We start from the raw sequence: 144,179 nt of genomic DNA on the forward strand, positions 1-144,179 counted from the left end.
TTTGCTCAAAAGGAAAATTCATAATGTTGTTTATTATTCACTGATATTGTTTTTAACGCTGTTTTTGCAGTTCTCATTTTATTAAATGGAAAAGGTTTTCAATCGGATTAATGTCAGGACTTCTAGGTCAAATGGTTAACGGCTTTGCCCTCCTTACTCTCAATGCCCCTTTCACCGCCACATAATTTTAACTCAGGCTTTTTCAATTGTTTCCTCATGCCTAGCTGCAAGTCAAGACATGTATATTGCATCCTTTCATATTAAAACTAGGTTTTAAACATTCCAGGTTTTAATACATATATTAGTATTGTAATAATATTGGGACTCAACCGCGTCTCAATATTGCAATTAAATATGCATCTATTTTTTGATATGGTTTAATGGTCTAACGGCTTGCAGGCTTGGTTCCTCATTAGGATTTTTCCGTAATTGTAATCTCTTGGTTCACACTGTTTAACTTTTTGTAAATGTCATCATTGTTACGGATATGATGTAGTCAAATAACCTACTGGTACGTTTGATTTGATAACTAGAGAGAAAAGAATTACTCAAAATTATTTTTTGAGTAGTTGATGTAAGACCACATCCAAGGGAATGAACAAATGAAAGGCAGGTCAATCAGAAAATCATGCAACATTCACAAGCCCAACCGAGAGACCCACCAGACAAATGCACGCAGGGATAGTGGTTACATTCTGTTGGTTTCATGACTATTGGCCTTTTTTCGCATGCTCGGTCTCTGTTCCGTAGGCTTGGTCTTATTCGGATTTAGGATTTGATGCTTGATGAAAATAACCTTGTTTATTTTTGTAGAGAGGGAATAGCCCCCTATTTGTTAATGTGAGTAACAGGTGCAAACCACACCCCAATGAACAACTGAAAGGCAGGTTGATGAGAAGTCATATATCAATTATATGACCACCCGAGACACCAAACCAGACAAGTGAACGTAGAGAGCAGTGGCTACATCCTGTTGGCTATTCTTTGTATATGTGGTCCTTTAGTTCGCATGGTTACCACACTTTTTTTGGTCGCCCTAGTTTTTGATATGTTATTAACAAATGAAGGAAAAGCTGAAAATTATACGTGGTAATGCGAGCGTCAGATGTAAACCACGTCTAATTGAAAATTGACTAGCCTACAATAGATGCGTCCAATCTAATGACCCTAAATTTAGTTCATTTTTAGTTCATTTTAACCAATTGTTCAAACCGCTGAGATATCTTGCTTGAAGAATTTAATTTGCGTTAAAGGTTTTGGTTTATTGGTTAATTGAAGCGGAGAAATTGCTTTATTATTTACGGGCAACATTTTCTATATAAAACTAAGTATTGTTAGAGTTGTAGGAATTAAGTTATTGTTACAGCTGTAAAGGTTAAATTATTTCTGGAGCTGTTTAGGCTTGAATATTTTCGGTTTTTTAAATAAGTGGTAGATGTAGACCCCATTCCACCCACAGCAACCAAATGACCGGCAGGCCGATCAGAGATCATGTAACATTAACATGACCCTCTGAGAGACCAAGCCAGACAAATGAATGCAGGAAGTAGAGGTTTCATCCTACTGATTGTACAACTATATGTTTTACTTAAATCTTAATAGATTTTGTTGGCATGATTAATTTAAATTTTGTTGTTAAACTCACACCCTTTATATGTATAGAAATCATGTTGTTATACTCTTGACTTAACTAAATTTTGATATTTAAAAAACTGAGGGATTTACAGTCACTGTAGGCAACAATCATTATTAAATTGCAACCCATTAATGAATAGTTTTTCGGGGTTTGACACGGTTTTCTTGGTTTTTGGTTATGTAAGTAACAGACGTAGATCACATCCATCCATCACTAACAATTGAATGGCAGGTCGATCAGAGACTGCATAACAGGTACACAAACATCCGAGAGACCAGACCATACCAATGAATGCATGGAATAGAAGTTACATCCTGTTGGTTGTATGACTACAGGCTTGACTTAAATAATGTTATGCAGTTATGCAGTTGGTTTTTAATGGTCTGATAGATTTAAATTTTTAGGTCTGATAGATTTTAATTTTAGGTTTTATATTGGTAGCTATTTTTTAAAAAGTTTTTTAGGATACATTTTTAAAAATTTTTTAGGGTACATTTAATTTTTAGGTTTTTTATTTTTTAGCTATTATGTTGGGAAAAAGTCATTAACTTTGCTTTCTGTTTGGCTTAGGTTTATTTGAGCAGTGAGAACAATCATTATCAAAGTCAGTAACAACAGTATTACAATGAACATAAGGTCAGCTGCATATCCTAATGCTCGGGGCCCACCGCATTCACTCTGATGGCTGCCTAGTTGTAAGTAAATTCTTATTTTGTTCTTACCTAAATTTTAGGGCTTAGGGGGGTAGGTGGTTGGTGGTGGTGTTGGTTTGCTTCTACATAAAATTATAGATTCTTGGGGCTGATTTAAATTCTCTGTCTGTATAAATTGTACTTTGTCACTCTCATGGATTTATGTCATTCTCATGGATTGTCATACCTTAGATAAGTAATTTTTTAAGAAGGATTTCCTTGGTATGCCTTTGCTTTTGGGTTGATTTGGTTATTTTCATGTTTGTATACTCGGCACGATAATGGTGGAAATGCAAGGAAAGGCTTGATTCTTCTTTTAAATGTGTTTAATGATAAGTTAGTATGACCTTACATGGTTGGATTTATTAGATATGATAAGTTTCATTTCATATGTGATGAGGATGTTTTTTCTGTGTTTTAGTTTATGGTTTGGAGGTGCTAAGAAGGGGTTACTACATTGACTCCTAAGAAACAAGTAAAAGGATTTCCAGGAACTGGAATATTCGGGTTAATTGAGATATCCTGAAAATAGCACTCGGGTTTCGTCATAGCAACTGGTATCAATTTTTCCTCCATTGTTAGGTTTCCTTCTATTGATATCTTCCTTTGTTAGTTTTTCCTTACTGGTATCTTCCTAGTAGAGTTTAATTCTATTGCTTGAGTTTTTTCAATGCACTTTTAATTTGTAAAAACAAGGGAGTACTACTGCTGTGTATATCTTTAATTTGTAAAAACAAGGGAGTACTACTGCTGTGTATACCAAATACTTTATTATTAAAACCACACTTTCTGTTTTTTGTTTTAAAACACTGTAAACCTGTTTGACAAAAATAAAACAAATTCTTAGAAAGATTTTTTTGTCATTTGATCTTATACTTAACAAAACGTTGAAAGGATTTTGTGCATTTCATTCGTTAAAGCTCTTAGCTCAGCTGACATTCTGGTCAGCTGTGCTGCGATGTGTTTTGCCCTAATCTGCTTCATCGCTAGCATTGCCTTTTTTTCATCGTTTTTCCTTTTTTCTTCATTTGATTTTTTGTTGCCTTTCTGTTTTTCTTTTCTTAGTTTCTTTAGCTTTTTGACAAGTTTAATTCTCCTTCTCTTTTCTTCTTTACTTTTCTGCTCCTTCCTTTTGTTGTTTCTTCTTTTCTTCTGCAATAAATTATTATTGTTTACAGCCATTGGTATCTGTTTTTTCAGCAGATACTGTTGGTATTTTACGAATATATAAATCCTAGTTTTAGTGAGCTCACTATTAGTATTTTTCCATAACATTTCAAAAGAAAAAAATAGTCCTTTTCTCGTCAGGAACCCAGAAAGACTACCTGGTAAATAGGTAAAGAGGGATGGGTATGACTAATAATTTGAATAAAATTAACTCCAAAATAATACTATTCCGAAGGAGAGAGAATGGGAACGAGTAATTGAAATGTCTTGTTTCTAAGGGAAATTACCTATTTACCCGCACGTTTCAAACCATTTGGTACCATCTGGCTGGGCTCTACGTGCAGTTAGTCTTAAGAAATGGCATGGAAAACTCATCTCCAAGTTAAGATTTGGCGAATTAGTTACCTTGTTGCCTTCCCGGCTTTTCCAAATTTTGGACCCTCCATTCCCCGCTCTTCTAAACATGCCATTTAAACTGTCACATACAAAGTTGCAAAATATTTTCCATGCAGATGGTCATATAGTCGGGGAGCTTGAACCCCCAAAAAATCATTTCGTTTAACCACTCTACAGTAAAGGTTTGACAGCAGTTTCTGAAAGATTAAACCTTCCTGATTAACGCGACACCGCGGCAAAACGTCTGCGCATGCGTCCACGTCAAGCATTTCCGGTTTCAACCACGAGGCGCTCGATCGGTTGTTCAAACGTTAATGTAAAACAGCTTTTGTACGTGAATCAACAGCTTCAATGCCATTAAGAAGGGTCACAACTGACTGAAAGGTACGTTCTGCGTTATGTTATACATGAATATGTAATGTAATGTAGTAAACGCTTGTAATTTTTGCCAAAATGTGGGGTCAAATGTTAGAAATTGAGCTCTTGCGGGCTCCTGCTATGATAATTTCAGTGAACATTTTGACAACAAAACCCGTCTGCGTTCAGTAATTTTGTTCTTTGATTTTCCCTCCTTGTTACCTGTGTCTACATAGTTGGAAATAAAAACTCATTTGTGACCATTCTGGATCAATAAAAGCATGGGAGGCATTTAGTCGGGCGAAAAATGTAATAAGTAAGCTTTTATAAGTCGCTTAATTCAATTCAAAAACAAGACTTCAATTCAGCTTTATTACTAACACTGTTCAATAATTCTCAGCTTAAACTGTTTTTACATGTAACTCTCGGCGTCCATTGTTTTCAAAAGCTTAAGTGTAAGCTCTTCGATTAAGATTCAATTCTGTACATATAAAATATATTTCATACCATCTTTGCAATTCACACGCATGCATGTTTTGAATTGCATTAACTTACTTACTTATTCCTCTTCGTCCCTGGTGGGACATAAGGCGGCAACGATCTGCTTCCATCGGGACCGATCTTTTGCTACAAGTTGTGCCTCGCCCCAAGTCAAGCCCATCTCGTTTAGCTCGGCCATCACAGTACGTCTCCAGGTTGTCTTGGGCCGCCCTTGCTTCCTTTTTCCAGGTGGTGTCCATCTAAGAGCGGTCTTCGGGATACGGTCTTGGTCCATTCTGAGGACATGTCCAAGCCAACGGAACCGGCGGCGTTTGATCTCGAGCACCACACTTTGGCTCTTTGTTTTCTTGTAGAGTTCTTCATTCGAGATCTTGTTAGGCCAGAAAATGCGGCATATCCTCCTGAGGCAGCCGTTGTGGAAGGCGTTGATCTTGTTCATATCGCTCTTTACCACACGCCAGCACTCGGCGTCGTACAACAAAACTGGCTTGACAATGCTGTTATATAGCCTAAGCTTGGTTCTAAGGCTGTACTGCTTCGATCTCCAGACGGGCTGGAGTCGTGCAAATGCACCGCGGGCTTTCCCGAGCCTTGCCTTGATGTCCTTTCGTGCTGCACTATCCTTTGCGACAAGACTACCCAGGTAGGTGAATTCCTCAACAAAGTCAAGTGGTTCACCATCTGTCGTAATCGGTACATCAGGGGTGGCATTGATGTACATTACTTTAGACTTAGAGGTGTTAATCTGCAAGCCTGCCTGTTTGGCAAACCTGTTGAGCCTGTCGGTCTTCTCCTGTAGATGATGACGATTGGTGGAGAGAGCAGCAAGGTCATCCGCAAAGTCAAGATCTTCCAGTTGGGAAAAGAGTGTCCATTGAATGCCACGGGGTCTGTCGGCCGTTGTTGTGCGCATGATCCAGTCGATGGTGAGCAGGAAGAGGATGGGTGAGATGATACATCCCTGTCGCACCCCTGACTTCACAGGAAACCATTCTGACAGGTTGCCATCAACAATGACACTGCACTCGAACTGCTGGTAGAATGAGCTCATGAGTGTGACCATCTTTGGAGGGATTCCGTATGATTGCAAGATCTTCCATAGGGTGTCACGGTGCACACTGTCAAACGCTTTCTGGAAGTCAATGAAGTTGATGTAAAGAGGGGTGGTCCACTCGATGCACTGCACGATGATGTTTCTCAGAGCAAAGATCTGATCTATGCATCCGCGGCCTCTTCTGAATCCTGCCTGTTCCTGTCTCAATTTAGTGTCAATGGCTGTGTCTATTCTGGCAAGAAGAATCCTGCAGAAAACCTTGGATGGAATTGACAGCAGTGTGATGCCCCGCCAATTGTCGCAATTTTGGAGGTCACCTTTCTTAGGAATCTTGACAATTAGGCCTTTGGTCCAGTCATCTGGAATCGTGTCTGTCTCCCATATGTCTCTGAAGAGGTCCGTGAGGACCTTGGTTGACGTACAAAGGTCAGCTTTTAGCATTTCAGCATGGATGGAATCAATGCCTGGGGCTTTCCCGCTTTTCGTGTTTTGGATGGCATGCCTGACCTCAGCTTCAGTAGGGGGACTGATGTTGATGTTGAGAACATTTTCTTCTGCCGGTGGAGGGTCAGCAGGATCATCTGGTTCTGGGCGATGAAGTACCTCACCGAAGTGTTGTACCCATCTTGCAGCCTGCTCACGTTCTGTTGTGAGGTTGTTATTGTCCTTGTCTTTGACAGGGGCAGACTGGTTGATGTTTTTACCACAGAGTCGCTTTGTGATCTTGTAAACAGCGCACATCTCTCCCCTTGCAGCAGCACGTTCAGCTTCACCTGCTAACTCTTCAGCAAAGGCTCTTTTGTCATTCCTAGCGCTCTTCTTCACTTCCTTGTCCTTCATCTTATAGGCTTTTTGGACCTGCTGCTGGACCCTGAGTGACTTTGTGCTCAGTGCCTTGGCTTTCAGTTGTTTCCGTTCTTCTATCTTTTTCCACGTACCAGGTGTTATCCATTCCTTGTTCTTTTTCTGTCGGTAGCCTAAGACACTAGTGGCTGTCTCAACGTACGTCTTCTCTTTGAATTGCATTAAGCTTAATTATAATCCTTACTGCATTTACACGATATTCAAATTTTGGTTCATATTTTGTTGAAATGAACAGATTAAATTGTTTTGTAATTGATCACGAAGTTGTTGTCATCCAACTATTTCTTCTTGTAGGCAGACTAGCCAAACTACACAGGCATGTATGTACATGCATTTTTACAACATGTTAAAATTAAACGGTCTTTTACCTGTGTTCTAACGAAACAACAGTTAATATTATTATAGCTGACCTTTAAACTTTTCTGTCATTGCATGTACATTTTTTAGAACATGTCAAACTTAAGGTATGTTCTATTTCAACAGCAGTTAAAATTATTATATCTTGCCTTTTATGTAAGAAATATTGTACATGATGTCATTTTTTTGGAATAATATTATAACAAAATGCCAAAGATTATTTTCATTCCAAGAAAAAAATATGCAAGAGTCAAAGTATTGAAGATATGATAGCTGCAGAATCTGAATATCATTGAGATGTAATTTTGAGAATTTCGGTCTCAAAATTCAAAAGTTTATTACCAAGAATATGGTTAGATAAACAAGAAAAATTGGAATTGCTCCACTAACCTTTTGTCCAGTGAAAACTATTTTTCAAAATATAGAATTTACTATTAAAACAAAACACAGACAGCACATATTCAGGCTCACTCCAGTTTTCAGATCTGAATACTCAATACACAATTTGATGTTCTCCCTAAGGTGGCTGCAGAATCTGAATATCATTGAGATGTAATTTTGAGAATTTCGGTCTCAAAATTCAAAAGTTTATTACCAAGAATATGGCCAGATAAACAAGAAAAATTGGAATTGCTCCACTAACCTTTTGTCCAGTGAAAACTATTTTTCACAAATATAGAATTTACTATTAAAACAAAACACAGACAGCACAAATTCAGGCTCACTCCAGTTTTCAGATCTGAATACTCAATACACAATTTGATGTTCTCCCTAAGGTGGCAATGTTTTCTCCAGTTTAAGCCCAATTTTTTTGGATGATTTCCTCACTAAAAACTACTAGATTTGAAGTAAAATTCTCAACTTATCAAGAATGCAGCAATATAAAAAATTGACAAAACTTTTGCTAATTGCATCAGCTTTACATGTTCCATCTATCTATACTTATCTTGACAATAAATATAAGGCAATCAGCTGGTGAAAATTCGTAAAGGCAATTTTCAAGTCTCACAAATAGTTTTTGTTAACTATGTACATGGAATACTTCTCTGTCTGTTTCTGTACTTTATACAAACAAAACTGATGTTATAAAAGAAAACACCAATTCGTGGAATACAGAATACATCATTCAATGATTATTCTACAAATATTTAACAAAAATTAGAGAGCAAAGGTTGAAGTGAGGAGAAAGTTGCTGTTTTACAAATTGCATAAGTTCTTCCCTTTGATTGACATGAACAGTACCAATCATAGCCCCAAAACAAGAATGATGGTGGCTATCCATGACAATAAGATGTTGATTTTGTCCAACAAGGCTTATGGTCTTCCCATTTACAATGATAACAGCAGCCAGATTGTCTTCCTGTGTCAGACGTGTCAGATAGAAGGGCAATGCACTTTGTGGAACTGCAGGGTTTTCAGTGGTGATGCTAAGATCCAGGGAATCTTCAAGTTGCATGTTTCCTGTTATATTTGTGAGAAATGGAGTAGCTTCTGGAACACTGAAGTAAGTTGGTTGGCCCTTGGTTACATTGTCATGAAGGTGGTTGCCAATTACCATGCTGTTGAGAAAGAGATTCAGCCAGGATGCAGACAGTGGGGTGTACTGATCAAGTTTCAGAGCAGATTTGTTGAGAGAATAAAATTTTGCCATTAACAAAGCAATAAAGGTGCAAGCAGTTAATCCATTTCTTTCAAAAATAGTAGATTGTGATAAATGTAAAGGAAAGAACCAGACAATAGAAGACTTGAAGCCAATTTTGACAATTTGACATTGGGTGACATCATAAGGGTTTGTTGACTGGTGTCTAGGTTGATACTGTGGCTGTGCTTGTTGCGGCTGTGATGGCTGTGGATGTGCTTGTTGCGGCTGTGATGGCTGTGGATGTGCATGCTGGGGCTGTGATGGCTGTGCCTGTGCATGCTGGGGCTGTGATCGCTGTGCCTGTGCATGCTGGGGCTGTGATGGCTGTGGCTGTGCCTGCTGTGGCTGTGCTTGTTGTGGCGGTGTTTGCCTTGGTTGTGGAACAACAAAAGAATTTAAGGTGTCATCAATTTTTTGCTGCCAGGCCTCAGAATCGTAGTAATTATCATCTCTGTTGTTGGTAACAGTTGACTCCTCCTCATCATCTGGACTCTCAGTGGCACCTGTTGCTGGAGATGAAGGAGTTTTGGATTTTGTTGGCTCAAGTAAACTCTTATTAAATGCATGTGACAACTTGGTCATTTCAGCGATAACAGGCTCTGTGCAAATTGGACATTGATTGTTTGAAATCTGGTAACAGCAACAGTGGATGGTGTGGAAGCAAGAAAGGCGTATGGAACTCTCAGATGGGCCTGCCACAGTCTTTGTAGTCACATACTTTTGAGGAGTCTGGAAGAGATTCTGCAGTGTCAGTGTTCGGTTTGTTAAAAGAATAGGCGAGTGGCAAAGCTTTACTGGTGACATCAGTATTGAATGTTTCCAGGTGAAACTTCTGTTCCCCAATAGCTTTTCCCCTTGCATTTAACTGAGGTGGAACCTGAAATAAAAGAAATATTGTTTCAAAACTGACCATTTTTATATGGTTACATGTATTAACCATTCCTTCGATTTTACACAATTAGAGTGATTATTGTGAGTGACAGAGCATTAATTATTATTTTTGCAAGGGAAAGTTACTACATGTATAACTTTTTACCACAGTGGAATAGTGATATTGTTGCACTATAGTGACCTCTGAAGGAAAAGGACTTCTGATCAATTTTAACGAATAATCAAGAAAGTCTCCTTAAAATAATTGTTTTCCTCCCAGCAAACTTGTGTACATGTGAAAAAAAAAAGAACTTTATAGAGAGGTAGTGTGCGTGAAAAAAAAAATCCAGTTTTCCTAGAATCAGTCTCGTGAAAAAGAAAAAGTGATTGGCTAAAACCCTTGTTGATGGTTAGTAGCTAGAACTTCTATTATAAATACAGTGCAGTGTTGTGGACTAAATTTGTTTTGGGTTTAAAAAAAATTTCAGACTGATTTTTACTTTTCCTTGTGAGAAATTCTTTATCAAAACTTGAAACAAAAATAAATGAGAAATCAAATAGTTAGACTATTTTGAGCTATTAAAGCAGCAATGACAGATAAGAATCACAACATTTAGTACTGTCTGTCACCAACTTTAGCATGCATTGTTTGATGAGATTTGTGCAATAACTCTTTGTTTAGTATGACAATTACCGGTTTTGATTTGCCAATATTTTGGCCCACTTTCTTTATGATGGCAAGCAAACATTCTGCGGTTTTTCCAGCGACAGCCTTTAGACTTTTTTCAGACATTCCTCTGCTGTATGGTTTGACAAACTCACTCAGAAAACCTTGACTTGACTTGGAACTTGCTATGGTGATTGCTTTTTTCCTTATGTCTTCTTGCAGAATTGTGAGCCTGTGTTGCTGCACGAAGGACGCTGTGCCATATTTCAATTTTTTTCTCAGTGAAGAGAGACATGAAAGTTTCTTTGCTGGCGAAGTATGCAGGAAAGTTAATTTTGTGATGGTAAAGATCACTAAGCATGGATATAGTTGACCTGTCATAGTGGTGGCGCTTCCAAATTATAAACAGCAGTGCTAGTCTAAACATAGTAGCGATGTAGGAGGTGAGATTGCCAGAACGAAACATAACTGGGTAGTGAAAAAAACATAGGGGAATAACTTCATCTAACAAGTGCAGTATGCAGGCAAATTCAATGTCCTTGCAAAGTTTAAATTTCTGTAGAACCTTATCACGTAACTGCAACCATCCAAAAAAAACAGCATTCAGGAGAAGATTAATTCAGAAAGGTTTCGGTTTTTTAGGTAATTCTGATCCGAATGTTTCACGGTAGACATGGGAAAGAACAAAGTGGTAGACTTGCATTGTATCTTCCTGGACATTTAGAGTTACATGAAATGGTCCCTGTTCAGGTACAAGGGAGAGTACAACTGAGTCCTCATTTACTTCTTGTGCAATAATCCTCTTTAAGTAAAACCAAGTTGGCCAGTCCCCAGGTGCTGGAAGCGCATACTTCTGTAGGTAGGCATTAAGTTGAGGTCCAACCTCAAGGGAGTGTGACAGAGCATCTTCATAGTTTTCTTTACTTTTTAACGGTTGCTCAAACTCATCCAAAAGGAGACATGAATCTAAGTTGCTAAGGTCATCATTGGATCTTCCTGAGTAAACTCTTTAAAAAGAACAAAGAACAAAACGTTTCGATAAGATTTTTGTTCAGCCAAAGGTTAGGTTGTTCATGTAGCTGACAAAAGAAAGTAAGCCTTGCTAAGAACATGTTTCATTGGACTGGTTTACATACACCCCAGCCTGTACATTTATGGATTGTAATGAGTTCAATGTGAGATTATGTTAAAAGTAATATTTTGCACTCCTTAACATAGATATTCAATGCAAGATAAATGGATATACAGTAATGAAGCCTGTACACAAAACATTTTTGCACTGTTTTGACACACAATTTACGGTTTTGACCTCTGTTAATAGTAGCACATGTCTTGTATGATTTTAAAGTAAAATAATAGTAAAGCAACATTCAGCACTGTTCAGTACTGTCATTTGGCAGAGGGGGGAGGGTTATAATCCGATGTATTTTTTGTTACCAGATAGTTGGGCCTATAACCAGGAGGGGTTTTAAGCGAGGGGGGGGGGGGCATTTAAGCAGAATTTTATGGTATGAGCACCTGAATTCCTTTAGCTGAGCTTGAATGTCATTTGGTTTTATTTTTCTTAAATATTCAGGTAGCCCTCCAAGAAATGTAGATTCCCACTGCTTCTGGTTGTCACGGAAAAGCTGAAATATGAAGTCTGGGTCAATGCCTCCTCGGCAATTCCTGGTTTCTCCATTGACTTTGACAGTGACTATTCGATGCTGCTTCTTGTCAATAGGTAGAGGAATGGCAGGAACGGTATTCTGAATGTCCAGCATATTAGAAGCCATATGTTTTGCAAGCGAAAGCTTCAAATTTGGTCCGGGCATTTGAACTGTCTGTATTACATGAAAGTCATCTAACAAGTAGACCATTAGTGACTCTTCCTGCAAAGAAATTTAAAATTAATTAAAGCATTTTGTAAAGAACTTTGTTCATATAGTCCAGTTTAAGAAATGATGGAATGACAAGCACTCTGAGGACTGATTAATTGAATGAGGCCATAGCCAAGTGCAATTTGGCAGTCAGGATTTTGTTAAACCAATTTATGTCCCAAAATGGAAGGTACACAGTCATATGACATAAATTACATTGTATTGTGCATTGGAACATGTATGTGCTGTCCAGAATGTGTGAAAAATTAGATGGTTGCTTGGATAGGATTTTGCAGTGGCAACATGAATATCCTTTATGTAATGTTTAAAATGAGCAGCAGTGTTTTATCAAGTTTAAAACACGAGGCGCAGCCGAGTGTTTTAGACTTGATAAACCACGAACTGCGAATTTATTGAATGGCTTAAAAATCTTTTGGTGTAGATCAACTCATTCTTGCACTAATATTTAGATTTGGGGTTATTTTGGCCTAGAAAATTGGACGTAAAGTTTAGCCGTGTCTTTATCAGATATAAAGAAACTCATTAAACATTAATTTCTTTTGTATTTTCTTAATGAATTATTAATGAGTTTTTTAAATATTATTATGATATGCATGGCTGTTGACAAAAAAAGACATCCTTCACTGAGTTGAATTTTAGTTGAATTAGTCATAGTACATCATTTTGCTCATTTGGATTTCTTATTTCACCTACTTTGATTGCATTTGTAATTTGACGATTAATTAATTCTGGATGCTCCCTTAAAAGTCTATTCTTTTGTCCATCGACGTCCCTTGGACTTGTAGAAAAGCCAAGCACTCTTCCAGAATTTATTACTTCTCGGGAGGCACCATGCAGTTGGATAAACATCCCTTCATCTCTTTGAAGCCAATTTGTTTTTTGGGATCTGAAAGAGTAAAGAATTAAAGGACTTGAATCTTGATTAATGGCTAATATGTTTCATATTTTGTAGTGAATAAAAGTTGCCCTTACACCCCCTCCCCCTCTATAAAAAATAAATAAAAAATAAAAGTAATTAATCTCATTTGTATGTGTACTTAATAAATTCAATTTGCACGGGAATGAAAACTGACAACAGTACAAAAAATATGTTACTCACAAAATGGGAAATATAATAATTTATTGGATATTGCCTAGATCACCTGAAATAAGCAATTATGTGTAACAAAACTACAGTTCTCTTCTCCTGCAGTGAACGGTGCTCCTCACTCAATCTTTTGTCATCTCTGAGAATAGACTGTAGGATCATATCAAAAAGCCCAGGTGCACTTTTGTCTGCAAACTTTTTCATGCCATCAGGGTCATAAAGTAGTTCTGGACTTTCACAACTGTATGCAGGGCGACTTGAAATTGTTCCACCAATTCATCAAATGCTCTAGTTTCTAAAGTATGAAAAAAATGTATTTTGGATATTAAAGGAAGCATTGCAGAACAATAACTCCCAAAACCTTTTGGCAAACTGCAAAGATTCCACTTAGTTCCTGGTTAACTATTAAGTTTCAAGATGTTTATGTGAAAATTATTGTTCTTCCTATTTCTGAAACTTTCACCTCTCATCTTAAGAAATTAAAATTATTCACATTTCACTGTTTTCCGGGATCTTTTCTGAGGTTAAGAATATTTAAATTCGACGTTTCGATCAGTTTCACTGATCTTCTTCAGGTTGTTGTTACAACAACCTGAAGAAGATCAGTGAAACTGATCGAAACGTCCAATTTAAATATTCTTAACCTCAGAAAAGATCCCGAAAAACAGTAAATTATTGTTGTTATTGTTAGTAGGAATTGTAGGTTTTTGGACTGTTGTCCTTTAACAGTTTCTACTAAAACAATTAAACTACTCGCCCTTGTTTTCTATGAGCGAAAGTCAACTCAGCTGCGCCTCATTGACTTTTTGCTCATAGAAAACTCTAGCTAGCTCTTATAGTCTCATTGTTAGTTATCACACGGTTTTCTCAAAAGTCGGATTAATTAACAAAATAATTAACTCACTGCATTTTTATTTGTATCAGGAATGCCTGATAAGGCATTTTCTTGATCAAATTGTAACCAAATTTTCAGAGGTAGTAGTACAAATTATTTACATTTTAGTAACACAAACACAATGAATATGTTGTGTTTCAAATTTTTATTTAGTTTAAAGTTCTTCAACCAGGGAAATAAAAATGGCATGTACTAAAACCCGAAACAACGAAACGAAACCACCGAAACGAAACCACCGAAACGAGCGAAACCACCGAAACGACCGAAACGAAACCGCCGAAACAACCGAAACGGCCGAAACGAGCGAAACGAGACGAAATCACCGAAACAAGCAAAACCCATTACAATTATTGAGAGCTAACCGTAAACAGGCTAACCGGAGTGCATAGTAGGCTAACCTAAGTGAAACATAGGCTAACCGGAGTGTGTAGTAGGCTAACAGGAGTGTATAGTAGGCTAACCGGGGTTTATAGTAGGCTAATCAGAGTGTATAGTAGGCTAAACGGGGTGTATAGTACGGTAAGTGGCGAAAATCTTGAAGTTTTGCTTGTTTCGGTGATTTCGTTTCGTTTCGCTCGTTTCGGCCGTTTCGGTTGTTTCGGCGGTTTCGTTTCGCTCGTTTCGGTGGTTTCGGTGGTTTTGTTTCGGTGGTTTCGTTTCGTTGTTTCGGGTTTTAGTATATGCCAATAAAAATTAATTTGGTTTGAAAAGTTTTAAATCAAAGATAAATTACACCACAAAAATACTTAAGTCTTAATATGATAATTGACATTAAGTTTTGAAGCTATCTATAACTTGTATTTGGTTAAATGCTGACATTGCAAAATGAATAGCACAGTATTGTGTCAAATGTGTATGTTTCACTAACCTGATTCTTGGTTTGGGGTAGTGACAGTTTGATCGTTTTGTGATTGTAGTGTTATAGTTATTCCACAAAACTCCTCTAAACAGTGAATCCTTTGCAAGAGGTTTTGGAATTGCTGTTGCACCTCCCTTACATTTGAACTGTCTTCAGTGTGTATCATTTGCAATGTTTTATGTAGTCTGCGTACCGGTGAACCAGTAAATTGCCATATCTGAATTCAAATTAATTGAATTATATAATTACTTCCTGAAATGTAAGCTCACTTTACTTTGTCCTGTTACTATAATAACACATTCAGTTAGAAAGTCAAAGTCAGGGTGGTGTTAAGTTCCTAAAAAAGGTATCTGTGGAAATAGCACTACAATTTGATAATTTAAATATTATTACCTTTTGGAGTTGTTCAGCTGATGTTTGTTTATTTCCATCCTAGTGGAGAACCACACGTGAATGAGAACAGGAAAATTTAATAACTTGACAGAATGAAGGGGAGTTCATATTATTAAAAGCATTTGACATTTATTTTGTATATATTTTGAGAAATTCGCCTACTTTAAATATCTTTTTTTATATACCCAACACTAAAAGTGGTTTTAAAAGGTAAATTTTCTACTCAAATTAATCTAGATAAATATCCGAACATGTTAAACACGTACTCATACTAACTATAATGTGCTGCATTACTTTTCTGCAAAATTATTCTTATTTCTATCAAATACTTGGCGCCGTTTTATAAAAATTAATAATAAATTTTAAAGATAAAAAGATAAATTTTAAACTAGTGTTAATAAAGAAGTCTTTTCCTTTGCTTCAAAATGATTCTAGAAATTCTTCTTTAGCTTTTAGAGAGATTAAAAAAAATCCTTATACCAATATAAAGCAATAAAAATCTTCGTGTCAATTATCATAAATCGACATTTTAACTGGGTTACCTCTTCATCTGTTCGTAACACCGGTGGCTTGTAGTCAGGATGCGATGTAAACGTTTTTTCTTTGTCCACTCTTTTTGAACACTCGTTACACCAATTTGTTCCAGGACTGTAACCATCAGCACTCTTCCCCACTGCATCCAAAACAGCATAAAGTCTGGCAGGAATCTTCTGTGTGCAAATATGCGAGTGGCTTAATCGAGGAACCGAGCACCGGTTGTCTTTCCTCCGTATTTCGTCCCAGTGGACACAACAAACTTTAGAACTAACTTGGAGTTCCGCAGCTCTGGCCAAGTATTTCGATAAGAAATAGTGCCGTCCTCCACATTTTCGGCTGCTCTTGTTTTCCTTTGCACATCTTTCAGCACACGCACCGCACAACAACACGAACGTGACCACAAAAACTACATGAAAAAAAATTGCTTGTCGCGAGCGCGAGCGACTCCGAAATTTGTCCATTTTTCGCTGTTGGTGCAAGCACCAAAGCCCTTGGTGCAAGCGCTTGAAACAAGAACGATAAATAAACTTTAGAACGAGATATTTTTTTCTCTAAGTTTTTTTTCTAACTCTTAAGTTTTGCTTTCAAACTTCGCGGTACAGGATTTCTCCTTGTTGACATTGGATTTTAATACGCCGCCGGAAATACGTATGCACCGGAAGCGGTGATGTACCACTCATGCGCAGTGCGTTTTGCCGCGGTGTCGATTAACGCTAGGTACGTTGTAGAGTCGGATTGTGGTATCACTTCGGAGTTAAGGGTATGTTTTTGAAGGCTACCGGTATTTTGGCATGGAAACGAGGCTGGACGCTAGAATTGAACCTGCCATTGGTTTAAGGCAGTAAATTGCAAAGAAACCTCTCACAGACGTTCAAATAGACATATTTAGTTTACTGAAATGCAAACATGTGTCAATATGATATCACGTGACTGATCACGTGACTATCCTGCACAAATAAGTCCGGTTATTACAGTTCTCTTCACTACTTTAATATCTTTTTTAATATCAGCTTTGAGAAGTTGGAATTACGACAGTCAACCAGTTACAGCAAAACGCTTTAATTAAACATCTTCTTTGGACTTCCTATTCCTGACTTTTTTCCTTTTTTCATTCTTTAACACGGTATTGTAACTCGAATTTCATTACAAATTAATGGGAAAATTACATGGCTCAGTAAACACCTTTTTATTCTTTGACACTGTATCCTTCCTCGAATTCCATACTTTTAAATTTAGTGAACCAATCTGAATCAATGGTAAAATTACATTTCTCAACTCACACTCTTTAAAAGCTTTCAGGTAGAAAAGGTTTGTTTCGATTTAACAACTTACAGTTTCATTGTCTCTAATGAAGCTTAATGCTAATAATGTTAATCTTCAACGTCTGACTCTGGTAGCTCATCCTCGTCTGAACGCCAGTAAATAAAGCAGAGGTAGATCGATGACACGATTCGTTACACAACTGGAACCCTTAATAAGCCTGAGCGATCACAGAACAAGTTGACACGAACGACAACACGAGGACCGAGGGAGAAGGACGCTTCTACGCATGCCTATTACTAACGTACTGCTGACCGGTACTGGCGCAACTTCCTTTTCTTCTTCCCTCAAACTTTACGAATGTGTAGCGAGCTAACCTTAGAGCTACATGCTAATTACAAACATGAACGGGTATTAAACTTGTAACAAAAACTATAAATTGTTCTATCTGCCTCTGTTTTTTTTTTTTTTGTTGTTAGTTCGAGTCCAGAACAAAGTCATTGTAACGGGCTGGAGGACGTCGCACACGTGTGGATCTGCGGGGCGGGGGACTGGTTTCAGAGTCACTGGCGGGGGAGTCTGTTACTGGATTGGGGTGGTTGTCTTCGCAGGGCTCCTGTCCACCATCAGGAAGGCTGTCATGAGGAAAATCTTGAGTTGCAGGTGTTGAGATTGCACTCGGTATGACAGGCGGAGATGGCGGGGAACGCACTGGCTGTGCTGGTGGGGCTTCATCGGAGGACGAGTCTACATCATCGTTAAAAGCGGATGGTCGGTAGTCTGCTACTTTAGATGGGACCCGGTAGCAATCTGAGGTTTTCACCTGGTAAGATGTGCTTCATAGCTGAGAGCCGACAAACTTTCTGATGTTGCAGAAAGATCCGGTTACTTCTACAACCAAATAGCGATCGCGCGCTCTTGTCTTGTTGCGGTCTGAGTACAGGTAGACCAAGTCACCGACAGTGATGTGCTCAGCTGGACGGTTCTTTGCGATGGGGGCCTTAGCCTTCTCGCTGTGATGGTGGTTGGCAATACGTTGTTCGTGTTGCTGAACGATGAGGTTTTGGTCGTGCAGTGGTATCTGCTGGTTTGAGAATTGATCACACTGTGTCCACATCTCCCTAGCAGAAAGGCCACGTGAGCGGATTCGTGCGTTAAGGGTGGCTGTTGCTACTGACAGGGTCACAGGGGACACAGGACCGCCTAGCGGGTCATGTTGGAGTAACTCATTTTCAACCTCTTGAACGGCCCTCTCGGCGACAGGGTTCTTGTTACGATTCTTGGCATTTCCAATCTCTATGGTGATTCTGTAGTGTTTCAGTAGTAGGTCTTCTGTTAGTGCCTTGAACCCTGATGCGGGGTCAGTGCGTATGACGGCTGACGGGCCGTCTAGCGGACGCATTTGGACACAAAGGCGGATTAGGGCATCACGTAGTGTGTTGTGTCGCTCATCCTCTAGCAGGGTCGTGGCTGTGAAGGAGGTCACACACTCACGTAACACTAGTATGAGCTGTCTTGAGCGCTTGATAACATCTGCAGCGAACGATACGCCAACGGCGTAAGGCGGAGGGGAAGATGACTGCTCCTCTCGCATTTTCGGAGTTTGGCGCAAGGCAGCACATTGGTGGCAGGCTTGAGTCACACGGTCAATGGCCTTGTCTATGTCCAGGGCATACAGGTAGCGCTTTGTTACAGCTTTGAGTTGATGACTGGATGGGTGACCGAGTTGGATGTGTAAAGCGGTTAGGAGTCCCTCTAGTACTTGTCGGGGGACAATAATGCATCCTTCGCGATGGTTGCTACGTTGAGGTACCTCTTAACATCCCTCAAGTTCGTTAGCTTTCTCGAAGGACGTGTTCCCTGTTGTAGGTGTGCACGAGTGCGTCGTAAATCAGGGCATTCGGCCTGCGTAGTCAACCAGGCGGTGCGGCTGGTGAATGGGAGGTGCTTGGTGCCACGAAGTATGTCTTGAGTAGATGTGTGTCTGACAACTGATTCTTGGGTGAGTTTCGTAAATGCGCAGACCTGGCAGGCTTCATCTTCACACGGGGCAGCATTACGGCTGGAGAAATCTGACGGCAGTATTGCAGAGCCGGATACGTGTCTTACAGAGGCCTGATATCGGCTCACAGTAGACAGGAAGGTAGACACACGGGGGCTTGCTGAGAACTCTCCTCGGCAAAGTTTTTCATATGCCTGTACACATGGTTTGCTGTCGGTCAGTATGCGGGCCTTATGATGAGACTATCAGGTAAGGGCTGAAGTGTTTAGTGGCAACGGCGATAGCTAACGCTTCCACCTCACATGGTAGCCACGCTGTCTGGGAGCCGCGTAGTTTGGAGCTGAAAAATCCTGCCACGCGTAGCTTGCCATCACGGGAGACATATAGGGTGGCGCCTATTCCAGGTTTCCAAACAGCTCCATCTGTCACTATCCAGAGTTGGTCTGCAGGTCTGGGGAGGGAGATGGTGCGGGTATTGGATAGGGCTGTCTGGGCGTTGTGGAATGATGCAGTGAGGTCATCTGTCCACTGGATCGTTTCGTTAGATTCACGGCCAGCAACAGTGTCGTCAAGTTTTGCAAGGAGTGTAGAGCATCCAGGAATGACACGGGAGAGCACCTTGAAAGCTCCAATGAAGGACCGCATTCGGGCTACGGTGTCGGGTGCAGGGCATGAAGCAAGGGCGGCGATGCGGTGTGGGCTGGCACTTAAGGTGCCACAGTTCCAAATCCAGCCTAGTATTGTTGTGGATTGTGGGTTGATGACGGTCTTTGATGCGGAAAGGCGATGTTGAGGGCTTGTAAGACTTTCGTCCAGTTCTGCAGGAGTTCTTCTGGGGAGTTGCCGCCACAATACAGATCGTCAGCGATTTTAGCAACGATGCCTTCCTGCAACAGGTCACCGAGCACTCGGCTCATGAGCTCTTCGAGGGCGGTCTCTGAACCTGGCATGCCCATGGCAGACCGGGCATACACACGCACACCTCGGAATGGTGTGGCGACGCCGCAATATTTCATAGAGTCACGTGAGAGTGGAATCTGGTAGAATGCGCTGGTCAGGTCTGTCGCGACAATGTGTTTCCACTGGGCAATAAGGCGTAAGGTGGAGTCGACATCGGGCATAAGAGAGGGCTGAGGCTTGCTGTAGCGACCAACGTCAGCAAATGCAGTGACTAGGCGGTAACCACCATTGGCTTTCTTGATGAGGAAAGACGGGTTTAGGTACTCAACTGCAACGTTGATGTCTTCGGGGCGTCTAAAGACACCCAATGTTTCTAGTTCGTCAAACTTCTGTTGCAGCTCCAGTAGCTGGTGACGGGCATACTGTGGCAGACGGCCTTTCCGTTGGGGGGGTTCCACAGGGCCCATGTTTACCCTGGCTTCGAACCGACCTGCTGAGCCATTGTAACCTTTTATGTTTGGGTCAAAGACGTGGTCGTACTCGTCCAGGAGTGAGGTAAATTTGGCTCTGATATCGTGAGGAAGTAAGTTCTCTGGATCGAGACACACGTTTGAAGAGAGTTTCGTGCTGGTCTGAAGGATAGGTGGCCTGGGTTGCGGGGTTGCTTGCAGCTGTGCGTTGTCGTCGCGGGCTTCCGGTGCGTACACAGCGCGCACCTGGCAGAAGTGTTCATTTCTCTTGAGGAAATGTGGCTCGGGAGAAAGGTTGGGGATGCGTATCTTTCCAGCGACGCTGGAGATGATGGCCGGGCTTGGCCACAGTTGGGAAGCTGTTAGCTTTCTTGCGCTCGGCGCATCGGTCCGCAGTTCTAGTGCATACACAGAGTCGCGAGGTGCATCACTCGGTAGATCAACTTCAATGAATTTTCCGGGCCAGATAGTTGTGGACGAGGAAGGGGAACGTAGCACTATGGCACGACGTGCGGCGGAGCTGACTACTGCAGGTTGGTGCAACCCATAGTGGTGGTTGGACCCGTCTCCGAGGATTACTTGGCGCTTGGCTGGGCGTACTGCAATATCGTTGGTTTCCATGAAGGGGGTCCCTGCTAGTACATCTACGTCGAGATCTTCAACGACAAGGCCTTCGAATGTAAACGTCCGATCTTCCCGGGTGAACGATAAGCGTGTTTCACCGACCACGTGTAGGGGAGATGAGCCATCTGCTTGGTGGACGGATCGAGAACTGGGCGTCACGCCGGCAGCCAAGACGTTGGACAACGGTGTGACGAATCATGTTTCCCGTGGCGCCACTGTCAATGGTTATGCGCACTGGGTGGTGTGCATGAAACATATCAAGGTACGGTGACTGGCAAGTCTGTATGCGGAAGACATGAGTGTTGGGACTAGGACCAGGGTCGTCAGTGTCGCTGTCTGGTTCGTCTGCATAGGGTCTGGTATCAGGATCAGCGGGGTCATCGAAGATGTCAGCGATTTGTCTGGCCTTAGCTATGTACCTGCGATCCTGTTCCCGAAGGAAACTGCACTCGCTAAGGAAATGGCCACTCTCTGGACGGTTAGCTTGTTTACATAGTGGGCAAGACTTGGATGGACGGTTGGGTCGTGTGCTCACTTTGTACTGAGATCGGTTGCCACTGGGTTTGCGATAACTACTAACCGCGGTGCGCATGATCTTAGCGTCGTTGGCGGTGTGTATCTCATCGAGTAGGGAAGTGAGGGCCTGAGATATTTCTGGCTTTATGGATGCTAGAGTTCGTGATCGTAATTCGGTGCCATATCTTTGTTTCACTAACTTAGGCAACTCAGGGTGGATTAGTCTGAGCCAGGTCAGTACGATGAAATTTTCCAGTGTAGGAGTTAGTTCTTCATCCTCAGTGGTTACATCACCGTGGTGGGAAAGGCTGTTAGCGTGGAGTAAAGTGTCCTCCACGAAGGCCATTAGTCTCTGGAAGAGGTCTTCAGGCCGTTCATCAGCTTCCAGATGAAGGTTTGCAAAATCGAGGAAGTGAGCTCCAGTGACTTGGAAGCCAAAATGCTCGCGAATCATGTTCCAAACAGACTGAATGGAGGTCGAATTCTTTAATAAGGTGCTCCTCGATATAACGGGGCAATAGTTGGCTATCTGCCCGAGCATTAGTTCCAAAAAATTAACTTTCTGGCGAGCTGTTTTACGTCTGGAAAGCGGTACTGTTTCTCCGTCATCGGTAAAACCGCGTAGGGGCTGGGCCCTAGTCTTCTTTGCCCAAGTGGCGCCGTCGGCGAGAAATGGAGCGAAGTTAGTGTCGAGTGACAGAGTATAAACCAGATTTTGCCTCCAATTCTCGAAGCTGTTGATCGTCTCGTTCTTCGAGAGGCTCCACTGTTTCGGAGCCCGTGTAGTGGTTCCCATGGTTGTGTACTGGCTGTACGATGGAATCGTGCTTGGACGACGAGAATGTTCGAAGTATCGACGTACCTGAGTGAAACGAGTAGCTTTGCCTTGAAATTATCGTCTAATGCGCCGATTTTTTTGGCGTAAGTTCGAGGACGCTGCCACCACGCCAGTAAATAAAGCAGAGGTAGATCGATGACACGATTCGTTACACAACTGGAACCTTTAATAAGCCTGAGCGATCACAGAACAAGTTGACACGAACGACAACACGAGGACCGAGGGAGAAGGACGCTTCTACGCATGCCTATTACTAACGTACCGCTGACCGGTACTGGCGGAATCATAACAACTGCCCTTGTTGGGGTTACGACAGCTTTCATCGGCCATGCACCTACATGCCTCAGTGCAAGCCAGTCCATTGCTGCTACAGGAGCAGTTCTGCGTGCATGAAGACCTAACTAGTAACACACTGACAGTTTATAAGCTCTAATATACTTGCTGGAGCTGGGGGCTTCGTCATCAATTCAGGGCACATGGTGTCGTCGACTATTTTCCAACCATGACCTGCAGGGGAGGGCAGATTTTGCCTTGGCACCAGAGCCTTTCTCCACACATATGCTTGGTAATTCGCCCTTTTAATGTGCTCCAGTAGGCTGTCAGAAGTTGGAGACAGCAGTAGGTTGTTCTGGGCTTTTTGGCAAAACAGAAGATATCGAGCCTCATCAGCAGTGGCAGGGGTCCTGTTGGAAATGGTAAATAAACTGCAAATGAATGCTTCTGCTTTCTTTGCGGCCTCCTTGTCAGCATCAGGGGATTGCCCCACACAGGCTAAACTCTCCTGGTGAACTCTATTGTTGCTGATGGTTTTCCGCGCCTTCCTCTTTCCTATTCTAGACAGGGAGCTTGTGGAGTCGCATCCAGTTAGGGCGTGAAATGCAGGGAGAGCTTTGCAGATTAAGGGGCCAAGATTTAGCGCAATCTTGTGGGCTGGAATGTACCGCAGACGATCCTTGACCCCAGTGCGAAACCACAACTCCCCAGTTCCGATCTCAACATAATGTGTGACACAAAGAAGAAGCACATCAGTATCTGGGGACTGAATGATTATCCTCTGGGCACCTTGACTGGCATGTTGGGCGTGAAGCAGCATTCTTGTATCGGCTTCCTCGTGATCTGAATTCAATGCTGGAATTTCATGGCAGTGTCTATTCTTAACTGATAATGCCACGTACCCATCCACTGTATCTCCACCGATAACAAGCTCTTTCTCTGCTGGCAGAATGTGCTTTGCCATCTCAACCCAGGTCTCTGTGAGAAACGCAGAAAGGCTCACTTTATTGGTGACATTACTAATGTACTTCTGAAATTGTTTTTTCAGAAGTACATTAGTAATGTCGCCAATGGGTTTTTTATGGGAGGCACGGTGGCCTAATGGTTAGTGCGCCGGACTCCGGATCGAGCGGTCCGGGTTCGAGACCTGGCCAAGGCACTGCGTTGTGTTCTTAGGCAAGACACTTTACTCTCATAGTGCCTCTCTCCACCCAGGTGTATAAATGGGTACCGGCGAATTTACTGCTGGGGGGGGGGTAGCCCTGCGATGGACTAGCATCCCATCCAGGGGGGAGTAGAAATACTCTGCCAGTGCTGATCAAAGACCACATCCAGTCAATGGCAGCCCAATTGGTAGTAAGACATCAATAACTCAAAGTATTTGGTTGCCACGTCTCCGAAGTTTAATGCTCCAGCAAATCTCATCATTTGCACGAGTGCCATACGATCATCATATTTCAATCCATTAGAACACAACGATCACTTATCTCACAAGGACAAGAATAATTGTCATCCGAACACAATTCCAGGGCTGAGAAATAAAAAGATCCAGTTTAAATCAACTGAATGATTAAGTTGGCCATTAATGCACTTGTATGCATATATACATCGATGACATTTCCTACGTTCTTCGAGATTCAGCCATCTCAAGACTGTTAATGCATCATTGGATGAGGAGTGAAGTGATCTATCTAATATTAACTTAGCTGCTTTGTTTTGCAGAATTTGCAATTCATTTATTAGTGAGACATTGTCCTTATCACCCCAGACTAAATCAGCATAGTCAAAAATAGGTAGCACTAAGCTGTTATAAAAAAGTAACCGGGCATTATAAGGTAAATAATACTTAATCCTACGTAAAACACCAAGGTTCTTATTAACCTTAGATGAAATATATTCAACATGGTCGGACCACGTAAAAGTTGAGGACAATTTAACTCCATAAATGGACTTCTTTGTTCACATAAAGCTCTTCAAATTCTGTTTCATTCTCACAATCAACTAGATCTTTGACTCCTTTCCCCCCAAATTCTTTCAGTTTCGCATACTTTAAGTTCTTTTAGTTTCGCTACAATATCCCCTTTGGCATGGTCCAAGCAGCGTAGGTGGATGTTGTTGTGGGCGGGGCTTTCGGCAATAGGATAAACGCTCTCAAAACCACTTTCAAGGGTGCACTCTCCATCTGTTCCATACATCAACGACTCTTTTCCTTCCGACTTCAGCCATCTAGTGTAGTATTCATAATCACGTTTTTCCTTGGTGACAGAGGTCATCACCGCTGCCAGTGTTGTTAGGTGTTTATTTACGTTGTTCTTGTATATGAACATTGGATTAGGAAAAGTAACTGTGGTGAGGTAGAAAGGACCCAGCTTGTATGTCTTCCACACTGGGCTCCTAGACTACTAGCAGTTCCTGAATAATCCATAGAAGCATTTTTCTTGCCCGTTATGTGCATCCATTGGCATGACTATGACTCCAGCAATTTAGAGGCAATGAAAACTTCCCCTTTGGACCCGGCCAAATGTTCTGGAAGCTCCCTTTTTAATATTAATTATTTCATGCAATCATTTAAAAAACAACAATCAGACAGTTTAAAGAAAGTGAAACCTTGGTGGTTCGTTGAAATTGGAGATCAGCAGGATGCTTCCTTTTGGTATCATACTTCTTACCGCGTTAGAACCTTGTGAGAGTCCCCCTTGCAACTGCAAGAGGAACTCTGCAAGGTTCTCTGTCATCGTCCAGCATGGCAACCATAGTTGTTTTACACAGTTTTTCCAGAACCATTTTGCTGTAAATGCAACACATGCCAGTAAGTAATAAGATACCTAAATACAATATTATCTTTTTTTATAAGAATGAATTGTATATATAAAAATATTGAGGCTGAATTTTGCGAGTTCGTAAGAATATTTTAAGAAAAAACCCCAGGCTGAAATTAAAAAAAAAAAAACATTGTTTTTTAGTCGAAATTTTGTAAATACAATGCAGTTGAATTTGTTTTTGATTTATTGAATTGTAAAAATGCTAACTTGCCACAAAATCTATTAAAACCTGCACTAGCCAAATGTTTGATCAGGTGATGACCTGTGTGGTGTTCGATGATTATAAAAGTCGATTAACAGTAAATAAATTGATACCGCAATTAATACATGCTTAAATGGAAATGTCAAATGGTATCATACAAGAATGTTCATATTAATAATATTTTTTTCAAACTAGAATTAGCCGAAAATTAAGAATATTAAGCCTGGGTCGGAAAAACAATGTTATTACAAAATAAAAAGTGTGTTGTAGTAAAGATATGATTTTTATGTATAAACTGAAACTATTTAAGGACAAGAATGTCTAAAAAAATTCTTGTCACAAAATCATGACCACCGTGAATCAGTTATGAATGAATGATAGATGACTGTAATAAGCTAGATGTATTAATTAAATGCAAGTGTCATAGGTTATTTATTTGTAACTAAGAAAAATGAAAAATCTTAATTATTGATATTCCTTACAGAGATGTCCCAGACTGGCACTGATCCCCCACGAATATAAGTAGGGGATGACTTTTCTTAGTGCACCCTTGACCATATGCCAATATCTCGAGTGTGCTGGTCTTGCCAACACTCCTGGCCGAACTGAAAATTACACCAATGTTTGCCTCCTTAAAGAAAGACATTCAAACTATTAAAAAAAACTACGACAATTCTTTTTAATTTCTGAGAGATTTTGCTCGTCGAAGCCAAGAAAGTATTACTAAACATCATCTCGATTTGGAAAAATCTAATTTACATTTACTTTCTACACACTAATTTACATATGCGATTTCTAAAACCGGTTTCTTCTAAGACCTCGTCAGTTGTTTGTCATACAAAATTTGGATATAAACATACGTCATGTAGCAACACACGAAAAGTAACTACTCGGCACCAGGTCCTTAAAATTTGTTACAAAGACTTGGAAACAAGAGTTTTTCAGTTCGCTACAGTGTGATAACAGTTCTTGGGACGGTCATACCAACATCCCAATGTCATGTTTGTTATGCCTCCAACCTGTCGTTCAATTTGTAGAAATTACCTAGCAAGCGATATGTTCACGATTGTTGAACCAGAGTGCATTGCTTGTTCGTTTAAGTGTAAGCTGTCGACACCAAAAGATCACTTTCAATCAATCAATCAACAACTTTATTAATGTGTCAAAGGAATTCTCGCCGAGAGTGAAACACTCTCTACTAATAGGGGACACATAAAATAAATAAAAATAAAAACGAAGGAAAATTACTCTTGGATTTGGAAGTGGAACAAGAACTCACATGTCTTATTGATAAACCAACACGCACGGAGAAGACTCGTATGTTTATATCCAAATTTTGAAGCTCCTTGGCATGTGGGAGAAGTCTTCGATGATCTGGAAGATCAAGTTTATTATTGGAACACTCTGATGGCCAATATCACTGATGAGAATCTTCCATTAAAGAAGATGAGGGTAAGAGCAAAAGATGTGCCATATATGACAACAAACTGGAAGAACGCTATCAGAGCTAAGAGAAGGGCATTAGCAACCTATCAGAACGACAAATCTGACTCCAACTGGGATGAACTGCGTAAATGGCGTAATGAAGCCACCCGACAAAGACGGATAGCAATCAAGTCTTACTGGAAGGGTAAATCTGATCATCTCAAGGAAAACCCAGCAGACTTTTACAGAACTTTTATGCCATTCTTAGGCTCAAAAGCCCCTGCAAAAAGTTCCGAGTTCAATCTCAAAGTAGGTGATGAAATTGTCAAGGATCAAGACAAGGTAGCTGAAACTCTGGCCGATTATTTTGCTTCAATTGCAGATGGCATCGGTGGAGAAAATGTTGAAAATTTAACGGAAGCTGATTTCACCAACCACCCAAGTGTGTTAAAAACAGCACAGCTTTCAATTCAAAATGATGCTATAAAGCTAAACCCTCTTCAAAAAGCGCAAGTTCAAGAAGTAATGGAGTCATTAAAAGTCAAGAAGGCATCTGGCTGTGACTCCATTCCTCCATTTGCTCTAAAAGTTGGAGCAGAGGTTCTTGCTATCTCCCTCACCAATTTATTTAACAGCTATGTGTAACGGAGTGTTGTGGAGGAAATCTTCCACCTCTTTTAAATTAACCCCTGACTCACACAGGAGTTTAAGGAATCTGCAGTAGAAGTGAGGTGCAACCTTTGTGGTGAAGTGCATAAGAGAGCAGATGAAACGGCCCACTCGCAGAAATGTTTGATGAGACACTACTGGGAGCTACCCTGTGAAATTCATGTGAAAATTTCACAGGGACTTCACAAGGTTTTTCAAATTTTTTTTACAGAAATGTGAAATACCATGTGAAAGTAACCATGTGAAAACATGGTATTTCACAGTAGTTCATGTGAAAAAACATGCACAACAGGAGGTAGTAAGGACGTTAACCACCCTGTGAAAAAGGATGTAAAAATAATGACTATGTGAAATACCATGTGAAACGGTATGTGAAACTCAAGAATCATGGCATAATAATAATAGCAGGTGGAGAACCATGTGAAATGGGATGTGAAACTGAAGATATCCTGTGAAGAAAAAATCGAAATAATTTTATAACAAAAACAAACCAGATCTTAATTTATATCTTATATATTGACAACATTAACCCACGGTAGGCATTTAAAACCACTCTGATTGTATCTGGGTAATGATTTTAATAATTGTAGTTTCAATACGTGTTTATTACGATATAAAACAAAGGACAAATTTATATTAAATATATATCTCTATTCAAATTTATACAAATCAGAAAATCTTCCCTCTTGGCCTCCCCCCAATGTGTTTAATTATTTGAAAATGCCCAACGTAACTGTAAAAATCTGTAGATATTAAATGACAAACTTCATTATTTATTATAACTTCATATAGATTCAATTAATTCAAATTAAAACAATAGCTGTGGTATCGGTACACTGTAGTGTTCCCTTTGTGATAGAATGAATGTCATTTTTTCAGGCATCAAAAAGAGATTTTGCCTTTGTAGGCCTTTTTCGGGCAACACAATTTGTGTTTCCTTCTCCTTGTCAGAGTCAGTGACTTGTCACATAATACCATCGTTTAGCTTGCTTTTTCCGCTCTTTGGATGCCATGGTTGATGTAGGTTGCGTTGTGTTATTTCGTTTAGCTTGCTTTTTCTGCTCTTTGGAGGCCATGGTAGATGTAGGTTGCGTTGTGTTATTTCGTTTAGCTTGCTTTTTTTGCTCTTTGGAGGCCATGGTAGATGTAGGTTGCGTTGTGTTATTTCGTTTAGCTTGCTTTTTCTGCTCTTTGGAGGCCATGGTAGATGTAGGTTGCGTTGTGTTATTTCGTTTAGCTTGCTTTTTCGGCTTTTTGGAGGCCATGGTAGATGTAGGTTGTTCTATTTCCGATAAAGGTGGTGGGATTGCCTGTGGAGTTGCAGGTGGTGTTAATGTAGGAAGTGGTGGTGCTTTCATGCTTGACATGTTAAGGATTGAGAGGGTGGTGCTGGTGGCAGTGAAGGACTGTGCTCTTTTGCTGAAGTCTAGGATTCTGATAATGCAGCTGGCAGTAGTGAGATGGATGCATCTGGCCTGGGGTTAGGGGGTGTTGTTGAACTTGTGGATCTGACCCTCCTTTTTCAACCAGATCTAGATTTGCCTCAAGGCCCCTTTTTCTGTATGCCACTCAAAGGCCAATAGAATTTCCGATTGTTCTGTAAAGATCGGTAACCTGACCAAGGCCAAGATTTTGAGAAAGTGTAAAGAAAAATTGCATTGTTGACTGATGATTTGCTTATAGAGTCCTTATCGGAAAGGCATAGATCAAATAAGCAAGCGAGTGGATGCTACCAACAAAAAAGACATTCTAGCTACGATTGTGATAACATACAAAACCAGGAATTGGAGTGAACAGTTTATTTGTACTGGGACAAAATATTGCATGAATTTGTGTTGCATGAGTCAAAAGTTATCTGCACACATGAGGGGACATGTCGCTGTGGCTGTGTTCATATTTTAATTTTGTTGCTTCTTTATGTCCCCACTACACGCCTATGCCACCTGTCCCTTAAGTGTGAACATCGTGATTTATTTATCGTGTCAGAATAATAGTTATCATTAACTAAAGTAATTAAGTCGAGCAGTTGACAATTCTCGCAATACGAGACTGTGTTGGTTGAGCTTGTTAAGTCCCCCCTCCGATAGGACTGGGTGTTTTTTCCAATGGTAGTACATCATCGTTTTTTTCTTCGTTGTTTGTTCCCTTAAGAGAATTTGCATTTACTTCCCTCGAATCTTTACTTCGCAGCGTTCCTTCCATAAATTGATTTCTTAGATTTCCAGTGCCAAAAAGCGACGCTCTCTGTCACTTTCAACTACAAGTAGCACATCCACTCCTGTTTTCTTGTGCAAGGTAAAGCCCTTTTTAAACAAGGTTTTACGTCGTTTGCTAAGGCAAATTGATCGTTCTTTTCCTTCGTTAACCAAACATAGATTTTCTTTTCCTCTTAAAGATGGCTTTTTGGGAACATCTTGGGAAATACCGTCTGCAATTCTATCGAGAAAAAATCTTTAGTATTACTGACATAGAATATTGCTATGAAGTTAAGAATATACAAGGCAAGCCTGTTGGAAGAGAGCAGTATTTCCTTAATGAGATATTGGTAGACCTGATGGCTGAGGGAAAGGTCACACATGTAATGGGGTAGGTCAGTTATGAAACCTAAAGAACTCCATATAACCAAAAATTATGTCTTTTATCCAGACACTAAAGCAATGGCCAATTGCTTTTTGGCTGCATCTCAATTATATAGAATAGGATAACGCAACTTTAAATTGAGAGAAAAATCTCACTACCCAGACCCAGATTATTAAATTTTTAACTTTTCTGTTAGCCCCTTTGGTATTAGTCTCAAGAGATTATCCCTTCCTGGTCATTTGGTTACTTAACCATGTTTACCTTTCGTAATTTATCCAAGTTGTCTAGACATAAATCTTAAACCAAATCACCATTAGTGATCATTAACAAGTACTACAATCAGAAGGTCTGAAATTGGGCCAGTATGATTTGAGGGTGTCTCTGAAACCTCTTTTATGCAGCCAAGATTTGAGAGTTCAAAAATGCATATAATATTGATTTCTGTCTGTTAAATTATTTTTATATGGTGTGGTAACAGGCTTACCAACTACTACTTCAGCCCCTCATCCTTCCCAGAAGCGGGTGAGGGATAGAAAAGCGGGGAGGGGGAGGCCTACAAATAGCATGCTTGTACCGTGAGGCTTCTTAAGGAAACATGACCCACTCCTTTTTAAGTCGTGAATGCAAAGAACGACTTATAGCGGACTGCTTCAATTAAATTTGTGTAAACTCCCTTGGTAACCTGGCAATTTTATATTAAGTTTAAATTAAGTTCAAAATGGCGGATGAACGTGAAGGGCTGGTTTCCCGAGTTGTAATGCAAACTTTATGGATGTACATCAGGAGAATACGAATACTTTTTCCTTTCTGGAAGGAATTTTTCTAGTGAGGCCAGTGCTCGAATCCACATTTACACACAATGCAATGGAAAGGATGGCCAATGCAAGGAAGCAAGAAACTTGCACGCCGAACAATAGCTTATTTTGAAAGTCCGCGGATATGAAATTATCTTCCATTGAAATGCAATCAAATAGTGGGTAAGTAATAAATCACCCTAAATAAGGCAGTATTTTCCGCTACAAATTAGTCTCACTCAGCAAGATTAAACTGATGCGTTTGGAAACAATTAGAGATATCTATAGTTGGCTTGCTTTGTCTTTCGGTCGATCATTCATTTGCACGTTCGTCAAGTTTTTGTATCTCGTAATATTTTATATTCGTTGTCACACTCTCGTTAACGAAGTTCCCAAGTACATCTATCTCATGACTTAAAGTTAAATCAAAATTTCCTCTGGCATTCGTAGCTCATTAGGTAGCAAGCCTTATCATGTTATGTGAATGATAAATTTGCTCTGCTTTTGAAGGCAAAACTACATTTGTAAACACAGTATTATGCATCAAACCCTTACAATTATTTTTTCTTCATACACATGGTCTGTCAAAAAAGGGACATATTAGTTCAACTGTGGTAATTGTAGTTCTCCAGGGGTGTATCATTGCACTCAGGTAATTTTTTGCTTTGTCAACATCCACTGAGTGCTATGGGGTAGACATTCAAAGAAATACTGAGAGAGTACTATTGTTAGCAGCTATTAATTTTAACGATTTTTTCTGAGCAAGATTTAGCGACTATATAGGGATTTTCCAAAAACTTCAAAAAATAGTAAATATATCGTGTAAACCAGCTTTTACTGGCTGGTGATTAATATATGGCTAAGAAGAAAATAAATGTTCAGTAAAAGAAAAAGACTACCATATCTTGACATTGAATGAATATAAATTGCATTGCCTAAAAGAACAAAGTTACCAGTATCCATTTTTGTGTTCCATTAGGGTGGGAAGGGGGTACCGGGGAGGTACCGGGGTACTTGAAATTTGACCAAGACAAATTTTAGCAAGTACTAAATTAAGCGATTTTCGCCCAACTCACTAAAAGCGCTAAAATGTAATAGCCACTAATATAACAATAGTAACCTTAAGGTCGATTTCTGTACATGTCCTATGCCTCCCCCCCCTTATCTCAGCCAAAAAGGAACCTGGTTGCATGCCATGCTGATAAATAACAAATTGCTTACACTTAGCTGCCTCGTCCCCAGGCGCCGATTGGCCGGACGTTGAGGCGGTAAGGCGGGAAAACAGGGAGCGCGGGGATTGATGGTTAGGGAGCGAGCTGCGGAGCGCATCAGGCCCAGAACGCCAAGCGAACCGTGCACGTCAGTCCCACAACACCAAGCGAACCGTGCACGACCAAGGACGAGGACGCCTGGGGACGAGGCAGTACACTTAGATGGTTTGTTGTACGTGTTGTCCTACAGATTTATTTTAACAAGGCACGTAGAATTTTGAATTAATTTATAGATTTGCCAAAACAATATCCTGCAATACAACACATCACTGAACTCTGCATGGGGCTAGGCTGTCAAGAGGTGTGGGCTGGAATGAACATCCTCCTGCCGTAACGTTGTATGAAACACATGATCAGAAAAAGAATTTTATTTCAAATTTACTCTCATATATTTTTCACAAACAGTGAATACTGCTCTCTATAAATTGACTTTTAGCAGACTGTACAGCTTGAAAAATAAAATATTTGGAGTTATTGTTATTGACTGCTGAAAACAAAGAGTAAAAGATAAACAAGCTTTAAGGTTCAGATCCTTTAATCCAACATGGCCACCAGATCTTTGCAGGATGGCTGGCAATGTATAGAGATTATTTAAAAATGAATTAATAAGGCTGATTAAAATGCATTGATGATTTTCGTGGCATGTAAAGGGGTAAAGTAAACTTTTTGGTTGCAAGTAAAGATACCAGAAAAGGAAATAAGCAGCAGTTTTCATTTGTTACATGTATCACGCCTCTAAATTGATAATAAATTATGTTGGCTTTACTGTTTCCTGCCAATTTCAATTCTTAGAAGTCACATGTATGAGGCATCTGTTAGTTTCTTTCAATTATTTGCCTTCTGTCACAGTGTCTGCCATTCTTTAACAGAGAAAAATGTATGTCGAATAATACCACTGTCCTGTATAAAATGGCTGAGCTACCTGGTTATTAATTAAAGAACCCTTTAGCAAATGTGAAACAGTTTGGTGGAAAAAAATCCCTAGCTTCTTTCCATTACCAGCTTCGCAGCATCTTAAGGTACCTCATATCTTGTTACCACTATACGTGTCTCTCTCAGCATTAATTATTTTAAGCTCTGAAATAATCTTCACTTCTTAGCTGCTTAGCTAGAAGGCCTCGATGGACTACTGGATGGTTATTTTTCAGTTAGAATATGGGGTTATTTATCACTTACCAGCTAGAATTTTAAACATGACTCAACTGTGACATATGTTAACAGATTTCATAGACAATTACAAAAAATGTTGTTTGTCAGCAGACATTTAAAATTTATTTTGGCTAATTCTGGGATATCAGTTTATAATATACCACATTCACGACTTTGCTCATAGAGCCTTTGATTGTAATAGAATGCAGACTTATTGAATAAAGTATGATGCTGTATCAAATTACAGCATCTTGTAAGGACTGTATATTATAAAGAGTCAAAACTTCACTGGGTAACTACGGTCTTCACGATGTTATCTTATAATTTTCATTTATCTCCAGGAAATCTGCCCAAACGATCCATCTTTATTACCGTGGACGGGCAGAGGCCGGAGTTGCAGGAGAAGCCAGAAGTGGGTATGAAAACACTTTTATTATTTTTTGACAGGCGTTGATGTGTATATGTTAAAAAAAACACTCAGTACTATGTAAGGCTTGTCGAAATTTGATTGTTCTGCTCTACATTTCGCAGTGGGAACAATAATATTGAGAACCTTGCCTTCTTTGGATTAGAGTCTGGTATGTTTGAATTTAAATTTTTGGTCTAAACTGTTGTGAAATAAGTGGTAGGCAATTTTTCCGATGGAAAAATTAAAAACATTTTTCACGGTATTTAAACACTGATGACCTTTTATGGGGTTTAGAAATCATACTTTTGCTATAAACATTGATTCTATTGAAAGTGCGCAGAAACTGCATTTTATTTTCAAACGCAATCTGAACCCATCAAAGCAGCCAAACTCCCTTTTAAACAGTTTTTAATTGATGCTCTAAAATAGAAATTATTAATCAAAATGTTTGACCATTATTTTAAAGTTTTCTACTGAAAATCGTTACAGTTAGGAAAGAAAAGAAAAAAAAAGAAACCGTTCAAGCAGTCATATTGATGATGGAAACCATTGTCTTGTCTAAACAAAACATTTTGGTGGAAAAGATAAATGTCACCCGTGAAAACAAGCAACACGTTGCAATAATTAAACAGCCAGGCTCGGCATTACATCAACATTTTCATGGAATATTTTTAGTCCTTGTTCTTCCAGAACGAACATTTTGAGAGCTTAAAAGCATATTTGGCAAATAGAAATAAGGCAAAACAAGCCGCACTAGGAAAACGTGGCAAATTATTACACAGCTTGAACTGTCAAACACAAAACCATGTAGAACCTCCGTTCACGTGTGCCTAGAGTTAATGTAGTTAAAAAATACAAAATTAACTACATTAACTCTAGGCACCCTAACATAAGGTTTACAATTTAAAAAGAACTCAATCGCCAATTACCCTTTCTTGATGTTCTTATTGATAATAATGACCCTAATTCTTTCCTTACTAGAGTTTACCGCAAGAAAACCTTTACTGGGCTATTAACTAATTATTTTACCTTCACCTCGTACTTGTACAAAGTAGGTCTCATTAGAACTCTTGTCGACCGGGCCTACAAGATCAATAAAACCTGGTTGGGGTTACACGAGGACTTAACCAAGCTTACTGAAATTCTAAAAAAGAACCTTTTCCCTGCCCATTTAATTGAAAAAGTAGTTAACCGTTACATCACTGGTATCCATAGCAACCATTGTCCCGGAGGTTCCCTCCCTACTACTTTGCCCACATTTTACTTTAAGCTGCCGTACGTAGGCTATTTTTCTGTCGTCACTCAGAAAAAGATTAAACACTTAATTAAGCGCTATTGTAATGATTTAGATATCAAACTAGTTTTTTCTTCTTTTAAGATCGGTAATCTTTTTGGAGTGAAAGACCCTATCCCCGGCGGTCTCCGTTCACGTGTGGTCTATAAGTTTGCATGTGCGGGCGTAATGCTTGTTATGTCGGCGAAACCACCCGATATTTTGCCACACGCGTGCATGAGCACTTAGCCAGTGATAAGGCCTCCCACATTTTCAAACACCTTCAGAATTCTGAACGTTGTCGCTCCTTGTGTTCAATAGATAGCTTTCCTATTTTAAATCACGCCTCTACCAGCTTTCAACTTAAGCTTAAGGAGGCTATCCATATTCAAAAGGAACTACCTTGCCTCAATCAGCAATTACACCATGTAAATCTAAAATTATCCTTCTAATTCACACATTTTCACGTTCTGTTGTTACTACTTGTCTTAATTTGCATTTTTTCTACTTATTATTCAACTCACTGTCCTTTGTAAACCATTCAACTGAAGATGACAGATGCTCTGTCGAAACATGTCTTTGAAACTTAAAAAAATTGTCGTTTTTCTTAAAATCTTTACGTGTCTGCTGTTCTCAAGACCTTTTAAAAATAGAAATATAAATAACTTTTCATTTTTGGAAGTGTGATCTTTTCATTTTTTCACTTATTAAACATATATTCCCTGATAATCATGCAGATACTGGTAACGCAGCCCACAGTTTGTCAAGAACACAAGAAGTGGCCAGCATCATGCAGCACATGATGCATACCTGCAGTGTTGCACTTCCACTTGCAACACATTCCCTAGATGAGGTAGCGTACTTATGAATCTTAATATGCATGCACACTTTGCAATTAACAGTTACTGTAATTTATAAAATATTCACATTATTCAAAATGTTGTTTATCTTCGTAAATTTTACTTTCACAAAATTGCATTAATACTATTTGATGTTCTGTTGACAATGAATATATTGGCTGTTCATTTTTAGTTTCTCTGGCAGGCAAGGGATGATGGGGCTGTAGCTATCCTGATTATCTACAGTCTTAAAGAAGCAGAGAAATGTACTTCAAATGTCCGTTCTTAAGTGAGTATTTGAGTGATAAATACGTACACATCAAAGCTATCATGCATCTATCCTGGCGTGCAATATATGGGACAATAATGTTACCGTGTTTCCTGACTGCCGATCAGTGCAAGTCAAGGAGACACAAATTGAAATGTCGAAATATTTTGCAATTCTGTCATTTTGTGAAATTGACAAAAATTATTGTTAGAAATAATTGTTAGTAAACACAATTTAACTACCAGAAATCAATTTTTGTTCAGCCATTCGAATTTAAAGAATGTCAATCATTGTTTTCGTAGGATTTTAAGCACTAAAACTGCCAAAGAAATAAAGAACAAAAATGTGCTATTTTGGGCTACAAAAAGTAGCTAAAATGAAGGAAAAAGAGGTTAGTGAAATAACTCAAACTTTACAATGAAGAACCCTAGAAATTCTTCTTCAGAAATACTGAAGGATAGAACACACCATACCTGCCAACTCTCCGGATTTTCCAGGAAGTCTCCAAGTTTTTCATCAAGTCTCCCGGTCTGATTTTCAGAGAGTATTCATACATTGTCTTAAATGATATCCTTACAATGCAAAGATTTCTAGACGTTTCCAGATTTTTGTACCCTGGGGGTTGGCAGGTATGACACACTACAGAGCTCCAGTGTACAAGTTAAGGCAGTACCGGTGGGGCATAATGGCTAAGAAATTATTATTTAACCCATAAATCCCCATAAAAGGTTAATTACCATTAGCACCACAGAGTGCATATATTGGTTTACTGTTACATCTGCTATTACATATGCTTGTTAATGGAGTTGAAAAAAAAGTTAACAGCTGATGGACCAACCAACCAGCCAGCCAGCCAACCAACCATGTGAATGAAGTTGGGCTAGCTACTATCCTTTCTGAATTAAAATGTCAGTCGTAAAAAGGTGTGTCGAGTTGAATATAAAAGCTATATGTCATATAAGGTCTTCATCTGTCAATGACAATATTTCTCCATTTGATTCATACACTTCAGTAATAAATTTTTTAATCAAATGGTATAGAACTCATATATCTTGCCATGTAAGCCAATCAAAATAAATAAATGTTGAAAGCTTTATCTAGATACAAAATAATAATTTTCATTGGGCAATTGTTCCACTGTATTCCGTCAGTTATAATCCATCAAAAAACGGAAAAGATTATATAATAAAGCACTTTTATTCAATTTTCTTTTGACAGGACGAACAGAGGCTGAAAAGCTACAAGATAACTTGAGTTATCAACAAAAAGATCTCCCCGATAAAAGGAGAAGGAAAAGACCAATAACAACGCTATCTTTCTGAAGTGAACTACCACCACGTTGATCCAAATTTCCAAGGTTTTGTGTAATGACTTGTGGGAGTGCCTGGTTAATTGCAAGAGACTGCGTAGCGTAGCGTTTTATATTTAATATCAAAAGGAACTTTTCTCGCCAACAAATGTAACGACAGATTTCAATGAAGTTTAGAACAGTGTTGCGTACTAAAAAAAGCTTCGATTATCTGTTCTCTCAAATGACAATTGTAATTTTTTTGGTATTTTAAAAGTAGAAAGAAACAATTTAATCGTGTCGATATAAGGTTTTATAAGGACCTTGTTTCACTTTTTCAAACGCCTTTTTTTAAGAAGCATTCACTGTATTTTGCTTTTCCATTACCACACTACCCGTACAAGCCGATTCACGCACCAATGCAATGCAATGCAAAAATTTCTGAAAGTTATAGAATTACCCCTGGGAACAAACAGATATTCTGTACTTGCTAAGACATGAAACATGTTCAGTAGTTGTTTCTAAAATACATAATTATGTAACATGTCAGGTAATTCATCGTCCTTTCAATTTCTTATCCACTCATCCATCTTGCATGTAGGTTTATTGTGTTTTGTAAACTGTCTAAATGCACACACTCAGTTCTGAACATTGAGCAATTTCCTTGCATATTAAATTTACCCTACAACTGGCGAAAAGAAAATAAGAGTTTACACTATAGAGTGTTAAGAGCATAAAAAGACGGATAGAAGTGGTAGGGAAGAGAGATAAAGAAAAGACAGAAGATCAAGAAGGGAAGATGGAGGAGTTGAAAGGGAAAGAGAAAGGCACAGAAAAGAAAGCTGCAAGAGAATTAAATATGTTATTGTGCTATTAACATAAGCACCTACCAACAGTTGGAGTACAAGATCACGTACGATGATCTGGCCGCAGCTACAGAAAGTGCTGCCCAATGGGTCCACACCTCGGCCCGTCTTAAGAGGTTAGGACCGATTCTACCCGATACGGTCTTAAAACCTACAGTGTATATGCCATTATTAGAACTCGACTTGTCAAAGTAGGATATAATTTCAACTAACCATCACCAACACGAAACTGCAACCAACTTCTCCGTTTTTTCTTTTACAAGGTTATTACTCAAGACAACTGTTTGTTTTTTAGACAAATTGAGTGAGATATCAATTTTTTTTCTTGGAGATTTGATCATGACAACGTGTGCAGAAGTACTTCAAATCACCATAGTGGTGGTGACGTCCAATGAGTCTGTTCCTTGGCTTCTATTTGTTTCAGAGACGTTTTCCAGTGAAGAGTCCTTTTTCGTTGCATTTCATTTCTAAGGAGCAGGTCACTACGATTCCACAAGGAAGGCGGAGGAAGGTAAGCTTATGTTGTGCCAACAGTGTTGTGCCAAAGCTGTCCGGCTTACTAGCAACAAATATCATCAAAAGGATTAGATCTGTTCAGAATGATTATGATTGGACAATGCATTTCACTAGGTGGCAATGATAAATTCTCAGTTAAACCAGCCGTGTATATCGAAATGCTCCATTTTTATGATCAATTAAGGTTCAAACAAAGCTCAGCTGTACTCAATTAAGGACCTAAGTTGCGCTGGATTGCAAGCGAATCTGACTTTAGCAAGCCCGTAGGGTTTGGGGGGGGGAATCAATTTTTTGTATTAATTTGATTAACATCCGACCAGTGTCTCTGGAGAAAACTTAGCAACTAAGTTTTCTCCAACTAAGGGACGGACCATTATTTTATTGGAGGGGGGAGAGATGAGGCAGGCCTTCTATCATCGAGGTAAATACACAATTGTTTCACGTCAGAAAAAATTATAGAGTAGCTTAGAGTGCATCTAGCTTCGCCCGGCTCTAGCTGTGCACTTGCATTTTCCAACTGGTAGCTTAGAATAATCAAATCCACCTTCATTTTGACAGACAGATCTGATCAACGATCGGCAAGAGCACGGATTCATCATCGAGGTAAATACATAATTTTTAACTTATTCCTTTTGTAATAAGTCAAGCCTGGCTTATTGCTTTCTGTTGACTAATTCTTCCCTTGTCACTTTGTAACAAGAGATCGGCCTTGGCGCGGGGTCCAGCGTGGCATGGTAGGATGCAGAATTAAAGTGAGTAAATACTAAATGTTATTGAAGTACTTTATCGGTAGTATTGGCAATTCACTTGAACCATAAACTTCATGACGTTTCTTTGTTGGTCACTCCGCAGCAAGGAATGACACAAGACCTGGGTGGCCACCCCTCACACAGAATATCCCCTGGAGGCTCAGTCGAGGTGTGTTAATGCATACAAAATGTTAGAGAAATATTGTTTAGGTAAATACATTGGCCATAAACTTAAACCTTAAAAAAACCTACTAATTTAATACTTATATTTGACTGATTTAATACTTTGTTTGTTACTCCACAGCACGAAACGACACAAGACCAGGGTGGCCGCCCGTTCCACAAAATCGCCCCTGGAGGCTCAGTCGAGGTGTGTAAATGCGTACACTTGACTTACTTGACTTATGGCCAAAGCCCTAAGTGGGCATATGGCCGGAAATGCATACACTGATACGACAAAAGAAACTATTGTAGAGAAAAGAATATCAATACCCCTAAAACAGCAATATAACAGTTTGATTTCTTTTAACCTGATCAAATGTTTGGCCTTTAATCTAGTCCTTGTGAACATGGTATTTTAGTCATATTGCAGCGGCGTCTTTCAACACCTTAAAAGTCAACTAAGGGACGGACTTTTTTTTTATTTGGAGATGGGGAGATGAGGCAGGCCTTCTATCATCGAGGTAAACACACAATTGTTTCACGTCAGAAAAAATTATAGAGTAGCTTAGAGTGCATCTGCTTCGCCCGGCTCTAGCTGTGCACTCACATTTTCCAACTGGTAGCTTATAATAATAATTAAAATTCATCTCCATTTTTACAGAAAGATCTGATCAACGATCAGCAAGAGCAATTCATCGTCGAGGTTAATACATAATTTTTAACTTATTCCTTTTGTTATAAGTCAAGCCTGGCTTATTGCTTTCTGTTGACTAATTCTTCCCTTGTCACTCTGTAGCAAGAGATCAGCCTCCAGCGTGGCATGATAGGCCGCAGAATCAAAGTGAGTAAATACTAAATTTTATTGAAGTATTTTATCGGTAGTATTGGCAATACACTTGAACCATAAACTTCATGACGTTTCTTTGTTGGTCACTCTGCAGCAAGGAATGACACAAGACCTGGGTGGCCGCCCGTTCCACAAAATCGTCCACGGAGGCTCAGTCGAGGTGTGTAAATGCGTACACTTCACTTACTTGACTTATTGCCAAAGCACTAAGTGGGCATAGGGCCGGAAATGCATACACTGATACGACAAAAGAAACTATTGTAGAGAAAAGAATATCAATACCCGTACTAACCTAAAACAGCAATATATCAACAACAACAGCAATATATCAGTTTGATTTCTTTTAACTTCGTTTCCTGATCAAATGTTTGGCCTTTAATCTAGTCCTTGTAAACATGGTATTTTAGTCATATTGAAGCGGCGTCTTTCAACACCTTAAAAGTCAACTAAGGGATGGACCCCCTGTCGAAAAGCGATGTTTATGTCCCTGATAAACAGAATGTTGATGCTGCACCTAGAGAACTTCATTCGGATGTTCGCTTTTCCTTAAAAGCCTGGAATGAAAAGGGTTTGGTTGCCACCAGAGTGTTTTTGAACCTTGGGGATCGTATTCATACCGCATTTACAATAAGAGATCTGTCTGTTTGTGAAAGGCCAAAGTGTGCATGGCTACCGAGATGAAACAGTGGACTCACAATTAGGCGAGGAACAACACCACAAGTTATGTATAGCACCGATAGCGGAAAAACCGATCCAGTGGAGCTCTTCAAGCTGTGGTTGTCCAAGCGACCCGAGGGAATCAAGGACACAGAGCCACTCTATCTGAGCACCATTTATCGTCTTAAGTCACCCAATGTCTGGTACACCAAAAAAACCCGTCAATATCATGAAATCCATGGCCTCCTGTCTCAATAAAAATAAGAAGTTGACAAACCACAGCAAAAGGAAAACATTGGAGTCAAAACTGAAGAAGTCTGGTCAACTGCGCAATGTTATCTGTGAAATTACAGGCCATGCACCTGAATCTTCGTTGGACGACTACGATGAAATAGATGAGAATGAACGGAATAAACTGTCTCACATTATCAGTGGATATAGTGCCAAACAAAAACACTCCACTCCAAACAGTGTCACCAACCAGAACACTGTGAATGAAGCTTCAAATTAAGAGGTTGCAGTCTTACGTCAACGAGCACCCCTGGTTTCAATTTCTCACATCCAACAACATGGGCAAATGCATCAGACCATGGCCTTCAATCCTGGTTTCCGGGCAGCTGGAATTTCGGGATTTCCACCCCGTTTTCCTTCGCACTTTCAACAAAGCATGGCAGCCTTCACATGCGCTGCAAGTCTTGCCTCGTCGTAGAATTACACAGGCTGCACCTTCAATTTCTTCTCTCAAGGCATTGGGGCAAGCAACGAAACTATGTAGCATAGCTTTTATGTGGACATCTGGAACAAAAAAGGTAAAAAGGAAAAAAGATCATCATCAAGCACTGACAGTAGTAACCCATTGCCAAACCAAAAAAAAAAAAACAAGAAAAAAGACGATGCGCATGTGGGGGAAAATAAACTGAAATGTCGGCAACCACTTCCAACGTGGTTGATGATGTTGGCTCATAATTCAGTAAAAAATTGGAACGTCCAGACAAACTGGACTCTATCAAAAGCAATATCAAGGAAGTCAAAGAAGATTCAGTGCAAAAGTTGGAATCAATGGTAACCATTTAAAATCCGATGTTGCTGAACTGGACCTAAATGACTTCAAAGCAAATACTAATGAAGATATCGCTTTGTTACATAAAAATCTACTCTACCAAGAAGCCTACAGCTGGCGTGAAATCCTAAAGGTGGCTCAATACCTTGTTTGCCACTGTGAATATTCGACTGAAAATCGATCCATACAGCTAAACTTGCATTTAAGTAAGTTTCGGATGAAGTTTTGAGGTGCTAAAGTACAAAGCAGCCTAAAAACATTATTGAGAAAACTTTCACAGGGCCAGATTGAATAACATTTTGGCATTTGGTGGATCTTGTACTATCTAATTACTATCTAATTATAAAATCACAGAGAAATCGTTTCATTTGATTTCTTGAAACATCGGCTTGAATATAAACTGGTATCCATGTTATTTCACTCTTATCGAAAAAGTGCCTTCGGTTGCTAAAATCGCAAAATAAAAAGCGCTCAATAGATTTGTTAAAAACTTGGCACTCAAAAAGAAGAGTATGTATTGAAATGTCTGATTTTTAAAATAAAGGCAGTTAATTTAAAGCCTTAACTCACGTAAACATTGCGCTGCAAACATTCTGGTAAGGATCTTCTCGTTTATCTTATTTACTGAGCGAATTGTTTTACGCACAGTATCACGGAGGTGGGGTTCTCTCTTATATGATCACTCTTTACTGGAACAAATTTTCATAACAAAATCGTGCTGCAAGGATCGTCGAGTCTCTACTTTATTCGCCACTGCAAAAAGATCATAGCAGTTGATTTCTTCAACAGTTACTTTTTGGATGGCTCCTGTATATTGCTAGCGGGACTGAGCAGGCTGAGACACCTAGTGGAACTACACTTAACAGGAACTCGAATCAGCAAGCTGCGTCTTACTAACATAATTGGCACTTTATTGTCAAGAGGGCTACTTTTTCGTTTAAGAAGACATCTCAGAGATTGTCGGCAGCAACCCTCAAGTCACCAGATTAATCATCCCATATTTGTGGATGACAACACCTTGGAGTTTATGGTTGACAGCTTAAGAAACTTAACATATATTTGTGTGTGCAAAACAAGCGTTTCATGTCCAACAAGTTAGGACATCGCGGGACAATGACAATCTAAAGAAAAAACAGTCCCCTTTTGCCAAATGGCTAAAAACCAAATGGGCGGGTTACCAATGTATCCGCATGCCAGTTCGCAAGATTTAAAAATCTATAGCCTCAACAATATTGCGGGTTTTTTGTCGGGCCTGTTGATTTTTGCCTTCTCCTAAGAATTACTACTTAAAAAAGATCTATATTGATTTTTACTATCGCGTGTCTTCAATACCGAATTCAATCTTGGCTTTGGTCTGCCTAGGACTGATACCTGCGGGAGGTCCGATGAGCTGGCTTTAGCAATTAAAGTCAGCTCAGGAGAAGAGAGACAGGAGCTAATACAGGAGCAAAAGGAGCACCAAGACGAGGCGCAAGCTAGTTACGACAGCAAACGTAATCAAAAGGAACCCGCCATGCAGAGCTGGTCGGGGGAAAAAAAAGGGTTCTGGGACCACAGAATAAGCCACTTTCAATTGATGCCGTAGACATGATCACATTTGACTGTGAGCAAAATCTACCAACACCCAATCTTCACCACAGCGATGTATTCTACGCCATTCAGCTTTGGGTTTATAACTTCGGCATACACGACTGTCTAGCCAACCAGGGCGACATGATGATGTGGGCAGAGAATGTTGCCAAACGTGCTTCCTCTGCAGTGGTTCTCATGCCTGGATACATTCCTCACAGAATTCAGAAGTGGAGCAAGGTAAAGTTTACATCGCAGCAGTTTTATTAAAATACCAAAGCCCCAATTTTTATTACTTCCGATATCGCAATAGAGAATCCGTGCTTTAATCCATTTCTTTCGAGCCATTATTTGTTTTCTTACAGATCGCTGATCAGCTACTCTGATGGGTGTACCGGTCAAAACAAGAACTATCTATTTGTGAAGTTTTAAGCGGACCTCAAGCAGAAAGGAATCTATGAGGCGATAAACCACAAATTTCTCGTGAGAGGCCACACGTTTCTGGAAAACCACAGAGACTTCACTCAAATTGAAAAGAGAAAGAAGACAGCCCAGGTGTTGGTGCCAAACGATTGGCTTACGGTCGTGAGAGCTAACAAAACCGTTCATTGTAAGTTCCTATTTATATCAAATTGTTTAAGTAACGAGATTTACAAAAAAACGCAAAAGAACAGAAGTGATGTGCACGCGGAGTCAGAAATGCATTTATTGGTAAAATGAGAGCAGTTTACAATCTGGTGTCGTCAAGGCAAAAGCAACATATGATTTTGAAGCGCCTGCGGGGGAGACATAATTGGATTTGACCCAAGTTTTCACTTAAGTTTTCAAGAAAGTGACACTACATGTAGATATAAAATCCAATCACTGAAGCAAATTAGCCATTTAATAAATGATTATTTATTTCTTTAATGTGAAAGAACTCACTTTATCAGCCAGAAGATAAGGGATAATTAATTTTGACATGTTTTAAAAGAAAAACAAATTTTGTGTTGTTGTTTATTTAGGAGAGAAATAATGACATTATTTGGCTAGCTTAAAGCAAACCGTCAATAATTCATATCCTTATTCGAAATGCATATTTTTATTTGTTGTTTTCCAGGTTCGAGACATAAAACAAAAAGAATTTTCGAACTGGAACGAGCACTTTAGTATAAAGTACAAGCTAGAGAAGAAGGTCACAGAGGGTAACTCCTTCAAGCTGATGGACATCACCTAGATGAACTTTGGCTGGGGAGAAAGGCGAGATCCGTCCACCAGAAAGTGTGTTATGGTAGCCCATCCAGACGAAGTGTGGTTCTGGAAAACCTTCAGCACGACTGAACCGTGGCAGCGCCTAAAGATATCACGTTAATACGTTGATTCAGACCACCCTCCTCCCCTCTACAACGGTCCTCTTCCGATCAACCCCTACAAAATTAAAGATCTACACAAAATGGCAAACAAGTACGTTCCGAAGCCACAGCGCTCATTCTACAAAACCCTTGTGCCAGAAGAGAGAAACAAAGACGGTTCAACTGCTGATGGAAACTAATCGCCTTCTATCGTGAATGTTCAAAACGGCTCTTTTTAGGAGCCACTGCTCAAGTGCAAGTTCAAGTTCAAGTTACACGCCCTTCTTTCGACGCTTTGGACGTTTTGGGGTCGTTAAAAATGGCTCTTTTAAGAGCCGCCACCTTTGCAAAAGTCAATGACCAACACAGTAACTTACACAGTAATTTTACACATTTTCTGCTTTAAAGCTTTGAAGTAGGTTTTCATCAAGAGAAATTGGTTATCTCCAAGCAAACCTTGGCCGTTTACTAAAGGCTTGTTAGTTGTTTTTTTTGTACACTTATATATTTGAATCAAAAACTCAACTTAAGGTGGCAAACATCGGTTTTCAGTATTTTAATACCAAACACTTTGACAACTTCTTATCAATTGCTTTTGTTACGGAACGTTTTTTTAGTAAAAAGGTAGATTTTAAAACAACACAATCTTCTGTTCTGCTAGTGTATATGTTTGAGTTTAATTCAACAGATTACAGGTTCAACTTGATTGGGTTCGACCAATGATTGGGCATTTGTTTCATACCATGTAAAAGCACAGGTAGCCCAAGCTCCTTAAGGACCCGATCAACATAGACTAGATATGACATTGTGTAATAACGTTATTATAAGAATTTGGATGGGAATGTAACGAACGTTTAAAATAATTCAAAATATAGGGAAAATATCCAATAAAATTGACTTACCTATCCTCTATGTACATCTTGAGTTTCTATGCCGTTTGGAGGCCCTTTGAAGCGATTCCAGTGGGTTTTAGGTTATCATAACAACTGTTATTGTTTTGTTTTATTTCAAACAATCTCGATTTTCCCGAAATCGAGATTAACACTTGGATTAATTTTTAAATTAGTCAAACTATGATGGATTGACTAGTTGACATGGATTTGAAGGTCATTATCCTGAAAAAAAAAAACTGAGCATAGATTTTAACCAAACTTCGTCTATTAATTAAGGGAACTTAAATTTTAAAAGGCAGGGCACCGTATTCGTTTAGAAGCAGGAAGACCTTGTATATCCTATAAAATGTCTTTAAAAATCCTCTCCGAGTCTGGCAAAGACACGTTTTTAGCAATAAAATAAAAATATAATTTAATTTATCTGGTCATTATATCCTTGATTTCGCATCGGAAGAAAACTTGATACTTTCTTAGAAAACTAGAAATGTTTATGAACAAATTGATACAAGATTTGCCAGTGTTCGATGCAAATGAAATATTTGACCGAGGCTCAAAAAATGCTTATTTTTCTATTGACAGCTTGTGTGACATATTACAGACACTGAAGTATGGAAATTTACGCTTCAGGTACATGTGATTTATATGCCCACGTGGGCGGATTGAACACGTCTTCTGGTCTAGCCATGAAAAAATTCGGAGGAAGCGAGATGGGTATGAGGGCTATAATTCACCACTTCAGCAGCACGGTATTCCATGTAAAAACTACTTTCGTCGTAGCTTACATTCAGAGACGAGGACGTTGCTGCATTCAGAGAGGAGATGGGAGCTTTCCTGGAAGGCCATTTGGCCCTCTTAGACGTGGTGAGTAAAATTCTTCAGTGTCTTTTACTGACATTACCATTCAACACATTTTGAGTTATTGTTCTCTCTTCAATTGCAAACACAAAAAGGATTCTTACAGCACGAGACACAACAGCCCAGTAAGATATGCCATCTGACTATTTTATTTAAGTTGTTTTTTTCTTCCTGATAAGTTTTCGATGTTAAACTACATAAGTGACAAATTAATTTTGCATTCAAAAACTGTTGTGTTAATCACATGAAGTAGCCAAAGTCAAACATTTGCATAAAGTACATGTAAAAGTGGAGATATAAAAACTATGTTAAACTATGCTAAACTATGCTAATAATTAATGTTTATTGTTTGTTTGTTGGTTTGTACAGATTCAACGCTTAATGATTTGTTTCAATCTGTTATTTTGCATAGTTAGCTGCTGTGCATTCTTGGGTTGAAGGAGGACCAGTTCCTGAAATTCAGTCCCTGGCTGAACAATGTTGTTTTGCCAGTTTACAAAAGACTCATGATGGAAGAAAATGGTCCTTCATCCGGTGAAGAATCGGCAGGCGAGGAGCCCATGTATATGAGAAGAGGTTGCTAGGCATAGAAAGACAGAGCATAGAAAGCTACCATTTATGTTTCTTTAACAATAATTGTTTCAACTACGTAAAATAGTTTGTCTAGACTTAAAAAAAAACGTTTCATTACTGTAGCAACAGTAGAAAATCAGCAAGGAAGAACCCATTGAAAAACACATGCTTGATGATGCGTGAATGGCATGGCTGTCCAATTAGACACGCATGATCGCACACTGAACCGATCAAAATCGAGAATCTTATGTATGGTAATTTGATAATCATATTGTCACTTTAACATGTAACTAGCAACTCAGAAAGATCTAACATTAAAAAAAACGTCCAATACCTTTTATTTCAAATTACAAACCATATATAGACTGTGATTTTCACACATGGAAGAAAGGAAACAAAGAGAACTTTTTTTGGATACTTCTTTACATGTACCTGTTTTTCCATCAAAAATAGATTGGCATGTGCCTGCAGCAATGGCATATACCTGCAGCAATGGCATGTACCTGCAGCAATGGCATATACCTGCAGCAATGGCATGTGCCTGCAACATTGGCATATACCTGCAGCAATGGCATGTGCCTCCAGCATTGGCATATACCTGCAGCAATGGCATGTACCTGCAGCAATGGCATATACCTGCAGCAATGGCATGTCCCTGCAACATTGTATGTCCCTGCAACATGGCATGTTCCTGCATCATGTCTCCAAAACATGTCCCTGAAGCACGTCTTTGAACGCATGTCCCTTCGTGTGTCAGCCGTTTCTAAGAACATGTTATCTTTTATATAGAATAAAGTTTGCTCAACCCCTCCTCCCACCATAATGTCCGCTACAAGAAATATGAAAAATGTATCATAATTTACTGACAAAGAGACCGAAGTTTAACTACTCAGCTTTGTTCCAACCTTCTAGGCCTTATCCGGCTTTTTGCTTAACGCGTCATAAGTGACACTGAGCACTTACCGAGTGGTTACTACGCTGACCTTGAGAAGATCCAGATTGACTGCTGGACTGCTGTCTGAAAATTAAAAGTGAATAAACCGGCCTTTTTTTCCTTTGAATAAAAACCTCCTCACATTTATAAACGCTATTTATGTACTTGACCAGATTGTAATAATTTTGACTACTAATTTTCTATTTTCCTTTCCTTAACATTTCAGTGAATAAGTAGTTTTGCCACAGTAACGAGTAATGCTAGCTTGTCAAGCTCCATTATGAATTTCCTAACGAAAAGGGATTTGGCAATGCAATCTTCAGAATACAAACTCTATAATTAAAACCTGAAAAGGAAATAAACATATTTTTTTATTTACTACAAGAGGACACTTAGCTGTGTAACTGTGAGATAAAAGGAGGTCAACAACAAGTCTGCTCTTTTTTGCTCGGGCTGTCCTTTTTAGTTCGTGCGTTCACTGGATGGTTGTTTGATAGGTTTGCTTGTTTGTTTACTTGTTTAGACTCACCTGGACTAACTGGACTGTCCGTTAACAACAGTTTGTTTCCCTGTCTGACTCCAACTGATGAATGCGTCTTCTGCACAGAGTCATCCGTTTGCGATCTTTTCCTTTTTGTCGATAGACGCCTGTCAATTTCAAATAAATACGCAGTAAACTCCTGTACGGGTGTTTGCGATTTGTGATTCCACGTGTTTTGAATAAACAGAACATCAAAGTCAGCTTTTGCTTTTTCCAACATTTCTTTTCTAGTCGAAGAATGTCCGACGTTGCCTTTAAAAGGAGACGAAACGGCAACTTCTTTACCGAAATTCTTTAAAACATTTTCTTGATACGTCATATTTCTATGGTTGCTTTGATTTCCAAGCGGGATTTTCTTTACTGACAAGTTATGGTTTGACACCAAACAGGATTGACTAACAACAGTATTCGTCGAATTTGATGACTCAGCAAGTGATTTTCGTTTGACTGGCGTATTGTCATTACATATTGACTCTCTTTGACAAGCATACCTGGGTTTTATCTGAGTAAACCCCTCCTGCATTGGAAGTAAACCATCCGAAATACAGGGGGGTGAGGTGACCTCATCAAATGAAACGCTAGAGACAAACAACTTTCCCAACTGTGACTCTGACAACGAGCAGTGAAATTGAGTTCGTTCAGACGTAACATGCGACAGTGGTTGTTCAATTTCAAACTCGTGACTATTCTGACTGGAAGCTACAATGCTAACATCAGGCGCATTCCCGCCGGGTGAAGATCTTTCTTGGAGAATAGAGTAAGATTCTTTGCTGCTTCCTCTAATCTGTGAAGTTTCACTCGATGATGAACACAGCTCTTCAGGCACTAGTCCTTTTAACGGTTGATCCACAAGCACAACGTGACGTTTTTGTGAAGAGGGAACATAACTTGAACTCACCAACGTGTTGTTGTGTTCTTGTGAGCTATGCTTTTCGATTTCGTTTTCTTCGGTCTCGCGTTCTGGAATAAAAATAACATCATTATGTTTTAGCCTTTGTTACTTGACAATTATACATCAGTAATATTGGTCAATAGCTTCATTACACCCAGGCTCGATTTCAAGCCGTTTTGAGAGAGTCCGGTGTGCCATCCTCCTCCCAACGTGCTCCAAACCTGTATGAATACTTGGCGAAGTATTTGCACAGCCACACCATACATGCTTTTAACAGTTTAAAATTGTTGTGAAACATTTTTGTACAGTGTTACGGAGCTTTTGTGTCACCTGCACTTTCTGCTGATTCAGCACAAATTTGCGCCTGAGTGGATGAGCTGCAAGTCTGTATTTCCTGTATTTCGCTTGTTTGTGGTGGACAATAACTTGGCTTCCATTCTGAGAAAGATAAAACAACACAAGAATACGTCACGCCAAGCGTTGTTAATATGAACGCCAAAGGACAAAATATTTATAGGTTAAGGTAGGATAGATGCCCCGGGAGAGAGAGGCGGACGGGGAAAGAGGCTCCCATAAGGGAATGGCAAGGAAGTTCGACGGAAATTGAATTAAACGCTTAAAGGAGACCTATCTGGGCGGGGCTCAATTTTTGGTGTAATCAATCCGCAATTAACACATGTAAGCCAGAAGAAAAGCCTCCTCGTCCCCTCCATTAGTATGGGAGTATGACAGAACCAAAAGTCCTGAAGAAACCAGATTGTAAAGGTCTGCAGAACTAGGACAAATTTTTTTTGTTTCTAGAAGAACATGCTGTAGACAAACTTCTGGTACTACAGCTGCAGTATACTGGAAAGCGAGCAGTCATTTTTTTTTTCTCGGAAGTGGATACAACTATGAGCAGAATATTATTTGAAGCAAAATCACTGTCAGATACTAATGCGCCAGAGCAGATCGTTATTTGTAGGCAGTTATTGGCAGATCACGTGCTAGGCTCTTGGCCCCTGAAAAAGAAAGATAAAAATGAATCGAATGACACAAAATAAATAGTTGCGTTACCTGCAATTTCAACCAGTTTCCTTTACATATCTTTTGGAATATAAACGCTATCATGGCTCTTCAGTAATAGCCGTTCAGTTCTTTTAGTGTCAGTGAAATTGGCCTCTTCTTGTGCTTGTTGACAAAAAACAACAACGACAACAATATAAATACTAGGGTTATCAGAAGAGTAAGGCAAGAGGGAAGTCTGGGGAGAAAGTTCTGATGTTAAAACTATGTTGTTTCCATTAGCAACTGGCCCAGTTTCCACAGATGACTTGTAGGATGAACTGAGTTATTTTGCTTCTTTCACTGGGCTGGGTTCATCGGTTTGAACAGCACAGAGTATTGAGCGAAAGACGATTTTTCTAACTTATAAGTGCTGTTAAATCCCTTCAATTATCTTTAAGGAACCATTTGTTCACATTGCCTTAAGGAGCTTAATTTCAATGCTCGGTCGGTTCAGTCGCTCCCTAGGCATTACAATGACTTTAAATGTTACTGATTGTTATGTAATTAATTATTTTTTATAGTAGATAGGATCCAATTTAGTATATAAGTATTAAGCTGTAATTTAGAAATCTATTAGTTTATTAGTATTTTGTAATATTAAGTATAATACACGACCCCACAAGCATTGTGCTTTAAACCCTATCGTGTGTAAATAAAGGTTTTGATGATAATGATGATGATGATGATTGCCATAATGCAACAAATCCGCGTTTGTTATTCAAGTTTCTATTAATCCAGTTGCTAGTACGCCGTGTCTTCAATACCGAATTCAATCTCGGCTTTGGTCTGCCTAGGACTGATACCTGCGGGAGGTGCGACGAGCTGGCTTTAGCAATTAAAGTCAGCTCAGGAGAAGAGAGACAGGAGCTCATACAGGAGCAAAAGGAGCACCAAGTCGAGGCACAAGCTGGTTACAAAAGCAAACATAATCAAAAGGAAGCTGCCACGCAGAGCTGGTCAGGGAAAAAAAGGGTTCTGGGACCACAGAATAAGCCACTTTCAATTGATGCCGTAGACTTAATCACATTTGACTGTGAGCAAAATCTACCAACACTCAATCTTCACCACAGCGATGTATTCTACGCCAGGCAGTTTTGGGTTTATAACTTCGGCATACACGACTGTGTAGCCAATCAGGGCTACATGATGATGTGGGCAGAGAATGTTGCCAAATGTGATTCCTCTGCAGTGGTCTCATGCCTGGATACATTCCTCACAGAATTCAGAAGTGGAGCAAGGTAAAGATTACATCGCAGCAGTTTTATTAAAATAGTTAAGTTTATTTATTAGTCTAAAAAATAGAGTAAAACAATGGACCTAAAAGGATTTAAATATTTTTGTTTTGACTTTTTTCTTCGTTGTGACATATTTTTGCATTGTTAATGTAATTTTTTGTGCCGATTTCGTGGCGATTTGGAGCTTACGAGAGCAGATTTATGAGTTTAAGTTTTCGACTCGACTGCAGAATACCTGTTAACCAATCAAAACTCAGTGATTAAAATATACTATTGATCGTTTTTTAATAACGTTGCACATACAACGACTTTACTGCATAGTGATTGGCTCTATTTTCTATGATATGGTATAAAAATAGTTACCCAAGGCGTCAAACTTCGACATTAAGGAACCCCCTCTGGAATGTTGTAAGGTAGTTACCAAAGCCCCGATTTTATTACTTCCGATATTGAGTTTCATTCGAGCCTTCATTTGTTTTCTTACAGATCGCTGGTTAGCTACTCTGATGGGTGTACCGGTCAAAACAAGAACTATCTATTGGTGAAGTTTTAAGCAGACCTCAAGCAGAAAGTAATCTACAAATTTTTATTTGTTGTTTTCCAGGTTTGAGACATGAAACAAAAAGAATTTTAGAACTGGAATGAGCACCTTAGTATAAAGTACAAGCTAGAGAAGAAGGACACGGATGGTAACTCCTTTAAGCGGATGGACATCACCTGGATGAACTTTGGCTGGTGAGAAAGGCGAGATCCGTCCACCAGAAAGTGTGTTATGGTAGCCCATCCAGACGAAGTGTGGTTCTGGAAAACCTTCAGCACGACTGAACCGTGGCAGCGCCTAAAGATATCACGTTAAGAGGTTGATTCAGACCACCCTCCTCCCCTCTACAACCGTCCTGTTCCGATCAACCCCTACAAAATCAAAGATCTACACAAAATGGCAGACAAGTACGTTCCGGAGCCACAGCGCTCATTCTACAAAACCCTTGTGCCAGAAGAGAGAAACAAAGAGGGTTCAACCGCTGATGGAAACTTATCGCCTTCCATCCTGAATGTTCAAAATGGCTCTTTTAGGAGCCGCCGCCTTTGCAAAAGTCAATGACCAACACAGTAACCTCTGTTATACACTCATTTGAAAAGTTTAAATTCCATTTTACACATTTTCTGCTTTGAAGCTTTGAAGTAGGTTTTTATTACGAGAAATTGATTATCTCCAAGCAAACCTTGGCCGTTTACTGAAGGCTTGTTAGTTTCTTTCTATACACATAAATTTGAATCAAAAACTTGACTTAAGGTGGCAAACATCGGTTTTCAGTATTTTAATACCAAACACTTTGACAACTTTTTATCAATTGCTTTTGTTACGGAACGTTTTTTAGCGAATAGATAGATTTTAAAACAACACAATCTTCTGTTCTGCTAGTGTATATGTTTGAGTTTAATTCAACAGGTTACAGGTTCAACTTGATTGGGTTCGACCAATGATTGGGCATTTGTTTCATACCATGTAAAAGCACAGGTAGCCCAAGCTCCTTAAGGACCCGATCAACATATAGACTAGATATGACATTGCGTAATAACGTTATTATAAGAATTTGTATGGGAATATAACAAACGTTTAAAATAATTCAAAATATAGGGAAAATATCCAATAAAATTACCGATATAATAAAAATATAATATAATTTATCTGGTTATTATATCCTTGATTTCGCATTCCGGTAAAATCAGAAGAAAACTTGATACTTACTTAGAAAACTAGAGATGTTTATGAACAAATTGATACAAAGATTTGCCAGTGTTCGATTGCTCAATATCATCGCGGATGGATTTTTTTGAGCGAAGCGGGACTGCTGTACACAGGCTAATGAGAACAGTCATAAAGTATTTCTATTTCCTTGACTTTCTGTTGTTTACGGTTGTATGGTGCACGGAAACTTGTCCGGTTGTCAGTTTTCAATTTTCACTTCGGCGCGTCGCATGTTAACATTGCAGCACACACAATGATCAGGGATTGACTAATTTGATGTGACTTTCTCACCTTTTATTAGCCAGTAAAAACTTGGGATCTGCAACAGACACGGAGATCAGGATCTATTATTCATCGCGAGAGAAAAAATACTAATTAAATTAGAAAACTATCATTCTCAAAAGTTTGAATAAACTTTTGTTCTAGCTTGCTTTTCCACCATACTCAGTGTATTAAAGGACCTTAAAGCCATAAAGATAACAAAATCAGAGCACTGGAATGTACAGCGCAAGCATTACGAAAAAAAACACATGAACATTTTTTCATTCGTTCGTATGGTACGATGCTTGACAGCTTGTGTGACATATTCCAGACACCACCGAAGTATGCAAATTTACTCTTCCGGTACATGCGATTTATATGCCCGCGCGGGCGGATTGAACACGCCTTCTGGTCTAGCCATGAAAAAATGTCCGAGGAAGCGAGATCGGTATGAGGGCTATAATTCACGACTTCAGGAGCGGGGTATTCTGTGTAAAAACTGTTATTTCAAACTTTCGTTGTAGCTTACATTCAGAGACGAGGACGTTGCTGCGTTCTTGGAGGAGATGGGAGCTTTCCTGGAAGGCCATTTGGCCCTCTAAGACGTGGTAAGTAAAATTCTTCAGTGTCTTTTACTGACATTACCGTAGATGGTAAAGCACAAGCATTGTGCTTTAACACCTTAAAGGTTTTGATGATGATGAGATGGAGATTTGCCGGTTAGGCGAAATGAACAACTTTATCACGATTTTCGGGATTGGAAAATGATGACAAAATAACTTGCAATAGTTATTTTTTTTCTAATAACAAAATGAACTGAAACTTACAGGGCCATCATCATTATCATCACTTTTTTGCTATTGTTTACTATAAATGGTAAAAAAACTGATCCATAAAGCAAATGATAAGTACCTTCTGCATTTGTGTTTTTAAAAACAGGTACCTATACTAATTAATCTACAGGGCAATGCATAATTTCCAAGAGCTACCCACTTATTGATTAGAAATGGCATAAGTAGAAACACACAGGTCTACATAAATTTCTATGCCTATTCGACCTCTTGAAACGAGTGCCAGTTGTGACTATTACCAGTTCCTCCACGTAAAATGTGTTAACAACCAAAACTAGTGTGCATGAACTTGGCAAGTCATCAGGTGTTCGACATATCTCATTAAACCTGATGATGCCAAATGCATCACCATTGGCTAATATAATGTTGTCCCATCTGTCTGCTACTACATTTTAAAAACAAACGCCAGGATTTCTGGGCCGTACATGGCAAGCAGTGATTAACATCACAAAGCTTGGAAGAACAGTGGGAGTATAAGAACAATGCAGTTAATAGTTTATGAGCTTGGATGACCAGTGCTGACCTTCTGATGGTTGGTGCACCTGTGTTGTTCAATTGTTGCAGTTTTAACATGAATTGTCCTGAGACTGTTGGGTAAAACATAACAAAATTTGAATAATGCAGCGATTCAATAAGTTTACAGTCTACCTTGTACAGTACCTTACATAGAGGATTAGGGCATTATAATATACGAAAAGGTAAGCACATCACACTTGCATTGATTTGATATGTTTGTCACCTTTCTTTAGTATTAAGAATATAGTTTTTTTATGATATAGTTAGGAATTCTTATAAGTTTTTATTTTTTACCAAATGTACATAACACAACAAATTCAGCTTATAGCTGCTAGTTGTGATTTTCAATAAACGGTTTATGTAAATCTAAATCTAATCTTAACTGTGTAAGGGCATTACAGTGTTTTTTGTGGTATGGTATAAGTTTGTCAAGTGTCAGAACATTTGAGATTTTAATGTAGCAAAAATGATTTAGTGACTTTTTTAGGCTTTATATCTATAAACGGATGAATTTGAGCCACAGATAGTGTATAAGAAGACAAGTTCTAAGTCAATTAACTTTAAACGTAGAGAGCAAGTTTTGGTTGGGATTGTGGCAAAGCCCGGTACATCAGAGTTCAAAGTCTGTACCTGTTGGCAATTGCCATATGTAAAGAGAACAGGTACCCTTTAAAATAATTTCTGTGTCCCTTGTCAGTGTATTATGTTTGTTTGTCCCTTTTCTGTTTTTTCGTGTTGCTATAAATTTAATATTATTGGACCAGATTAAGGTTTACCACTGACAGTGTGAAAACAAAATTGAAAAAAATAACAAAACGAATAGAGGAAAGAAGTATATCATAGACTTAGTATTTTTTGAAAGAACTCAATGCATTTTGAGTTATTGTTCTCTCTTTAATTGCAAATACAAAAACGATTCTTACAGCACGCAGACACAACAGCCCAGTAAGATATGCCATCTGACTATTTTATTTAAGTTGTTTTTTTCTTCCTGATAAGTTTTCGATGTTAAACTACATAAGTGACAAATTAATTTTGCATTCAAAAACTGTTGTGTTAATCACATAAAGTAGCCAAAGTCAAACATTTGCATAAAATACATGTAAAAGTGGAGATATAAAAACTATGTTAAACTATGCTAAACTATGCTAATAATTAATGTTTATTGTTTGTTTGTTGGTTTGTACAGATTCAACGCTTAATGATTTGTTTCAATCTGTTATTTTGCATAGTTAGCTGCTGTGCATTCTTGGGTTGAAGGAGGACCAGTTCCTGAAATTCAGTCCCTGGCTGAACAATGTTGTTTTGCCAGTTTACAAAAGACTCATGATGGAAGAAAATGGTCCTTCATCCGGTGAAGAATCGGCAGGCGAGGAGCCCATGTATATGAGAAGAGGTTGCTAGGCATAGAAAGACAGAGCATAGAAAGCTGCCATTTATGTTTCTTTAACAATAATTGTTTCAATTACGTAAAATAGTTTTCTAGACTTCAAAAAAAAAAACGTTTCATTACTGTAGCAACAGTAGAAAATCAGCAAGGAAGAACCCATTGAAAAACACATGCTTGATGATGCGTGAATGGCATGGCTGTCCAATTAGACACGCATGATCGCACACTGAACCGATCAAAATCGAAAAACTTATGTATGGTAATTTGATAATCATATTGTCACTTTAACATGTAACTAGCAACTAGAAAGATCTAACATTAAAAAAAACGTCCAATACCTTTTATTTCAAATTACAAACCATATATAGACTGTGATTTTCACACATGGAAGAAAGGAAACAAAGAGAACTTTTTTTCGATACTTCTTTACATGTACCTGTTTTTCCATCAACTGATTCTACAGGTCCAGCAAACCCTGCCGAAACTGCGCCTTATCAGCCTCCAGAATTCTGGCCACTAGTAAACGTTTTAAGAGAAATAATGTACCAGATGAAATGGCGAAAAACGGACAACTGCAATTTACCAAAGGTCGGAGAAGACAGAGACTTTGACAAACGAGTAAGGCTGTACATTGAAAGAAAATGGGGAAACAAAAACCTAAGTGTCACTGCTTAAAATTATAGGTGCAAGAATCTTGTGCCAGACACAACGCTGACGCAAGTCTGATCTGCTACATGTAAAAGTGAAAACAAACTTGGCACTAGAATAGCAAAGGTTATCAAAGCGAAGGCAAATGTCAAATAATAAGTAACAGCCGTCCCAATGAATAGTTTTCTACAAGAAATGGAGTCTTTTAGAGCATAAGTAGGCAAGTAAGTACACATGTAAATAAGTAAGTAAGTAGCTAATTTATTTTCTAGCTTATTTTTTGTATCCTGCCAAATGAATTAATTCGCAGCTCTTCTTATGGAAGACAACGACGAAAGAGATCACATTGAGGAAGGATTTGCCTGTGATGAAGGCAAAAGTGATCCAAAAAGATCCCATATGCTTATTTCGCAACCAAGTGTAGACCTCAACAGATACATCGTGGACAAGTTTCATCCGTCGTCGGCTAAATCTAAGCATGCACCCTTTGAATCAATTGATCTGTCGCTCTACAAGCCCTTCTGCAAGGTGTTTAGAGAAGTGGCATTAATGAGGTCTGACATCGTTTTGAAAGGAATAGCAAACTCAGAAAGCCAAGTCAAGAAAGTTATCGACCTGGTGCAATACTCGCCCAGTCGTAGAAATGCAATGAATACTGTCTGGCTATTACCCACTTTGTTGTTGTGCTTTTTTCACATGTTACAGCAACTGTGGAGGTGGCTTCATGATAAAAGCCACAACATCGGTCAGGCTGATCGTCTGTACATCCTCAGCCTCTTTAAATAAAAAGGCACTGTATTCAGAGTCAGAGAAAGTTTTGGAGGCTTGCTATTCTGAGCTGCTTAATGAAAGGAGGTGTAATCGCTATGCAAATTTTGTACATTACTTTGAAACTCTTTTTGATAAAGAAGCATTTGCACTTTGTTTCTGTGCTGAACTGCCTGTAAGAGGAAATCACACAAACAACTTTGCAGAAGCACAATTCCTTGTTGTTAAAGACACAATCTTGAGGAGAGTGAAGGAGTACAATGTTGTCGGCCAGATTGATTAAGTCTCAATTGACTTTGAAGATCATTATAAAGATAAGCTGTTGTCAGTAGCAGAGGGCAGTTTTGATGGACAGTACAGACAGCGCTTTATGGGTGAAGGCAAAGATGGTGGAACTAGTTTCAAAGTTCCAAATCAAGAGGAGCACAACTGTGATAGGCGCTTCAATGGCCGCCACCCTCCAGAACTCTGGTCATATGAAGGAATTGCAGTTACCAAACAGTGCCACCTCGGCACACATAAAAGACATATTACTTCATAACTTCCAAGACCACATCAGTCGGGATAACAATTCGTTGAAGACAATTTATAGAACTCAGGCGAGAATTTATATGAAAGTAAACAAAGATACCTAACATTTCCTTGTTGAACATAGAAAATTTTTCCACCAAAACGTTTTTGTTATTTCATGAAGTTAACATCTACGTTTTCCTTGCAGATCTGACAACAGCACATCACGGAGCAGATCTGCAAACGCATCTGGAACAGATGTAAGTATACCCTTGAATTCACTAGTTCATTACTTAAAAAAATAACTCCTAGCACTGTAAAGTCAACCCTCGGACCGCGCACCTGTGACCACCATCACCCCCACAGGATGCGCACATGTGACCACCATCACACCCAGAGGGTTGCGCACCAGTGACCACCAGCACCCCAGAGGAGGCACACCTGCAACCATCGGCTATTTAAGAGGAGGTGCAATTACGAGCACCATAAATGATCCAAATCCAGCAGCTATTATTATTCTGTCGCAAGCTGGTTTAAGCAATCTCGAGGTAAGTCTGAGTCGTGTTTGATAAAATTCTGTTAAGTCTAACTTTCTGGTCATAGATATTCTTTTGGTGGTAAAAAGGTACACAAATTAAATAAAAAGTATCATGTAAATCTTTAAACACTAATTACATGGTGGATGTGAACAAATATGATTTAATAGTTCGAAGCAAGAAAATCATATTTCAGATTCGCTTGGAAAGAAGTTTGATCTGACTTTTGTTGATCATATGGTAAGTGTGGTTAAACAGCTGGATTTGCCTCTCATAACATTCCGTTCTAGAATGGTTGACTCCTGTAAAAAAACATTTCGACAGCATCCAAGGTAATTTTCCAAACCAGAGCTTCTTTCTCATTGAACAATGCAAACATGTAAAACATGGGCTGCATATTAAGAAATAAGTTTAAAACATGAGCTAGGACAAAAATTGTGGACTATGGGCTCCCTTACCTGGTTATAAAAATAGCCAAGCTTTCTTTCAAATATTTTGGAAAAATATGATATGATATGATATTGCTGGCGAAGTAGTATCTTCTCTTGGAAGGAAATTTGAACTGACCTTTGTTGGTACTGACTTTTATGAACATACATGTATGGTTAGTGTAGTGAAAAAGTTGGATTTGCCTCTCATAATTTTCTGTTCTTGGATGGTTGATCCTCGTTACAAACCATTGCAATTTTACCAGCCACAGCCTTTTTCTCATTTGAAACATGTAAACTTAGTGTATTCAGATAAGTCACTTCATCTATGCATCGGTGAGAAAAAACAATTGTCAAACAAGCTTTGTGTTTTAACAGACGAAAACAAGAAACATGGCGAGGAACAGACAGGAAAAGAAAAAATAACAAACGCCAGAAAAGAAAAAAGAGGAGATGCCAGAAAACAAATACCTTAGCCAATCCAAAGCGTGGATGAAAGTGACATTGTTGAAGAAATAAATACCAATCTGCATAGGAACAAGAAAAGTTAGACTGACAGTGTAAAATAAATACCTGATGAAGGAATGTTAACTGGTGAAAAGCATTCAGGAAAGACGCAACCTAAATGCGTAAATGCAAAACTTTCATGCAAATACTTCAGCCAATCCAAAGCCTAGATGAAAAGACAATCCAATTCGGGATGCTCACATTGAAGTTTCTTTTATGTTGTGCTAAGATGTTTTCAAAAGAGCGCCTGCTTACCTTGAAGTTCGTTTTATAGTGCAGTAATTCGAAAACATTCAGTTTCATTGCAAAAAATCTCCTAAGTTGTATGACGCAGGACATAAAGGACCGAATAGAAAAAAATTAAAAAATTTCAACAAATATGTTGACGACGTCTCAATGGATGTTCTTGAATGCAACAATAGTATGAGGCAATTACATTTCAAACTGCATTGGTTGTTCTTTGCTCACTTGTTCGCCAATACAGACAAAAGGTATCATAATGGGAAAACCAAAAAAATGGCAGCAACGTTTTAAAAAAAGGGTTAAGGATCAGCTTCACCGAGGACAAGTTTGTTGTTTGGAAATCTGGTGAATCACTTCAAATCAATTCACAAATGCTATACGATATGCAGCACCACCACCACCTTCACAAGCTATTTCACTCCAGTCTTTGGCACGTAAGAACTCAGCCAGCACGCCACAGACTTGCAGACGAAATTGACCATGTCACAAAACGCTAACTCTGAGCACAAGGATCCCTCTCTCAATCAGTGTATTAATCATTTCTGTGTTGTATTGCTTTGCAGGTGCTATACAATGCAACGTTTGCCCTGTTGGCTTTACCAAGACAAGAATCAGGACATACACTAGAGTATTAGAAAATGATGGCTCAGCCTTATCCACACTTGAGTAGCGAGGGACGAGGTATATTTTAAGGCGCTTTTCTTTTCTGGTGACCGGGCTTCTGATCTAGCAAACGTCAAAACTGCGGAGATTCTCCATCTCCAAATTCTGGTCTCTTGTTTACCCATTTATGGTCGTCGACCCAACAACTGGCGTCCACACACAAGAAATAAAGTCTTGTTGGAACAATCTAAAATTGGAAAAGAATACATGAATGGGAAAATGAGAGATGAAAGAATGTGGCACCAATGGAGAGGGGGATCGCACCGGCAGATCTTGCAAAACCAGATTAATCTTGATGTAATTAATGGATAATTAATAAAAATAGTTTTTATAGATTTTGGTCGGGCGATGTTATGCACTACGATTGCACTGCATCGTGGTCAAAAATAAATATTAGCTTATTAACATTGAGATGCGGTCGAGTGAACATCTTGCAAGTACTTAGGCTTGAGTCAGATAACTGAATGCTCAATGGCCATCAACTGACTTTATCCATTTCTTTGCCAATTCGGTAGAAAGGTAAACCTCCAGGGTATTTCCAATCAAACTGCAGCTATTGATGCCTCTTGCTGGATACATAAAGCTTGGAATGTGTCAGTATCTTTACATGGCAATAGAGAAAGGTGAGATTATTTGTTGAACAATGCAAACATTATCCAATCTTTTTGTCAGGGTTGAGAACATTTTCCAAGTATATCTATGTGCAGTCGTAAATGCTGAGAGAAAGCCAATTGTTGTGTCTAGAAGTCTATTATTATTAAGAAATCAGGAACTACATAGATGGTGATCTCTTAACTCACATCCCTCGTAACTTTTTTAAAGAAAAGAGGACTACGAAGAAGGCCAGAGTTGCCACCTTGCTACAAGTGGCTGAGCTGCAGAGCCAAGGGATAACCGTGGATGGTATGCACTATACTGTTACATGGTAGGTTCATATTCATGTACACTTGCCATTTTCCAAATTTTAGAATTGTTTGATTACCTCTGGTACACACGCTTGACCTTTTCCGTACATGCTCTTGACTCTCTTTTAGTTAAATATGTCATGGCAAGAACAATCAAAAATGGTAAGAGGCCATCAATTCAATTCAGTAGTACAGCGGAAACGTATTGTATGCTGTATTTGTGGTTTATTAAACTAGTTAAAATTCCAATTTAGCTCACATTCAAAGATCTTGACTTTTGCCGACTTTTTAGAAGAAATGGGGAACTACCTTGAGGGACACCTCGATCAGCTGGATGCTATAAGATTTGACTGGTGTTAACTTGGGATTTTTCTTTAAGCAAACAAAAAAGGTCCTTTGCTAGGAATTTGGCTGAGCCTCTGAGAATCTGTCTAAACTGCAGCTCAAATGAAGTTCAAAACGAAGAGTATTTTTGTACTTAAATATACCGGTAGTAGATATAATACAATTAGAAAATGTCTAATAGACGATATTGTTCTGATTTTAGTTCTTTAGATGTCAATCCCAAAATTATATTTCTCTTTAATGATGTAGATGCTTTTCTCTGAAAAAAATTAGGGTACTTCATTCATGAAGCTTTTACACTAAGAAATTAATCGACAGTTGCAACAATTGTTAATTAATTAACTTTAATTTTACCTTTACATATCTTTAGATGTATTCCGTATTATTATTTGTTTTTTATCTTTCCTATACTTTTGCAATACCGCTTGTAACTGGAATGCAAATAAAGTGTTGCTGTTGTTGTTGTGTTCGCAAAATTATTCTAGTGCAGCAAAGCTTTCTCGATCTTGCAGATTGAGTAACAGAAATTGATATCGGATGGTCAGAAGTAAGCGATGACTATGAAAAATCGAAAGAGCCTTAGTTTTGGCTCAGCAATGCCAATTTCAAATACAGGAAAATTAAAAACTGCTTCATGCCTCCTGGCACTTCGCAATTCAATCTAATGTGCTCACATTTAAGCCTTATAAACGTTTAATTATATTTTTGCTCTCCTTTTCTGATTAGGCCATCAGAAGAGAATGAATTTGTTCGCTGGTAGGTAGTGATTTCTGTTGTTTCTGTAGCTGAAGTATACAAACTTAATCCTTGTTTTACGGTAGCGAGAAGCCATTCTGTGATGACTTTTAAAAATCTTGTTTGTCACCTTTTAGGGACGTGCTGGCTGCACGTTTAGCCCACAGCCCACAGTCAGAGACCTTAGGAGTACTGGTGAAAATTTGTTTGGAATTCTACTATCTGGAGTGTTCTTATATAAAGATTGTGGTTACAACGGTAAATAACCAGCGGCGTTGGCTTCCCAGGTTGGGCGAGTGAAAAAGCACCACCACAACAAATGTTTTCAAGTCCAAATGCGACCGATATCACTTGAAAAACTTTCGATTTTTAAGCAATTTTCACAACCGTATAAAATTTCTCACCAGCTTAAACATTCCACAGGCACGCAGACACAGAAGTGACAGGAAGGGAATGATGGACATGGCCAGACAAATAATTTTGTAAATAAATCTGAATCCTTTTAAACTTCTTCAAGAATAGTTATTGCAATTATTGCAATTGCAGCCGCAAATCAGTGCCCTTGCTCTTTTTCAGGATAGACTTACTGTGAAGGATAATGTTTTCACCAGTCATTTATCTGCGCACAATTCTTGAGAAAAAGTCATAATATGCGCCCTGCAAAAATTAGAAAAAGGGTGATCGTTCAAATGGCTGACACATGTCAGCATTTTGAAAAACTAAAAGGAATCTAGCCGTATTGTCTTCACTATTTGTGAAAATGCCGCCGCAAAACAAAATTTGAGTTTGATTGTTTTTCTTTAACTACAGTTTGTGATAACAGTTAATTTAAAATATTTTTAAAGGCTTATTAGAAGGTTTACAGTTTTTGATAATAGTTAGCTACTTGGCAGTGTACATGATGACACTGCAATGTCAAATTTATAATAGATAGTTAAAAGACGATTCTTTACAAAATGTCTGTATTAGTTAACTATTTTGGATCACAATGTGGGGAACTTACTAGGGAGTAACTTTGACATACCATTTAAAAACAATTTAAAACTGAATGTTGAATGTCAACAAGAGAGCTTTGAGGCTAGAATTGTCGATACCAATCAAGCATGTGACATATGTTTGCACTAAGCAATATGCTCGGCTTTTGAACCTCAGGTACGCCACCATCAAGTACCATCACCGGTCCTACACTCCTGATTACTTGGTCAGAGGGATGCTAGACTTTGGGGTGAACTTTGCTACCTTTCAACCAATAAAAAACAGTCTGCAATCTAAAATAAAATTACAAATCTTTACTATTGGGAAACGATTTTGGACAAAGCATTAACTATGCAAGTATATTGTGTAAAAATGGTTAATAATTAGAGCTACATTTTAAATGTGCTATACAATTTTTTTAACAAGGCATTAGGCTGAATACCAGTTTAAACTCTATAACAATGTTACAGTTGCCTTTTGGCAGAAATTTAGAACCTATTACAAACCTGATTAGCTTAAATTTGTGTTAATAGCCCTTCATCTAAAAACCTTCTTATAATAGGTTCTTACTCATGCTTTTTTAATGTGGGACCCTATTTTGCTTTAAGTCTATGTATTTAGTGACAACTCTTGTGACAACTTGTTATTTAATTTTGAAAACAGGAAGTATACGACTGGATTAGGGGCAAGGAGGATCTCCCTCTATTTTTCACAATACATATCGAGGGACGAGTAGTACTCAGCCTCTATTTTTTACTCTTCATATTGAGGGAAGAGTCATACTATTAAAGGATGAAATAACCAAGGAGGGGACGCATGACCTAACCGGACAGGTATGTAAAAAATCAAAAGCAATCTATCAAAATTATTGATCTTAGAAAGGAATGTGGAGAACTTACTAGGGAGTAACTTTTACTTACTGCTTAAAAACAATGAAAACTGAATGCTGACTGTCAATGAGAGAGTTTTGAGACTGGAATTATCAATACAAATCAAGCATGTGGCATATGTTTGCACTCAGCAACACGCTCGGCTTTTGAACCTCAGGTACGGCCACCATCAGGTACGACCACCGGTCCTACACTCCTGATTACTTGGTCAGAGGGATGCTAGACTTTGGGGTGAACTTTGCCAGCTTTCAACAAATAGACACAGTCACCCTAGAAGCCTTAAAAACAGTCTGCAAAGCAGCTGGCATGCAAAGGAAGGGACTTTAGATCAAGAAGATGACGAAGTGATGATAGTAGCCTAATTAGCCTTCCCTTATTTATAAAAGGTGAGAAATGGACCTGATTATTACAACAAAAGCAAAAGACAATAGCCAGTTTATCACACATACTCTTTTTGTTGTCACAATCAGTTTGTCATTAGCGTGCGAAAAGGGCAATATGCGAAGTTTTCTGTTGAGTTTATTGACCACAAGAAAAAGGTAAAAAATTGTCTTGTTGAAATATCGTGACCTTTTTCCACTCGCAAAAGCTGCCGAGATAACCATGTTAGATTACCGTGCTGAGATGTTAAATGAAGCGAAAAAAAGGATGTACGAAAGAGAAAATGGTCGCAGATTTCCGTAATGTTTGTACTGATCATTCCAGTGTCTTGATTAAGTTTTGCGTACGTTGTTGTTTATCAGCCACGACCACAAGTAAAGCTGATAAAATACTGACCATTCAACGCAAGCTAGAACAGTAGTTAATTCAAACTTTTGACAAGGGATAGTTTTATAATTTAATCAATAATTTCTTTGCTGGCAATGAATAGATCCTTATCTCCGGGTTTCACTGTTGGAGATCTCAGGTTTTTACTAATAAAAAGTGCAACAAAAGTGCTAAGTGCTAATAAAAAGTGCGAAACAGGAACAACTCTGGTTTTAGTAGACTTCACGGCATAGCAGTTTCAGTCACAGCAAATCGAACCTTACGGAGAGATTAATGAGCGACCTATCAGAATCAATCAGCATGTTTTTCCCCAGCCTGAATGCAGCAAAGTGCAAGTAGAGATTTGCAGAGATGCTCTTGGACAAAACAAAACCTATCATACGCCGCACAGTCTGCAACAACAGCAAACTTTGACGAAGGAGCTGCTCCACGATTTGACTTTTATTTAAACTTCAATGTTCTGCACTGAGTCATCTTTTTGTTTGCACCGTAAAATTTCAGTTCTGCACCAGCCACAACGATCTGCCACCACTGCAATAAGTATTATGATTTAGCTGAAATTGACTGGCCAGCACAGCTTAACTGCACCCTTTTTCCTGAACCACCTCAACTTTGTTTAAAGTCACCATCCTCTACGCCATCATCCACCACGCCAAAATCATCCAGCGGCACGCCGATCACCACCACATCCACCACACCACAAGTCATTTCATCGACCACATCCACCACGCGGCGACCAACATCCAATACTCCACAAAATCACCCACCACGCCACCCCGTCACTCCTCAAGATTTATTATTTTTATTAGCGACTTTGTTCCAAGACTCATTTTTTATTTGACAATTGTGTTCGGTTTAATTATTAATGTTGTTTTATTGCTTTTTTTGCTTTTTATAATTTACTTTTTCTGGCTCAGGTTCAGGGGTCGCTCAAACGGTCAAGAACGAGCTGACATACCGTTGCCCGAGCGATTGGGACCGTTGCCTCCTGTTCCTGAGCGTTAAGGAACATTTTATTCATTTTTTCGTTTTTAAACTTTCATGTGTAGTTTGTTTGTTTTTTGTTTTGCTGTAGATTTTGCATAAATATAAGTAGCGTACGGTAGCTTGTAAGAGATACTGCAAGATTTTCGCCTTTTATTCAAGCTTCAGTGTTCACCTCTCAGCCTTCCTTTTTGTCTGCACTTCACATTTTGAGTTTTGCAACCATGATATTCCACCACTTCTGCCATGCTGTTCTGTTTGCCTTCATATTTACTCACACTGTGTTAAGTACTTTGTTTTAGCTGAAATGGACTGGCCATCGCATTTAAACTGCATGCTCTTCCCTGAACCACCACAACTAACGGAAAGATTGACCATCGTTGTAACTTTAGTGTCAAAATGTTTCTTTACGTCTTTCTTATTTTTGCTACCGCAGCACAGGCAAGTGCCAGGCAAGGCCAAACTCACTGCGCAACCAAACAGCCACAATCATGCAGCGAGGTGCAAGTGGACATCTGCAGAGATGCTCTAGGCTCGGCACATAACGCAAGCTACTGTACGCTTCATACGCTGGCACAGCAGAGGGTTTTAACAGCAGAGTTACTACAAGATTTTTGTGTTTTATTTAAGCTTCAATGTTCACCATTCATTCGTTTTTTCTAGGTTTTGTAAGTACTGTTGTGTTTTTGTTGTGTCTTTTGTTTTAGACAATTATGTTTTGTTAATTTCTATTCCTTTTTATTACAGGCCTTATGTTCGCAATCACTGTTTGTAAGTACTGTTGTGTTTTTGTTTTGTCTTTTGTTTTAGACAATTGTTTTGTTCATTTCTATGTGTTTTTTTTATTTCAGGCTTTATGTTCCCAATCAGTGTTTCACTCCCACATTCTACACTACACTAAACTTATTCTATACACTACATCATATTCTCAGTGTATTCTTCCAAAATATTAATCCATTCACCACAGCCTTTAGTTTTGTTTCGTTAGCACCACTTGTTCTTGTCATTTTGGTGTTTGAATGTTTCTTTTTGCGCTACGCATTTGGTTTTTATCAAGCACCTTTCACAAACACAATTTCTTTCGCATTTCAAGACATTTCTCCTGCTGATCTTTCGCCACCACTGACACCTCCGCCACTGCCACCTAAAAAGAAGACTCAACCTATTTATCAGAACACTGGACACTCAATGCTTTACGCAGTATCAGGCGTTTGACATTCCTGCTGACATTATTTATTTTAACATTTTTAAATTCTATTAAATTTCTATTAGTTACAGCTCATTTTCTGGTTCATTAATTTCAATTTTCTAATTTTCGAATTTTCGCTTGCTTTTCTAGTTTCCGCTTGCTACTCAATGTTTACCTTAAAACCCCAAAGGTTGCGCCATAGTATTGGTCGGGGGTACACGGTCCCAAATTTTTCTCAAAGTGGTTTTTGGGGGTTACGTGTCCGGCTTTGGTGCATATTGTTAGTAATAAAAATGTCTTTGACCAACATGCCTACGTGTCTGTTTACTGTATTGGGTGTGGTAGTAAATGCAAAATTCAAACTTTTGGTTCTTCGTCCTACGTAGGTATTGACATGAAGATAGTGCTGGTTTTCATCTTCTTTTGGTCTCAGACAAAGCGGAAACAAAGAACATGACGATTAACAACCGAACCGAACCTTATATATTTATAGCGGCGTTTTGTTCATGTGTCTTTTGTCCTATATTTTTTACTTTTTGGGGAAATTTTTTAGGTCAATTGGTGCATTCGTAAAACGTGACAGTTTGTCTTGACAAATTTGAAATCCAGACACATAGAAGTGTGGGGCGATTTTCCAAGTGCAGTGCAATTATTTTTTACCTTCAACAATCGAAAATCATGGAGGAAAATAAGGGGAGCAGCGAGAAAGAAAAGGCGCAAAGAGGATTGAGTGGAGAGATGAGGCTTGTGACATTGCAACTCCCAAATGGAGAAACACGAAACTTTTATGGTAAGGATTTGAGATGGAGGTCTTATGAGACTTATAATCAGATTAAAGCTGTTTATTACTTTACGATTTAATATAATAAGTGTGTTTCTATTTCCAATAAGATTTCAATTATTTATATTTTAGTTGTCCGTCCGACAAGAGAGAGGAGAGAAGAATACCTGACAAGTAAAACTCCAAAGCTCAACCACCATGTGGCGTGAACAGTAAGTAGGTTTATTCATTGGCCAGATTTAAGGTAGTTAAATTACTGAAGAATCTCGAACAGTCATGTTTTTGGACCCTTATACAAATGTTTATTAATTATTTGTGAACAGAGATGGCTTTATTTTATGATGCGAGGGTCTCGTTGAAGAAAATGGTGAAGTAGTGGGTTTTACGATTTCAGCAAAACCCAAGCAGCATCCCAACACTGACTTGGCAAGAGAATGGTATGCAAATCAGGCTATGTTCTTTTTACTCTACCCAGTTTTGGGCGCTTTTTTTTACTCCAAATTTGGAAACTACATGCATTACGTTTTGATTGTCACATCATTCTTTCCATTCTCTGGGATAACTACTTTTTATTTTATTATTTTTTTGCTTTTTAACAAATCGAAACAAGTACAAAACGCTTTACTTTCCTGTAATATGATATTTCAGCTTCTGAAGTAATAAATGTTACTGAGAGACATGATACATGTAATAACAATGGGAATATTTTTTGGCCTTGACATTTCTGCTGTTACTTGTATTGGGAGGCACTAGGATGGCATTCCATTACAAGCTATTAAACGAAATAATGGGTGGCGTTCCACCAACACTGGCTGTAGAGGACCCAGTTTCTGGCAAATCTGCAGCAGGAGTGTATTGGAGGTATGTTTTTTTTTTTACTTTACTTTCTTATATGGTGACATTTAATTTATACAACACTTTCTGTCTATTTTTGACAACTTGATGAGATCTAAGTTGAAAAAGATAACTTATTGAAAAATGGGCAACATACACTGAGCTGGTCATAACACAGCATGAAAACAGAAATGTACGCATTTTTACCGCTTGTGCAAAGATTCATAACCCACAGATTGTTTAGTATCTGTTTCCAGAATTAGCTGAATCATCATGACTGAAATGTCAGTAACCCCAATTGTGATTAAAAGTGTCAAACATTCAATATTGTAAATTAATAAATATTTGATGTGTAAACAATTTTTTACTGAGTGGTTGGTTTCTATGTTGGCTAATTAAAATGTCATAATAGTATGATGGCTGCATCTAAATTGTCCAGTAGCATGAACAGTGAGCACTCTCTTCGGAGGTAGTCATTTCCTTTCACCTTTTGGTTTTACCTCTGAATTTTGTGCCAAATGTAGCAGTGGTACAAATATTGACCAGTTCTTTTATGGAAGAAATCAGAATGGTCACGGCATGAGCAAACTTAAAAAGGGGATTGTTTTTTGCACATTTTTTTTTTTCAGTTCCAGTGATTTTAGGCAGTACTTTCACCTCTGTTAAGTTTGTGCACATGGGGCAGAAATCCATTTTGAATCTCCATAAACATTTGATTTTTGCAATTGGAATTTCCCCATAACCAAAGTAGGTCAAGTCCCCCGGCAGTATTATAAGAAGTTGCTGCATCCTGCCCATCCAAGCCTAATTTTAACCGAGGCTATGACTTCCCACAAAGCACCATAGTAATGGTGGCTTGCTGTAGAAGAGACTATATCATTTCAATCATAGCAATTTGAAGTATACTCTGTCCCTTGATCTTAACTTTGCAAACTTTCTTACCCATGACTTATGGGGAAAAAAATATGATGCGTCCCCTCCTCATTTTTCAATGATCCTGATGGCCACACAAATGATGGCCCCCTTCGAAATGATGGTAGGCCAAGAAGCAAATAACACTCCAGTCTTTTCCAGAAACAATATTGTAAAGAATTCTACATCTATTGACAGCATTTGGCAAACTATCTGTCAATATTATGGTTTGCAATTTATCAGTCTAACTTTGTTTTCCACTTCAATGCAAGAAAACTGATACAACCGTTTTTAAGCAGCGATTAAATACAGTGAACTTCTGTTATCTGATTTACTGGCCAATTTGCAACAAAGTCCATTGAATCAAACAGTAATGATATTTTACGCATACTGCCCCTTTGCTGGGACAACAACTTGCAAAGTAATACCCGACAAAGTCCAAAAAGTATGCAGCTTTTATAACTTTACATCGTCTGATGCTAAAGACCATGTCAAAGAAGTCAATAGGAACAATGCTATTTTCGAGTTTAGACTGCTTTTCACTTCACGCTGTTCACCACTATCCAAGATTTTTATGTGCTATTTTTTTCCCGTTTTGTTCACTAGTTCATGGTCTTGATTTACTGCCTTCTCGCAACGTCTGCCTTCTGTCCACGCCGCTTGCTATTCGCTCCCCGCAGCATACTTACAAGAATGGCCAGACTATATAAGTGTTCATCGTTGCCGTCACAGCCCAGTTCTGTTTGCTGCTGCCTTATTCTTATTCTTCGTCACCACTGCCATCTCTCCTGGTCCCCGTCATTTAATCAATCATATGCAAGTTTATTTAAAAACATTGTGACAAAGTTACAATCTGGCCATGGTTTGTCTTCATTTACCACAACTTTTGGTATTGTTTTTTTGGCGCTACTTATTCTGGTCATTTTGATGTTCCTTTTTACACTACTTATTTTGTTTTTATCAAGCACCTTCCATAGACCCCACGAACACAATCACTTTCACATTCCAAGACATTTCTTCTGTTCCTTCGCCTGATGATCTATCACCACCACCAAACGTTTGGTGGGTGATGAATCTCTTTCTGCTCTTCTGCGTATGCTAACCGTCGCCAAGTTATTTGCAAATGCAGAATTTTATGCCAATCATCCTCAAATTGAAGAGTTGCCGCAACCTGAGTGAGCAAAAAGCAATAGACACTTTTAATGGCAACTTCAGCAAACTCATCCAAAGCAAAGCCCACAGTTGATTAACCATGCGATTCTGAATCTCCTGAAAAGCGAGCATCTTCTCAGTAACCTACCTCACAGAAATCAACAGTTTCTGAACCTCCTGAACAGCAAGCATCCTCTGAGAAACCTACCAAGCAGAAAACAACCGATTCCGAACCTCCCCATTATGGAGCAACATCTACGCCTTCCAATAAAACAGACAGTGGTCCTAGTAAAACGCTACATCTTGGGATTTTGTCTAACCGATGAATGTGGTGAGAAAAGCGGGGTTCCAAAGCTCAAAAAGAGGCTGCAGCCGAAATGAAACATAAAGGAAAGGAAAAAGTCAACGTACCCAGGCTAGAAAATTTTACTCTTCCTTCACATCTTACAAATCCAAAGGACCAGAAGAAACAGCAAAAGGTTACCAAAAATCGGAGAAGGTTGCTGGATCCGGGAAATAAAAAAAGGTAAAAGACACTGTTGAGGACGTAGCAGCTGGGAGGGGACAGAACACGCAGGATATTGTGAAGGACACTGATGATTGGGAGGAACAGAGGACAGAAGATATCGCTAAGGAAGTTGGACAAGAGAAGAAACAGAGGACAGAGGATGAGATGCAGGATTCTGGATGTGATGACGAAGGTGACAAAGTCAAATTTCATCTTAGTGATTGAGGCATCAACTGGTGTAAGGACAAGGGAGTTGAAGAAGTTATTCCATTACAGATGATGGACAAACCATCATATTATGAAAGAAACAAAGACCAAATACGTGCATGGCAGTAATCAGCGACGATTATTCCATTACAGATAATGGCCAAACCATCATATTATGCATATTATGAAAGAAACAAAGACCGAATACGTGCATACCAGAGTATATACCAGAGTATATAAGGAGAAACAAATATAGAGAAGATAAAGAATATCGGAGAAAAGTAATGGAAAGATCAAAAATTATTATCATCAATCAAAGAAAAAGAATAGTGATTTACCTGTAAAAGAACCAATAATTAACAAACAATAAATAACTTGAGGACCAGTTGTAACAGATCTAGAAGAATTATTTGATTGTAATATCTATTAAGGGAATGATGTAACAATTTCAAGAAATATTGTAATGATAGTTGATTTCGTGTAAAAAGTAGTAAATTATATATAAAATCAATGAGTGTACCATTTCCTTAATCCGCCTAATACAAATAAATTGATCCTTTTTAGAGATAATCTGCGGTCATTCCTTTTAGGAATGGTTGGCTAATAAAGGAACTGTGCATGAAATAATTACAAGAGCAACCAAAAAATTAACATTGAAGTAGAAATAAGTCGTAGCGGTGAAATGATTGTTGCGGGAGTTTATGTTCATTTAGGAAACAGTCGATAGGTACAATTAATTTGTATGCGGATCATATTTTAGCGAACGGAAAAGAATACTTATAAGAGTGTGTGACAGCTAGTGTCACGTAAAATGTATTGATTGTAACTAGTTACATAAACAAAAAGGGTGTGTGACAACCAGTGTCAGGCGAATGTCCCGAATGTAATTTAAGGACCCTACGGATATTCACAATTGAACGAAGAAGACATCGAAATGGCCAAACTATAAGACTTGTTATAAACGAAATTACATCAATAAAAAAGCGTGTGTCTGTTTTAATAAATCAAGGGTGTGTGACAACCAGTGTCACGCGAATGCCCCGGATGTAATTTAAGGTGGCTGTTTAAATAAACCAATCAGAGAACACTTTGTATGTTTGAATTTTTTAACCGACCAATCACAACCCTTATTTTTAAATCCACCAATCACAACCCTCCAATTGCGTGACATTGTGTGACAAACAAATGAATTTAAGAAAATTTGAATTTTAACGGTCTCCTTGGGTTTATGTGAGCTTATATTACACATTTTCAGTTCTGCACCAGCCACATTGATCTACCACCACTTCTGCCATGCCGTTCTGTTGTTCTGATGGTTGATAATTCATAAAACAAAACCGCATGGACTGTTTGGCTTTCTCCAAGGCTTCATAAAAGAACAAATAAGGATTTTTTATTTATGTTTGTTTTTTAACCTTTTTCCGCTTGCAAAACCTACCACGCCTTCGTTTATTGTAAGACAGCGTCGTTTCCCTGTCAGTCTTTGCCTTCCCTTATTTATAAAAGGTGAGAAATGGACCTGATTATTACAACAAAAGCAAAAGACAATAACCAGTTTATCGCACATACTCTTTTTGTTGTCACAATCAGTTTGTCATTAGCGCGCGAAATGGCAATATGCGAAGTTTTCTGTTGGGTTTATTGACCGCAAGAAAAAAAGGTAAAAAATTGTCTTGTTAAAATATCGTGACCTTTTTCCACTAGCAAAACCTACCTAGATAACCGTGTTAGATTACCGTGCTGTGATTTTGAATATTGAACATGAAGCGAAAAAAAAAAACGATGTACGAAAGAGAAAATGGTCACAGATTTTCGTAATGTTTGTACTGATCATTCCAGTGTTTTGATTTATTTTAGTGAGCATTGTCGTTGACAACACCAAAATCATCCAGCCGCACACCAACCATCGCCACAATCTAGTTCATCCACATCATTGACAACAACCACATCCACCATGCCGCAAGCAACATCCAACACGCCACAAACACTTACCACATGATCCAACCACGCCACGGTTTATTTGAAGACAGGGTCGTTTCCCTGAATGTAAGAAAGAAAAAATGGTCACAGATTTCCGTAATGTTTGTACTGATCATTGCAGTGTTTTGATTTAGTTTAGTGTGCGTTGTTGTTTATCCGCCACGGCCATAAGTACAGCTGAGAAAATACTAACCACTCAACACAAGCTAGAACAGTAGTTAATTCTAACTCTTGACAATGGATAATTTCTAATTTAGTTAGTAATTTCTTGGCTGGCAATGAATATATACTTATCACACATTGACAGAGGAGCTGGTCCACGATTTTCGAATTTACTTCAATGTTCTTCACTCAGTCATCTTTTTGTTTGCACCACATATTTTCATAAAGGAAAATGAAATAAGAGAAAGGATCTTGGCACTTAGCTGTCAGCACCTCAGCTTGGTGTTTTTGGGAGACATGTTTCAGCACATCTAATCACGCCTTTAAACCACAGCACTGAAGGAAGACGTTTTAGTGAAAAGCTTTGCTGCAAACATGGGAATGCGAGCTGTCTTGCTCTTTTATATGATGGGGAGGGATACTGACAGATGTATCAGCCAAAAAGTAAGTTAAAATTAAGAATCATTTGAGAATAGAAACTGACATTTCTAATAATTTCAGGATGACGTTCGTGATATACGTGACACCAAATCGTGACGCCACATAGTCTCCAAGAACAGCACACATTGACAGAGGAGCTGGTCCATGATTTTATTTATTTAAACTTCAATGTTCTTCACTCAGTCATCTTTTTGTTTGCACCACATATTTTCATAAAGGAAAATGAAATAAGAGAAAGGATCTTGGCACTTAGCTGTCAGCACCTCAGCTTGGTGTTTTTGGGAGACATGTTTCAGCACATCTAATCACGCCTTTAAACCACAGCACTGAAGGAAGACGTTTTAGTGAAAAGCTTTGCTGCAAACATGGGAATGCGAGCTGTCTTGCTCTTTTATATGATGGGGAGGGATACTGACAGATGTATCAGCCAAAAAGTAAGTTAAAATTAAGAATCATTTGAGAATAGAAACTGACATTTCTAATAATTTCAGGATGACGTTCGTGAAATATTAACGCAAAATATAAAATGTTCTGTAATAATTGAAATCGTCAATCAAAGAAACGTACAAACCAAACCAAAGATCGTCTAGTGACCGTAATGTGTTAAGAAACACTTCTCGATGCACAATTTTCTATTTAGCAATCGTGACTACGATTTTAAAGTTGCTACGCGAAATTAAACGTAGATGTGTTTGCAATGTCGTCACAAAGAGCCCATATTGAAATCAAGACACTCAGGACTTCGGAGGTTGAGCTATGAACAGCTCGGTGAACAATGTAAAGCTAAGAGCTACTGCGATTTTCTGACTGATTTATTTCGCTTGCTAACTGTTGAAGTAAAACAAATGAATCAGCAGAAGACGAATAGAGAAAGTATAGTTTCAGACAGCTCGTCCTTTTTGGTAACCTTTTACCAACATTAAATGTATTAAATTCGATCATATTCGAACTAGTGATGTACGTGTTATGTTTGATTGGCGGGAGTAACTATGACTCTCTTTCTGACTCTCGGGGGAGTCATGGTTTACGTCCTTACCTCGGGGAAAAAGCCTCCACGAGTTGGGCTGAGCGTTCATGCTGGTATGGTCCCCTTCATTGGGAGTACTGTACCTTCATGGTAATCATCGATCCAGCCCCGGCGAGGGCCACGAGTACTGACCACGTGGTGGTGCGTCAGGAAACCAATACTTCCCAGGCTGTCTGGGGTTAGCACCCCCAGGAGCCGAGTCATTCCGCTCCGGATTACGTGATACAAGTGCCCCATGGGATGATATACGTGAGGAGGACGACGCAACGGATGCTGATGGTGCTCTTCAGTGTCCCGAATGCCCTCGGGCATTCGAGACCATGAGGGGGCTGTCCCAGCATCGTCGACATAGACATCCCATTGAGTATCACAGAGGGAATGTACCAACAGCACGACAGAAGGCCCGCTGGGATCGAGAAGAACTCATCCTCCTGGCTAGGTCCGAGTTGCGGCTCCTTGACGAGGGGGTGAAGAACATCAACCAACGGTTGGTGGGAATCACCCCCGGTCGCACCCTTGATGCCATCAAAGGAGTGCGTAGGGGCCGTGCCTACCGGGAAGTGCTGGACTCGCTTCGGCTACGATCTGATAGCACTGATGGGTACTTAGAACGCGCAGAACGTGTACAAGATCTAGACCGTTCGGAGCGTGAAGAACGCCCAGAACACCTAGAACGTTCTCCGACCCCGCCAGCGAACGGGGTGCCTGATCGAGACCCTTTGCCTGCACCGGATCCTTCGGTTCCTTCCGACTCTGAGGACTGGGCTGCGTTGCTTAGGGCTGCCATTCAAGATCTTGGCGTGCCCGATGGGATCGAACTCGATTCCATCAACCCAGGTCAACCAACAGCCATGAGCAGGGAGGCGCTCGACACAGAATATGCCAGGTGGTTACCTCCTTTAGTTCGACCACGACCCAGACCGCCGGTTAGGACCACTACTAACAATCTGGGCCCGAGAGCGAGACGTAGGCGTGCCTACGCTCGCACACAGCGATCTTTCAAAACATCTAGGAAGCGCTGTGCTCGGGACGTCCTTTCCGGAGTCTGGAAGGAGGAACCTTCCCCAGTACCATTAGCTCAACAAGAGCCGTACTGGCGTGGCATCTTTGAAATTCCATCGCAAGTTGACGAGCGCCATCCGTTGCCCAAAGGACCGGTGATGTGGAGCGTAGTGTCCCCCATTTCTACTCAGGAGGTGATAGATGCTATAAAGGGTATGACTGACGGCGCCCCGGGACCTGACGGCAGGTCCCTTAATGATCTCAAGAATGTTCGGCGTGAGGAGCTTGCAGCCCATTTCAATCTGTGGCTGCTAGCGGGCTACCTGCCCGCGGCCCTCCGCCGTGGCGAGACTGTTCTGATTGCTAAAGAGGCTGGCACCAGGGAGCCAGGTAAGCACCGTCCGATTACCATCTCGGACATTGTGATCAGGTGCTTCCATCGAATCCTGGCAAAGAGATGTGAAGTTGACCTCCCCTGGAACACACGCCACAAAGCCTTCCAAGGCTGGCGATGGAGTGGCCGATTCCATCTGGCTGCTCCAATCCATCATTCGCCAGCATCAGATCAAGTTAAAGCCCTTGAATATCGCTTTCTTGGACATTAAGAAGGCCTTTGACTCGGTTAGTCACCAGAGCCTTCTATTGGCCGCAGCACGTATGGGTATACCACCGCCTTTCCTGAGGTATCTGAGCGAGCTCTACGGAGACGCTCAGACTATCCTCAGGATTGGTCCAGACCGTAGCGACTCGATAGAAGTGTCGCGAGGGGTGCGGCAGGGCGATCCTCTCTCTGTCCACCTCTTTAATGCAGTCATTGACTGGGCCCTAGCTAGCTTAGATCCGGAGCTCAGCATGTTTTCTATATTTTTGATCTTTTTGCTGCTGGCGCTCTTGCTGAAGAATGCCGCAGTAAAACCCAGCCTGAATGCAGCGAAGTGCAAGTAGAGATTTGCAGAGATGCCCTTGGACAAAACAAAACCTATGGTACGCCACAAAGTCTGCAACAACAGCAAACTTTGACGAAGGAGCTGCTCCACGATTTCAGACTTTTATTTAAACTTCAATGTTTTTCACTGAGTCATCTTTTTGTTTGCACCGCACCTTTTCAGTTCTGCACAAGCCACAACGATCTACCACCAGTTCTGCCATGCTGTTCTGTTTGTCTTCATGTTTTTTCACACTGCAATAAGTATTATGATTTAGCTGAAATGGACTGGCCAGCACATCTTAACTGCACCCTTTTTCCTGAACCACCTCAGCTTTGTTTAAAGCCACCATCGTCTCATCCACCACGCCAAAATCATCCAGCCGCACACCGATCACCACCACATCCACCATGCCACAAGTCATTTCATCGACCACATCCACCACGCTGCGACCAACATCCAACAAGCCACAAAATCATGCCACAAGGTCACCCACCACGGCACCACGCCACTCTGTCACTCCTCAAGATTTCTTTTTTAAATTAGCGACTTTGTTCCAAGACTCATTTTTTATTTGACAATTGCGTTCGGTTTAATTATTAATGTTGTTTTATTGCCTTTTTTCCTTTTTATAATTTACTTTTTCTGGCTCAGGTTCAGGGGTCGCTCAAACGGTCAAGAACGAGCTGACATACCGATGCCCGAGCGATTGAGACCGTTGCCTCCTGTTCCTCAGCCTTAAGGAACATTTTATTCTTTTTTTTATTTTTAAACTTTCATGTGTAGTTTGTTTGTTTTTTGTTTTGCATAAATATAAGTAGCGTACGGTAGCTTGTAAGAGATACTGCAAGATTTTCGCCTTTTATTCAAGCTTCAGTGTTCACCTCTCAGCCTTCCTTTTTGTTTGCACTTCACATTTTGAGTTTTGCACAAGCCACCACGATATTCCACCACTTCTGCCATGCTGTTCTGTTTGCCTTCATATTCACTCACACTGTGTTAAGTACTTTGTTTTAGCTGAAATGGACTGGCCATCACATTTAAACTGCATGCTCTTCCCTGAACCACCACAACTAACGAAGAGATTGACCATCGTCGTAACTTTAGTGTCAAAATGTTTCTTTACGTCTTTCTTATTTTTGCTGCCGCCGCACAGGCAAGTGCCGGACAAGGCCAAACTCACCGCGCAACCAAACAGCCACAATCATGCAGCGAGGTGCAAGTGGACATCTGCAGAGATGCTCTAGGCTCGGCACATAACACAAGCTACCGTACGCCTCATACCCTGGCACAGCAGAGGGTTTTAACAGCAGAGTTACTACAAGATGTTTGCGTTTTATTTAAGCTTCAATGTTCACCATGCAGTCGTTTTTTCTGAGTTTTTTTTTTTATAAGTTTTGTAAGTAGCGTATTTTCTCAAATAGACGCCCCCGGCGTTTTATTTCAAACTTGGCTTCGTGAACCCGGCGTTTAATCGGGGCCCGGCGTTTATTAACGGACTGCAATTTTCTGCCAATTTTCAGGGTTTTCATTAAGAATTGTAATAGCAGGAGAATAGTGTAAAGTAACCGGAGAATGATTTCTAAAGGTTCCACATCTTAATAAAAAAATAGGTACAGGCCTTTGAAATTCAGCCGGAGAATTCTACGTAGTAGGGGGAGAATTCTCCAATCTCCGATACCTAATGAACACCCTGATTTTTCAGATTGATTTATTGTTACCGATCTTCGACACCAAGGGGCAGTTTGTCAAAGCAGGACGATTTCTCTTTTCATTCTGCCCCGAAAAAGTGTCCCTGGGTATCGAAAGGTAATTATTTCCCAAAGGTGTACTATTACGGATTGGATAGTTTATGTTGCAATCAAGGTTTGTGACAAACAGAATATATTTACTTGTTAGCTTGACCTCAAATAAACGCCGGGGCCTCGAACAAACGCCCCCTGGCGTTTATTTAAAAACTAGCAATTTTGACCCGGCGTTTAATCGGGGTCCGGTGTTTAATCGAGAAAATACGGTACTGTTGTGTTTTTGTTCTGTCTTTTTGTTTTAGGCAATTTTGTTCTGTTAATTTCTTTTTTGTTTTTTGTCAGGCTTCATGTTGGCACTCAAATTTTCTCAAGTTATATAAGTTTTTTTTGCTTGAGCAGATGCTCGACCTTCAACTGCAACCCCACTTTCCTGCTTGTTGTCTTGCTCACCTTCATGCAGAGGAGGACCTTCATGCAGAGGAGGAGAGAATCAGTTCAGATGTAGATCTGCTCAGTAAATCACTTTTATCTTATTTTCAATTTGCAGTTACGCGTGTTGCATGTTGGGAGAGGACACATTCATGCGTTATTTTGATGCACCGGTGAACCTAACATTTGATGCGTTATTTCGAGGAATAAAAATGAGCATGTGGACTGGTACAACGTGTAAATGGTAAGTGTCATGGCGATGAAGTCATGCCTTTAACTAAGTGTACTGAAGTACAAAGGACTCTTTAGAATAGTTCTCGTACAGTTGCAAAACACAAGTTTTTTGGGGCAGTGACACACAAATATCGAAAAAAAAAATAGAAGGGGATTCCCTGATTCCATGAAGAACAGTAAGCAGTGGGCTAGTAGAAAGCAGAGGGAAAGCATGAGATAGAAAAGGGAAGGAGTCTACCTGGCTTTGTAGTGGAAAGACAACAGGCCAGTGACAACAAGGGGATTCCCTGATTCCATGAAGAACAGTAAGCAGTGGGCTAGTAGAAAGCAGAGGGAAAGCATGAGATGGAAAAGGGAAGGAGTCTGCCTGGCTTTGTAGTGAAAATACAACAGGCCAGTGACAATGCTCACATCAACTGACAATGCAAATTATTTCTTGCAAGTGGTCCAAATTGAAAAAGTGCGAAAAGTCTGACAGGGTGTATGTGTCAAACAACCTAAAGCTGTTCACAATTACGTGAACAACGTGAAGCTTTAGGTAGCATACAACGTATGAAAAAAATATTTAAGTCACAAAGGCGAAGAGATTTCTTTTTAAAGGCTAGTGGTTTGGTGGAGAGCAAAATAATGGCCTCCGAAAAGTTATTGAAACTAGTGGCACAAACGATTTAAAAATTATTTCAGATAATGGAGCGTGCAAGAAGAAGACTGATAAAAGCGTTGAACCAGTGCCATCGTGCGTTTGAGAAAGAGAAGGAAAATTCCAAGGGGAAAAAATACAAACAAATAAAAAAATTATACAAGGGATTATTCGACATTCAACAGAAAATAGCAATTTTAGTAAATATAAACTTTGATCAAGTTATTAACATGGATGATGGCAGTAATCAGCGACGATTATTCCATTACAGATAATGGCCAAACCATCATATTGTGAAAGAAACAAAGACCGAATACGTGCATACCAGAGTATATACTTTAAAAAAAATCAAGAAAAGACAATCAAAATGGTGCCAGAAAAATAAAGACGTGATTAGAATGCAGAAGAAAGAAAAGTATGGTGCAGGGAAAATGAAGCCTCTTGATTGTTATCGAAAGCCAGAAGATATTATTGTAAAAGACCAACTGTTTAGAAAAAAACATTTAAAATAACTATTCAAAAGTGGCTAGGAGCCACTAAACTCGGAAAATTTATTATGAAACAAGAATCGAAAACAACAAACTGACAAAATATAGAGATTTGCTAAAACAAATGATGTTAAACTTTCCACTATTCAGTTTACTTCACTAGCTTAGTTTCATTGTCATCTAGCTGCTTATCGAGAGCAGGCCGAAAGGGCAAGTGATAGAGTTCCCATCAGTTGCAAATTGTTTTCTTTCTTTTTATATTTCCTTTTTGTTTTTTGAAGGTTAGGCAAAATAATAATATCATTAGAAAAATTAAGTTTTGGTCTATTTCAAGAAAACTGACATTAGTACAATTTCGGCTGGTAGTTAAGCATGCATGTACCGTATTTATTCGGCTATATAAAGCCGAGACCCTAGACTTTTAGTTTTTGGAACCAGTTAGACTCTGACAAAAAATAAACCCAAATCACTCGGCTATAAGCCGACCCAATTTTTCCTTCAAACTTTAAAACAATCCACGTACAGCGAGCCAGTCAACATATTCGTTAAATCACAACTATGTAATTGAAAAACAACAAAACACTGATAAAGAGTGAAATTATTAATAGAACCGTACACAAGCGTGACAAAACATTCACCTGAGTTCAGAGTCAATCAATCAATCAATCAATCAATCTCAAACAATCACGCATTCTTCTGAAGAATTAAGCAGTTATCGATCATCATGCCAAAAGCTACTGGTTTTCAAACAACTAAACCTTCAAATTGAAAGTTGTTGCCGAGGTAGAGACAGTTCAGAACAACTGCAAAATCAGTAAATCTTCAAATCGTCGCAATTCGCCAAGTTGCTAGCGAAAACATCAAGCAGATCAAGCGGGTGAACTTTAAATGTCATCAAAACGAAACATGTGCTGTTACCAGCATTTGTCTAGTACTCTGAATCCAATCAAACTTTACTGGAGTGGTTTCTTTTAGCAGAGAAGTCGTGGTATTATAAGTTTTCGGCTCGAACAAGAATATTACATCAAGCTGATTTCTGTCAGATCGTGTTACAATGTTTACCAAGCGCGCGGGAACAGCAGCTTCTGATTGGTCAGTTTCTGGTGTCGCCACAACAAGCCAAAAAGATCGATTCCTGACCCTTCTTCTCTTGAAAAGTCACGTTAGCAGTGATTCTGCAATTTAACTAAACTTTAAGGAAAGGAACAGAAGGAAAGGAACAGTCTCAAGAACAGTCTCAGGCAGAAATAATTATTGTAGAAGAGATTGCAAGGAAATTGTTTAAGACATGCGGGATTTCGAATGCCCTCGTCTGTTCAAAAGACGATCATAGTACGCCGACAAAATAAATAATATTCCAGAGCGAGCCGATGGACGACGAGTTCCAGCCTAAATATCAAAGAAAAAGCGAATAAAAACTTCATTCCTAACGTTGCTTCATTAAACCAAATGGTTTCTAAAGAGCCGCCACTAAAATGAAAGGTAATGACCAAGAATAAATTACAAACGCTTGCTAATAATTTTCGTTTGTTGATGATCGCTCGGCCTCGGCTTATAGATGAATATTTCATTCAAATTTAACTCTTTTCTAGTACCATCGAATTTTTTTCGGAAATACTCGGCGATAAATTGAAACCCCAATTTTGTTGAGTTTTAACCAGTTCTCAGTAAGATTTGGTGAAAATATGTAGCCTTTGTGTACTTCATATATGCGCATGCGTTCAGCACAAAATTCCGTGTGCTTGAGTCTACTCCTGAAAAAAATGCATACCACAAGGAGAACTTTGGGGTTTCAGAAACAAATATATAGCATTTGTGTACTTCGTTTAAAGTAACACAGATATGACTCGCATTTTACCCAGCCCCCTACTCGCTTCACAAATTCAATTTGATATTAATTAATTAATTGAATTAAATTGTGGACAGGAATCGAGTGAAGGATGGAAGAAGTGAAATCGGCCCAATAACTAGACTCGGAATTTTCCGAGTTAAAAATGAGAAAAAGAGAAACAAATATAGAGAAGATAAAGAATATCGGAGAAAAGGAATAGAAAGATCAAAAAATTATTATCATCGATCAAAGAAAAAGAATAGTAATATACCTGTAAATGAACCAATAATTAACGAACAGTTAATAACTTGGGAGCCAGTTGTAACAGATTTAGAAGAATTATTTGATTGTAATATTTATTTTGATAAAGGCGTGTTAAGAAATAAAATGATGTAACGATTTCAAGAAATTTTGTAATGATAGTTGATTTCGTGTAAAAAGTAGTAAATTATATATAAAATCAATAAGTGTACCATTTCCTTGATCCGCCTAATACAAATAAATTGATCCTTTTTAGAAATCTGTTCATTTAGAAAACAGCATATCACATCTTAACTGCAACCTTTTTCCTAAACCACCTCAACTTTGTTTAAAGCCACCATCGTCTTATTCACCAGGCCAAAATCATCCAGCCCCACACCGATTTGGTGTAATTATTAATGTTGTTTTATTGCCTTTTTTCCTTTTTATAATTTACTTTTTCTGGCTCAGGTCCAGGGGTCGCTTAAACGGTCAAGAACAATTCAATTCAATTTGTTTTGCTGTAGATTTTGCATAAGTATAAGTAGCGTATGGTAGCTTGTAAGAGATACTGCAAGATTTTCGCCTTTTATTCAAGCTTCAGTGTTCATCTTTCAGCCTTCCTTTTTGTTTGCACTTCACATTTGAGTTTTGCACAAGCCACCACGATATTCCTGTTTGTCTTCATGTTTACTCACACTGCGTTAAGTATCTGGTCATCACTTTTAAACTGCATGCTCTTTCCTCAACCACCACAATTTTGTTTACAGCCACCATCCTCCACGCTGCCATCCACCACGCCACAAGAAACAACACCAATATCGTCCAGCCGAGCACCGACAAAAACAGCTTTAAAACAGCTTAGACATTAAAGAAGTCTTTAGGAAGTGCAGTAGTAAAGATGCAAAAATGCTGGTAGCAGAATTACAGACCACATTTAAAGATCTTAAGAAACATATGTCCAATTTATCTGAAAACCGGAGTGATTCCACCATAGATTCTATAAGTACATAACAAGAGAAAATTAAAGATCTCAGTGTAGAAAGCAGTTCGCCAGTACATATAGAATGGAAAAAAGAAAGGAGACCAACATGAAAACTGGAACAAAAAAAGGATAGGGTTGATGATAAGATACAAGACGCATTTGAGTATCAGTGGTCTTTTAATAGGGTCTTATTTTTCGTGGTTTGGCCACAATGAAGTATGTTAAAAACATGAAAAAAATTCTAAAATATACATGAAATAATATGTTTTGCAATTTTGGAATTTCACAATTACTGAGAATTCTAAAATTGAAAAATTAAAACTTATACCAGAAACTTAAGGCGTATGTTTAGAGCATGCTCATGTTTGCTAACTGAAAGTGCAGCTTTCAGTTGTCACCAGACAGAGAAGTCTGTGCTCAAAAAGTGTTCAACTTGCAAACACAACAGTTGTGTGCAAGTCAAATACGTTTTGCAATCTGTGGATGCTGAGTCTTGCCCTGATTTTGTATATTGGTCATGGGTTAATTCTTTAGTTGCAATTTCATAATTTCGCTGTTAACCTTTTCTGCTACATGTTTACCTGAAAAGTTTTTTTAAGATCATCTAACACTTCCGCTTTTTATGTTGTGCTGTTTATGGTTGGCTTGTTATTGGCACTTGTCATTTCCATTCAATTTATTTCTCCCTGCCTAAACCGCCCTATGGAGAGGGATAGGGATTTCTGGCAAGTGAGGACCGAGCTTCTCCAGCGGATGGTCGACCTTCAACTGCAACCTCACTTTCCTGCTTATGCTCCTCCTCACCTTCCTGCACAAGAGAATTTGGGCTACCAATCCAACAAGGAAATGGTCTAGATAGACAATTACACGTTTCTTTTTTTATAAGAATATTGTTTTTCAAACCAGGCTGAATACTCACGCCCCTTCTGCCTATTTAAAGCTGAACATATAAATTCAATACACTACATCATATTCTCAGTTTATTCTTTCCAAAATATTGGTTTTGGGTTGATTCTTTATTTGCAGTTTCATAATTTGCTGTTAACATTTTTTTCTGCTACATGTTTACCTGAGAAGTTTTTAAAGATCATTTCGAAGATGACAATTTTAATGAGGAATGTATCAAATTGGGAGTCAAAATAAAAAGTTTGTTACACTGCTTTTCTCGTCATGCTGCTTGCCACTATCCAAGATTTTATTTTATGCCATGTTATTCCCATTTTGTTCACGACTTCATGACTTTTTTATTGCCTTGTTGCAAGGTCTGCCTTTCTGTCCATGCCACCTCTTCACATCACACTATAAAACAATGCAGGACTACACGGGCAAGCGTTTGCCGGCACCTTATTCGTCTTTCTCACCAACACCATCTCTACTTGTGGCCACCACCACCATCCCCCCGCCACTTTTAACTCTTTGCAGCAGCTCCCTTTTCCCTATTTGCCATCATTCAATTATTCAAATGAAAATTATAAACAAATTTACAATCTGTTTTGCACTTTTTTGTTAGTTGATTTTCTTTTTTTCCTATTTATCTTGTTTATGTCATAGTTTAAATTATATTACTGTACATATTACTCAACAATTCATGTTTCTACATTGTGGCTGTCCATTCCAATTTTTTAAAAAGCAATTAAAAAAAAATCACTGGTTTGTATGGAATTTATTCTAACAATGTCCATGAATTCTTTTGGGAAAAAAGTCTACAGGGTAAGGAAGAAGCTTACTTTCATACACTGGAATAATCACAGCAACCTGCCCTATGCCACAAATGGGTGTGGACACCATTATCACCAGAAAAGAAATGGAAAATCCAAAGAACGAAACCATGGGATGTGAGGACAATGAAGGTGTCCAAAGACTACAGATAGATATGGATTTCATTGGCTAAGATATTTAAACTTCGAGTTGAAGATAAAGATTCTATAACAAGGGAAGTTCCAATGGAGCCTGATGATCCAAGATGCATTGTAATTACCTTTTCTTTCAGGATAAGCAGTAACAGGAGTTCCACATTAAATGCATTGATCTGGCCACAGCTTCTTATAGTGCTGCCTAATGGGTCCATACCTCGGCCCGTCTTAAGAGGTTAGGACCGATTAAAATAATCTATTAATAGTAGAGAGCACAGTTTCCTTCAGTTTTAAAGATTAGTTCTTGAAAATTTGTTTAGCTTATTAATAAATTGAAGAGTACGTATTGGCAAACAAAAATTGGGAAAACATTGTTAACTATTTCTTATTGATCTTGTTATCAACAAAAGTGTTCACCATACGATGTGTCGCGCTTTAGGTATTAAAGGAGACAGAACATTTTCAATTTAATGTGCGGTTCATAATTTATGATTAACAGAACATTTTAATATAGACCTACTAGGCAAGTTGTATTTTTGGATAGTGTGCAAGAAAGGTATCACATCAAAAATAACAACATTCCTTCAACTATTCCTTGATGCAAGAGATGGTTTTTGCAAGCAGGCAGCTCTTAAAATAATCTACTAATAGTAGAGAACACTGTTTTCTTCAGTTTTAAAGTTTAGTTCTTGGAACGTTGTTTAGCTTTTTAATAGATTGAAGAGTTCATATTGTAAGTATTGTAGTATTTTTTAATGAAGTTTTAGCAATTCTTTAACCCTTTCATCGCATTAAACCAGAAAACCGGGATTCCATTTTCCCACTGGAACGTACTAAACCGCTTTATCAGGAATTTTACTGCTTAAGATTTGAGATCAGATACCTAGGAACTAGGCTCCAAGAGGGGGGTCTAACATATTGTAAATGAAGGGAATTGAAAGCACATGGTCAGACTTTAAAATGGCATCCTTGAATCGTGAAATGAAGGAAAAGAAATCCATAAAAACATGAAGTGAAGACGTACGAATCAACATTTTCCGCCATATTTTGATTGACTAAGACGCTCTTTCTTAGAGTTTAAATTTTGAGGCCAGTTTTAAAACATGGAAGGAATTATTTTCACAATCTGTCAATGGTGAATAGCTCAAGTTATTGAAGACCTCTTTGAACCTCTGATGCCAAAATCGAAGCCGTACGGACTCAAACTGTGCTACCGTTTTCTACAGTCATGTTTACTGTGTGGCTGAACAAGGCAGTAAAATTTGTACAAAGTTTCCATTCGATTTCTGCTCTTTTTTGAATGAAATAAATGTTTTAACTTACCATGATGTTTTTGTCTAGAATTTCCTTGCTTGCGTTGTTATTTTTGGAATACAAAAGCCTATTTGAAGTGCACAAACTGTGTTTAAAAAATAATTTCATGCTGTTTTTGACTGAAAGTTTGACATAGCTAGAAATGTGCTGTTCCGGGGGATTTTTGTTCTAAAAAATAGAATGGTGAAAGGGTTAAACTTGTAATGCACATTTGATCATATTAACATGTGTAATTTGGGCATAAAAAATATTAAATAATTTATTATTGTTATTATTAACACTCAAGTGCAGCATGTCAACACCTTTTTATTTTAATCTTTTGTTCTATTAGTAATGGTCTAAAGCTCACACTGTGAGTAATAACTGTTCTAGACAGTACCAGACAGTACCTGCCACTTTGTAATGGCTTTACCATTATCTTTTGTTATTGTAATTTTACTTTGTATACATTTATATTCTTGGGTATATATATAGCCCTAGATTTTAAATTCTCAATAAACTGAAGATGGCATAAGTCATGCCGAAACATGTCTTTAAAAAGTTGTTTCGTGTTTTTAAAATTAGTAATTTTACTAGTGCTAACAAGGAAATATGTTATTATTATCAATGATAATTTGCTTAGTTGAATTATTTACAAATGTTTCTTTTTTATTTCTGGCATTATGTTCTGTTAGTTTTTTGGTTTTTGGCTGACTTTGTGTTAGAACTGTCCTTCGTATTATTAATTTTTAACCCATCAGATTTTTGGCAGGGTAGGGTTGAACGGTAGAACAGCAACAGCTGTACTGTATTGGGGTTTAACTGTATTGAAAGAACCATATTAAAGCTGATTTCCAGTCCGTACTGCGCAGACTCGGGGTTTGTTTTCGTTTTTGTTTTGAATTCGTTGAAACGTTACATTTCGGTGACAGCATACATGAGGTTTTTTAGTCCGCCATTACAGTTCGTTTCGTTCAAGAATTTCCGATGAGCTGAAAAGTCGGTTTGAAATAGCGTCAAGGTTCTTACTCGTTATTGTTTGTTCTGCAAGGATATTTGGCGTTAATAATGAAGAAAAAGGTAATTTTTTCACGGCATTTTTAGTTTTGCTTGTAAACATTTCTTCGTGGTGGGCTCTCATAAACATTTCAGCCAAGATTGCGCAGTACGGACTGGAATTCATCTTTAATCTAGTGGGAACTTTTTAGGCATAAAAATATGCTTTTAGGTGACTGGTGTTCTTTGTGGAGAAATGTTCTCACTGTATTTTTTTGAACTCCAGAAGAGAAAGAATTCTATTATTATCCTTAACAAGGAGGCAACAGATTTTTGCCTGCAAGATTTTAATTTAAGGATCAATTCACTTTGGGTTAGTGACTAAGTGTAAGCGTGAGTGAGAAAATAATATCCTTTGCAACCTTTAATAATTTATAGTACAGAGAATGAAGTAGCAAAGGGAAGTTTGATTTGTTCAAAGGATCTTCTGCTCGCACATCGACCAACATCCCGCTATTGTCTTCTTCATTGTTGAGTTAGGCTAATATTAGGACCGTGTTAATTCCCAGAACACCAAAGGTATTGTGATTTCTTTAATGCAAGAATGATATAACTACAACTGTAAGAACAAGCCTTTGAATGATACATGAAAAAGGAATTGACACTGGAATCCAGATACTTGATTTGCTTTTTATAATTTCTCGTGTAACTTTGAAAATCAAGGCAACAATTGGTATTTTGTAAGTCTTTTATAAAAAAAACTGTCACCTTAGAACTGCTTATTTATAAGCTTGTCAGTCTTCATTACAATTGATCACCTACATTATTGTTTTCCAATATTCCTATTTTAATCGATTCTTTCACCCCAATTGATCCGATATTAAATTCCCACACATAATCCAACAAACAAGCTTAATCTTACCTAATTCCCGTGGTCTGTATGAAACAACACTGATTGTGCCACTCTGAAATCTTTGTGAAGAACCTGGACAATGTGAAAAGCATCTTCAGTACAAAGCTAACCTGCGATCAGGCGTTATTTTTCTCGCGGCGGAGGGGTCAACGGAAAAATGAACGCCTGATACAATTACTTGTCGAGTCGTCTGTAAAAAGTCCAGATTCTGGACTTTTTTCTGATTGGTCAGGAAACAAAAGGCAACATTAGAACTCTATTCTGATTGGCTAATTGAGTTCAAGTCTAATTTCCGGTCCAAAAATATCGCGCGTAGATGATTGTTATCATGGCGGGTGTTGAGCGGAATGAAGCGAGTTCTTCTAGCTCTTAGAAAATCTCTCAAGAGTTTTGTTCACAAAACATTTAAAGACGAACAAAGGGAGTGTATTCGACCAATAGTTTGTGAAAGAAAAGATGTTTGGCTGTGCTTCCGACGTGATTCGGCAAGAGCGTGATCTACCACCAATGGTGTCGAAGAGTATTACATCACACCACCAAAGACGCCAGACGATCGTGCCAGTGACGAAAACTACGGCCTTGAAATGTCTGACCTGAGCCTTACACAAAATCAGCCTTTGCAGAAAACAAATTTTAAAAACCATCCGAACAGCTCGTTCAAAAAGGTAATTCAAACACATGTTTGTGAGAGTATAAAAAATATAATTTGAAGGCGCTAATCACGCTTTTCTGATGGCATCGCCAACATTCTCGACGACGTTGACAGATATTCTAATTAGGGGGCGGCAGACGACTTGACAAGTAATTGTATCAGGCCTTCCTTTTTTCGCCTTCCCTCCGCCGCGAAAAAAGAAAGCCTGATCGCAGGTTAGTACAAAGCACATGCGACAAGATCAAGATAAGAGAACACTTTGTATAAAGAAAAGCTTCATTTCGTTTTTGTGATATAGACAGCCAACAAAACACGACCAAACAATCATGAAAGCATTGAAGAAAAGCTTAGATGTACTTCCAAAAACAGTAAACTAGTACACAAACCTCGTGGACGAATATCTCGTCGCTTCAGCTTGTATCATATTTCCGACTTGCGAAATGTCGTCTCTCGTTTCGAACCTCCGCGGTTTTCCTCGTTAGAGACCTGTAAATGGGTAAAGAACAAGCTTCAGCATGGCATTAAATGACTAAATATGCTGTAAACCAGCTATGGAAACACCAGAATATGGAAGCAATCGAATTCTACGAGGTGAAACACATTGGTTAAATTTTGGAAGTCTCGTTGACACCACACCTCTTCAACCCGCGTAGATTTTTAGCTCGACTGTTTGCAGGCAAGAATGATAAAATGCAAACAATTACCACACAACTGCGCAGTCTAGAGACAGTCTTGGTTCACAACAATTAATTTACTTACCTGAAGATGTACACAGAATGAAAAAACACCACGTTTGAAGCAGTGTTATGCAGAGGCAGTCGAACTCGAGGATCGAAGGAACGAATGTGTGATGTTATGTGACGCTGAGTAACCAGGCCTGCTGACAGTCGTACACGTGACTCCCTCTGCCGGGGGGGGGGGGGGTGACTCCAATCTGAGCCCTGGGCACAAGGTTCGTTTTTTGTTCAGCGTGTCACGAACTCGTCACGAACAAGTCACAAACGTGACTGTCTTCGTGACTGGTACAGTGACACCAGTCATTTCGGCTCTCGTGTTCTCCCCTCCTTCAGTGAAATGGGGAAAGGCGAAAAACACAATAACTCAAAGCCTGCGCTCTTACTTTTCATCTCTCCTTGTTTTCAGGCCCATGCAAAAAAAAAAAAGCCTTTACTAACGAGCGGCGCGACGCAACATCTGCCGTCACATAACTTGTAACGAAAATAATACAGTAGAACCCCGGTAACTCGAACTCTGAAGGGAAACGAAAAACAGTTCGAGTTAGCGGGGTTTTGAGTTATCGGGGTCGATTGAATAAGACTAAAAGGTGGGTTCAAATCCAAGGGAAATGGAAGTTTGTTCGAGTTAGCGGGGTTGATCGAGTTATCCCAGTTCGAGTTACCGGGGTTCTACTGTAGCACTAAAAGTAAACAAAACTATTTTAAAAATTCCATACATCCTGATTATCAGGCCTTCCTAAGGGGGGAAGGGGGAGGGATAAAAGGATGGCTTATTCCCTTTCTCTTTTTTCCTTCAGAAAAGTCGGATCCCTAGGCTAACTCCACCCGACAGCCCCTGAGTTCAAAACGTTCTTCTGGGCCTGTCCGGGAGTTACCTAAACCTGGAACCTCTCGCACCCTAAGCAAGATCATGCGACTAGACCAACAGGCTAGACTTGACAAATCCTTTTTGTTGAAGGCCTTAAACTGCCACTCCTCTCATAGGCTGGTGATATAACACCTATTCTATGTGTCAACCCACATACCATCCAGAGCTGACTGTCCCTTTCGGCGATGCTGTTGTATAAAAAAAAAAATAAAATTCATAAGTTTTTGATAAAGAATATACTGCTCACAAAGTTCCGCTTTTTGTGGGGTTTGCCTCCGTGGCGCAATCGGTCAGCGCGTTCGGCTGTTAACCGAAAGGTTGGTGGTTCAAGCCCACCCGGGACGTTGCGTTTTGCTCTGGTCATTTAGACATCATTCCAAAATTTGTTATGTTCCTTTTTACTTTCATTTTTTTCGTCCAACGTTCAATCAGAATGCCATTCTTTTCCACTCCTGTCGGTCGTCATAATAATCATTATCATCATCTAACTCTCGCTCTATTGTTGTTGTTGTTGTCACGGATGATGATGGTCGTTGAAATATGTACTTTAGAAAAAAAGGAAAATTCAGTGCCAGTATAGTTTTTTCTTGACTCGCGACAATTTATCGCCACCCGCGACAGTTGCTCGTCATACTGTCTAACATATTCTCTTGATAATCTCTAACTGAATACCGTAAAATTCTGGTTATAAGTCCCCCGGTTATAGGCCCTTCTTCCTAGAAACTAAAAATACATCCGATTATAAGCCCCCCCCCCCCCCCCCTGCCGGATTACAGTACTAAACAGGGCTAAATGTTGCGACTATACGGGTGTTGGGTTAGGCTCGATTTCCAACCGTTTTTCGGAAAATAAGCCCGCGCTCCTCCCCCCCGAAAGCACCTCGGGGAGGAACAAAGACCGGACTCGAGGAGGCGGCGGAAATCGAGCCTAGTGTTGGGTGAGAGCTCTAATTCTTAGAGCACGTCTACTTTGTTTTAAGAAATCAATAATGCAAGCTACTGTGGTGCTATTTTAGTTAGTGATGTCAAGGAGTGAAAAAAAAAATCCGATCGGTATTGTAAACAGAATATTAAATAAATGTAAACGTATGTACGTTTTAGTCAGGTCGGTTGGCGTAATAATCGTGACATGCGTGATAAAAGCACCAATTTTTGCATGAGGACTCCTTTTTATACCTTATTTAATTTTATCCGTGGCTCCATCCGAATTATTTTATTTTTTCTTGAAATTTAAACCAGAAAGTTTTTAGCTCATTTGCATATATTCATAAAAGCTGTTCCGCAATGTCCTTTCGTAAGCGATCGATTATATTTTGTGATAAAAGTCCCAATTTTTGCATGAAGTCTCTCTTCAATACTTTTGTTTTAAGTTTATCCGTTGGTACCATTCGAATTTTATTTATTTTTCTTGCAATTAAAACAAGAACGTTTTTAGGTAATTTGCATAAATTCATAAAAGCTGTTCTGCAATGTTCCCTTTCGTAAGCGGTCAATTAGATTTTTCAGGGGGTGTCCATCGCTATTTTGTACAGGAATTTATCAGAGTACCCGATATTTATTGCCCATAAGCTGAGAAATTGAACAGAAAGCCACGCGATTTCCATGTTCCCTAGCCCTAGCATCAATTGCGGCGGCTTCAGGCTTGAAAACAATTAATGTTATATCCGTGACAGAAAAGTTAAATCCTAGTTTGGTTAGGAGACAAGGACGAACTCTCTTTGTCATAAACGATGATAACCAGCCGGTCAGTTTTTCGGAAGTGCTCAAAGTCGGCATCAAGGGACTCAATCGGACGGGAGGCTAAATAGGGAAGTGTTTTTGTTTCCTCTTTAAATGCCTGCCAAGTCTGTCCTTTCCCCTAAAACTGGATGTGGTGTTACAATGAAAGCAGAAAGCTTTCTAGGTACAGATGGAGGAATCGCAACTGGTGGTATACTTTACCCGGTCGGTTTTCAGTTGGAAACTGGAGGAGACGGATGCCGGTACCAAGAAAAGAGCTTTTTGAAGGTTGTCTAGGGTACCAACAGTGAACAGTCCTTTCGCAGGCAGGAAGGGGGTAAAACTCTATCTTCGTCAAAGTGCTCGCACATGGCTTCTGCTGTCCACTCTTCAAGCTGTGTGACCCTAACCTGCAATAAGGCGTTCTTTTTTTGCGGCGGGATCGCATGATAGTGTGACCCTGGCATAAAAAATAGAAATTACCAGCTGGTGTAAATGCTGGATGATCTGCGTGCATCTCGTCAGTCTATGTGTGTTTAATTCAGTGTAGACAGTCAGAGGCGGTTCACGCTCGTATCAGTCGTATGGTCTCGTATGAGTGCCTTGTTTCTGTATCGGATTCCTTTGATTTTTTTTCTTTGTGTTGTAGACAATAGGCTGATCAACGGTAAGGCATGCTTTGGACTTGTGCTTATCTTTCTTTCTCAAACCGTCTCCATTGAAAATTAATTTCTTGACTATTTTATGGAAACGATTCATTAAATTTATATGCCTCGTGGCTGAAAATGTGTTTTCTTATTATTGAAGCTGCCTTGGGCCAAAATTTGTGCGTAATCTCGTTTCTTCAAGGCTTCTTTAAGCATGTTCTGCATCCCTCGGCGGCCCCAAACTACAAACGCATATATAATTACCATAATTAACATTTTAGAATACTGCATCTAAAAGTTAATATTTTAGCGAAAACTTCAACAATGTCTTCAATTTATATAAATTTTTGCAACATTTAAGCATAAAACTGCAAATTACTTACAGAGTAGAGAAATATTTCCTTCTGTCCCACTTTCATTGCATTAATTCAAAATGGCGCGGTAGCAGTGCTTGAGACTTTGTACGTGGTCAAAATGTTTAGCAAATTTTGCAAATTGCAAGAAAAATTTCAGGTGGAGCCACGGATAAAATTATTTTATAGTCTTTAAAGAATCATTCTGCAAAGTTTGGTGCTTTTATCAACCGTGTAACGATTTCTCCAAAATTTTGCGCTAAGCGACCTGACTATTTAGGCTTCTTAGTGCTATGCCTCTACTTACAACTACAATCATTTAAAACGCGCGTAGTGTCAACTCGAATTTATAGTTAGCAGTTATTATCATTCATTTCTCTTCCATTTACAGGCTGAAAATTCAATACGTAATCCCCGTCTCCCCCCAACAAGTAAACCAAAGCGCTTACAAATAATGGTCGCTTGCGCTTACTACGGTCTGACAGTGATTTTACACCGAATAAAATTATGCCCAAGGGTAGTTGCATTCACTTCTGAGAACAATGGCCACTTGCCAAACCTTGGCAACTTGAGAAATCGTTGACACTTTTCCGAAACCAAACTGCGGTAAGTAGAAAATATGACTGGAACATTTAGGGTGAAGTTTTCCTTGGAAGTTTTCCACACATCCGACGGAAACAAGTTAAAAAAACTGTGATCTTTCGAGCTGTCACACACGCGCGCAACTTGGAGGGGGAGGGGGGTTTTTCTACAAAATCTCCACCGAGTTAAACGTTTTTGCTTCATACATTTATTTATTACGTCGAACCAAACGCAACAATACATATTTCGAAATAAGAGACTCTGTAATATTATTATGTGCAAAGAAACATTCAATTTGCCTTCTTCCTGAGAAGTAAAAAAATTATAAACCTCATAATTTTGTCCATTATCGGCTGGAAAGCATAGTAAACACGGGAAAATAGTACGAAATAGTGGATACAACGAGTCAATTACAACTATCACAACAATACCGACCTCTGCGAACTTCGTTGCCATTTCTTTTAGCGTCTCTACCGGGATACACGAGTAGTTTCGCTCCTTAATGACCTTGTTGTCTTCCCAACCGTCGCCATTTTGATCAATGGACTCTTCCTACTCGCAAAGTCACTGCTTACTCGACAAATCGCGAGGCTCTTTTCTTGTGAAATTTACATGCAAAAGCTAAAATGATGCCATGTTCGTCGATAAATGTCAAACTTCTCGTTCACAAAACGACCATCTCCACCTATTCTGCCGAAGAAATTCTCCCTAAACACACTTGGACGCCATATTTAAAAGGAACAACACATAGACGGGAAAAAAATCACGAAAAATCGAAGATTACGAGTACGAAAGAGCTGTTTTCGCAAAAAGCAGCCATTTTGTTTCAACCAGCGGTTTAACCATCGAAAGTGTCTACTTCATGTATCATACCCCAAAAATATCCAAGGAAACGAAGTGATGTAATTTTCTACGGCTGTGGCCGTAGTTCGTCCCCTAGGGGTTAACATCTAATCATCTAATAAACTGGCATATAATGAGAGAAAATCTCCTGGTTATTCAGGGACAATAATTATACCCGGCGGCATATCAGGCGAGTTTAGGCGAGCCATGTGCGTCGCCACAATACCCATGGCGAGAACAGTGTGCCGCCGAAGCGTTCCAAAAAGGTACGATTGTTTACCGTACCCAAATTTAACCAAAATTTCGGTAAAATTTTTAGTAGTTGTAAATGGTAATCAAATCTGTAAGGCGTTTCCTTGTGTGGCCCGAGAGAAGAATTTTTGTGTTTTTGATACTTTTTCAAGTTCCTCTTTTAGAAATGTTTTTGACTCGTTCGTTTAAAGCTTTATTCTTCACGTTTTCAAAATTAAAATTAAACGAAAACTTTAGGACTTAGTCTGAAGCAAACGTCGGCAAACATCGCGCAACTCAGTAATTTTGGCGGGAAAGTTTCAGCTAAACTTAAAATACGAGGTTCTGTTTTATTGTTAAAACCTCTTTTCTTTTCATCGCATGGCAACCCTACTTAACGTGAAAGTGGCTAGATATCGTGGCACATCAGGTCAGTGACTTAATATCGTGGGATGTCGGGACAGTAGATCGCGCTTCCGATTGGCTACATGTGAATTTAAGTACGGTAAACTTTGTAATCTGATTTGCATGCCAAATCACAGTGAAATTGACGTCGAAATATATACAGTCGGTCCATAAAATTTAGCGGCCGAGGCCTACGTCCGAAAAAATAGGTTTAGAAGACAAAACTGGTTGGTGTCCTCTTTTTTTTATAGAAACCCGACAATGGTGGTATACGAGAATGATTTCGAATTGTTAAAATTTCATTATTTTTCAGTCTTTTGTAGGGAAGTAGTAGCTAGTAGCGTGGGGACTTGGGAAATCACTAAATACTTTCCTGCACTGGCATGGCCGAAGTGAAACCGTTAATTCATGCAAAGTTGGCCGAAGGATAAGTTTCAGAAGCTAAAGGTGCAAAAAAATTATTACACAACGAAAAAAAAAACGAACTCAGAAAAATCTTCCACCGATATCCAAAAAAGGTCTCCCATTATACTCGTATGCAAATCAAGCGAATATAGTATTTGAAGAATATGCTCCTTCGACGATCGTCTCAGTGCTGTGTAGTTCATTTCACAAACACTGGAAACGAATGTTATATTTCCAGTTTCCCTACTTGTCCGAGAAGAAAAAAAGGAACAGAGAATGTCTTTACTACTAAGGCTATTTTTCTATGTAAGGTAAGTGACTAGCGATTCTTGTGCCGAAAACACGTCAGTCATGTAACGCACACGAATATTTAAAAAAAAAAACGAAAAAAAGGTGGCCGTTGGAAATGTGCGTCTTACAATTACGAAGACATAAGCCCTAAATTTTCCCTAGCTATAGATTGTACTTATGCTAGCTATGTGGTTTGACACTCTAAATACAGTTTTTCATTTTCCTCTTGAAAAAAGAAATCTCGTAAATGGTTGAATAACAAATTTACAAGAAAATAATCGAACTTGTAACGCTGATGGTAAAATCGCGAAATAAAAGTGATTTTGAATAGAACGTTTTTCTCATTTTCGCAAAACCGACAGTTTTTTTCGTGAAATTTTTATAAGACCTTATAAGGAAACAGTTGCCGCGGTTTCCAGGGGTCCTGGGTTCCAGATGGTCTTACATGACGTGAAGAACGCTGAGCACGTGACAGCCCGTGCAGAGCTTGTGGAGGCGCGAGGTTCTTGTCTGCAAAAGCTCAGCTGTTTTTGCAAACTTTGCAGTGTTTCGGCGTTCAGGTTAGTTGTAATATCGTTTATTTTATATATCGTCCGCATTGCAGTGCTTTAATATGTTGCAAAGACTTCTAAGGCTCTGTTTGTTTTAGTTAGCTAGCCTTTTTGTTACTTTAATCTCCGACTCGAGGAAAACATGGCTTCTTGCAAATTGCCCGAGCTTAACCGACTACTTTAATAAGTCTTTGCTAGTATAATATTATGCGTTTATTTCTTCAAACAATAGATTTTGCTGCAAATTTAGAGAGTTCCGTTGTAACAGCAAGCCAGTAGCAGTTTCTTTTTTTGCGACAAAACTTATCACAAATCAAATGAAATATTTTGACTTTCACCGATGGATTTGCAGTCGTTTAACTTAGAAGTCAGTTCGTTCGGACTGACAGTGTTCTTTTGTACTGTTCTTAACGAGATTTAGAAAGCTATTACAATCAGAACACAATAGTTTTCGCTGCAATCCTTCGCAAAAAGAGTTGAGGCACAGTACCTTCAGTTAAGAAATATGCTAACACGTGTATCTCCTTCGGCTGTTTCCCCAATCATTAGTGAAAATTCCAGGATTAGATGTTCCGAACATAAAAGCACCAACTTTGATAGAGAGAGTGGTGCTCAGAATGAAAATAAGTTGTTTCTGTTTTCAACAAATGGCTGATATTTTAGGATGAAATGTAATTAATTTGTCACTAGCATGGCAGGTCAAAGAATTAGTCCAAGTCCCTAATAAGATTTGCAGTGGTTTTCTCATTAAACCAGTGAAATACAACAAATTATGCGTTTTTACATTGATAATAAACCTTGTGCCCCTCTTAATCTTTCAGTGGTATATATACTTTAGGATTATTATGCCTATCAGCTTTTCCTAAGTCAAATACCTGAGATTTCCATCTTATCTTATTCAGAAATGGTACAAGTATTTTAGGAGAATTTCAATGGTGTTCCGACAACTTTAGAGTATTAATGAACAGTACCAAAGATAAAGATGAATTGTTCAACAACGACACGAGCGTGGGACAAAGAAAAGAAATCCAAGTCCCCAATCCCCGATTCCCTCTATTAGACCACGCGTCCAGTCAGATTTTTTCTGTGTCCCATGCTCGGGTCTTAGTCAAACAATTCATCTTCATTATTTAGAGGGGGGCAAAGGGTTTATGCGTGACACGTAAAACGGGCAAAAATTAGTCCGTGACGCGTGAAAATAGGGCACAAATTAGACCCTGACGCGTGAAAAATAGTTAGAAAAGAAACGTGATCCGTGAATTCTGCTGTTTCAAGTATACGTGACACGTGAATTTGGTTAAAACTTGTGCGTGAAACGGGATCACGAACCCCCCTTTGGTACCCTCTATTTATACTCAAGATGTTTTGATGATTTTCAAACATTGCTGAAGTGTGTAAAAATGACTGAAACACGAATAACAATGCTCATTTTCTGATTTTTTTGCCCAAAATTACTTTCATTTTCAGTTTACATATATGGATTTTACAAAATCCAAATAAGGAACTGGGCTTTATACATGAGATCAATATTTTCAGGCATGAGACTCATGCATAATGCGTGAGAGTTCAGTGTTGGCAGTTCTATAATTGTAAGTATTTAGATGTCAGCAACAATATTGAAACCATCTCGAATTTCTGTTCGTAGAGTTACTAAATTGCTTAGAAGAAAGAAATACAGAAGTAGACTTAAAAAACTACTGGAACATAATTTCCCAAGCTCCTCACTTATTAGAATTTTTTGTAGCAATTACAAGAAATGGTTTATTTTGTCTAACTCTGAACATTTTTAAAGTAATAAAGCATTTACCAGAAAAGCAAATTTGTACTTGTAAAATTTTCCACACATGCTGTTTTCACACCAGACACCTGCGGTCAACAAAGTCATGGGTGTTTTTACTTTATATTCCTCAATTACACAATGTTGTTGTTCCAAAAAACCTTCATATTTTTAAACTAATATTTTTTGATCTCATAAGTTATGTACTTTATTGTACCATACATTTGAAAGTATTTTTAGTTGAAAGCATTTAATTCTGCAATATTAAGTCATACTTCAATATATTGCTGTTTCAAGTAAAAAGTGCTTTCTATGGAATTCACATGTTGCTGTTTCAAATATAAAATAATGTTGTCTGTAACCTCAAAGGAACAGTGCCACAGCTGAGTTTAAGTTTGAACTTTGAACTGTGTCGTTACTTTCATACTTGTGTGTTACACATAACACACACATTCAAAGACAAGCAATTGTCATTCATTCTTGGAATAAATAAAGTTATTGTTCACAGTTTATTCGCAATCAATGTTTTTAAATTATTCTTACAAACATTTCACCTTCCTCTTTTGTCCCATCACCAACAAATTGTACAAGATCAAAGTCTCTTTGAGATATCGACGTTTTTGCATGAAGTATGAGTCGAGGGTTTATCCTGTGCATTGTTCTTCGAACTTATCATTACAGTTTCTTTGTAGTTTAGTTTAACAATTTCCCATCTTCGCGGAGAAAATGCAGCCATATAATTTTGTCAAAAATGGCTCGTCCGCGCCGAGTATTTCTTAGCCTGCGAACAGGCTTTCTGGAGAGCGCTCGGCCGGCGGGGCAAAAATGGAGGGGAAAGCCTGCACGCATCTCTGAGAATAGACAAATTCGGCTAACGTGTTTACATCCTTGTTGCCACCCAATTCAGACCATGTGATGATTCCTTTGGGAGGTTACAATTGTGCAATTTGTCACACGTAACTGAGCGCATGGGAGTATGAACGAACAGAACAATTGTAACCTCCCAAAGGAATCATCACATGATCTGAATTGGGTGGCAACAACGATGTAAACACGTTAGCCGAATTGGTCTATCGCAAATGCCGCCCAACAACACCCCGCAGATTGCTTAGCTTGTCAATTGTCACATTTAAACAAAAGCATTTAAACCACACGCCGGAAATCAAATTTAAACTAAGGAAAACAAATAATGGTCATTCGCCCGCGAGCTAAAAATTACAGAACGTTTCTTCTGACAGCCAACGGCCAAGTTCCGAAGATGCAGTTCAAAGCCCAGTGGAAAAACAAATGTTCGAACACCAGATGTAAGTGAGAATATCCTTCTCGCGCAGAATATCGCCTCGAAAAATTGGCAAGCAGTCGCTAACGCCATTCTCAAGAACGAGCAATTGAAACCAGACACGTTCTATTTTGATTTTTGTCTCTACCGGAAACATCGACAACGTCACAAATAATTAACCGCTCCTAAGCTAAAAGAAGCCCCCATCTCTTGCATTTGTTTTAACTTCAATAATATCTTTGAAAAGAGCGAGTTTTTTGGTATGGTTTATTTTTGAAGTTTGTAATTTTTAAATGATGTAAGTGCTAGTGATTATTTATTCGTGTTTTAGTTACGCAATCCATTGTTTGTGCGACGCTTTTTATAGATCGCCTTTCAGACACACGTGCGTTGAGATAAGAAAGCTGACATGTCACTTTTAAAATTGTTATATAACGTTTGTAAATGTGACAAGTCACGTTTTTTCCACGAGATGGCAAGTGATCACCCACAGCGGAAAGTAATCCCTTGAGAAATTAAAACAGTCCCTTGAGAAATTTAAAAAGTCTCTTGAGAGTTTACAAATATGTGGTTCCAAATCTTGTCCACTGACCCCTATTCTACCATTTTAGCTTGTAAACAAGCAAAAACGTCGAAAAAAAGGGGAAATCTCAGTCAACACCAAAAACAACCCCTTCTTTCAAGCCTTACTCGAACGCATTCCCCTAATCGCTGATTACTACTAGTTTGTAAGTATTTAGATGTCAGCAACAACATTGAAAGGGGTAGTATGCCTCAGAATATTTTTTTACTATTTTTGTCAACAAGAACATTTTTTCCAGCAAAAATGTAATTTCAGGGAAAGTGTCTTTCAATTTTGCTAATGGTTTAGGGTTAATGTAGCTTGTTGTTCTTCTAATCATTCTTTTCCATGTGGAAATTAGGACAAATGCCAAGGAAACATGTTTAGTGCATTCCTCTCTGTGGATAAATGCAAATTGATGTTGAGAGGCTGGGTGTATGGCTTTTGGACACACTGGCTGGCTGGCTTGGCTGACAAGTAATCTTCATTAGCAGTAGGTAATAACATAATCAGGGTCTGAAATTAGCTTTTAAAGAAGGTTTCTTATTGACCAAAGAAGAAATTAAAATCATGTTCATAGTTTTTAAGCAACATATAGTATTTAAAAGAACACATTGAACTACTGAGCCTTTCCTCTTGAAATTTTACATTTCAATTTCATATAGCTCAGTTTGATAATAAAAGTATAATATTTCTGAATTAAAAAATACCTAAGTGCAACAGTTTTTAACATCAAATGAAACTATATTTATATTATTACTGATATCCTTTGATGGGTTGTTACACTGAGCAGTTGTTGGGTGCTTGTTTTCATCTTTAAGCCCGGGTTGACCTTCAGTAGTTGACCTTGCTTTCCCCTGATCAGTGTTCTGGTTCAGTTAAAACATTAAGTTTGAATAAGGAACTGCAGTGAAAAGTTCACTTTCTGATTTTAATTATCAGTGATGTGAACATTTCTTTCCTTCACAAGATGAATACACAAAATATTCTCTGTGATTAACAGTTAGGACACAATTTTTTTTATAAATTTATCTGTTGAGGAAATTTTACAAAGGAAATAGTTCTGTTTGTAACCACTTCCTTCTTAAATTGCAAATCTAAGTTACAAGTAATTTTCAAATTCATTTTCATTTCATCAATGTGTTATTGTCAAGAGTCCAACTTCGACCGGGATTTCATTCAGCTTTGTCTGTGTGTCTGTCTGTCTGTCTGCCTGCCTGGCTGGCTGGCTGATCCAGTTCAATGTTTTATTTCGCCAAAACATTCACTGGACAATAGTGGTGGATTTCTTAAAGCCACTTCCATTAAAACAAACTGTGCATGTTAAGTATAGAAAGAGTGGGTCTACTTTACTGGACTGGACATTACTGTAGGGTTCTTTTGGGCAATTTATCACCCAAATAGACAAAATACAGGAAAATGCAGAACTTTGATCACGTACGTGGAGGTTGAGGAGGTCTTGTCTTAATGCTCATTGAACTTTGTAATGGCACCTAAGTTCTGTTCATGGGTCTGATGTCACCGCTGTTGAATGCTGGTTGTGTGGCCCTAATGGTCCACAACGGTCTTAAATTATTCAGCAGGCTGTTCTGTTGTATCTGCTGCTAGACCCTTTGGCCTGGTGTTGGTTTCATCCTTCTTAATTAGTTGTTTCATATATTTCATTTATTAGTGATTAAAAAAATATAACTTAGTGATTTATGAAATCAGTGTTAAAGAAAATTATAACACATAGAAAATTATAACATTAGCTTGAGTCAAAAGAGAAACGGCAAATTTTGTTACGGTTTAATCATTTGCTGTCCAGACTACCTCAGTACAGCAATGTTGTTATGAGTTAAAAATACTTGGAATAAAAAATTATTTACAAGCTTGGTCTTATATATAAAAAGTATAATTACAAACAAAGATTAAAAATTACAAACAATGCATAATTAAAAATCTAACAAGTATTTAAATTTTTTTAAATAAGAACTGATTAACATCACTTTGTTCTAGAGTATTACGTAATATGTTACAATACAAAAAAATTCAAGGCAGGGCCCTTGAACAAAGGGTTTTCTAGCGCAAAAAGATCCCTGATTGCGCCCTTGAGTAAAACGTATGGACTGAAAACAAAAATATCTTGTAATAAGAACACTTCTGAAAAGAAAAAAAAAGAAAATATCAAATAATATAAAGATGTTTTGTTCAATCCATAAGGCAGAAGGGTGCAAAGTTGTACACTCCAATAAGCTTCTCTCATTGGGAGGCATTCATCAAGGCTATTATTGACACTTAGGTTGGAAATTTGTTCAATGACTGAAATTAAAGAGAACATGAAAAGTTTTTTTGAAATGTGTCAACTTCACAAGTATTCTTATTAGTCTTCATAGCCGATTTGTAATTACAAAACTGCACTTTGAATTCATTGCTAGTTGAACCGACATATTGCACACTGCATTTTTTTTACAGGTGACCAAATAGATAACATTTTTGGATTAGCAGTGAAGATGTTGTGTTATTTGGTAGGTTCTTTTTGACCTAGCGCTTGTGAAGTGGTCAGTTCCAAAAGGAGAGTTCCAAAACAATTGGGCCTATATGCAGACATATGTCACAGCTGGTAGACATTAATTATTATTTTTCAATAATTTTGTCAAAACAAGTAATGGCCAATAAATGGTAGCTCTCCAGGTCTGTAATTTATATGAACTATACCCCATAAAAAAGTTTAAGGCTGACTAACTATTAATAACCTGATCTAGTATAACACCTCCGATTTTTCCTACTGTGCCAATATTTTTCTTCTCTGGCTCATGAAACCATCCACTGGAGAACATCTTCATTACAACCAGGTTCTTGACTGGTGATATTTTTGTGATACTGTAACAGCCTTCCGGAAGGAAGCTTCAACATTCCACTTCTTTGGAGTTCTTCATAGGCTTTGGGGCTTCTATGCCATATTGAGAGACACAAACTGATGACTCTGTAAGAAAGAGTAACGGCTTGAAGTTGCCAAATTATAGTGAGCAACAATAAGGGTGAGTCTACAAATAAATTAATACCTTGCTTGTTCCGGCCAGCTTTGTTGAGATTGATGGAGAGAAATAATAGATTGATTAAACTTAGAAGAATAGAAAAATCATTCTTCTAAAAGTTCCAGGGAAATGATTATGTGAAAATGGATTTTGAAGTTTAAATGAAACTGCTGGGACAGTTGCATAAAGATACACACCTGTGTATTCTTCTGGACTGGCACTTCAATCAATTAATATTTATTATTACGGTCAACATGCTTAGCTAAAAAGTTACTTTACAGGTGCGCCACAAAATAAAAGTACAAAAGCGAAAAATAAAAACTCCTTGGAAGTGTATAAAAAGTGTATAAATTAATAAGCTATTAAAAATAACTACATGTTACAATATTTTGTCTTACTTAGAATAAAATATAAAAATATTATTAAAAACAGTAAAATAGTAAAAATTGTATCAAAAAAAAGCTGATGGTTTCATCTTCACTGGAGATGGGCAATGAGAAGATAAGGATGTGCTGTTAAATGTTGTCGCGGAGAATGAGCAAAACCTGGAAACGGACGAGTCCTCTTCATTGCCCTACAGATCCGGCAAAGACTTCACTGTCAAATACTGGAAAGTTTGTAACCAACAAGTATAAATACTTTCTAAATACTGCAAAATGTTGTGTTGGCTCTTCATTAAAACATAAAATATGGTCAAGAAGTTATCAGTAAGACACCTGTTCACAAGATTCAATTGGCTTTGACGAGGAACCACTTCTGTAACACTCCAAGGAGGAACAGTTAATGAAACTTGTTTTCTTTCCCTTGATTGATCAAGTCTGAGAGAGAGCCACTTAAATTGCATGAAGCCAGTTTTATTTTTCTCTTTGTGAACAACAATGCTTGAGCTCATTATAGATCTGGTTTAAACTAGTCTGGGAATACAGCCGCCTCCCCAAGTACTTGACTGCACATACTCTTTCATGTCTGAATCTGCTGCCTTGAGGTTCAGACCATTTTACAGCAAGAGCGCATCACTTTGCTCCTCACTACGTCCACAGCGACCACTTTACTGCATGTATGCCTTAATGGACTTGGATGGACCAAAGTGGATCATTTGAGTGACACCTTTGCAGTTCACTGCCATACCATAGACAGTTGTTGCAATCAAAACCTGAGGGCACTTGGTTTGGTCTGCAAACTGGTCAAGGACATTATCCTTAACACTCGATGGGGTTCCTGAGTGCATCATGTCCACCAATCGATTTCTGTTTTTTCCTCTATGAAACAACGAGGCACCCAGTGCCAACTCAAACATTCTGAATAAATGTGAGCATTGTTTTATAGTTTGACAGTAGTTGATTGTTCGTTGACTATCTTTTCCTTTCTCCGTCAACTCCTTTATCAGACACCAGAAATTCTTAAGTAGTGACAAGGAGGTGTCCAACTTCTGCACTGAATATCTCACATTTTGTTTGTTGGCCTTTCTGAGATTTCTTTTGGAAATTCAAACTCCAGAAGTTCAAAAGTCTGGTCTTAAGTTCTGTTCATTGCAGTTGCAGTGAGGGCAATGAATGGCACTTTGCTTATAAAAAATCTGATCTCATTTAATCGAGATACCATCGACAAAATGAACACCAATCCTTCTTGTTTACAGATGTGCCCCAATCTGTGACACATTGTTCTTCATCCACAGCACCTTTCGCCATCTTTGTGATCCCATCGTCCATGCAGATGATTTATAAACAAAGGTGAAAATTCCTTCTATGCTTTGAAGAACTGCTGGTTCTTGTTCAGAACCCACAAACGCTGCTCTTAAATTGAGAGAAGTCAGTTTCTTGACCTTGTCTTGCATCAACGCTTATAACGGACTTATGACGACAATTACAGGTTCTTTCTTCCAGTAAGTCGATACATTTTCATGCATCCAGGCATGAACAAGAGGCGCCATTTGAAGGATAAGCGATTTGCCATAACCCGTTGGTAAGTTGACAAACACGTCTTCTCTACAAATAATACTGTGCAGAACCCGAATTTGGCTTTCATGCAATTATGACACAAGAAACACAGGGCAAATAGACTGAACACTTTATCAAAATCTTCCATAGAAGGTCGAGGAAAACCATTACTATTGTTAGTTTTCCTTGTTCCATCATCCCTTAAGGACCTCCAATGTTGATGAACAGCAGCCCTTTCAAAGTGAATACATAATATGTTAGTCAATGTGGTATGTTATTCATACGAACTGGTAGAGATCACTGCAAATACAAACTAGCTGCCCACTAAATTCTATTTGTCATATTCCGACACATGCATATACTTACAGTGTTGGCAGTTTAAATACAATGTGAAGATGTAGCTACAACCGTTTCAACCCATCTAGTACAAGAATTGAAACAACTTTTTTAAGCAAACTTTAATGATGTTTCTTTTTTTATTCTTTAAAGACAACCTTTAGCCACTCAAACCCCTTCTTGAATACATGTCAAAACAAAATAAACTTTTCAGTACGTATACATTTAGGTTTCATAACAGAAGCTTTCTCGGGGCTTACTGACTTTAAAAATAGTGTAACTGTAGTCAGGGATGACATAGTTTGTTAAAGGTTTGTCGCTGACTGTTTTTCATGTTAATTTTTTAATATAGTTTGTAATATAATTGTGACTACCATCTTCATCCCGGCTGTAGAATCTGGAGTTGTGGTGGCTTGTGAAGAATTTTCGAGCTTTGCCAGCTTCAAGAAAAGCTCTATTTTTTGAATTTCCAGCTCCTACGTTTCCTTTTGAAGCTTTAAGCGAATTATGTCATCCGCTGAGTCTGGGGGTGTTCCTAGAGGTTGTTTGGCGGTGAGCCGTGACAGATGTTCTCAAGACGGCAGTTTCACAGCGTTGTGTGCTGGTTCCTGTTTCTTTTTTGAAATAGCTCCAGAGTCAGGTTTCTTTGCTTCCTTAGACTTTCAATTAGCATGTCTTTTTGCAGTGCCTTGAAATTCTTCCACAACACTTGACCTACCTTTACATAAGGTGCATCCGTGTCTATCGACGTTTTTTCAACCTTAATAGGGAAGAGGAAGAACCACAAATTTAACATTTTGAATAATTTTAAGTAATATAGCAATTTAATTTATATGTCAAATACGTGTATTGTTGGCCAAATGTATGGGGTTTGGACAGATATGTCTTCTCACTCAACACTCGAAGGTAAGGAGAAAACAGAGAAGTAAAATATTAATGCTTATAAAGATGGGGTATCCAAACCTTATTCATGACTAAAATTGTTGTTATTTTTACTGGATGAGACATTAATGAGTTTGTAAGCTATAAATTTAAGTTAACTTTTTTAACCACTTCTTTTTTTTTCTTTTTTTCTGGCTTTCATCAAATCTCCTTCTTTACTCTTCTGTCTCTTTTATCTCAAAAGTATTTGTTTTGCCAGATGTTCTGGATGTCGAAATTTCCCTAATGTTCTCATCTGGTCAGCAATAGATTTCTGCATCCAGTTGCTTCAGAAAATCAATGGTGCATTTTCCTTTTTCTTCATTCAAGACTTTGCCACAGAAATAGGCGGGCTGATTGTTGTAGGCCACTGGCACCAAGTTCTGTGGAAGAACACTATTATTTTAAAAGATGCAATTCAATCTATGATCCCCGCTACTGATGGTACAAAAATCAATACATGTTTACCAAATGTGTAATTTGGTGATGTAGATGGACTGTTTTAACTGGAAATTCTAAAAGCTAAAAGTACAATTAAAGGGAAACTTAAAATGATAAGCATCACACAGGCACTCCTTCTTCTTAACTCTTCTGTCTCTTCTATCTTAAGAGTAATTGTTTTGCGAGATGTTCTAGATGTTGAAATTTTCCTGAGGAATATCTGATCCTCATCAACTACTTCAATAATGTTCTCATCTGGTCAGCAATAGATTTTTTCATTCAGGTGCTTCAGAAAATCAATGGTGCATTTCCCATTTTATTCATTCAAAACTTTGCCACAGAAATAGGTGGGCTGATTGTTGTAGGCCACTGGCACCAAGTTCTGTGGAAGAACACTATTATTTTAAAAGATGCAATTCAATCTATGATCCCCGCTACTGATGGTACAAAAATCAATACATGTTTACCAAATGTGTAATTTGGTGATGTAGATGGACTGTTTTAACTGGAAATTCTAAAAGCTAAAAGTACAATTAAAGGTAAACTTACAATGCTGTGCATCACACAGGCACTTTCAGTAAGACTGACAAAGTCCTTGATTTGTGCTTTGAAGGGTTAGACTGGTCTTGTCTGCCACTTTCAAAATCACACTGGAGTTTCTTTGATTTACGAAAAGCCCTTCTGTTTTTTTTTGTCAGGGACTAGCGCCATTTGTGATAAACTATTGATTATTACTTGCGTAGCAATCGTCTTTTCAGTATTTTCTTTCATAATTTTTCCTTCATCCATGAAGACAGACGTTCCTTTGAGCAACTGTTCCGTGTTAATAATAATAATAATATCTTTTATTTAGACACGATAAATTTACAGCATAGCTGATGTGGTCGTGTTTAAGTTACCTAAAAAATAATCATAACAAAAATAACACTAAGACAAATACGAATACTAACTAAACTTATTTACAATATAAAAGATATTTACAATATTTACATGCACTAGCCTATTTACAATTTTCTATTTACAATATCGAGATTTTTGAGGGCCTTTAGTTCCCTATTGAAGGATGCTAAGCTTTCTTTAGCCCTCCAGGCATTAGGCAAATTATTCCACCTTTTTGCGCCAATGTATGAAACTGATTTCAGTTTAAGGTTAGTTTTTGGCTTGGGCAAGACTAAGCAGTTCTGACGTCTCAGGTCATATATACTTTGCTGCTTCACCAGTTCCAAGAGCCCTCTTATAATCAATCACAAAATGCATGTCTCATTGTTAAGAAGTTAAAGTACATGAAGAAACAGAATCAAAGCCTTAGTTATTAATTTGAGAACAGAAGAACCATTTTTGTTCCATGTGTGATTGATCTATTGTTTTTTCATAGTATCCATTATATTTAAACTTTTATTTTGACTTGATATCGACGTTATAGCTAAACATTCAAATATCATTTTTGGACTAAGTTTTTTCTTTAATATGTTTTTAGGAAACATGTTATCACAACTTCTTCATGGAATGATGAAAGATATAGTAAATAACTTAATAAGCCAAGATGCATACATTTACCTTTTTACAACAAAAAAGCATGATGGGGAACTGTCTTTGAGCCCTGTGGTCCACCTCAGATTTCTGACTATCACATGCATCATCCACAATGTTTTCAACTTCTTCGAAATCTGGATCCATAGAGATCCCTTCCAGGCATTTATGTATATGGGAAGTAACCAGGTGTACAGATTTATTGGCCTTCTTAAACTCTCCTTCTTTTTGGCATCTTTCTTGTCCCTTAAACTTAGAGGAGAGTGACTGCTCGGCCATTCTGTACCATCTTGCAGTGTATGGTCTCGTTTTCAGGTCGTCAGCTAAAAGTGTTCCAAGAATTTCAGTCATTTCGGCACATTTCGTACTATTTGAGTATGTTACTCCAACTACTAAACCATTCCATTTTCTTTCAGCTCATGATTGATTCAATGATGTTAGTTGGATTTCATTTTTGTGCCATTTACCAGGGGAACGAATCCTTCAAATACAAACACTTGACTAACAACCTGAGCTTAGAAACCTTTTGTGTAAGGAAAACACTAGATCACTCAATCACCAACCCAAACATATCTACTGAAGAAGGCTTCAATCAGAGCCAAAAATCTCCTATCAGATAAATAGGTATAAATCTCTCTGCAGGCTACCAGACCCTTAAATCACAAGATTCTCGCAATCTACAAACAATTAATCATAAACTAAAATATCTGAGCTCTATAAATAGTATTTCACTTCATGGGATGCCCCCCTTCTTAGAAAAAAGCATTGTCCTTGATGCCACAAACATGAGAAATAAAAATGGGTATTTAAACGAGAGAAATCCATCAAAAACCAAAACATTCATAATATCATAATGTTCATGAAGGATAAAAGTTTAAAAAAGGTTACTGACAACAAAAACAAAATAGAAGCAGATAAATTGTCTTAGCAAATAAAGTTCTTTCTCTGTAGCTTTCATAAGTTCAGTTTATGCTTGTTCTTAACTGTGGGTTATACTTTAACAGCAATTGTGAACATTGTTGACTCATTGCAATTGTAGAAGTTTGAATTACTGTAATATTACAGGATACTTGAACCACAGGTATTTTTTTTCTTTCATTTATCCTTGTGTCAGGTTACTTGTAATAATAACATTGCTCTCCATTGAAAGAGTACTTAGAGGACAGTCAATGCTGTCACTGCAAAATGGTCCAAATTTAAAATGTCATTAAAAAAATAAAATGAAAAATTCATACTGTAGTTTAAAAAATGCTAATAGTCATCCAGGGCCGTGATATCTTCCATGTAGAATCATACCTTTTGCATGTGTGCGGCAGAAACCTGGACTGTCCAGTTTCGAAACTGCACCTGTCGTCCAATACATCCAACTTGATGCTGCTTGATGAAATATCGAAGTGAATAGTCTGTTACTCTGGTGACCTCTTTGCATCTACTTTTCTTTAAATGTTCAAGGACAAACAATGATGACAATTAAAGCAGTTGACACAGTATCAGAACTTTGCAAGTGTTTTAATACCGATGGCAAAACATGAAAAGTTATGCTTTTTCCAAACCCAATGGGCAGAGTGCCAAAGACATGCGCACCACGACACCAACGTCTGTTCTTGCTTGAGCTTGTTTGTATTAGAAGGAATACATTCAGCCGTGATGAAAATAGGCAACAGGTTATCGTTCAGCTAACTGGCCCTTACCTACCCAACTCGGATGTGAAATGTCAGGGTTCTTTGTGCAAAACACTGATTGTATGTGTTTCCTGAAAAAAAAAACAATTAAAAATGTCATAGCACTAAATACGAATTTCCAGTGAGAGTTGAACCTTGATAAAAAAAAAGATTCTTAATGTCACTTAAACCCACTTAAAAAAAGTTTATTTTTCATCCCATGCAACCCTTAAGTAGACCTTAACAGTGAGAAATACTGGCTTTTTGGCAAACACCGAAAGTGGGCAAGCAACACTTTGTAAACAGGCTCACATGATTTCAAAAACATGAAAATATATAAACTAGGGTAAAACTCAATGTTAAGCTTTGTTGGCCATTTCTAAGGCTGTGAGGGAAGCAATTGCTCAGTACAATCCCTGTATTTCATGTTCGTTGAAAACTACTTAAGCCGTCTAATATGAATACAAAATTGAGTTAATATTGAAGCGATGTAGTAGTTTTCTCAATCTGTGCATCAAGGGTTACACCATCGGTATTGTCCCACACTTACAAAGTCACACTAGAGTTCTTTAACTAAAGAAACGCCCTTCTTTTTTTTCGCCAGTGATCAGCACCATTGGTGATAAACTATCAAATAATACTTGTATAGCAGTTGTCTTTCAGGTATTTCGGTTATTTCCTTCATCCACAATGACATATGTTCCTTCAGCAACTGTTAAGCCGAGATACATCTCCATTTAAGATGGTGCTAACCTGCAATCTGTCTTTGATTTCAATACACAAAAAATCTTGTGGATTATGAGGTTTTGGGCATAATTGGTAGACATTCCCAGGAACTAGGGCGCTAACAAGCTTGTGAAAACACATGCCAACAGTGCGAATGTGTTCTGCAACCTTGCTCACCCATATTTGTGTCTTGGTATGTTTGTTTCATGACGCCTTGCTGCATATAGTAACAACCTTCCAAGGCCTTGTTTTTCATTCTGAAGATGGAAAATCCCCTCTCTGTGGCTTTAAATGAAAAGAAGAAACACAATCAATTTTCAAGTGGCTCTCCAGAGGAAGATCATGAAGTACAGAGTGCTAAAACCGTTTGGGCGAAGAAATTTTTTTTACACTAAAACACTTTTATTATTACAAGTTTACAAATTTACAACTTTTTTATTACAAGTTTACATCTAATCAATGTTTTCATCACCTTCATCATCTTCATCCATATCAATTGCCAACCTTAATTGGGTTAGTGACTGGGGGGCTGTCCAAATCAAAACCCCCCAGTCTTGCTCTGGGTGACAAAATTGTTCTTTCCATCGACGGCCTGTTGAAAATTGCATCAATACAAAATTGTGTTTGACAACGTTGAAGAGCCTCTACTTGAAGGCGGTTTTGACACCTTAGGATGCCCGTAGAGAGAAAGAGAGGAGACCTTGTTCAATTTCGAGGAGAACAGCCCTGTGTAAACTGAGGACAGTGTGCCACTCATACTGTTGGGTGACATTTATGAGGGACACCAAATTTAGACTACGACTTATTTAGATTTTTTATATAAGCTGTTTTAGTTTTAGTTACAGTAGACCCACACCAAGTGTGTTAATTGCCAATCTTATGCATGTGTATGTAAGTGCAAATTTTCTTCTGACTCGCTCAATTTATTAAATACTTGACTTTTTCGTTCTGTTGGAGCTTTTTTTTACTTGCTTTTAACTGGTCCTTTTGTTTCACTTAGTGGGAGTGCTCCCTTCTTTAAATGTAAATGGCTATTCCTTTAAAGCTATTTTCTTCCTAATGAACGTGACAAACCCTTGTGGCCTTTGTGACTCGAAAGCCATCTTTCCCCACAGTTTTCGCCATCCAATTTTTCCAAACATGTCAAAGATTCTTTTCCTAATGAAAACTAAAAAAAAATTGATTCCCCTTGATTCCCCTTGGTGTTGTATATCCTGTTTGTACAGCCAAAATAAGCGCATTGCTTTCCTTGACTTTTCTTCACAGCCCCAATCTCGAAACAAACTACATCCATATCCTCCCTTTTGTGCAATTGGAAACAAGACAGCTGAATTATGCAAAGTCACTATGAGATTACAAAGTCTTGCTACCACAGCCACTTTTTTGGCTGGCCTTCTTGCATATGTTCCTGACATGATCACTGAAGGAGATTTCGTCATCCATGTTTATTCCAAGTATCTTCAGGTTCCTTGTCGCTCTAATTTGTTGATTGTCAATTGTCAGGGTACACATGTCCTTTGCATTCTTGTCACCCCGTTGAGGTGCCATGACTAGAATTTGGTATTTGTTCGGATTAGCTTGGAGAAGGTTGGCCTGATACCATTGTGATACAGTTTTTGTTTCTTTATTGAGGAAGGAAGCTACATATTCGAAGCGTGTTCCATTAAAATATACCTGGTGGTTGTCAGCTTACATAAACAAATTGCTGGTATGCATGTTTAGGGATAAATAATTTTGAAACAGGTTCCAGAACGGTGGTCCAAATGATAAACCTTGAGGACAGTCCCTTGACTTTTATTTCCAGGAACTAGTCACACCATTTATTTTGACTCTAATTTTCTTTCTTGAAAAAAGGAACGCATAAGGTCTAGAGATGTATGAGAGAGCTAATACGCCTCAAGTTTCTTTATCATGAGAACATGATGTAGAGAGTCAAAAGCCTTGCTCATGTCATTTACAAGACTGCCACGCATTTTGTGTTGTACATAGCATTTTTCCAGTCCTCTGTCACACGTATGATATTGGTTTGCAAGAATGCATTTTCCTGTAGGCTGACATTTTGCTGTACATCTGTGAGTCAGTCTTTTCACTGATTTGCTTACTAAGCTGAGATTCAAACATTTTTGCTACAGAGTTTAGAACTGTTATGGGTCGGTAAGTAGTGTAGTTAGTCCTGTGGGATTGACACTCCCATCTTCCAGCCATTTGGCCACTATCCCATACTAATAGGGCCTTCCGATTTACTTAAGTGTGCTTGAATATCTCTACTTGTCATTACTTTGAATTTGACAGACCTTTGAAATTAAAATTTAGGACGATAAACAAATTACTGCATAGTTTGTTTGCGAACTGGAATTTCGTTCTCCAGTCAGGACTGTATCTTAATTTGTTTATCGTCAAAACCCTTGTTTAAAAAAATTCGTACAGTCATTATGTACTACTCTTCTTTTATTTATTTTTCAACATTGGCATTCTGAAAATTCAAAACGGCAAAAAGAGTACATATCAAACTATATTATATTAAAGTCAACTGAACCTAATTTCTTAATCTACACAGAAATTTTTTCCTTCTGTTTGAGAAAAATCCACACGTAGAAATGACAAATGAAAGAAAGAGCCTTTTGTGCCTAAATACTGAACTAATAGAGGCATAAACTTTATGAAAACCGATTGCATGTTCTATTTGGGTATGGATGGAGTGTAATCTTCGATTTGCTACCCTCTGTCTGCTATTGTGTACGATATGTCAGGCGCAATTAATGCCATTCTTACAGCATAGCCACCATCTGCGAGAAGTAGTGTTCGCCTTGGAAAATCTCAAGCCATTCCACGGCCAATGCACAGAAGGGCTTGATAGCACTGGGCATCGTTCATGTTCATGTGTTATTTTTCCACCATGGCTTCTTACATCTGCGGTGTTTCATCCATCATCTACCAAAATACCGGTATAATAGGATTCAGTTCTAGTACTTGCCTATGTCTCTTCCACAGTTACGTCTACCTCTAAAGTTTGGAAATAGCTGATTCATCAATGTCCCGTTTTTGTCAGTATTGGCCAGAATAGTCAAAGTCAGAAACAAAAACAAAAAAGTTGATACTTAGAGTTAAAAAAGTTGGCGGAGGTAGCGGTTCATGTTCATGTAAAACTAAGAATATATGTACAATGTTATTGTAACTACATGTACAAAAAAGCGAATATTAACGTTAAAAGCTGACGTTTCGGCATCATCGTGACACCATTCTTAAGGCAAAGTGAATAAATGATGCGATATCAGTTTCTATAGTCTCTACGAATTAACATAACAAAGGATCACAAATTCTTCAAGTGAACACCTTTGTGCAAATCGAGCCCGTGTGCACGTTAGGAATGGTTTAAGTTTCTTATAAAAAGCATCTCCTTGATTAGGCAATCAAATTTGTTAGTACATTTGGTAAGCACGTGAAATTGTTTTGAAAGACAAGGTGGTACATTCGAATTATGTTCGCAAAGGTAATGTTTACAAATTGACGACGAATTTTGTTTGTGTACATCAACTCGTTCATGGAGGTGGCTGCGGGACTGTAACCAACGTATCCTGCATCACACAGGTTACATTGAAATTTATAAACAACACATTGTTGGTTAACAGTGGCTGGCTTTACTTCTCGAATTTTAAGGTCTTCATTGAGTTTTCTGCTGATGAACATGGGCTGAATGGTGGTCTTGATTTTTGAGCTGAGGTCTGTGAGACGTTTTTTCACTACATTCACAGAAACCTGATCTTTGAATGGTATGATAACTCGGATGGGGGGTGTAGTCATGTCGGTTGATGGAATGTGCTGTTGATATGCTACCTTGGAATCTACAAATTGTTTGACAGCCAGATTGAATAACTGCTTCGGGTAGTTAAGCTTAAAGAATACAGTCTCGAGTCGATTGCATTCTTCTGAGAAGTACGACAAGTCAGACGATATACGGTAAGCACGATCTAACATTGTGGTAATTAGACTGCGTTTGTACCGAAAGTCCATGTGGCTCTGGTAGTGGAGTCAAAGGCCCGTGTTAGTTGGCTTTATGTAGACATTGGTCTTGATTCTGGGAGCTAGGTTTAACAGTTCAACACCGATGAAAGGAAGGGAGGCATCCCGTTCCACCTCCATAGTAAACTTTGCTGATGGGTGGCAATGGTTTAGGGTGTCAAGAAAAATTTTTCGGCTGATGCTATGTTGGGCATGATGGTAAAGGTGTCATCCACATATCGTCGATAATAGGAGGGCAATTTGCCATCTTGTTGGAGTTTATCTTCAATGGAGCACATGAAAACATTGGCCAGTAGAGGACCAAGAGGGGATCCCATTGCGACACCATCTGTTTGTTCATAGAGATCACCATTGAAGTGAAATAGTTGATTCTTAGTTGCTGCGTTGAGTAGTTCAATTAGCTGGTCTTTGGATAGGTTCAGTTGATGGGTCTTGTTAAACCAGTCATCATTGAAAGCCTTGTCAGCTAAAATCTGGATAGTTTCATCCAGTGGTAACGTTGGTAAATAAAGAGGTGACATCGTAAATACATCAAGGATATTACAAATATAAAACAATTAATCTAAAAACATTTGCAAAATGATGCCTAATATTCATGTAGCATTTAAAGGACTTAATGTTATTATTCAAAGCATGGACACATCTTTGAGAATAAATGATCCTATTTAATTCCATTATAACTCTACTCAGTTTTCCAAAATTTAGTCACAATGTTTTGGGAATGATTACAACCCCAGAAAACTCCATTTCAATAAACTGTACTGGCCCCAGAAATGCACTAATAGATCGTATCAAATCTTTTGTGAGTTCTGTGGGTGATAAATATGTTTAAATGTGCCTTGTGTTTATCATTTGTATCTTATCATACCACTTAATAAACCATATCAATATTTTTGTATCTCTGTAGCTAAAAGCATCTATCTCAGTGTTGTTATTCATTACTTCAAACAACTTTTTCTATTCGTTTCATTGATATTTTTGTTCTTGCAATTATATTAACATGTCTCCACATGTCTTTCTTTGTTTCTGTCCTGTGATGTTATCTCAAAAAGACACATTTGTAAATAAAAAACCCGAGGATGTTGGTTCGAGGCCTTCTGGATGTTCCAGTGCAGAATCACTTACATGTAAGTGATATGTCCATTGACATTGTCAGCTAATTCCTCAGTCAACTGACCGCCATGCAGAATTGTTATAAAAATTTCTTCATCTGTTTTGTCAGTGTACTTATTTTGTAGCGTCTTTTAAATGTATGCCATTTCTTCGAGTTGAGAAAAAAAATCCAATAAACTCTGAAAAATTTTTCTTCAGTTTCAACTTTGTTTAGATGACTCGCAAGCTGAAATTTAGTCCTGACAAATGGTCATCATAACGAGCGTTGTCTGTTCATTGGCCGCTATTTTGTACCCTGGCATCCTGCAAAGGTTTTTTATTGTCTATGAGGGTACATCAGCTTTTTATATAAATTCAGTATTTACCACCTTTAACAGATAAATGACTTACAAACACATACACAAATGAATGTTGCTCAGATCTGTTCTATGACATGCCTACTGTGTTGAAGTCAGGAGTGCTCTACTGCGTGATGAGTAACATGAACTTTAAACTTCTGTATCCATAAATCAGCCATATCTTCCCCTCCAATAGGATTTTTTTAAAGACACACCCCCCCCCCCCCCAGCCGAAAAACCCTTATACGAATTCAATAAAGCTTCATACATTGCCTTTTAAACTTTTGGCCTCTTTTGCTCCAAGAAGCTTTTAGTCTTGAATGGTAGTTCATTAATGATCCTGTAATGTGCGTTTTTAGCTTCCAGCCGGGATCGTCAATCTTGAAAAAAAGAAAGAAACGAAAACGAGAGGCTTAATTAAGTTTTCCTGAGGCATAACTTTTACTTATCTAAGTGGTTTATTTATGAATTGTAACTTAGCTTGAACTTATCATTTTCAAGAAGTTATCGAATCCTGTGGAGTTAGGTGACAGAGAAAAGATGACATTTTAAAATAAACATACCTTCAAAGATCCTTTCTTCTGTGTCACTCTACTAATTTTTTTTCCTTTGCACTTCACTATCTCTATTTGTTTTCCCATTTGTTATTGAAGTCTGAGCTGCATGGGCAGAAAAGTAGAAAACAACGGTGCTATCATCTACAACGAAGAGCTCTTAGCTGGGCCGTAATACCAACGAGGAATATTTGGAAGGAATTGTTGATTGTACGCCAAGCCCAGGGGGGTACTCCGACTTGTAAATGACGGGGATGATCGAAGGATTTTTTTGGGTTTGAAATTTTCGATTACGGGATTTTTTGGGTTGGAAAATCTGGCAAGTATTTTTTTGGGTGACTTGATTAATATAGGGGATTTTTTTGGTTATTAAAAATGAACTAAAGTGCCCTGGCACGGCCTTGGCGTTTTTATGGTATGATGAATAAACAAACACGAGCGTTCAATTTTTATGGTTTTCTTTGCGTTTGATTACTGCCCCTCCTGGCAATTTAGGGGTAATTTGACAAGGGATTTTTTGGGGGGGTTATTTTTTGGCAAGGGATTTTTTTGAGTAATGTCGCAAGACTCAGGGATTTTTTTGGGTCCTGAGTTTTGCCTCCATTCGATCATCCCAGTCATTTACAAGTCGGAGTACCCCCCCTGGGACGCCAAGTGTTGAAGCGGGTGTTGTAGCGCGTGTGTTGTAGCGCGTCACCAACTGGGGAATACGTGGAATGTGCATCTGCCACTGAACAAAGGCTTGCTTCCTTACCAAGTTGTACGGAGTGAATCGGGCTTTCATCGACTTGTGCTTTGCTAAGTTTAGTTTATGGAGTGTACAACATATTACGGGCACAGATTCAAGGTTGATCGATTGATTTATTTCTAAATTATATTATTCATATTTAATTTTTTAAATAAAATGAATGTTAACTTCTGGGCTCCTGCTTTAGTTCATAGCAGCAAGGCCGCCACTGTGCAGTTTGGAGATAACAACACAATGACCGTAGCAGGGCTTCTTGAAATCTGAAAAAAAAAAAATGAAAATGAAAATGATAATTTAACATTGCATCAAAAACAAACACAATTATGTTTTTTTTAATTGTGTCAACTAGTGCTCTGAAACACAAGTTTGAGGTCAGTAAGAATAATCTCCAGCTGTGTTTCTTAAAACAAGAGGTTCATACCACTCTTCAATCAGTTTGTACACATGTATTACAATAAGATAAATGGCCACTCGTTTTTTTAATAACTGTCACAAGTGGCCTGTGATTAGTTAATTTTAAATTGTCTTGTTTGCTAAGAACAGCAAAGGATGCAAGTCACAACAACACTGAAAGGAAGCACTTTTAAAAAAGGACACAAAGTAGTCAACTTACTACAAAACGTGACGTTTGTGTGCTTGCTTTTCCCTAAACATGATTGTAAGGAACAATAGATCAGAAAGTAACCTGTATTAGTTGTAGTTTACAAGCAAATTTCTCTGCAGTAAAAAGAATATTTCAATGAAGCAGTGTTATACTTCTATATCTTAATAACTTGAAATCAAAGCTAGATTGCTTTAAATACAATCTAAACACAGTAAAACACTGATACAACATGAACGATATAGAATTTTATAATACAATCTCAGAAATAAACCTACGATAATGAGAGGCCTGTCAGGGCTTGTACAAAAAAACAAAACTGAAAATTATAAGACTATTAATTACAGAGAAATTACAATAAATAGATAACATGAACATGGGAGTGGGAGAGTGGGAAAGCTAAAATGCTGACTAAAAGACCTTCTAATAAACTTCAATTGCAAATGCTAATGCTGTCAATGCTCAATAGCAAGACTGATAATGCTGTAGCTCGATTACTACAAAGTTTCAAGTACTAGGTATGTTGCAATAACCATAATTGACTCTTAACGTGATTGAAGATTATTTCCTTGCAGTAGTCTTAAGACTTTGATGTATAAAAATTGCTCAATCGTTAAAAATAGACTGCACCTTGTTTGAATCCCAAATATAATTTACATATATTGTCCAAGCTGGTAATAATAATAATAATAAAAACTTTATTTAAGTGTCTAGTCTTCTAGCTGGTAATATTGCTATTGATTATCATCTGGTCTAACTTACCTTGTCAAAAATTTCCATCTCTACTAGCAGCGCACAGAATGCTAGCACAAACTAGTTTTTGCATTCCCTTCATCAGTTATCCATTTGAAGATACAAAACTGGTGGTAACCGTCCAAGCTGTTAAAAAATGCAAATTTAAATTTATGAAACATCTTTGTACTTCCATATTTTCTTAATTCATTTTCCAGTAGAACCTTGAATGAGAGTTCTGCACCCAGATACTCGTCAGGCGTCCTTGTTACATCCTACTTATCATCAAAGGATTGCTGACATGCCTCGACCAGGTGATGATCTTGGAAATGCTGGCTCTTGTTGTGACAACTCGTGATATGCTTGTACGGACACTGAAAATTTATCCATGATATACAGAATTGACTTAACTTTGTCCTTCTCGTCGTCTGGAAGGTTGTGGTAACACTGAGCTTTTCTTTCTGAAAGGAAACAAGATGAATTTTTTTATTTATTGATTTTTCTCAATTTATCAATCATTCTTTGATTGCTGTTGATTATCATCTGGTCTAACTTGCCTGATTTAATATAACATAAAGGAATGTTATTTTCAGAAATATTTGGAAGTTGTATGATTGCTCTTGTGATCTCAGTTTAACTTCCCTTTGCAATATAATGAAGGAAAACATTAAAGTCAGGAAGGCATTTAAATTGTTTCAGACTTGGTTATAAAGTTTGATCACTCTCTTCACTAATGTTTGCTTTAGAGTAATCTTACAAGTAAATGTGAATTTTTTGTCACGCGTATGTACGGTTCTAAATAAATTCACCTTTTATTAGTAATTTCTTTTGTTGTTTTTTCGATTGCAAACATGTAGTTGTGATTTAACAAATATGTTGATTTGCTGCATGTGGATTGTTTTGTAGTTTGAAGGAAAAACTGGGTCTCGGCTTATAGCCGAGTGTTTTGGGTTTATTTTTTGTCAGACTCGAACTGGTTCTGAAAACCGAAAGTTTAGGTCCTCAGCTTATAGCCGGGGTCGGCTTATAGCTAAATAAATACGGTATTTACTAATGCCAAATGCTTAGAGGTAGGATCTGACTGTAAAGATTTATAGTGTAGCTGGTTGTTGAGCTGACCAAACATTTTTTTCCTAATACTCTTTTCCCTTAAATAACAAACAAGAAGCTCTTAGAGCTTACAACTGCGCTGGTCACGTGACCACCCTAAGGGAGCCATGGCGGGGGAATGAAAAAAAGATAACTAAAAAGTATTGAACAACTTAAAGTGAAATGGGGAAAAAATAAAATAAATAAATAATTCCACATCCTGACAGTGGAAAAAAGCCTTTGCCATAAAAGTTGAACCCCCCCCCCCCCCCCTTACCCCCTCACCCGCCTCAAACAAATTATGGTCGCCCTAAAAAAACACCCGCTTTCGAAACAAATCCCGAATATTGATTTCATTACGTCTGGCGTCTTGGCTTCACGCCAGGAATGTAAGTATCCGTGAGAATTTCGATAGTATTCTCTCTTTGCACAGAACTGAATATTGATTTCATTACGTCTGGCGTCTGGCTTCACGCCAGGAACGTAAGTATCCGTGAGAATTTCGATAGTCTTCTCTCTTTGCACAGAACTGAATATTGATTTCATTACGTCTGGCGTCTGGCTTCACGCCAGGAACGTAAGTATCCGTGAGAATTTCGATAGTATTCTCTCTTTGCACAGAATAATCTCGTTCCCAGATCTCGTGGGCGAAGCCGAAGGCGAGATCTGGTCAAATCCGATTTGCACCACGTGATTGCCTGTCAGGAATGTGGCAAGCAAGTCAATTGCGCATGCCCTAGACAATTCTAAGAAAATGGCAATCAAATGAATATCCAATCCTCAACCAAATGAATAACGAATGCTTTACCATTCTCGTCTTTCCTGGAATAATATCTAGCAGAGTATTTTACTAAAGAATTAAGCAGAAGGCAATCATGAAAGCTTTAAGTCGGGTAAAAATATTTATTTAATTAAAAAAATTACCGTACCCAAATTCGCAAGTAGCCAATCAGAAGCGCGATCTACTGTCCTGATATCCTACGATATCAAGTCACTGACCTGATATGCCACCATGTCATGGTCATTTTGAAGTAAAATAGTGTTACCGAGCGATGAATTGAAAAGAGGTTTTGCCAATGAAACAGAACCTCGTAATTTAAATTTAGCTGGTGTCAAGCGATAGTAAAAGGAGAAAAACTTTCCCGCCAAAACTAAACTTGAACGCGCTCGCCATTTGCGCGATGTTTGCTGAGGAGTAGTCAGTACTGAAACATTCTGACTGAAACAATGGAGTTAGAATTTCCACATTTTTCGCTAAATTTTGATTTTGAAAATTTAGAGAATGAAGCTCCAAACAAACGAGTGGAACAAAAGGAAGAAGAGGAACTTGATAAAAGTGTTGAAGAACAAAAAGGAATCGACACAAGCAGGTCAACACAATTTGCACTACGTACCTGCATGACAAGCATGGCTTCAACAGAGTCGAAACAGAGCGTTAAATATAACCGGATTTTTGGCTGAATTTGGGTACGGTAAATACCTAATCGTACCTTTTTGGTACGCTTCGGCTGTATATCAGGCTCGTTTGGTCTCGCCATGGGTATTTTGGCTCGACTGCGTCTCGCCAAAATACGAACCATGGCTCGACCAAACTCGCCTGATATGCCGCCGAAGCGTACCAAAAAGGTACGATTAGGTATAAATATTGTTCATTTGGCGGCGAGACATGTCTAGATTTTATGCAAATTTGATCCGGTCACGTAATCAAACATAAATATTCTTACGGCGGATTCTCTTTTTTTAAACATCGTTATTCGTCAGAAATAGCTTTATAATGCTACAAACAACTAAAACGAAATCTTCTTGTCTTTTGAGGCCGACTGTAAACAACGAAACGTCTCAAAAACGAATATATTATGATTGCGTGCATGATCTATAATTTGCATAAAAAAACAGACATTGAATTCCCTTGGGGCCGCATCGCACGTTCAAATTTTAGCGCTGTGACAGCCATGCTTTGAAACAGCCAATCAAAAAAAATTGAATTTTCTTACTTGGCCAGATCTCGCCTTCCGGCTTGTCTACCTGCGAGATGTGGGAACGAGATTATGCACAGAACTGAAATTTTGCCCAATGACAATGTTTCCCAATCTAGTTTCTAGACTGTTAGTATTATTTTTGAATCTCTTTAACAATTCAAAATTTTTGCCCCTCTTTCTGTATTACAATAGGCGGTTGTTAAAATGTAGCGAGTGACAAACATGATGATAAAAAAAGACACCTTGTGTGACATTTCATGGTTGACTAGTTCCAGCCGCCGAATTCCCACGCGTGGACGCTGAAGCCGTTTTTAGCACAGAGGGTATTCCCCTAGCCTACCAAATGACGTAAGCGGTACAAGTCAGGGCATGTTTGTGAAGGGAATTTTTCTTCATATCTTTAAAATCCTTTCAATAACACAGCCTAAAAATAGATTACGCTTAAAAGAGAAATACTTTGCAATAAATTTGTTTAGTAAAGACCAAAGGATTCGCAAAGATTTGAAAGGTAGCTGATTAATAACTTTGAAAAATTACGTGACTCGAGGTCTAGCCGATAGAAAGTGAAACTTGTCATGTCAGCACATTCTTTTCCACCAACGTAATGGTATCTATTCACAGATTCTGGCCCGCTGAATTACATTTCTCTTTGAAAGCGTGGAAATTTAGTATTTTTCATGAGTCAAAGGCTTCAAATTCGAATATTTCACACTAAACATTCTTTGTAAAGACAAAGAATAACCATTTGTTTCCATTTGTTACTGATTTATAGCTTCTAAACATCGCGTGACATAACCTCGACCGAGTGGAGGTCTGCGTCTGGTCACCGACAAAACTAAAAAAAAAATGATAATAATAATAATAAACCCCGTGCAGAGCAAGAACTGCGCAGCGCAGTTAATTAGGAGCCTATGGCCTGTAAACGAATCACTTAGTTACTGTTTTTAAGTTCCTTAAGGTGGCTCCATAGGGTTTTGAGATATTACGGCACGTGTACAAGTTATTCCCATCAAGACATCATTTCTGCGTTATTTTTTAAACTAGTTAAATAAAAGCTGCGGAATTATCAAAAACAAAGACTAAAATATGTTGTGCATTATTCTTTTTTAAAATAACTGCCTTTGCTTTTGAGCTACATCTACCCAAAAAGTCCTATTTTTTGGTATTTTTGTGGCTTTGATCTTAAATTTCTTTAATTTTCTTTGGTGGAAATTTTTTAAATTCTCCCAACGGATTGAATCTAATGAGAAGTAACTTTTAAAAACCGAAAAAGTAGGGGTTGTCCAGGTTGCTTTTTCGTTTTTGGTTATTTTGTGTTTTTTTGACTAAGCAAAAAAACTGGGTTACATTTTTTTAAAAAAAACGGCAAAAAGGGCAGTTAAAAGGTATCACATCTCTGCCAAATTTTAAGTAATTTCACCGAAGGAAACTCTAGTAAATCCCAGGGGAAAATGTCTATTTTTGCCCGAATAACAATTACCTCATCAGAATAGAAATTGTCCAAGATCGCTATTTGAGCATGCATGAACTTTCGAACCATACGAGTTGAGTATCAACGAGTTGAGTTGTACGAGTTATTTGTTAAAGGTTCGTTAGAGACATACCTTAATCCTTTATGTAGCAGAATCTCTGAAATTCTGTTCAAAGTATTTCACAATCGCGGAGACTATTCTCTATTTTCTCTTTTGCTTTCGATCGTATGAACTTTACAAAAGCGGCCAGAAGCACCGTGGACGTTGTAAACACCTCTTTGGGGTGTTGTTCACTCATTTATCTGCTCAACACAGGAAAGCACGGGTGTTGTTTTATTGGCAGGAAGCAAGTCTCGCGTTTTCTCGCTGAACATTCCACGCTTGCGTGAAGCCACCATGTTTGTTCTTATTTCAGTTATTTGCCAGCATTTCAAGCTCGCCCAATTTCGTACCCATTCTTCGCGCGGTGAAGAAACCCTATGGAGCCACCTTAAGCGCAGCAAATCCTTTTTTTTTTGAAAGATTTTCTCCAGGCTGTTAATGTAGGATTGATAAGATAATGTTGCACATTAGCTAAAAAATAGTTCAAGTTCAGGGTAGCTGGGCGTAGCTCTTCTTCTTTTTCTTTGAAACTTGAAAAAGTGGCTTGGAGTTGCAAGGTTGTCATCTTGGCTTGGTGTCAATAAAAACGCTATATTTTCAGCAAAAAAGTGTGGCTTATACACGAGTTTTTAGTACTTAAACAAGCAATATTACTTAAGTCTAAGTTGTAAAGCATACTGCGTATCTCTGGGAACTTCATTTTGTGTATGTCCATGTTGCAGTGTTTTGTTATCCTTCAAAGCAATGTCCATGTGGGTGACACTTCGGAACTTCTCTGCGAGCCAAGATGAATTGTTTGTCATGGCCACAGGGGATTTATCAGTAAGTGTGGCTTTACGCTCTATTGACACATTACTTGTAGCTCGAAAACGGTGGCTTTCAACGGGAATGCTCCTGTGCTGTTTCCTGGGAAGGCTTTGAGGGATTACTTCATCCATGTTCACTGAGCAACTGTGGCCTGGTAACCGAAACTGATCATAGTCTTTGGACACGCACAGAAAATGAGACATTTCTGGAACATGACATTTTTCCCTATCCTTGTCTGTCTTCACTGGAGTGATGTCACCGTGAATAGCAGGCTGTTGTGTCCAAATGAGACAAAGAATTTCAAAGAAATTAACTAAGAGACTTGTGCAGAATGTACAGTGCAGAATGGAATGAATCGATTGAAAGTATGATGTTTTGTGTTTTATGTTTATTTGCTGCTTTTAATGTGCGTCTGGTCCTTCCCACATATATCCTGGTACTCTTTTTCCTTAAATAACAAATTAGGAGCCTATGTCCTGTCAACGAATTACTTCCTTAGAGTTTTTAAGTTCCTTAAGCACAGCACATTTTTTGAAAGATTTTGTCCAGGCTGCTTAATGTTCTAGCACTGATATAAAAATAATGTTGCACGTACATTAGCTAAAATAGTTTTTGATCGTTCAGTGACAGTACGAACTGATTATTATATGTGAAAATGGATAAATACATACTACTAGGATTGTGCGTACATGCAATAAAGGTGCTATTGTATATAATTATTAATACATTCTTTGTGCAAATGAATGTGCAAGTGATAATTACATAGTGCAACACCTTCCCTTGAAGAGAAAATAATTATGAAATGTCCACACGCCCATCATTATTGAAACACTTTTTCTTAGCTTGTTAGTCAGGAAGTCTTATCGAAAGCAATTCCACATTTATAGTCAAGTTCAACGCTGAGCCTCATAAAGTTTCGACTCTTGTTGAACGGCGAAGTGGAGGTGCAAGTTTGTGTTCCATTGGGTGATCAGGTTCTCCGTGGTTCACTTTCAGACGGTAGGGATACAGTTTCAAATCGTCCAATCCTCTATCATAGTTGTGACTGGTTCTGCCTTTGCCTCCCTGATTTTGCGTGGTTTCGCCCTGTCCCACAGCTGTGCCACGATGCAGGAATTGTTCCAATACCTCCCCAAGATCCAGGGTGATTTTTTGTAGGCCTAGGTTTCCGTACACCTCTGAGATTCGTGCGGCGCCGGCCCCGTCGTACTGGGTTGACCTCCGTCTTCTTCCCCAATGTTTTAAGGTTGGGGACACTGGGAAAGTGATGCGGAGTGTGGGGATTGTCGTGAGTCTAGGAGGCGTGTGTGTGAATAATTGTATCCTTGTGTGTGTGCGGATGCCAAAAGGGCCAGGTAGGGTCCCGTGGCGAGACTTTCACTGTTTGTGATGGGATTCCGCCTTTCCGTCTCGGTGGGTGCGTTTGAGTGAGCAAAAGTAAATGCGGGCCGTGTCATGGATCATGTCAAGCAAATTGCCCTGGCCGGACAACTGTGTTGGGATGTGCCGCGGGGGTAGTTCAAAGAAGTCGCTGTATGGTGGACCATAACAAGGTAGTTCTTCTTTTTTTTCTTTGAGACTTGAGATAAGTGGCTTGGAGTTGCAAGATTGTTGTTGGGCTTGGCTTCAATAAAAACGCTGCTGTTCGTAGTCACGATTTAATGATTTTCAAATTGTCGTGCTCTGCCAGTTGACATCTTGTGTTGTAAAACTAAGTGTAGTAAAACTAAAAGGATTTAACTTTCATTATCTGTATTAACAATTTTTTGTCATGCATTTAAAGGTATCTGTGTTTGCTTTAAAATTCCATTAAATTAATTTTCCTTATCCTCACTAGAAAGTAAAGTGAGATGATATATAACTTCACTTTGTGAGTCTTAAAATCACAAGTCTAATTTAACATCTTACAAAATTAATCTTGTTAAACAAATGACTGCTGCATTAAATCAAATTGAACGACAGCCTTTTGTTATTTTTGAAATATTAACCTTTGAAAGCAAAATTTTCTATTTTCTTCGTTTACACCAAGTATTGGACAATATCAATCCCAGTTATGAACTACCAAGTCCCCATGAGTGTTTCACAAGGTACAGTGACAATACTGAGGTCTTTAGTATATGAGACAATGTATGTTATACAGTAACACAACATGAAAAAAAAATAAATAAATAATAGAAAACCCCTGAATGAACTTTTTTACTGAAGGTGGTTCATAAAAGTTTGCATCACTTGTGCTTTGATGTATGAATACTACCACTCAATATTAGTTAATGGTAAAAAAAAGTGTCTAGCATGCAAATGCCAAATCATTGCTGAGCTTGTAATAACCTTTTCCTTGACATAATAGGTTACCATAGCAACCATATAGCCAGTCAAACAAGCACTTAAATTTTGCTTTAAGAGCTTATAACTTGAAACTGTGCTCAGTGACCCCCAGTTTTGTTGTTGAATAATGATCATGTTAGTTTAAAGTAAAAAAATCTCTAGAAAGGGGTTCAGAATCAGAGCCACCTTCCTCATTTCAAGATTTTAGCACTTAAATTCAAAAGTTGAGGCCATTTATAGGTTATACCATTGCTATGGTAACCTGTTTTCAAGTAGATGATCATAAGGAGTTCACCAATGGTTGTGCATTTGTTAGATACCATTGTTTTACCATTGACTAATTTAGGTTGGTAGTATTGATCCATCAAAGCACAAGTGCTGTTAACTGTTGTGAGCCACCTTAAATAACACAGAACTGAAGAAGTATACAATACAAGTTTTGAGCAATGTAGCAATATTTGTGTTAATTTTGTGTTGTAACTTGGCATATAAAATGGGTGAGGGTGTCCCTACTACAGCACTATCACCAGTTGTACTGGAATAAATAGGATCAGGAATGTTTTTGTGCATTTCCTCTTCAATTTGGTTTCGACGCATCTGCGCTTTGACTGCAACCTCATCAAGGCTACAACCACGAGACTTGTAAAAGTTGTGAAGTACAAAGCAGGCATACAACTGTGGGGATCAGCTCTATATTAAAATCCATCTTTCTTGTTTGAATAGACCAGCGAGCTTTCAGTCTTCCAAAAGCGCACTCTATTTGGTTACGAGCAGACCGCAACAAGTTATTAAACAAGACTTAGCGTTTGTTGTACATTCGTCAAATTCTTTCATGCAGTAAGGTGTAAGGGGATACACAGGGTCCCCTATGACATAATTAGGAACAATGTTGTGGTCAGAGATTAAAGTGTTAGAGGTCTCCGGTATCTTTCCACCCCTCATACTGTGATTTAGGGTTGAGTTAGCAAACGCCTTTGAGTCATGGACACAACCTGGCCATCGACATTCAACGTTGATGGACATCCCACCATAATCACATACGGCTTGCACATTAAGTGAGTAAAACTGCTTGTAGCAGAAGTAGTCATGTGAATCAGTGGATGGTGTCTTGGCAAATGAATGTACTCTGGTCCTAAATGCTTTGTTATTGCCTCGCAGACTTCAAACACAACATTTGAAACGGTGCACTGGTGGATTCCAAATGTATTTGCAGTCATCCACATTGACCCCATGTCTTTCTTTCAGGTAGTGCAGTGCTACTGCGGTTTTTTCTTAACAGTCAGCGATTAGGGGATTTCGGGTTGGGAGATACGTGGGGTCTAAATTGTTCGCAAAGGTCGTCAAATCCTGGTCTGGTCATGCGAGAATTTTTCTTCCAGTCTTCCTCCAGTGATACACCTGTGATCATGTTTCGCCACCACTGATCTGTTCTCCCTTCGTTGACTCATGTTCTTCGTTGTTTCCAACATAGCCGTCGAAGTTTTAACTGCTTGCACTTCTTTACGAATAGATTTCTCTTTCGAGAGGTGGGCCACCAGCAAATCTGTGTTTCGCTTTCTATACAACAAGTAAAGATAGAGCAGCCCATGAAACTGAATAAAAACGGAAAACAATGCAGTCAAATGCTGTAGAAAGGTGATGACAACGCATTCTACTTGAAGGAGCCATTTTGAAAATAACCACTTCCCGCCAAAGATGTTTGCGCCAAAATATCAGCTCGTCCTGGGCTGCCTCAGCTAAAAAAAAGTCATCTCGGCAAGCCGGGCTAGCTCGGCTCATGTAGTACCAGGCTGAAAGTCATCTCGGCAAACCAAGCCAGCCCGGCTCATGTAATCAGGCCCATAGGTTAACCGATGGATGGGGTCAGTTTGTTGACAAAGGAACCTACAAGTTTAAAAATTGTTTTTTTCGTTCTAACTGAACGAAAATTAAGAAATAAACATGTGTAAAAAATTTTAGTTAGGAACATTCCATGTCAAAGTGGTATGTGCAGCATACTCCAACAGTTATCATCATATTTAAGGGAGAAAACAAGTATTTTAAACTATGGCCTGCTCCTAGTAAGGTCTATTCCTAACCCCAAAAAGTGTCTTACGTGATCTTTTAACCTGTTAGCCAACATTGTCTCCATGCTGTTCTACCAAGTCCTCAGAGGCTCAGTACAGTCTGTGGCCCAGTTTCCTAGCACCTTCAGTGAGACATACGTCATTTACCCGTGCTTTCTGTTGTGATTTGCTCTTTGATACTGTTCTCTCATTCCCTTCACTGATATGATTAGTCAAAGCTGTCTACCATGAGATCACAGTATCCCCTTTAACCCTTAAGTACCCCATCTTCTGCAGTGGTATACGATGTTTTACAAAATCCAGGAGATTTGAAGTAGTTCATTCTGGTATTTCTGTCTAGCAGAATGTTAATTCAATTGTTCTAATTCGGGTGATCTATAATTTGAGCTATTGCATCGTGCTAATTATTTAGTTGTTCTTCATGCTGTGGCTCAATGGAATAATGTGTTGGCATCTTTCTTTGTTGGATGAGTCAGCTGTAAAGGCTTAATGAAGGTCTTCTAAATTGAAGCTCTGATTTATTCAAGAAATGTTTCCTTTTTAGTAGTTTGTTCATCTTTGTTTAGTTTTATCTATCCTATTGTATCAATGATTCCTCTCATCATCACTAACAATTCTTGATAGGTTTGCTGGGGAATAAACTGTTCCCATATACTGTCATTCAAGGTTGTCTTGCCTTTCCCTCTATCTCAAACCAGCATAGGTTTCACAAAGTGTGAAAAGGAAGTCGTTTCGCTCCATTGCCATAGTGGTTTCTTCACTTAATACTTCCCTTGCTTATTAAACTGTAAGTTAAGTTCTGCCATCAAACAAAGTATTCTTTTTTAATTTTGGTCTCAAGCATTTTTGATACTGCAACCCCATGTTCCTACCTGTCCTAATTAATCCATCAATTATTATAATCTAACAATAAATTATTACCTCATAAAGTTAGTACTATGGATCTTATGAGGAAGGTTGTCAACCGTTTTTACTACTGGTATGAGGTCAGATGGAATATAGCTAGTGGCACGTAGGTCAATTAGGAAGCAACAAGATTATTGTTATGCAAACAAGATCAATAGAAACAATGGTTCTTTGGTGATAAACACTGACTGTATGTGTTTCCTGGAAAAACGGTTTCAAAATGTCATAGCAGTAGATATACATTTCCAGTTAGAGTTAAACCTTGATAAACGCAAAGATCTTAATGTTATTAAAGGACGAAGGATAATCCGAATAAATTCATTTTTCCAACAATTCAGACAACAAATGCGGATCTTGATAAATAGAATGTTATATTTCGGTATAAGCTATACCATCATCAGACTATAAAATTAACATACAAGCTAGATCTTAAATACTGTGAGTGAGGAGACGGAAACAATAAGTTTACTCAGGAGAATAGATAGAGTTCTCTGCTGGACTTTAGTCCATTGTTCAGGGAAGGTGCTAGGCGTTTGATATAATAAGCCCTTGTATAGAAGAAGATTCCAGTTGTGATCACAGTCTAATACCGTTATTATCACGGACAATATGGGTGAAATATTCTTTGTCATACTGATAGAAGGTGGAGCAATCTCAGTTTTAAATTATCCGGTAAATTACACAAATCACGAATGAAAAGTAAATGGTTACACGTTCGTAGGTGTTTGTAAATTGCGCTCTCTTTGTCAGAGATTGCGTGTTCATGTGTTCGGACGAAAAGAGTTCTGTCCGTTTGCCGAGTACGCTGATGGCAGCCAGGGCATTTAAATTTGTAAACAACATGCGATTTATTCAATTTAAACACTGAGATTGCTCCACCTTCTATCAGTAATGACAAAGAATATTTCACCCATATTGTCCGTGATTACAACGGTATTAGACTGTGATCACAACTGGAATCTTCTTCTATACAAAGAGGCTTATTATATCAAACGCCTAGCACCTTCCCGAACAAGGACTAAAGTCCAGCAGAGAACTCTATCTATTCTCCTGAGTAAACTTATTTTTCCGTCTCCTCACTCACAGTATTAAGATCTAGCTTTATTTTTTTATTAGTCTATGATGTTACACGTTACTTCTATTATCAAGATCCGTGTTGTCTGAATTGTTGGACCATAATTTATTCGGTTATCCTTCGTCCTTTATGTCCTGAAACTGTCATCGGGTACTGGGCTTAATGTTATTACCCCACTTAAAAAAGGGGTAAAATTTCATCGGGTGGAAACCTTAAGGAGACCTTAACAGTGACAAATAATGGCTTTTTAGCAAACACCCAAAGTGGGCAAGTTACACTCTGTACGCAGACTCCCATGATTTTGAAAAACATGAAAATACATGATTTAGGGTGAAACTCAATGTTAAGCTTTGTTCGCCTTTTCTAAGGATTTCAGAAAAGCAATTGCCCAGTGTGCCTGACAATCTCTGTGTTTCATTCTTGTTGAAAACTCCTTAGGGTGTCTAACATGAATACAAAGTTGAGTAAATATTGAAGCGATGTAGTAGTTTCCTCAATTTGTGCTTGAAGAGTTACACTGTCGGTCTTGTTCCCCACTTTCAAAATCACACTGAAGTTCCTTTGACTAAAGAAAAAAGCCCTTCTGTTTTTTTGTCAGAGACCAGCTGCATTGGTGATAAACTGTCGATTAATACTTGTGTAGCAGTTGTCTTTCCAGTATTTCTGTCATTTTCCTTAATCCACAATGACATATGTTCCTTCATTTGAGCAACTGTTAAGTTGAGATACATCTCTGTTTAAGGTGGCTCTAAGGCACAATCTGTCTTTGATTTCTATAAAAAATTTGTGGTTTTGGTTTTTTTTCCAAAATGCCTAACCACGTGCAGGTCACAGTGACGGAGCTTTTCAACGGTTCAACCGCCAATACCAAACAAACGCACCGTAGCAGTGCCCTCAAGGTGAAAATTGCTATCAGCACGCTTGTCAAAGGTATCTTTTAAGTCGGCATTTAGTCTTTTCACGAATGAATGGCCCAAAATGAGAACTTTCGGCATCGCCGGCACGACCTTCGACATGACAACCCGCGTGAAATATTGAACTCGCGAAAGAATTATAGGCTCTTAACGGGAGGATAACAGAAAGTTCGGAAACGAAACAATCGAATCCGAAAGACTAACGAATACCTAAACGGAGTTTAAAATATAAAAATGCTTACCTTGCTTTCGCAGAGTTCAAATAAGGTCCTGACTCAGAGAAAATATCCGAAGGACTGCACGACCACGATCGATAGCGAGGTTACTAAGCAAGAAGTTTGACTAGAGGGGCTGCGATGTATTGATCTTCACCTCCACCCCTACCCTGTGTCACGCAATACTACGTGACTGCAAAAAGCAATAAGACCAGAGGGATAAAACATAAAAATTATATTTACAGGCAAATATTTTATTATTCGTTATCTCTTGTTACACTTTTCTTCACTCAAACTGACAAACAACAATTAAAAACATGATTATGCCATTCAGCACAAGCTAGCAAGCGCTTTGAATTTAATCCAGATATTGCAATTTTGGCTTGGTTAATTTCTTCTTATGGTTTTCCAAATGTGGTACTTAATGAAACAAATGTGCAAACTGGCTTTGTACGATACAAATCATAGCGATATCATTAACCCTTTTGAGTTTCGGTTTTCAATTATAATGAATTCTACTCAAAAGCATAAAATTGGTAAAGCAAACAAAAGTCTTGTTTGGCTAAGTCAAAACAAGAAGGCAAAGTAGCCAAAGAAAAATTTGGCTACTTAAATTGTTTTTGTGTGTATATCCATAGTATGAAATAGTTGTGTATATAGGTAATGTATGGGGCTGTGCAAAAATTTTACAGGCAAGAATTATTACCATACAAATACATTCTTGTTTTGACTTCCTTTCATATGTCTATACAAATGTTCCCACTGTATATACAAAAACATGTTTACATTGTACCAATGCAAAAGATGATGGATAATGGAAGACAAATCAAAAGAATTATTGACAAGGAAAATTGAAACAAACAATAATAAATTGAACAATTATATTAAAACTTGCGTGCATATGAAAAGAGGCCCAGGCTAATTTGAAACTTACAATTTCACCCAAAATCAAAACTGCGGAACAATAAATATATGGTAAATTTCAAAGGGCATTATCAAGAAAATTGTATGCACTTATGAAAGGAAAGGTCGGGCGTTAATTACAGGTCTTAAATTCATAGTGGTCATCGAATTTCCACACATACAGCTTTCAATTTCCTTGGTTTTTTTCAAGCAGAGCAATTCCTAACTCAAGTTTTTGCTTCTTTTTAGCCTTAAGTTATCCTGCTTCAATAGCAGGGCCTTCTTCTGTTCTTCCAGTACCTTTTCCTGGGTTATTGTATTCTTTGGGGGGCTTAAATGCCTTGGTTTTTTTTTACTGAAGGTTGCTTTAACGTTGACAACTTTGGGTGCTTTGGGTACTTCTTGACCTTCTTCGTCACTATGATCCGCATTGACTAAACAGTCATGGACAGGAGACTCGCTCTTTTCCACCTCGACATTTGGCGACGACCACAGTTTCTCCACCTAGTGAGACATTAAACAACAAAACATTCCGTTTAACTCGACTACTTAACATGCTGATGTTGCCATATTTATGGTAATTTCCCAAAGCCAACACGAGAAAACCTTTTGGGTGTTGCTAACTGTTGCACCATCTAGAATGTTTTTTTCTTGTTTACATTTCATGTAAATTTTTATAGCACCCACTCTTCCTCTTCACTCCTATAACTGGAGCATAAGGCCACAATTGATTTGTATACCTTTCATGAAAATAAGAATGAAACAAAAGTCTTCAGTCCATAATTTTAACTTCACTTTGCATTTCTTTACAGTGAAGCTAAGTTTAGCTATTAATTGAAAGGAAAGGAGAGAACCTTTTTTAACAATAACAATTTTCTGTCTTCATCTTCATTTTTCCTTTTATGAGTCTGTTGTGTGCTTACAAGAGATGTATGCACTCAGTCAGATAAACCATATTAAATTAAACACATGAGAAAGACATTATTCAGTCAGCGCACAGAACAAAATGATGAAGATTCAAAAGTCAAATGAGATTGCGTGTATGTGATTAAATATTCTTTAAGATGAGTTAAATATTTACCTTGTTTCTCCAACATATCTCTAATTGTGGGCTGCTTGCTTATGAAGCGGGCAGCCAACAACACCATTCTGTCCCAACAAAGGTGACAGATATAATACCATGAGCATGGAACGGCTTATAAACCAACTAAAGCTTTTCTAAAAACTTCAGCTTTAAAAAAAAAGAAATCACTACCTACCACCGCGGGCGAGGTAGTCCATCAGTGGCCTCGCCTAAAAATCAGTGCAAAAAATGAAATGCTCAATGTAAGAACTTGCTCCATAGCATGAGTGAGCTCAAATACAAGTTCCGCAAATGATAACAGTATACAAAATTAAACATAACTTTCAGTAGTGCTGTCTTTTTTTTAGTCTTGTTTCCCTCTTTATCAGTTTAATATATCGATATTCGTTGCCCTATGGCATGTAGGAATTTACTTACTACGTTAATAGCCCAAGATGCCCTCCAGATAAGCTTGTATTTCTTCCATGAAATCGTGCACGTTGCTATCATTGAAGGTAATCTACAATGAAAGTTTGAAAAGCTTTAAAACGAGAATCTACGAATCGGGTTGCAACACCATAGATACAGCACCAATTAAAATAACCTTACCGATCGCAATCTCTGCTGTTTATCCATAACTTCTGGATAATCAGTTTACGCGGACCATAGAAAACCTCTTTTAAAACCTTACAGAAGCACAGGTGACCAGATGATTACTACCGATATTTGTTCAGTCAGTGCGACTAAGCCCTCGACTGTAGCAATATTGTGAAATGAATATATGACATTCATATATTTGTACTGCGGATATACATTTTAAGCAAATGAAATATCTGTTTTGAAGACGCACTAAATTCACGCTCGTTGCTCGATTAAACCATTTATTCCAACTGAAATTGAATCTTCAGAAACTTAATATACAAAACAATTTTAAAACCGGAAAATCAGGTTGTCAATCCACAGGCATCAATCAAGTTGTGTCTGTACAAACAAAACCGCAAACGTGACTTGTGTTACATAACAAAAATAAAAACGTGACTGTCCGCAACACTCCCCCTAGTTGCTCACCTCAGTGTGAGTCAACTACATTCGTTTTGAAAACTAAGACTGTATCTGTCATCGCAATGTTCGATGTTTATAAATGTTCGCGTTATTTACAAGCATAAAAAAATGTATATCTGTACACAGTAACATTTAAGCTTCTCAGTTCAGTTCAAGATTTCACCTCAAGCGGAACCACATGTTGAATGGGTCGTCGTAATCGTTGAATTGAACTGCTATTTGTGCCCGTAACTTTAACTGAAACTGCTTGCACTTTTCCATCTCGGCCAGGGTGCAATTCCTCTACTTTCGCCAGCTTCCAGAAACTTCGACGAACGCTGTCATTTTTGAGAATAACAATGTCCCCAACTTTGACTCCTGTAACGCTATTGTCTCCATTTAGCCGTGCGTTCTTGATAGCATGTTCTCTTAAACTCGTTAAATATTCATTTCTCCATTGGCGAGTGAATTGTCCCAGCAAATGTCTATGATGTTTAAGTCTCTTCGTCAGGGAATCGTAGGTACTGGTGATTTCGAAGTGTTGACTATTCGGGGTTGTTGTAACTCTTCGACCATAAATCAAATCCGATGGCGTTAAGGGATATGAGATGGAATCCTCGTCGTCGTACACATACGTCAACGGTCTTGCGTTGATCAGCCCTTCTATTTCAGTTAACAGCGTACTCAGTTCATCGTAGGTGAGGGTAGACCTTCCAATGGTCTTTTGAATAGGAGACTTTACGCTGCGAACGAGCTTTTCCCAGTAGCCTCCCCACCACGGCGCCTTTTCCACGATTAAGTTCCATGTGATTTGATTATTGGTCAAATATCGCCAAACTTCCGGTGATCGTACTAATTTTCGAATGTCCTTGCTTGCGGACTTGAACGTTTTAGCGTTGTCAGATTGAAGATTAGCTGGAAGTCCCTTTCTGCTGGTGAATTTTCTGAAAGACAGAAGGAAATCTTGGACTCCAAGTCCGCGGGTCAACTCTAAGTGCACTGCACGCGTTGAAGCGCATGTAAATAAACATACGTAAACCTTAATACATTCAGCGTTATTGGCATTTTCCTTTACGTAGAATGGCCCAGCGAAGTCGAGTCCAACATTAGTAAAAGGTGGGTCGTCTGAGACTCGGGTGTTTGGAAGGTCAGCGAACGGTGGTGGTTTGCATGGAGCTGCATTGAAACGTCGGCAGACGACGCAGTGACGAATGATTTTCTTAACTGTCTCCCGACCGCGTAGAATCCAGAACCGTTCTCGTAGGGTTGTAAGCGTGTCTCTTATCCCAGAATGTTTGACTAAATCGTGAATGTGTTTTACCGTGAGATTGGTGAAGGCATGCTTGGATGGTAAAAGTATCGGAGTTTTTGTAGAAACCGATAGAGGAGCATTTGTGATCCGTCCCTTGCACTTGATAATTCCATCGTCGTCGAGAAACAGTCCAAACTGTGAAACACGTGTAGGTGGCGTTAATTTCGGATCCTTTCGCGTTAAGAAAGCAAGTTCATCAGCAAATGACGAAGCTTGAACCGATTGTAACCACAGATTCTCGGCGTTCTTCAATTCGGCGGTTGTTAAATCTTCGAACTCTGCTTTCCGGTTTTCAAGTGTTCGGTTCTTGAGTTTGTTGATGAACTTGATTACATATGCGGTTACTCGAAATAATTTCGTTACGTTGCTGAACCGCCCAATGTCGATTATCTGGTCAACCTTCGGGTTGAGTTTATCGCAGACAGTGGTTACAAGGGAATGCGTTACATCTGGTACGTTTTTGACTGCTTCCTGTAAAATTCCTTTGTTCAATGGTTCCGTCTGAGAGGTTTCAGGCCATTCAGTCTCGGGTCGATAAAGAAAACTCGGACCGTTCCACCATGTATTGCTGTCAGAAAGTTCTTTCGCTGATAGTCCTCGTGAGGGTAGATCGGCAGGATTTAATTCTCCTGGACAGTGCCTCCATAAATCTTTGGGAGTTAAACGTCGAATTTCTTCTACTCTTTGAGCGATGTACTGCTTCCATACTCTTTCATTTTTGATCCAGCAAAGAGCGGTTGTAGAATCACTCCAGAGAACGGTAGGGTATTCAGCTCCAACAGACTTTAACTTGTTAACAAGACGGGCCAAAATTAATGCTCCTAGTAACTCCAATCGAGGAATTGTCTGCCTTTTGATAGGAGAAACTCTCGATTTTGAAGCGACCAATTTAACTTCGACTCGACCATCGCTGTACGTGTTTCGAATGTAAACCACCGCGGCGTAGGCGCGTTCTGAAGCATCACTGAAGCCATGTATCTGAATGGTTACTGGTTGTCGCGAGAAATAGCATCGAGGAATACGATAGCTGTCAATGAACTTCAGATCTTGGAGAAACGATTTCCATCGGTTAAGCAAAGTTCCTTGTAATTCGTCGTCCCAATTTGTTTTGTTGATACAAAGTTCTTGAAACAAGATCTTCATCTCTATTGTTAGAGGCGTCAAAAAGCCCATGGGGTCGAAGATCTTGGCCGTAACCTTGAGAACAGATCGCTTGGTGAGAGGAAGTGAACTCGCAAATGAGCAAAGGTCGGAAAAACTGAAGAACATTTCGTCAGTGAGAGTGTTCCAGTTCATTCCTAGAATTTTAATCACTGTATCCTCGTTGTCAGAAGTCGCTGAGTCACAACCAACACTCGATTTAGCGAATGATTCGTCATCTTCTTTGTTGACATTCATGACTTCCTGTTGTGTGTTTGTTGATCCTGGTGAACTTTCAAATTTCGCAATTTCCATTTGTAATTTTCTCGAATTGGATCGCCACTTTCTGAGATTGAATCCTCCACTTGACATAACTTTCTTGCATCTCTTGTAAACAGCGAGACCTCTTTCCTCGTCTGACTCCCCCGTTAACAGGTCGTCCACGTACAGAGATTGTTCCAATAATTCAGCAATTTCGGTGTCACTTTGTTGAGCTGCAAGTGATGCAAGATTGTCGCACCCAAAATAGCAGGCGAGGGGCGTAACCCAAACACCAGCCGTGTGAACTTGTATTGTACAATCTGCGACTTATCGGAAGTTGGGTTTCCAAACCATAAAAATCGAAGAAAGTCTCGATGATCCTCTTGAATTCCAACCATAAGAAGGCCTTTTCAATGTCAGCTGTGATACCGACAGGGTTTTTCCGAAAGTTCGCTAGCATATTGAAAACATGTGGAATGTGATTTGGCCCAGTTTCAAGGCAATCGTTGAGTGACTTCTCTTGTTTACCAGATTTCGCAGATCCATCGTACACAATTCGAACCTTCGTAGTTTCACGATCCTTTCTTACGACTGCATGATGAGGCAAATAATGACTTTGCGCAGCGTTTTTCTCGTTTGAATCTTCGTTCGGCACTTTCTCGATTATCCCCTTGGATAACTGGTCTTGAATGATTTTGTCATATTCTGCTAATAACTCCGGGTCTTTGCGCAGCTTGTGATGTAAAGATCTTAGTCGAGATTCGCACAACAGATAGTTGTCGAAGGATAGCGGCAAACAATCTTCTTTCCACGGTAATTTGACTTCATATCGGTCTCCGCTCCATGCAACATCGATTTTGAATGATTCGTCGGTTTCGGTTTCAGGTTGAGTCAAATCCTTAATGCCAATTGCTTCAGTCTCCCAAAAGTCCTTTAGAGTGTTCGTGAGAACGTTGTCTTCGTTTCGGGCAAATAGAGCGTCATGGCCTTCGATTATGAAATTTGAATGCGAAACATAACTTCGATCGAGTGTTCCATTGACTGGACCGGACAGCAGCCAACCGAGTTTGCTTTTTACAGCAATAGGACCTTCGTCTCCTCGTCTTGTCTCCCCCGTTACAAAATCCCAGTAATAATCGCAGCCGATCAGCATATCAATCGAACCTTCGGCATCATACGGCTCATCCGCTAGCTCGAATCCATCCAAATGCGGGTAGTTTACTGAGACCTTGCCAGGTAGAGGCGAACAAATAACGGGGAATGTCAGAGCAGAAATGTTAATGGCATCATCGCTTCCTGAAGACTTTCGTATTTGTTAATTCACCACATCGCAATTCTGCTTCTTGTACCTTGCTTCTCCAAATGTGTTAAGGTTGAGCTTTTCCTTTTGTAGAGGCTTCAGTTGTAACCTTGATCGCAGATTATCTGTAATGTACGACCGCTGGCTGCCATTGTCGAATAATACACGGATTGTGGTCGATTTTGTTCCCTCGTCGTTTGTGGCGATCGCAGTGGCCGTTTGCAACAAAACACTTCCCTTGTTACTGGACGTCGAAGTTGTTAACTGAGTTGTTGGGGTTTCTGCATTAGCCGTGTTGACTCGTGTGGCGTTACCATGATTTTGAACTTGTGTCTCCGGTTCGCTTTGAGGCGAATTTTCCTTGGGAGTTGGTGGCTGAGAATTCAGTGGTTCACCGGGTGATTGTGCTTGACAAATCGATTGATGATGTCTTCGCTTGCAATTTCTACAACTCTTGTCGCACTGATCAACTAAATGTCCCTTCTTCAAACACATAAAACACCTTTTGTCGCGTCTAAGAATGTCTCTTCTGGCGTTGATATCTGTTACCTTGTTGCAAGACGCTGAGAAATGTCTTTCAGTGCAGTAAACACATTTGGGAACAGTCGATTCTGGCTTTGAAGTGGCACCAAAAAAGGTTCCAGCTGTCGGCAACGGAGGTTTGGGGGGCGGTGGACGCTTAACTTGCTCGGTCGCGGCCTTTATCTTCTCGCTAATCTCTCTCGCTTCAATTTTACTTTGTATAAGATCAAGCAAGGACTCGATTTCCCAAACGTCTCGAGACGTATTTCTCGCCACTTGTACGCGAATTTCGGCAGGAAGTTTCGCCATAATGATTGGAATAAGCAAGCTGCCATACTGATCCGACTTGACTCCCAGAGCTTCAAGTCCCCTGATGTTTACGCTTATTTTGTCGTACAGAAAACGAAGTTGGCCTGGTTTATCCACCGTACAGATGTTCAGTTTAAGAAGCTCTTCCATATGAGCGGAAATAAGCTGTTGCGGTTTGCCGAATCTCTTTTTCAAGATGTCCACTGCTGACTCGAAGTTTTCCTCTGTTACTGGCAAACCTTCAATCGCGCGTGATGCACTACCTTCTAATAACGAAACAAGATAGCTAAACTTGTCGACGTTTGTCAACCCAGGATTAGAATGAACTGCACTTTCGAACGTGTCCCAGAAGGTGCGGAATTGTGTAACATCTCATTTAAACCTACGAAGTGTCAGTTTTGGCAATTTTGTTCGAGCCACTTTCGGAGTTTCTGTTCCAGTTCCCGAGTTTTGCTGCTGTAGTGATGGACTCGCTGAATACGATCCAGGTGGTGGAGGAGGAATATAAACATCGTCCGTTCCTTGAGATCCTTGAGATCCTTGAGCGAGGTAAGAGGGTTCACTTGAACTAAGCGGGTTAATGGGCGTTGTTCCTTGTGAAATAGCTTCGATCGCATCCATTACGCGCATTTTTAAATCTTCAGCGTATTCGATTTCCTCTTCGATATCCTCTACCTTGCATACCGCAATGATTTTCTCGTCGAATTGATGAATTAATTCTAATTTTTCCTTTAAAATCCTTTCGATTCGCGCCAATTGATTCCTTGCCTGTTGATCGAGTGGATTTTCACCATGTAATATAGTGTCGGCTTTTCCGATGAGCTTTGTAACAACTCCCTTGTTGCCCGCACGCGTCGCTCGCAGTCTTGGAAGTGGATCCTCCTTTGGAAGTTGATCTTCATTCGGCTCAGTTTGATCCCCTTCTGTCGATGTCATGTTTTCCCCAATGTCGTGAATCAGTGCCCCACGTTGGGCGCCATGTTTTGAAGACGCACTAAATTCACGCTTGTTGCTCGATTAAACCATTTATTCCAACTGAAATTGAATCTTCAGAAACTTAATATACAAAACAATTTTAAAACCGGAAAATCAGGTTGTCAATCCACAGGCATCAATCAAGTTGTGTCTACAAACAAAACCGCAAACGTGACTTGTGTTACATAACAAAAATAAAAACGTGACTGTCCGCAACAATATCATCGCAGTAATGTAATCAACTTAAGCAGTTGAGAAAAGCAAGCCTGAAAAAAATTCAGGCTTGAACGGGAATCGAACCCATGACCTCTGCGATACTAGTGCAGCGCTCTAACCAAATGAGTTATCAAGCCAACTGAGAGCTGGTCACTTGTGAGTTCGTAATATACCTGTGGATGGAGAAGATGTGAAATGAATATGTATGACATTCATATATTTGTACTGCAGATATACATTTTATTTTCTTAACCAAAATAACAACAAAAAACAACAACAACACACACATTACTTTGGATGCTAAAGTTCTTCAAGGATCCATGTATTTTCATCATCGTGGGACATGGAACACAAGGATGTGCATATAGGGTAATAATAGTTTCTGCCAAGTACCCCGCACCACTGTCAGACATGCTTACCATCAGCTTTCCCCAGTGTCTTGCCTGTTGGTCAGAAGATATGTTTCCCAAAATAAATGCAAATTTAAATTTATGTAACATCTTTGTACTTACATATTTTCTTACCGATAATTCATTTTCCAGTAGAACCTTGAATGAGAGTTCTGCACTCGGACACTTGCCGTGGATGGACCTGCTGATTTCATTTTGTTGTTCTTTTCTGACAACACGCTAAGGTGGGAAAATAACTCCAAGGTGGAGGATGCCTGGGGACGAGGCAGGGTCTGATTTGCCAGGTGCCTTGTTACATTCTACTTATCATCAAGGGATTGCTGGCAGGCTTCGACCAGATATGATCTTGGCAATGTTGGCTCTTGTTGCGACAACTTGTGATATGCTTGTACGGACACTGAAAATTTATCCATGATATACAGAATTGACTTTACTTTGTCCTTCTCTTCTTCTGGAAGGTGGTGGTAACACTGAGCTTTCTATTCCTTATTGATATTTATCAACTTATCAATCATTCTTTGATTGCTATTGATTATCATCTGGTCTAACTTGCCTGATTGCCTGAGCTCTCAGTTGGCTTGATAACTAATTTGGTTAGAGCGCTACACTAGTATCGCAGAGGTCATGGGTTCGATTCCCGTTCAACCCTGTGCAGGAGCAGGAAGGCATTTAAATTGTTTCAGACTTTGTTATAAAGCTTGATCACTCTCTTCACTAATGTTTGTTTTCGAGTAGTCTTACAAGTGAATGTGAGCGTAAAAAAGAGCCTTAACAGCTCACCTTTACAACTTTCCCCTGGTGTTGGTGGATTTGGGCCCTTTTGACCTGATGTTATGCTTTCTTTTTCAGCATCATCTGTCAAGAAAAAGAAAGATGACAATTATTCCTTTTTTATTTAATCTTCGTTTTGTGAATTACATATCTTTAAGTTGTAATAAAATCTACGTTCAAAATATTGTTTACGTGTTGGAGTTTCGTTTAAGTTTATTTCGTGGACCATGCCAGTTTTGTCCTGAAGCATCAATGACTCAGGCAGTAATCCATATGTCTCCCCAAACCAAAGGGCATCTTGAGCTTGCTTCCTTCAAAAACAAAAAAATTTAAAGGAATCAGTCAGTATTATTAGCACAATTTGAATTTCAATTGGTAACCAAATTGTTTAAAATAGTTATTGAACCTTTTTTCAGAAGCGCTTGACGCTCTCGGCGACTACGTTGCAACACAGTCTCTTGATGACTCCATCAGTTTGTAGCCAAGAGGCTATGTTAAAGTAATTCAAACACTATTTTCGGATGGCTGTAAAC

At 38.7% G+C, this 144,179-nt stretch overlaps 3 protein-coding genes, 1 long non-coding RNA gene, 1 other non-coding gene and 5 pseudogenes across 7 annotated transcripts; 5 read left to right on the plus strand and 5 right to left on the minus strand.

Moving 5' to 3' along the window:
- Positions 1-8,029: 8,029 nt before the first annotated feature.
- LOC144648351 (uncharacterized) lies at positions 8,030-16,214 on the minus strand (annotated as a pseudogene).
- A 1,139-nt stretch (positions 16,215-17,353) lies between these two features.
- On the minus strand, positions 17,354-22,422 carry LOC144652237 (uncharacterized; annotated as a pseudogene).
- A 7,478-nt stretch (positions 22,423-29,900) lies between these two features.
- LOC144652333 (uncharacterized) lies at positions 29,901-37,093 on the plus strand. Its single transcript, XR_013570475.1, has 5 exons — positions 29,901-30,441; positions 33,991-34,227; positions 36,069-36,184; positions 36,364-36,482; positions 36,775-37,093. It is a non-coding gene; the product is annotated as an uncharacterized LOC144652333 (long non-coding RNA).
- Positions 37,094-41,434: 4,341 nt separating this feature from the next.
- On the plus strand, positions 41,435-42,232 carry LOC144648352 (uncharacterized; annotated as a pseudogene).
- A 5,492-nt stretch (positions 42,233-47,724) lies between these two features.
- LOC144648353 (uncharacterized) lies at positions 47,725-51,036 on the minus strand. The gene is made up of 5 exons (XM_078507939.1): positions 50,994-51,036; positions 50,502-50,609; positions 49,268-50,239; positions 48,422-48,633; positions 47,725-47,811 (listed from the first exon to the last, which is right to left on the minus strand). Exons 1-5 carry the CDS (start codon positions 51,034-51,036, stop codon positions 47,725-47,727), a joined length of 1,422 nt encoding a protein of 473 aa, XP_078364065.1.
- Positions 51,037-58,187: 7,151 nt separating this feature from the next.
- LOC144648354 (uncharacterized) lies at positions 58,188-61,533 on the plus strand (annotated as a pseudogene).
- Positions 61,534-62,098: 565 nt separating this feature from the next.
- LOC144652325 (uncharacterized) lies at positions 62,099-69,548 on the plus strand. Of its 3 annotated transcripts, XR_013570473.1 has the most exons (7): positions 62,099-62,147; positions 62,347-62,449; positions 63,501-63,530; positions 63,647-63,704; positions 65,148-65,317; positions 69,229-69,308; positions 69,420-69,548. XR_013570473.1 is itself a non-coding variant. In XM_078512379.1 (6 exons), exons 1-5 carry the CDS (start codon positions 62,114-62,116, stop codon positions 65,271-65,273), a joined length of 351 nt encoding a protein of 116 aa, XP_078368505.1. In that variant the 5' UTR covers positions 62,099-62,113; the 3' UTR covers positions 65,274-65,317; positions 65,532-65,603. The 3 variants fall into 3 exon arrangements, 2 of the variants coding, with proteins under 2 accessions (XP_078368505.1, XP_078368504.1); XM_078512379.1 differs by lacking the exons at positions 69,229-69,308; positions 69,420-69,548 and adding an exon at positions 65,532-65,603; XM_078512378.1 differs by lacking the exons at positions 69,229-69,308; positions 69,420-69,548 and having other exon boundaries at positions 65,148-65,531.
- A 22,877-nt stretch (positions 69,549-92,425) lies between these two features.
- Trnan-guu (transfer RNA asparagine (anticodon GUU)) lies at positions 92,426-92,503 on the plus strand. The gene has a single exon. It is a non-coding gene; the product is annotated as a tRNA-Asn (tRNA).
- A 22,993-nt stretch (positions 92,504-115,496) lies between these two features.
- On the minus strand, positions 115,497-116,845 carry LOC144652291 (uncharacterized; annotated as a pseudogene).
- Positions 116,846-120,543: 3,698 nt separating this feature from the next.
- Positions 120,544-143,946, minus strand: LOC144652330 (uncharacterized). Its single transcript, XM_078512387.1, has 3 exons — positions 143,839-143,946; positions 143,656-143,730; positions 120,544-120,934 (listed from the first exon to the last, which is right to left on the minus strand). Exons 1-3 carry the CDS (start codon positions 143,894-143,896, stop codon positions 120,759-120,761), a joined length of 309 nt encoding a protein of 102 aa, XP_078368513.1. The 5' UTR covers positions 143,897-143,946; the 3' UTR covers positions 120,544-120,758.
- Positions 143,947-144,179: the final 233 nt, after the last annotated feature.

This window comes from Oculina patagonica, chromosome 4 (genome assembly GCF_052425735.1).
Source record: "Oculina patagonica isolate OP01 chromosome 4, crgOcupat, whole genome shotgun sequence".
Taxonomy (NCBI): domain Eukaryota; kingdom Metazoa; phylum Cnidaria; class Anthozoa; order Scleractinia; family Oculinidae; genus Oculina; species Oculina patagonica.

Coding starts and splice junctions, on each gene's coding strand:
- LOC144652325 (XM_078512379.1), top strand. CDS start 62,114: ATGTGTCAGTATCTTTACATGGCAATAGAGAAAG. Junction 62,148..62,346: donor TTACATGGCAATAGAGAAAG/GTGAGATTATTT, acceptor ACTTTTTTAAAG/AAAAGAGGACTACGAAGAAG. Junction 63,705..65,147: donor CAGAGACCTTAGGAGTACTG/GTGAAAATTTGT, acceptor TTTTGAAAACAG/GAAGTATACGACTGGATTAG.
- LOC144652330 (XM_078512387.1), bottom strand. CDS start 143,896: ATGCTTCAGGACAAAACTGGCATGGTCCACGAAATAAACTTAAACGAA. Junction 143,731..143,838: donor CTTAAACGAAACTCCAACAC/GTAAACAATATT, acceptor TTTTCTTGACAG/ATGATGCTGAAAAAGAAAGC. Junction 120,935..143,655: donor ACCAGGGGAAAGTTGTAAAG/GTGAGCTGTTAA, acceptor GTTTCCTTTCAG/AAAGAAAAGCTCAGTGTTAC.
- LOC144648353 (XM_078507939.1), bottom strand. CDS start 51,036: ATGACTGCTCGCTTTCCAGTATACTGCAGCTGTAGTACCAGAA. Junction 50,240..50,501: donor TGAATCAGCAGAAAGTGCAG/GTGACACAAAAG, acceptor TTTTTATTCCAG/AACGCGAGACCGAAGAAAAC. Junction 48,634..49,267: donor GGACAGTCCAGTTAGTCCAG/GTGAGTCTAAAC, acceptor TATTTCTTGTAG/CGGACATTATGGTGGGAGGA.